Raw genomic sequence first — 115,290 nt, 5'->3', positions numbered from 1 at the left:
TGGGTCAAATATTGCCACATACATTTTGTTATTTATGTATGTTTTTTATTATTGGAAAAATAAAAACTGGATCTTTTACATAAAAAAGTGGTTACCTTAGGAAACCCGCGGACCCCTTAGACAATAATGGGGTCTGCGTGGTTTCCATTTGGTTTCTCCCCGAAAAGAGTGAAAAAATGCGGAGAAAAAAGCGCTCCGTTTCCGTACGGAGACCAGGCACAAATGTGAACCCAGCCTTAATTAGTTAATTATGAAGCCATACATATTAACAGAGACTGAGTGACTCCACTCCACTACCAGACAGCTTGTCCTTTCTTGGAGCTCATGAGTCCTGTTTGGCTGGGTGTTGTTATTGCCCTTGATGGGCATCCTCTGGGTCTCTAATGGAGTATTTCATCCCAGAAAGGGAATTTGTTTAAACACTTATAGGCAAAAGGGACTATTCTTAGATAGATAGTATACACATCAATCTAAATCAAGCTAGTCTATGGGACGACTACGATGTTGAATTTGGCCAACATACTGTATGTGTTATAAACAGGCATAATTAGAGGCTCAGAGGTCTTGGTCCAAAAGCCTATCTTGGCCACCCTACACAACCTCTCTTTATGTCCATCAGCCATATCCTATCTGTACATCTTAACAGCATTTACATTTCTCTTTCCTTCTCTATATGGGCCCAGAGCACAATGAAGACTTCTTAGCATCATGTCTATGAACAAAAGATTCCCATCATTCACATCTCCTGTCATTGCCCCAACACAGTAACTATCACCTCCACCGCAGCCTTCCCCACAAAATCCCATGTTGATACTATCTGCTATTTTTGACGTTAAAAGCTTCAAATTCTCCTTTCTGACAGTAAAAAAAACTGTATCATAAATTTTCTTCACCTGTCTCACTCTAGTGCACCCCAGGGCATGGTTAATAATCTTACAATGCACTTCCAGCCATCAACAGAAATCAGAAAGGAGATTGAAGTTTACTTAGTGTGGTGAGGGTGAACTGTGGCTCCCCCAGTGTTTATGGGCCCACTAAGACTCCTGGGCCCAGGTGTGACTGCACCTCCTCAATGCAACAAACAATTGGTCAGCACTGCCAAACAATATCAACAGGACATGCAGGTGCACATTGCTGTGGCTGCAATACCAAAGTTACAACAGCACTCTGCTAGCACCACGAGCATTACTGCAAATACCTAGTGCATAGAAAAATGCATAAAAATGAGGTTCTTGGGTTTTTTTTTCACTTCAAACTGTAACTGAAAGCCCATATGTCATGACAAGGCGGCCTCTGTTAGATGGGTCCTGACACTACAATAACTCTCCTCTCTTAGGGCCCTGGTCTCCAATGAATTAAGGACAAATGTGTTTTTCAGCCATATCACGTCTTGTATACACCACAAACAACCTCCTCTTTCTGGACCTGTGGCCTCTGAAGGAAGAGTAGAGCATAGTTCACCCATGTTATGTTCTAACTAAGATCAGCCTTGGACACCCCTCAAGTTCCACCCATGTTTATAAAAATGGGTGACTTTATTCTTGAATATAGATTAATAATAGCCACATAAAACCACATTAAAAATGCCAGGCTCTATAAAGACTGCTGGAAGTGCTCTCAAGTATAATAATCGCTTGTGGCTTTCTTTGCATATTACAATGGCGCTGTTATAAGTTGTACCTACAAAGACATGCAGATAAAAAAAGACTATCATCTGGCAAAATTTTGCAGTGTATCAAATTTTTAAGAGGCTTATTGGTCACGTTGGTTGTAGTTATTGCTAGCATTCTTGCTTGGTAGTTAGTTTAAAAGCTGTCACCCATGTAAGTAATAGCCAGTGACTAATCCAATCCAAACTTGCCAAGTGTGCATGTGTTCTCAACAGGTAGAGAGGAATAAACCACTGTCAGGCACCTCTGGTTCAGCTTATTACTGTTGAGAAAAAAAAGGATCAAGCATGTTAGAATCCAATCTGCATAGTCATTCTTTACCCTGTTATATGGCATCGCATGGTGATCCTGCCATAATAGGCGGCTTCACCTGACCAGGTTCATGTAATATGTTCCTCACCCTCTTCGAGAATGTTAACCTCTTCCTCCTATTATTAAATACATATAAAAGTGGCTATATAGGTGGATGATTTAACCCCAAATCCAATACTCAGGGCCAGTTACTACCTATCATGCATGTGCAAAGTCCTAGCTTATTATAATGATGACTATGATTGTACAATGTAGCAATTATTCATTAAAGACCAAGTGGGGTTTAATGGGGCTCTGTCATTACCAAAACCTGTTTTGAGCTACTCAGGTGCTGCCCCCAGTTTTTCCAAACTCCCCCCCCCCCCCTGTTTTTCTTAAAAATCAGTAAAACCGATATGCTACTGATGCTCACGGGGCACCCAGGGCCAGCGAGCACCCCCCTATGTCATACCTCTTTCACACCCCTCCATGGCTTGTGCTGCGTTATGCCCTCCTCCACACTTGCTGTAACCGCCTCCATCCTCCATCCAGTCTTGCTCTTGCGCTTCAAATCCTGTGCATGTGCAGTAACGCTCTGTTCTGAGCGCTACTGTGCATGCCTGAGCGCCATTTTCTTGTAGCTCGCTATAGAACAGCATACTGAGCAGTATGCTGAGTTCTATAGGTAGCTACAAGAAAAACTGGGGGCAGCACCCGAATAGCCTTTTTAAAGACTATTCAGGCATATGAGTAGCTCAAAACAGGTTTTGGCAATGATAGAGCCCCTTTAACAATAAGGAACCATTCATGTCAGATATGTAGACCCCAATGGCGGTGGTTATTCTCAACTGAAAAAAGTCCCATTTACTGTCATTTACTGTCTCTGGATCTGATCCAAATTAATCTAATAGTACTAAATGAATTGGTGTGTAAACCCTCCCTCAATGGTGACAATAGGCAAATCTCTTCCTATACTGCGTGCTAAACAATATAATTGTACTAACATTTAGTTTTATGTATTGCAGCTTTATATTTTTAGAATCAGTTTTCACTTTGAATATGACACTGGGAATATGAATGTATTTCATATTCAGCTTCTAAATGAGCATCTCATCTTCTGCACTGCCCCATGCAGTTTTGGTTTGCCAGTCACATTCATTTAAAGATGATGAGAAAAATGCCCTGCTCTTGATCTCAAATTAGCTTAAATCTAATACTTGAGAGGAACAGAGCGATGACTGTGATATTCATGAATCTGTCTGTAGAGCACGGTTTAGGCATGGGGATTTTCTACATGGTGAAGCAGAGTAGGAGGTCATAGGCGTACAATGTGGATTAATGGGGCCTTACTCTATGGCAGCAAACCGCTCATTAATTGGAAAAGAACATTGGAGAAAATGATGGAAAAGTAATGTGTGCATGTGTAGGTACTGGCCCACTGTAAAGTTGCACTGGTCATCTTTCTGCTTCTTTTTATTAGATATTCATATAGAAAATAACAGTGAATAGCAAAAATATCTTTTTGAAAATTGTCAATGCACAAGGGGTTGTTTCATTCAGGCTGACACCAAATGGCGTGGCTACATTCACATTTGCACCTGAGTCTCTAGTACAGGACAGTATGTTGCTGGGAGGCAGGGATTACTAGTGCCATAGATAGCTATTACGCTATGAAACCCTCTCCCAGCACATTGTTCAGGCTGGTAAATCCAACCAACACACACAGCAAGTTTCATGGCTGTAACTTGTTCTTGTGAATGTGGAGTATGGGGGCATTCACACGGTGTATCGCAGCACTGATTCTGGCACGATAACTCTCGTAAGAATCAGAGCTGCAAAACAGAATCCCATTGAGTTCAATGGGTTCCATTTAATGCGCGTAACACATTGAACTCAATGGATTTCTGTTTTACAGCGCTGATTCTTACACAAGTTATCGTGCCAGAATCGTGTCGTGTTTCTCCGTGTGAATGCCCCCTAAGAGTTTTTTCCCTATGGTAGTAAAGCATAAGCTTTGAACACTTGCTGCCTAATTTCTCCATAGATCAATGGGTCAATGGGGGACTCCAATTAGAAAAAACATTTGCAGGAAAAGTTGACAATAATAAGTACACACAGTCATGGTGGAGCAGTCTTTGTTGCTGGAGTTGCATTTGAAACAACCAAATTCCAATATTTATGGGAAGAATTCAGAGCGGATTGGATAAATGACATATTTATTCTGGTACAGTTGGAATTTTTTTCCCTTGGCTCCACCATTCCAGAGCAGTTAGTGCAGTTTCTTCTAGTTCCTGATATGCTAATTATCCTCTCTACTGGCAAGTGGGTGGTCTTGGGATAAAGCAGACAAGGCAGTGTGATCCTGAGCTCTAACACTGTCCACCCATGGACACTGGATAAAGTGAGAGAGCTCAGAGCTCATGCTTGCTCCTATATAAGACCAACAGCAGAGGGCCTAATAAGCATATCGCATACTAAAACTAACTGCACTGATTACTCAGGAACAGTTAAGGCTAGAGAAAAAAAAAATCAAATTGTGCTTAACTCGGTGTAGCAGTGTCTGGTAAAACATGCAAAGAATTTGAGTTAGTGTTTTTTTTCCCCTCTGTCTTCTCTCCATCAATGTGGTCATCCCATTGGTGGAACTACTCACTCCATTTCATCCTCTTACTCCTCTTCTCCTCCCCCTCTAACTCTCTCCTATCCCCCATTCCATTCTTTTCTCTCTTCCCCTCTACCCTGTGGCTTTGCTTGGGGGACTCAATCCTATTTTTATTAATTCCTGTTCTGTCTTGGTATGACCTTGTACCTTCCTGTATTATCCTTGTCCTGTTTATTCCTGTGAAAAATCAATAAACTTTGAATTGCATAAAGAACAAAAAAAGAATTGGAGTTGGCGGAGTTAATGAAAGGACCTTTTTAATCATTAATGCTCACAGGAACTGTCAATCCTCTTTTGGATTCCAAAAGTCAGGTTCAGACTAGTCCAGAGGGGTACATGTGAATTTGATGGGCCCCTGAGCCATGGTGGCCCCAACCCCCATCCCATGCATGAGCAGTGTCAGCACACTTACTGCTTTACATACAGCTTTATACAAGCATCTCGCCCAGTCTATGCATCCATACAATAAACTGGCTACATTATCTTACCTACCCAAATAATGATTACATAGACACATTGGGAGGATGAGATGACAGCTAGGTGCATAGGAAGGTCAACAGTATCCTCCGTTCCCAGGCCCCATCTTCTCAAAGTTGCTGCCGGACCCAATCACAAATCACCTTGCAGTGTCTTCTTCAGGCTTAGCTACAGTATCTACAGGCAATCTGCGGTAATCTAAGACACAGCTCCTACCGACTCCTAATTCAGTCTCCTGCTTTCTCCTTGCTTACTGAAGCTCTGCCTCTTTATGGGGCTTGAGAAAAGTTTTCAAGTATGGTAAAAAATCATTAAAAAAAAATAAAAATTAATAATAATAATAATAATAATAATATATATATATATATTATACTGACTATTCAACTACTTGCAATAAAACTTATAATTATTATGTGACTGCTGTATATACTGTATACTGTGGGGGTGGCAGCCATATGAGCCTTAGCAAGGTGAATCCTGGAAGGTCAGTTTAATTGCTATCTCTACAATTGGTATAATAAGTTTTGACCTTTACTAAAAGCCAGATCGATGAAGATGGCCAATATAATGATGTAGACGCTTGATTAAGTAGTAACCAATCTTTATCTGTCTTATAGCCTCGACTGTTAATGTGCGGACATGTGAGGGTTATCCAGGACAGGGGGATGTGTATCACTCAGGATTTCACTGTCCACGATTAAGTGACTCTCAAGAACATATGTACTGCTGCTGGCTGGGAAATGACTCCTTGAAATACTGCTGTAAGCAGGAAGAGTTTGAATCTGTGATGAAAGTGAACCTGTCGGAGAAACTGGCCACATATATTTATAGGTATGTCTAGAATTATTATTATTATTGTTTATTTATTTATATAGCAGCATTAATTCCATGTTGCTTTACATTTGGGGGTTTACATACAATACACAAAATATACAGGTAGATATAATACTAACAATGACCGACTGGCACAGTGGGGTAGAGGGCCCTGCCAGCGAGGGCTTACAATCTATGAGAATGTAGCCATTATATTGTGGAGTGACAGTAAAGTGTATGCACATAGGCCAGTATAGGTCTATAAGACTTTTTCATCAGAACTTTTGTGTCAGAGATAAACTAGGCTCATGTGAACAACAAATTTAAGAAATAGTCATCTTAGGGTGCATTCACACTGAGTAAACGCTAGCTTATTCTGAACGTAAAACACGTTCAGAATAAGCGGCGTCTAAAGCAGCTCCATTCATTTCTATGGGAGCGGGGATACGAGCGCTCCCCATAGAAATGAATGGGCTGCTTCTTTCACTCCGTGCAGTCCCAGTGAAGTGAATGGGGAGTGCCGGCGTATACGGCAAGCTCTGCTCATGCCGGAGCGTACACGCCGGCACTCCCCATTCACTTCAATGGGACTGCACGGAGTGAAAGAAGCAGCCCATTCATTTCTATGGGGAGCGCTCGTATCCCCGCTCCCATAGAAATGAATGGAGCTGCTTTAGACGCCGCTTATTCTGAACGTGTTTTACGTTCAGAATAAGCTAGCGTTTACTCAGTGTGAATGCACCCTTAAAAGGGTTTTCCAGACTTAATAAGTGATGATCTATGGGCATCCATTGAAGATCAGTGACGCGTGATTTATTGAACATTAGCAGGATCCAATACATATATACCATATGACTGAGCTATGACTGCAAAGTCACATGGCATGTGAAGCATAAGCGATGCTCAGTGAACGCCACGTCTGCTGATCAGCATGGTCCTGGGTGTTGGACTCCCACTGATCTTCAATTGATGACCTGTTCTGCAGATAGCTCATCAATTAATAAATCCCACAAAACCCTTTTAGGCCAAGGCTCCATGCCGTGGAAACACCATGATTTTGGATGCTATGGAGAAACAACAGAAAATAAAAGCTGCATTTTATAGTACCATCAAAATGAAGGAGATTTTATGTAATTTCATCCATATATTGTAGGGGGGAAAAGCTGTGGAAAAGCTGCATTTTTTTTTTAAAAAAAGAGTATGTTAACTTTAGCTGCAGTATTGTGTGTTTTCCCTATATATTTAACAGGAGAAATAAAAATGCAGAGAAAAACTGCAGCAAAAAGTGTAAAAAGTTGTGCCTTTTTGAAGCATTTTTAAGCTGTGTTTCACTACTTGGAGCCTTAGCCTTAAAATGTACCTTTCGTGTCCTCATCAATGTGCAGTATTATATACTGCTAGAAAGCTGAATTGAGTGGACTGTTGACTTTCCCCATAGAGTTCTATTGGGAGGCTTTTTTTTGGAGGCTGATTTTGATGCAGATCCAGTGTGCATTTGGGGCTATTTCTCCTACCAAAATGTTGGCCACCTAGATTGAATCCAATGGTCAATGTGGTTTGCCAGACACCACTGGTATCCATATGCTATAGGATGAATCCGTTATATAAATATGAACATAAATTAGAATTTGTGTACTGTGCAGATAATATAGAACTGTAACCAGTCATATTTACACTTAAGGTCAAGAAGTTTTCTTTGTCATTTTCTTAGGAGCCCTCTTCCTCTGCTTGGCATTGGTTTCTATGGACTCTTGATCCTCTCCCTGATGATAGTAGATTTCATCTATTACTACAGACTCAATAAGACAGCTTTCTACAACATGTTAAGCCACACGTGGATTGGAAAGCATCTTATCCTTCCTCTTTTCCAGAGAAATGTGAAAGATGGTATTCAGCAAAGGAACAAAGGTGTAACAGCAAGAATGACAGCGGATGCCAGACATGATGAGCACAGACCTTTAGAAGGCAATGTGTGAGGATGCTGCGGGGGTGGATTCACAATGGATTGCTGATAAATATTACTCAGTTCAACACAGACAAAGGATATATTTATTTCCCAATCTGACAATCAGAAGCTTTATGAAGATAACATTCCTTTTCATTTTGTTTGTAAGAACATTACGTTGGAAGGTTGCTTTAAACAATGTACCACTCTCACAGTACGCTATTGGATGTATGCACCCTTCAATTGAATGTAGAGACTATGACAGGAGAATCTGGTGCGACCACCCTGGGAGAACCGTGCAGGAGGCTGGACTGTCACGGTGACCTTATAGGCACCAGAACTCCCAGGAGAGGTGCACAGGGTAATAGGCAGAGTCAGTTAGATGTGACGCCAGTTGGAGTATTGAGACACCCGCTGGTCCCTGGGCTGAGATGGTGATGTGGGTGCCAGTGCTCTACTCCAACAAAGAGCATTTGCCCAGGGCTTAGCTACAGGGAAGGCAATGTCCAGGCCAGGATCAGTAGAAGTGCTCACTGCTTTATTGTAACAGGCATCTGCTGGTTCACTTGTCCTGTAGCAGTGAGCTGTGGCACAGTGGCTTGTAGCTGGCTGACACCTTCCCATGTATTAGCAGAGAGTCTAAGATGTCTGCAGGTCCAGCTTCTGGTCTACTGCAGGGGCTCAGTTACCTTGTAGAGGTAGGTGCAGGCTGCCAGGGTTATAGCTCTGCTCAGCCTGATGTAATTCCTGTCCTCTTACTGATAGTGATGGGGGCGCTGTCACACAGCTTCTCTGTCCTGCTGTTGCTGTGGAAATCCTCACAGCACAGTGTCTGAAACACAAGATGGCCACTGCCACACTTCTCCTTCCCTGGCTCTTACAGAATACTACTTCCTCTCCCTGCTATGACTATTTCCTGTTCCAGCTACAGATCCACCCACTATAGTGTGTGTTGCTATGGAGACCACAGCTCACTAGGACAAGTGAAACCAGAGAACAATAGCTTAACAACATTACACAAATGAATACAGAATACACATGGCAACATATACAAACTATCATAACATGTAAGGCACTTATATGGCCAAATAACCATTAGTAACTCCTGTGAGGGGGTTACATCCCTCCCTTCTTGAATGTAGCACGTCCTCGGGCTACCAATAACACAGAAAACAGTCAATGGCTTAAATATTCCATAGTCCAAAGTAAATGGAATAAACGTTAAATGGGTTAGGAACAAATAATAAACATAGAGGTAGAACTTTGGGCAGTCCAAGCATGGTGTCGCCACTATGGCACCAGGTATATGGCTTATTTGTTGAAGTGAAGATAAGTTTCCAAGGCAGATGATCAGCTGAAATGCACAGTCTACTATGGCTGATCTGGGCATGCTCCTTTAAGGGCTGTAGCGAACTGAGGGTTTACCCTTGTTTACCCTTTGGGATCTCCTTTGAGAAATTGTTTCAGGCTCTGAGGCCTCCTCTCTGTCAACAGGAAGTACCTGAGTATCCGGAGTCTCTGACACAAAGTCCTCTAAGGAAATGGAGTCACTTGTTTCCCTTGACACAGAGCGAGTCTCTCTTTGCAACGGTGTAACCGTAGGTCTCACAAAGAAGTATAAGTTAGGGGAAGCCAGAGCAAGTCCTAATTCTGTACCATGTTGGCCAGGAATGGGTATACAGGGTAATGTCCGTCTTGGTTGTGACAGAGCGTGTGGAGTAGCCGGTAACCGACGGGTCACTCTTGGACTTGTATAAGAGGAGGGACAGACTTTGAGATCATCTCGAGACACTAGCTGGGATGGACCTTCTCCATCCTCTGGAACAATTTTACACACTTTAGAGTTATCATGTGGTGCCTCTTGGACAACATAGGCTTTGTCTTCCCAACGATCCTCTAACTTATGATGCCTAACATGTCGCCTTTTTAGGACCTTATCTCCAGGTTGCAAGGGTTGAGCATTTGCTCCTTTGTCATACTGGAGAGCCTGTTTGTGTCTAGCCTGGTCCAGAGATTTACACACAAGTTCCTGAAGTTCTCTATTAACCCTTAGTCTTTCTGCTACCCAAGTGTCATTTGGTAAAGGTGGGGACCTAACCTCTGTAATCACTCCCATTTGGTGATCAGCGGGGAGTTGTCCTAACTGACCTCTAAGGAGGTATGCAGGAGTGTACCCTGTGGAATCCTGTCTGGTGTTATTATAGATCTCAGTGATCTCTGGCAATAGCTCTGGCCACTCAGATCGTTTTTCACGGGCAACTGTTCTCAGCATGTTGATAATGATTTGATTGGCTTTTTCACAAAGCCCATTACCCTGGGGATGGTAGGCTGTAGTGCGGATCTTTTGACACCCATAGAGATTGCAGAACTCTTGAAAAAGCTCTGACTCAAATGCAGGACCTTGATCAGTAAGGATCTTTTCAGGATAACCGTAGGGTCGCCCAAAATGTCTTTGGAATTCCCGAGCTGCTGTTTTACCAGTGAGATCTTTTACTGGGACTACAACCATGAATTTTGAAAAATGATCAATCATTGTTAGTGCATAAGTGTAACCTGACCGACTTGGTGTCAACTTGACGTGGTCAAGTGCTACCAACTCTAGTGGTCTGACTGTCACAATGCCCTGTAGAGGGGCACGTTGGTTAGATCCTCTCCGCAAAGCACATTGTGCACAATCCCGGCACCACTGTTCAATTTGAGGGCGCATTCCCACCCAGTAGAAACGATCCTTAATGGTTCGTTCTGTCTTTTGGGCATTGAAATGTCCTGACTGATTATGATACGCATCCAAGATCAAAGGAGCGTCTTGTCTTGGTATCACAATCTGAAACACTCGCTCATGGGTACGAGGATTTACATAACGGCGGACCAGTTTTCCCTGCAGATAGGTTAAACGACCGCGCTCTCGCCAGAGATTTTGAAGTTCAGGGCTTGCATTGTTATCTGGACCTATTGAATTTGAATCTTTTAAAAGGTCTTTTAATCTTTGCAATGTTGGATCTTGTTTTTGGACTTGTTCCCAATCCATATGATGGAGGGACTCAACCCGCATGGTCTGAAGGTTACAATATTTGGTCCGGACATTTTGGTTAACACGTTGAGCGACTTTGTCATAGAAGTCAGGGAGTTCAATTTCTTCCCATATGTCAGGGTCATCTAGGTCATTAATTGACTCTTGGGGTAACCGAGATAAAATGTCAGCATTAACATTCTCTCTCCCTGCACGGAATTTTAAGGTAAACTGATAATTGGCAAGACGTGAAGCCCAACGCTGCTCAATTGCTCCCAATTTGGCAGTGCTAAGATGGGTCAGAGGATTATTATCTGTGTATGCAACAAAAGGAGTGGCGGTGAGATAATGATGGAATTTTTCGGTAACCGCCCAAACCAAGGCCAGAAACTCCAACTTAAAGGAGCTATAGTTAGAGTCATTACGTTCAGTCGCCCGAAGCGAACGACTGGCAAATGCAATGGGTCTAATCAAACCTTCTTGTTTCTGGGAAAGGACAGCACCAAGTCCAGTTTTACTTGCGTCTGTTTGCAGAATGAACGGTTTACTGTAATCAGGGTAAGCAAGGACATTTGGACCGACTAAGGCCGCTTTTAACTCATCAAATGCTTTTTGCATTTCAGGGGTCCATTGGATAGTTGGACTCTTACCAGATCGGGTGGTAGACTGACCTACCAGTACAGCCTGTAAGGGTGCAGCAATCCGGGCAAAGTTTTTTACAAATCGGCGGTAATAACCGGCGAACCCAAGGAATCTACGGATGTCTTTTACCGTTTCAGGAGTTGGCCAGTCGCGTATCCGTTCAGTGTACTGAGGATCTGGCGACACCCCATCAGCGCTCACAATGTGTCCCAGGTATTGGATTTCAGATTTTAGGAGATGGCATTTGGAAGGTTTGAGTTTCAGACCATAGCGATCCAAAGACTCAAACACTCTCGCAAGGTGATCCAAATGCTCTGCATATGTTCTGGAGTAAACAATTATATCATCCAGATATAACAGGACAGACTCAAAGTTTAGATGACCTAAACAGAACTCCATGAGCCGTTGGAATGTGGCAGGCGCATTGCACAACCCAAATGGCATCCGGTCAAATTCAAACAGACCCATTGGTGTTGTGAAGGCGGTTTTTTCAGCATCAGTTGGGGACATAGGGACCTGCCAGTATCCACTGGTAAGGTCCAGGACAGAGAAGTAGGCTGCAGACTGAAGAGCTGCAAGGGACTCCTCTATCCGGGGCAGCGGATATGCATCCTTGTGAGTGATATCATTCAATTTGCGGTAATCCACGCAAAGGCGAATAGTACCGTCCTTCTTTTTGACGAGTACTAAGGGAGCAGCCCAAGGGCTTCGGCTGTCCCTTATAACACCGGAATCCTTCATGTTTTGGAGTAAGCCTTTTACTTGTTGGTATTGTGCTGGGGGAATGGGCCTATGTCTTTCCTTGATGGGAGGATGATCACCAGTTTGAATTGTGTGTTCTACTGCAGTGACATGCCCAAAGTCCATAGGGGACTTGCTGAAAATGTGTTCGAATTCGTGAACTACCCGCAATACCCCTTCCAGCTGAGATGAAGGCGTCTCAGGGGTTCCAAGGTGAATCTCTTGCCACCATTCTTTTTGCTCCCCAGTGGGGTTACATGTGGGTTGTGAATTGGTGGTCTGAGCTCCACAATGGACTCTCTGGAGGCAATCAGCATCCTGAACTCTGGATAATTTGGCAACCACTGTATACCGTGGTAGTGTAACTTCAGAATCCCCAAAATTCAACAATTGTACAGGGACTCGTCCATGGGTCACCTTAGCCAAACTACGGGCAGCAATAACTGTACGATCCGTAGGCATTGACTCGATGAGCACGGAGTAATCCCTGCCTTTGACACCAAACCTGGCCCGGCACCAGACCATCATCACATGACCAGGTGGTAAGATGATGGGTCTAGCGTCAGTCACCCTAGCTTTTCCGATCTCACCTTGGGAAAGTTGGACCTGTTGTTGTTGGACCAAAACCTTAATGGCCTTATGGTAGATGTGTCTCTCTTTTGGAGCGGCTATTTGAAGAGTGTCAGACAAGGCAGCAATGGCTTCATCAAAACAATTAACTAAGACATTGGTCCCAATGATGATGGAGGGAGTGTCTCTGTCTTTGGCAACGTCCACAATGACAATCCCTTGATCCTTCAGTTCGGTTTTGCCAATCTTAAGGGTGGCTAGGAAGTATCCTACCTGTTTAAGTTCTTGTCCATTGCTGGCAATTAGAGTCACCTGCTCATGAGGATTGCATGGTTGTAGCTGATCTCGAGACCAATATTTTTCAAACTGGGCAAGGGGCATGGTAGTCATCTGTGATCCCGTATCCAAGAGAGCAGTCAGTGGGATGTTGTTCATATTGATGGAAAGGATAGGGCGGTCTCCAATGAAATGTCGGCCCCATTCAGGTGATAGTGGACCATGGTGGTGGTTGTCTCCTGGGGGTAGGTCCTCTGCCCCAGGACGGCCTAGTTTAAAGGCTGGCATTCTCGTTCAACGTGTCCTGGTAAATGACAACTTCGACAGATGGGCCTTCCGGATGAATCAAACTGGTCCGTGACCCTGCGACCGGGTCGGAATAACGGTCTGCGTGAATACTGACGTGGCGAAGGTCGCTGCCAGTGCCGGGATGAGGGAGACCTCGGTGGTGTCAGCTGAAGGTCATCCACTTTTTTGCAAAGCTTAATTAGATTCTTTGAAAGTTCAGCAATTTGTCCTTGGAGTTCAATGTTGGAGTCAGAAGGTTGGATCTGTGCGCACTGAGCAATGGGTTGTTGGATTACACAGGGCGGAGGTGCTGTAGAAGCTGAGGGCACATTATGCTGCTCCTCTGGCATTGTGTCCACTTTAAGGATTTGGATGGCTGTCTCTTTAAATAGGTTGAAGGGTCGGTCGGGGTCTTGAGAGTTAAGCATACGTAGTTGCATTTTAACTGCATCAGGTGTAGCACCCTCGATGAATTGCTCCTTCAGCGTGCAATCATAATTGTGAAGCTCATGAGGATCTAGTTGTGCAACCTGGCGGAGAGCTTCATCCAAGCTCAGAGCATAGTCTCTAAGACTTTCACCTGCGTTCTGCTTGCGGCTAAAGAACCGAGCTTTTAGTTCTGACAGAGTCTTAGTTTCAAATATGGCGCGCAGTTTATCAAAAATTTGCTTAACAGTTTGTTTCTCCTTAACATCCCAGGACTTAACTTCACGGAGGGCTAGTCCTCCCATCTGACCCATTAACATAGCAACCTTCTGCTCAGCAGTGAGGGGATAAACTTTGAAAGTTGCTTGCATCTTTTCTTTAAAGTCCTTTAGGGTATTTGGCTCGCCTACATAGAGTGGCAGCCATGGCACGCCTGGGTAATAAGGCATTGTGATTGGCATTACAGCAGCTGTGGGGGTTGAAATACTACACCCCTCTTCCTCATCCTCACTACTGGACCCTTGGTGTTTAAAACTGACAAAATCCCTTTTTTCTTTGTTCCTAAACATACTGGCAGTACGTGGCTCACCTGCTTTTGCCTGTGCTGTAGATTCAGGTATAGCGTGCGATGCAGGGCCAAGATGGCGATATTGCACAGTGTTGCAGTCACAGATCCTTTTTCCTGCCAGCAGCTCAAGTGCCTCCCTTCTTTTTTTCAATGGCACAGCAATCCTGTTCGTGACGCCAACTGCGACCACCCTGGGAGAACCGTGCAGGAGGCTGGACTGTCACGGTGACCTTATAGGCACCAGAACTCCCAGGAGAGGTGCACAGGGTAATAGGCAGAGTCAGTTAGATGTGACGCCAGTTGGAGTATTGAGACACCCGCTGGTCCCTGGGCTGAGATGGTGATGTGGGTGCCAGTGCTCTACTCCAACAAAGAGCATTTGCCCAGGGCTTAGCTACAGGGAAGGCAATGTCCAGGCCAGGATCAGTAGAAGTATTCACTGCTTTATTGTAACAGGCATCTGCTGGTTCACTTGTCCTGTAGCAGTGAGCTGTGGCACAGTGGCTTGTAGCTGGCTGACACCTTCCCATGTATTAGCAGAGAGTCTAAGATGTCTGCAGGTCCAGCTTCTGGTCTACTGCAGGGGCTCAGTTACCTTGTAGAGGTAGGTGCAGGCTGCCAGGGTTATAGCTCTGCTCAGCCTGATGTAATTCCTGTCCTCTTACTGATAGTGATGGGGGCGCTGTCACACAGCTTCTCTGTCCTGCTGTTGCTGTGGAAATCCTCACAGCACAGTGTCTGAAACACAAGATGGCCACTGCCACACTTCTTCTTCCCTGGCTCTTACAGAATACTACTTCCTCTCCCTGCTATGACTATTTCCTGTTCCAGCTACAGATCCACCCACTATAGTGTGTGTTGCTATGGAGACCACAGCTCACTAGGACAAGTGAAACCAGAGAACAATAGCTTAACAACATTACACAAATGAATACAGAATACACATGGCAACATATACAAACTATCATAACATGTAAGGCACTTATATGGCCAAATAACCATTAGTAACTCATGTGAGGGGGTTACACTGGTATAATTGCTGTAAAAAGCTACCACAGATGTGTTTAGCCAACAGGCTGCAGAGCATTCTGAAGACTTCCCGCTAACACCGTACTAAAATAGTGTATGTTACTTAGTGCAAAGAATTGCATAATTGATGTTTTTGTTTTACATTAGTTATGCAGTTCATCCTCCATATGGCATGATGTGAACAGAGTGAAGCAGGTAATGCACTATTCTTCCGTGGAAATACATTATTTACAAATGTAGAGAGGACCATCAGCTCTCCACTTATCAGATGCAATTCCAGTACATGGAAAAGAACCTCAGCACACTTGGTGATCATCCAAGAGTGAAGGTAAAGACATCCAGCACTTGTTTTGCCCATAAAACTGATCCTTTATTCCATGAGCATTTCAAAGACATCCATTTGTAACTTCCTTATGCTTGTCTGACCATGGAGTCCTTAGCAAGTTATAGATGAATGTCTTCTAAATGCTCCTGAAATAAAGGCAAAAGCACTTTAGATAGTTGTCAACCATATGCTAGTTTGTCCAATAGCTATTCCTTTACCACACACATGCACACTTAGCTGAGTGTTCAAGTGTTCTGAATAGGAAGAGAGATTCTGATATCAGCTCCCCTGCCTCCTTCCCCCAGGAACAAAAGGATCAGACATGTTCAAACCCAACAACATAATCTTTCCTTCCCCTGACATCTGCTGTGAGGGGAAGTTGGAGACCTATATACATGAAATCAGCAGGTTCAACAGACAATAATCTAATATGTATGGCCATGTTATGTGTTATGGACAAAGCAAAAGCTGTCATTTTTCCCCCTATGTCTTGTACACACTGGGGCAGATTTATTAAGACTGGCTTACATCCTTTGTTATTTGAGGCAAAGCTATCATTTTGCCGAATAATTAATATTCAATATGAGTCTTATGGTGCACCAGGGGCAATATCATGCTTGCTAGTGCTCCATTTTTCCTTCTTCAGGGCTTCTTCAAGCCACCCATAGCATTCCCCAAGTGGACCCCCCGAACAGAGTACTGAACGCAGATGTGAACCAGGCCTTAGCTCTGGCAACTTTCCCCAAATCTTGTGCATGTACTACACAATAGCTGAGATGCACAACACTGCTCTTCTCTGGCACCAGACAAATGATACAGTACTGCTGCAGTTCTCATTTAAAGCAAGATTTGGGGAAACTTACCAAACCAAAGCCATGCCAACTACTTTAAGGCTCAGTTCCCACGGAGTAACGTGCCACGCATTCAGACACGTATACACGTGTCAGAGTGTGAGCGCTCAAAACAGATCCCATTCACTTCAATGTGTACCGGCTTATGGGTGCTACACATTGAAATCAATGGGAGGCTTTTTAACCTTTTCTGGCGATATATACAAATGTTATAACTCACCAATATAGTCTTAAACCACTGCTGAGATAGTAAGAACTGGCCCCCGCCCAACTCTAGGGTTGGTACGCTGTTCCTGTAACTTTCATAGAGGAGAATGGGAACTACAGGAATAGAATAGCACAGCTAAGCTACGCCGTCTCGGTAGCTTCACAATTGTGGAAACAGCGTGGCTAGATGTGCTGTGTTGTTTCAGTAGTTCCCATTTTCCTATAAGGTATGTACGAGAACAGTGTAGACTAGCACTTGTTGGCTGTAAGTCCCGCTTTAGGTTCTGGTCCTATGTTGTGAATACAACGCATTTTGGTTGCGGTGAAAATGCCAAGGCAACAATGGCTGTGTTTTACATTACCTGCAAAGTGGATGGGATTCTGGTTAATCTCATCCACACATTGCACAAAAAAAAAAATCTGTAGCAGAAAAGCCGCGTTTGTCAATTATACCTGCGGAAACGCTGGCGCTGGTGTTTTCCGTATAGATATAATAGGGGCAGAAAGATTTCCTCTGCGGGCTTTGTGTAAAAAACACTGCAGAAAAAAACATAATGCGTTTCAGATGCGTTTCTTCTTCCTGCAACGTTTTATGGCTATGTCTCGCTATGTGGGGCCTCAGCCTTAGAGGTCTGCAGCGATTTACCAAGATGGGAATAGTTTTTTAAAATGAGCTGTCACCAAGTAGATAATGCTAAAGTCATACATCATTTAATTCTTGCTGTGCCTCTGAACAATTCGGCATTATATTTTATAGCCATCCGTCCATTGAAAAGATATGGCCCCCTGGAAGGTTATATATAAATCAGCTCTCATTCTCCAAGAGGGTGTAAACCTTTTATCTTTTCTGAAAAAATAAAAGGTTACCTCCCACTTAGAGAAGAAGCACTAAATGATATATATATAACCTTCAGGGGGCCAAATCTTTAACATGGGTAGACAACTTAAAAAAACAAAAAGCCAGGTTGTTCATGGGCACAGCAAGAATCCAATGATGTATGTCATTTAGCATTTTTACTTGGCGACAGGTCCTTTATAAATTATCTCTTTGCTTTCATCAAACTTTGCATAAATCAACAGTGCAAGCGAATGTAAGAAAGATTGTAATATATCTTATTAGAAAAATAATTTCTCCTTCTTATCAGGTACGAGCCACTTCTACCCTACTCCGGCACCGATCATTAATCCTCATTTCTCAGCTAAAATCCATCTTGACAAAAGAGATGTCCTTTTAGCTCAGTAAAGGATCAGGTTATGCGGTGCCCATAGAATCTTTGGAGAGGGAAGGGAGAGTAGGAGGAGGCGCTGATAGATGCGAGCAGTGCTGGATTCACAGCTTACACTGCTCAGTACTGATGTATAATGTCCTTCATGCTGCTGCTGCTGCTTCCTAGAGAGTGATATAGAGAGACATGGAAGCAGAACTTCCTCTTTTTTTCTGTATGCCGTTTACTATATACCAAAGATTAAAGCACAGGAATAAAAATGTATACGTAATAATATGTATCCTTATTAGTTTCTAAATATTAAAATAATTACACCAGGAGGACGAAGGTAAAAAAAACATGTAAAAATAAAAAAAAGAGTATTCCATAGTGAAGACATAGGGGGGAGTATAAATTATAATAATGTTATGGGTGAGTATACATACATATGGACTACCGCAGTATTAGGAACTGCATACATCATACCATTAATAACAGTCGTTGGCGATACGCTCATCATGGCAGGTTCCTTCTATAGGGTCTGCATAAGGTAATATCAATTTGGTACTTTGGTTGTTGTGTATGTTCTTTCTATTAATATCATATACATAGTCTGCGTTGTATGTACACTTTCCTTTATCTTGGGGTGTTATTAATGCTATGTTGTATGCAGTTCCTAATATGTTAGTAGTTCATATGTATGTATCCTTAGCCATAACATTATTGTCATTTATACTCCCTCTATCTCTCCACTATGGGATACTCTTTTTGGCTAAGGCCCCACGTTGCGGAAACACAGCTTTTCTAGTTGCAGATTTTGTTGCAGTTTTTTGAGCCATTGCCAGGAATGGATACAAAAGGAATGGGAAATATATAGGACGTTCTTATACTTCTACTATTTGCTTAATCCACTCCTAACTTTGGCACCAAAAACCGCAACAAAATCTGCAACAAAAAAAGCTGCGTTTCCGCAACGTGGAGCTTTAGCTTTATGTGATTTTTTTTCCCCTCACCCTCCTTGCGAATTTATTTTAATATTTATAAACTAATAAGGATGTATATTACGTACAGGATTTTTGGGTGCTTTAGACTTTGGTATATGCTAAATCTGTCCAGCTAAAAACATTTATTGTTACTTGTAGCTCCCCCTTTTTGTGTTTTGCTGTGTGCCATCTATAGAAGACTCATTCACAGCTAGTCTCCATTTACTAGCTCCATTTACTGCAGAAGATGTGACTTAGGGACTGGGTTTTACCTTTTATAAAAATATATTGGCAGGTTATAACATTTTTTACAGTAGTACAAACTGTAGAAGTCAAATAAGTCAATATTAATAATTCTATGCACTACAGGTTATTGAACAGAGCAATCTTTATTTGGATGTTTCATAATGTGTGACTTTACTAAAGGGCTATCTGACTACTTACATTAAAGGAGTTGTCCCACAATTGGAGAAACCCCTGTAAAACCCAGGGAAGTGTATAATTAAAACCATACTTAGCTATACCCAGTGCTCTGTTCTCCAGTGCTAGTGTCCATTCTGGCCCATCCTGGGTCCTTGTTCACAGAAGTCCTCCATCCCATGTGACTGCTGAGACCAATGTGTAGCCTTGAAGAAAGTGACGGGTGAAATCACTCTCATATATTACTGGTTCCTTACTTAGGCCTCCATGCAGGTTGCTACAATTTGTGAACAACTCCTTTATCACTAAGGGGGCGTTCACACTACCGTCGGTGTCCGACATGTAGTGTCCGCTCCTAGTGTCCGCTCAAAATCTGTCACGGACACTAGGAGTGGACACTAGATGTGTCCGTGACACCTGTCATTCACTTGAATGGGCATCGGGTGCGTTCTTTTGCACTCCGTGCCCGTCCTTCCCTGTCGGCAAGAGAAGATGTCCGACTTCTCAAGCGGACAGAGGAACCCTGCATGCATTCTTAATTATAGTATTACACAATACGGTTATAGTAAACAAGAGTGGCCGCGCTTCTCCGAGACCTTGGTTGTCTTGCAGAACCCAATACACAGTTCTGCACAATTAGGGTTCATAGTATACGCACTTGTATGCGTGTAGGTGGCCGAGTCAGTTAGGCAGCGTCTACCGTTATGTGACACAGCGGTCGATGGATATGCACAGGTAAGTAGAGAAATGCTACCCCACAGACAATCCGGTTGCGTGCACCCTTGGAGATTAAGGACGTTCAGCGAACAAGAGATGAAACAGCAAGTAGTTTATTAAAAAAAGATGACGTGTTTCGGGGTATTGGTGTCAAACAGAAGGCACCACCCCTTCCTCAGATCTTTGTAGTTGCAGCTGAATATCATGCAGTGTCACGACACACTATTCAGCTGCATCTACAAATATCTGAGGAAGGGGTGGTGCCTTCTGTTTGACACCAATACCCTGAAACGCGTCATCTTTGTTTAATAAACTACTTGCTGATTCATCTCTTGTTCGCTGAATGTCCTTAATCTCCAAGGGTGCGCGCAACCGGATTGTCTGTGGAATACCATTTTCCTACTTACCTGTGCAATTATATTATTAATAGTATTATTAATTAATATTATTAATCAGTGGAGGTTCAACTATAACTCGTACCAATTGCTAGAACAAAGCGGTAGAAATGATAGTGCTGTTACTTTTCATGGCTAGTTGCAGCCCTGCTTAACTTTTTCTGAGATGGTATAGTCGGCCATTTCCTAAATTGCTACCACTACACTCTAGTGATCAGCAAGGTTACAGGGGTGAAGACCATACCAATAGAACAGTGTTGGCGTATTGTAGTGAGATAACTCCTTTAACTTTAACTAGCCCTAGCAATAACTGGTACGTGGAAGCAACAAAACTGTTTTCAGTTGAAAATGTTTATCTTCAGACAATTTACATTATGATGACGTCAGGAATCTTTTCAGTTTTCAGCACTGGAATGATCGGCCGCCCATCATCATTGTTATAAAGGAATGATTTGCACCCTATCCAAAAATGACTGCATTGTACAATCGTTTAAATAGGACTGGGTCATGCATGAGATCTTTAGTCTTGCATGTCACTAATGGATTGGTGTTACAAGAAAGGTGACATAGAGGAGTGACATGTATTCTTGTGTAGTCAATTCACGTAATTATATGGTGAGGTTTCACTACAAATATCTGACAAAAGAAACTGTGAACTGCATACACTTTTCTATTGTACTAGCTATCTCATGTACCCTGGTGGTCACTTAAAATATTGAGCGGGCCAAAATTAGTTCACAGACTATCAGAAAAAGTTCAGTGTAGCAATTTTCCTTGACTAAAAGCAATTTACAGTAGAGTCCCTTCATGCCACACTTTAATCTGTAGTTTTCAGTCTCTCATTTATGGTAATTACCCATCATGAAATAATGAGAATTTCATATGTATTTTAAAATTTGAAATGTCATTTTTTTCATAAAAAAATTGATATTAAAGAGGTTTTTTGGTAAGTCAATCTGAATAGAAAAGAACAGCATTCACCACCTTCCCTTCCCTGGCAAGCAGAACATAGCCCATCCTATTTATATTCTAGAAGAATGGCGCTGGTGGCCATTTTAATTTACTGCAGTGAGACCCATAGGCAAAATGAGCTCTGGTCCAACTTCAGGTATTTAGGAAAGTGTGACTGTAAGTGTGCTGACATGTTTTTTCCTAATTTCCAGAGAACCCCTTTAAAGAAGACCTGTTCTACTCCTATGTAACTACTCGTCAATGAAGTCATAATTCTGGAATATCTTTTCTTAGAACTCTGCATTGTTCCTATATTGTATTGGTTCCCAACCTGTGAAGCCACTACACCCCACTATTCCAAGGTTTGTGAGACCCCTCCCCCGCCACATACTGGTAGTTTGTGGGGTTGAGTATACTATTATACTTTGGGGTCTCTTCAAATCCTAAGAGTATAAAAAATGGAGGCTCAGGGGAAGTGAGTAAACATAACAAAAAGTGTTACTCACCTCCTCTGGGCTCCATCATGGGCCCAACCCACTTACGGCCTCTTCTGGTCTCCCAAGTGAAGTCAGAGACTGCTGAGACCTGTGACTGGGCCTTATTGGTCATATGCAGAGCAATGAGGAGGCCATTACATTATTGTTAATGAAGGCTCCAAACAAAGCCTTATTTTATCAACATTTATAACTGATCACTACTTTGGAGATACTCGGTAGGGATGTTTTCTCACAGGGGTACATGAAATATATTGAGAAATATTGCTCCATTGTTCCTCCTAGAAATGTATTTATAATTTGACATTTGGGTGTTATCAGTTGAGGGTGCATCCCTGAAAACTCTAACACTGCTTATTCGCTGATAGCAATGCCAGAGGGTGTAAGGACACATCGCTTCAACAATGGTAATGGTAAATCCCAATTGTCAGTTTATTCATAAATGTCTAGCCAATGGCACAACACTGAGCTCTAACAAAATATTCTCCAAATACTTGGGATGGGGGGGGGGGTTAAGTATTTTACTAAACCAGATATATCAGGACATTTTAAGGTGGCAAACTTTGTAAAAACATTCCCACGCTACCATGACACGTCTGTTGGATATACAGATCAATGTGGAATGCCTTTACAGTAGATCTTTACTTTCGGCCACATTTTGAACTGTATATATAAAACATAAAAATTGCAATACATCAATACATTTTTTACTGCCAAATCAATCATTCTGTCCTTTTGGATTGAGGGATTTCAGCAAATAATACCAGGATCCATGTGAACACAATTATCAGATATGGTAGCTTCCTGCCAATGATGGGAATAGGGACCAACCAATGGCTGATCGCTCCCCTCTGTGCCTTATACCAGCTCAGAATGCCCACAAGGCAGTAACCACTGTGTTGATAGACTGTGCGATAATAGATGCCTTGCAAACATCCTCATATTTCAATAGTTCACTGCCAAGTGCAAAGCTGTTATAGTAATGTGCTGACTGTCGTCTCTCAGTCTAATATGAATCCAAAGGTATTGAAATGTGTACTAAGCAACCTTTATTTTTCTGATCTGTTAGTAAATACTGTACAGTTCATTACAAAATTACTATCTGTGATCTTTACTAATTAATAGAAAAATATTTGATATTTATCCTAGTTAATAAGGCACAGCAGGAGAACTGCAGGAATGAGAGATGAGAATTACACAAGGATAGCACTGGGAGCAATATACCACTTGCTGCTAAATCATTTACTAATTGTCATTCTATGTAAATTATAGACCTGTTCCTAATAACTGAGGCAAAGGTGCAGGAATGTGTAACGATGACATTTTCTGTTTTCTAGCAATAACCACTGTAAATTAATTTAGTAGAATTTCAATATTGATATGTATCATAATAAAATGAAAGAAACTTGTATGAATTGGCTGCTGTGGATTGTGATATAGTTACATATGGTGTTTTCAATATAGCTTGATCTAGCCATATTTCAGAAATTGCAATAAAACATCTCTTCCTAGACATATAAGGCTAAATTCACATTTCCATTAATAAAACTGCATTGGATGAAAGCAATGGACTTAAACAGTGCTGTAATGACTGATGCATTTGGAGCCACATAAAAACATGATGGACACGTACCTCTATCGTATTAGATTACTCTTTGAATGAAAGAAAAAGTCCTGCAGGCTTCATCTTCATCAGTCACTTCAGAGCTGATTAAGGCTAAGGCCCCACAGACCGGAACCGCCGCGCTAAAGCGCTGCCGGAACAATCGCGGCCTTTCTGGCCTGTGGAGTCCCAGCCTAAAGAGGACCTTTCTCCACCTTCACCACTATGAGTTCTTAGCACCTGTTGTTAGGCACCACTCTCCTGATTCCAGTGAAGTTGGAATTTTCTCTGCAGCCCCCACCGTTCTAGAGCAATAAGCAGAGATAGTTTTGGTGCCTGATTTGTTGTTTAATCTCTGTAATGTCAGGTGGGCGGTGTCAGACAGGGGGTGTGATTCAGAGCTCCAATCAGAAGCAGCCAGTGTCACAGCTCAGAACCCCACCTCTTGTCTGCTGCTGCCCGACACCTCCCACCTGACAGTACAGAGACTAAATAGTATATCAGGCACCAAAACTAGCAGCACTGATTGCTTGCAAAAGGTAGGGGCAGTAGAGTAACGCCTATAAATATAAAGAGCTGGACTTGTTGGAGGTGGTGAAAGGTCCTCTTTAAGACCATTGCTCCCATCCTATGATGGATGGGAGCAATGGGCTTTATTAATGGAAATCCAAACTTAGCTTCAGAGAACAGCAGCAAAGTAACTGGTTGGTGTGGAGGCATTGTAATACACAATGAATGTCTGCTTTTTTAACCCCTTCCTAACATCTGCTGTACTATTGCGACGGATGCTGGGTGTTTAAACATGGTGGCCACTTGAGAGCTGGGCGGCCGCCATAGCCGCCAGGTGTTTACTGTTTTATACAGTAGACACCTAGCGCTATGGCCCACAATCGGTGCCTACACCAATTGTGGGCATTATCTCTTTAGGCACCTCGGTCAAAGCTGACTGAGGTGCCATTTTCCTGTCGGTGCGTGAGTGCTGCCATTTTCCCGGGTCCGGGATCCCATTGCCATGACAGCGAGGAGCCTTGTGAAGGCTCCCTGGCCTGTTATTAACTGGCTTCTATTGCAGGCTACTCTATGTAGCCTGCAAAAGAAGCCCCTGTATTTTGCAATGCATTAGCATTGTAATGCATTGAATAAGTGATCAGACCCACTGGGGTTCAAGACCCCTAGGGGGACTAATAAATGCATTTTTTTTTTTTTTAGTAAAAAAAATATATAACCACAATATAGCCACATATTCAAGCCCTCAACACCTCCTGCCGCCTCTAGCTCAAGAACATTCACCGAATTCGCCCCTTCCTCTCCCAGGAAACTACCAAGATGCTTGTCCAGGCCCTCATAATCTCCCGCCTAGACTACTGCAACACCCTTCTCCATGGCCTCCCAGCAAACACCCTCGCCCCCCCTCCAGTCCACCTTAAACTGTGCTGCTTGCTTAATCCACCTCACCCCTCGATCTTCATCGGCTGCTCCCCTCTGCCAGTCCCTCCACTGGCTACCTATAGCCCAGCGAATTGAGTTCAAGCTACTAACGCTAACATACAAAGCGATCCACAACCTGTCCCCTCCATATATCTCTGACCTAATCTCCCGCTACCTGCCCACACGTAACCTCAGATCCTCCAATGACCTCCTACTCCACTCTGCTCTCATCCGCTCCTCACACAACCGTCTCCAAGATTTCTCTCATGCATCCCCCATACTCTGGAACTCCTTACCAAGACACATAAGACTGACCCCTACAATCACAGGCTACAAGAAGGCCCTGAAGACTCACCTATTCAGGAAGGCCTACAACCTCCAATAACACTATCACCTCACTGACATCTGTACAGTCTCCCCCTCTCCTTCTGTCTCTACCCCCCTTCCCTCATAGATTGTAAGCCCTCGCGGGCAGGGCCCTCTACCCCACTGTGCCAGTCGGTCATTGTTAGTATTATATCTACCTGTGTATTCTGTGTACTGTATGTAACCCCCAAATTGTATGTAACCCCCAAATGTAAAGCACCATGGAATTAATGGTGCTATATAAATAAATAATAATAATAATAATAATAATATATAAAAAATAATAAAAAGTCAAATCACCCCCCTTTTCCTAGAACAAATATAAAAGTACTGAAATACTGTGAAACACATATATATTAGGTATCCCTGTGTCCGAAAACGCCCACTCTACAAATCTATAAAATATTTTTCCGAACGGTAAATGCCGTAATAGTAGGAAAAAAAAGTCAAAAGTGCCAAACCACTGTTTTTTCACAGTTTTGCCTCTGATAAAAATTTGAATAAAAAGTGATCAAAGCAATAGTATTTCCCCAAAATGTTATAACTGAGAAGTACACCCAGCCCCACAAAAAAAGAAACACCCTATACATCCCCGTACACAGAAGTATAAAAAAAAGTTAGAGGTGTCAGAATATAGCGACTTTTGGAAAAAAAAAATTTCGGCACAGTTTTGTATTTTTATTAAGGGGTTAAAATGTAAATAAAACCATATAAATTAGGTATCCCTGAAATCATACCGAAACATAGAATACAGGGGACATGTCATTTTGGCTGCACAGTGAACACCGTAAAAATGAATACTGTAAAAACGAATCCCGTAAGAAAATCTCACAAATGCACTTTTTCTTCAAATCCCCCCATTCTGAATTTGTTTACAGCTTCCCAGTACATTGTACAGAATAATTAATGGTGGCATCATGAAGAACAATTTGTCCTGCAAACATTAAGACTTCATATGGCTCTGAGAGCAGAAAAATAAAAAAGTTGTGGGGTTTGGAAGGGGAGGGAGTCAAAAACGAAAAACGAAAATCAAAAAATGCTGTTGGTGGGAAGGGGTTAAAGTCATCCATCTAGTAGTGTGTTGGAACTCCCTTTGCCTTCAGAACCTTAGTAGTTTGCCATGACATAGATTCCACTAGGTAATGAAACTGACATGCTCTAAAATCCTACCCAAGGTGTGCCAGGAAAACATGCTCCCTACAATTACTACACCACTACCAGCCAGGACTATTGACACCCAGCAAGAAGGGTTCATGGATTCATGCCGCTTGCCACAAATTCTAACACTCTCATCAGCATGGTTGAAAAGACATTGGCATACACCTGACCAGGCAACATTTTTCCACTGCTTACTGGTCCAATTTCTACCCTCTTTTGCCCACCAGAGTCTTATCTTTCTGTTTTCCTATTACAGCAATTGCACTCAAACTGATCTGCAGTTATAGATCATCCATGCTAAGAACGGCAGGTTGTGTATACAGACATTTTGCCTGAAGCATCAGTGTTATATTTGGTTGCAATTTTCTTGGCTGTACACAACCTATTCATGAAAGTTTTTTTGACATCCTCATCTAACCTCTTTCTTAGACATGTTCTTTCCATCCACAGGACTCCTTTCACTGAATATTTTACCTTGATCACACCATTCCTGGCATCCTCTCAACACTCTTGCATGAGAACCCTTCCCTTGTCTTCAGGGTTTGCAGATTTTTAAATACTGTCTTGTCAGGCCTTGTTCAAAGTTGCTCAGATAACTCAATGTTCCCATTTTAATGTGGATTTACATTGAAATTGATCCATGTAAAAATTGCTCACTTGAATTTATGCTGCACTCTAAAGCAACTCTGAAGCAAAAATCACAAAAGGGGGGTTATCTCTCATAAAGTGACCACTCAGTGCATATTGCTAAATAAGGTAGTCATTCCAGACAGACATACCTCAGCATACAAATAAACAGTATATAAGTGAGATCTAAGACCAGTGATCTAGTCTTGTCATTTTATGTATTCTATTACAGGTTGCTCTATGCAGCCTATAAAGAAACAGTGCTATTTGCATTGCAAAGCATTGTATTGGTGATCAGACCCCCTTAAATTAAACATTATAGTTAACCCCCTTTCCCTAGTACACATATAAACATACTGTATATAAAGTAAAATACATAGACATTAGGTATACCTATGTCCAAAAACACCCGGTCTACAAACCTCAGACATTCACCAAAATGGTATAAATAAAAAATACATCTGGCCCCACAAAAAAAGATGTGTTATGCAGCTCTGTACACGGAAACATAAAAAAGGTTAGGGGTGTCTGAATATCAGGACTCCCAAGTCCAATTTGTTCTTTTTTTTATAACATAAAACAAACAATATAAATTTGCTATTTGGAATTGTCTCAATACATAGAATACAGGTGATGTCACTTTGTCTGCACAGTGAACACCGTAAAACAAAGCCCGTAAGAAAGTTGCACAAATGCAGTTTTTCTCTAATTTCACCCCATTCTGAATATTTACAGATTCCCAGTATATCATAATGAATATAAAATGTTACCAATACATATTACAATTTGTCTCACAGAAATTAAGTGCTGATATGGCCCTGTGAACGGAGGAATAAAAAAAAATTACAGCTCTTAGAAGGCAGAGAGTCAAAAAGAAAATTGAAAATGGCTGGAAAGATGAAGGGTTTAAAAACGCCCTTTGTTTTTAAAACTTTGTATTTGGACAAAACCTCGGTTTTCTTGTCTTACGCCCTGTTCACATCTACTTTTGTATTCCGTCCGGGGAGTTTGCATGGAGACCTCTCGAACGGAATACAAGCGAAATTGCAAGCGCTGAACTGTAAAAGCACACGGACTCCATAGACTATCATGTACGTATGATTTGTGCGGGCAGTGCACGGCAAGCACACGGACCCCATTATAGTCTATGAGGTCTGTGTGCTTTTACAGCACAGCGCTTGCAATTGCGTTTGTATTCCGTTCAGGGGGTCTCCATACGGACTCTCCCCGGACGGAATACAAGGAGTCACTTTGTCCTGGGATGGGAAAAGGTGAGCGCAATCATGAACCTATTCATGTGTGGTGTTTCTTTTCATCCAAGGGAGTGAGCTCACTCACGATTTTGTCTAAGATTACTGCCATGAATAAAGACTGGTATCTAAACTTCTCCAAACATCCAGGAGCAAACAATGCTTTTTCATGCATGATGGAGCACCTTGTCACAAGGCAAAAGTAATAACAAAGTAGCTCAGTGAATAAAACATTGACATTTAGTGTCTATAGCCCAGAAACTCCTCACATCTCCCATTGATCATCCTCAAAAGTTGTTGGACAAACAAAAACAAAGAGTCTTTGCATAAACTTTTTGTATTTGTCAATACAAGGTTAAAAACTTATGAGATGCTTCTAATTATTCTTCAGTAACCATGGAAACATCTGAGCAAGAGATAGAAAAACACTGGAGCAGCAAACTTTATAAAAAGACAAAATTTGTGTCAGACTCAAAATTTTTGGCCACGACTGTAAAGTGGAGATGACATTAATCACTGACAGTTATTGCCACAGACAGCAATCTCATGGACAAAGGCAGCCATTCATAAAAATAGAATATGATAATTGAAAAGCAATGTCCTTTCCATTTTAGTTAATATTTATAATGTCCTGATATCTCCTCTGCGTCTTCCGTAATGAGCTTCCAGCCTTCCCCTCAGCCTAGTATCTGTCATAACTGTAATCTATGAGGTTGCTGTACTGTTCTCACCGCTCACGTGCAGCCTTCATCCTAAACCACAAGAAAAAAGGAAAAGAGAGCAGTTATCTAATGCGCAAAAATAGTTCAACGCACATGTGTATCACGATGTGGTAGAGAACTTGTCATTGGTTTTTCAGTAACCATAATAGCTTTCTGAATTACTCCTCACCTGGTGGTACCACTGCCCCAATATTTCTGTCTCTGATCATTGTTGAAAGTGCAGAATCAACAGGGTAACTTTAACCAGTTGGTGAGCTCAGTGCTAAGGCTTCATAAGTGGGCTCCCCCCATCACCACCACTTAGACATAACTGACCCACATAAATTACAATGCCCCCTTAGTAGCCCTCATACAGTATAATGCCCTTGCAGCGATTCAATATAGTATAATGTAATATATCACACATTATTCTTATCACACATTAACCTGTCCCCCCAGTAGCCACTGGACACTACAGTATATTATAATGTCCCCCTCCAGCTGCCCCTACAGTTTCATGTCTCCTTCAAGTTGCCCTGACAGTTTCATGTTCCTCTCCAGTTGCCCCCCACAATTCTATGTCCCCCTACAATTGCCCGCAAAATTTTATGTCCCTAAGGTTCACAGAAAGAAAAAACCCTTAATTCTCATCTTTCCTATGTTCTCTTCTGTCTTTGCTCCTGGAGGCTTCAGGGACTAACAAGCACAATGTAAGGCTGCTTTCATACGGAGTTAACACTCCACTCATTCTGACACGCAAACACGGTCAGAGTGAGAGCAGTAGAACAGAATCCCATTGCTACGCTTGTATCACATTGAAAGCAGTAGGTAAAAAAGCCTCCCATTCAGTTCAATGGGTAGCGCGCGTAAGACCAAATCCATTAAAGTCAATGGGATTCTGTTTTAACTGCGCTGACTCTGAACGTGTTTCCATGTCAGAATGAGCGGAGTGTTAACTCTGTGTGAAAGCAGCCTGAGTCACATCACTACGTTGTGCCTACTGCTCCTAAGAAACTGGGAGCAGAGACAGGGGCCGAATGGTGAGGCAGGAAGAATACGGCTCTCTGCTTCACCATTCTGCTCAACTCTTCTGTTCCATCATATATATAAGGGCTTATTCACACATCCAATTTAGAAATATAAAAAAACAAAAAAACTTGATAGTCTTCAGTAGTTGATACCTTTTTAATGGCTAACTCATAATGATGACAGATTACAACATTTCAGAACGTCTAGGTTCCTTTCTCAAGTAAATTTAAAGCCATTTCTGAAGGAGCAGATTTATATACGGTACACAAAGGACACATAGGGATAGAATTCCAGGAGGAAGGGGGGTAGGGGGTTGTTAGTGATTGGTAGAGACAATGTAAACACTTACAGGTCCTTATCAGTTTACATTGTTTACAAGTGTTTACATTACACTAGGGATACGCTGACTGATTCTGAACGTTACGAACCGAGCGCTTCCCATTCACTTCAATGGGAGTGCTTGTAGAGAAAAAAGCAGCCCATTCATTTCAATGGGGAGCGCTCGTATGCCGGCTCCCATTGAAATGAATGGGATCTGCTTTATACGCGCTGATTCTGAACGTGTTTTAACACGTAGTGTGAAGGGGTCCTAAGGGGAAAAACGCTTCGTTTCAAGGGAACCCACCAATCGACTCAGGAGGGTCACCAAGTCCACTATGACACTTCAGCAAATGATGCCAACACCTCTGCAATGCAACTGGGACAGCAGGGGAAGCATGCCTGGGGGCATCTAACAAGCCCAAGTCACAGTTTTACCCCACCATCACAGCCTATCAACTACACACTTTCCACACTCAAAAAACCTCTATCAAAGTGGGAAAATACCTGGAAACCTTCTTTCTTCCCCAAATGCATGGACAGAAACCCAAATTTAAGGTAAAGAAACATTAACAAACACCCCTATAAATCACATTGCCCATGACAACCACAGATGGAAAAGGCAATGGGAAATCCAACAGTACCCACCCTGAACTATCATTGTGGATGTGTGTGTGTGTGTGTGTGTGATGTGGTAAGACCTTCCAAAATTCACTTTTATGCCCCTTAACGTGAGCCCTTCCAAATTAAGTTACAGGCCCTTAAGCTGAGCTACCAGCAGAGATTGAGGCCCTTCAGGTGACTTCAGCCTTTTACCTCCTTTTGGTGTGTTAGGCCTTGCACCAGCAGAGTTTTAGGGCCTTTGGGTGAGTTGAGCCTTGCACCGGCAGAGTGTTAGCCCCTTTAAAATTCTAAGCCCCTAAAACGGTGGTTCCAGAACCATCACTCTCATTATGTTGGATTGATGCAGTGGATTGGACTGAGGACCCAGACATTGACCTTGATTTTGATTGGGAAATTGATAACATTTTGGCATCAAGTCCTGGGGGTAACTTTTATTTAGAGGACCGCAAAGGTGGAGAATTGGCTGCAACTACTACTACCGGTAATGGTCCTCTAATATCAGACTCTACATTACCTCTACAGGGTTCTGATCAGGTGTTAATAGTCCAAACAACATGCTCCAGTACTTTATATGTAGATCAGAAACCACTTTCCCTTCCGACACAAGATTTAACCAAGCTTCACCATCATCATCCTGCTGAGATGGAGCCACTAAAGGAAACCTTGCCTTCAAAGGCATGTCCTGGAGCTGCGACTGAGCCAAATGTAAACACAGAGCCCTTTGGAACTGAACAAAATTCACCAGCAGTGTTTTTGGCCCTTAGGGTGAGTTGAGCCTTGCACCAGCACGTGTCCCGTAACATCAGGCGGGCCCTAAGTTCTGCGCTAAATTGCACAAAGTTCCACTTGACCACCGATGTGTGGACAAGTGCATGCAGCCAGGGACGCTTCATCTCAATCGCGGCACACAGGCTGAATGTAGTTGAGGCTGGGACCGGGTCGCAAACTATGCCTTGTCTCCCCGCCCAATATTCCTGGCAGGAGTGCTGAAACACCACCTTCCTCCATTAAATCGACCCCAGCTACGAGCTGGAAACACTGCAACACTGGCGTGGGGAGACGTCAGCAGGCCGTGCAGAAGCTCATCAGCTTGGGGGACAGAAGGCACAGTGCCACCAAGGTCAAGGATGCCATCTTGGATGAGATGGCAATGTTTTTTGCCCACTGCACCTGGGCCCAGGTGCAGGTTGGCATATGTGATAATGGCTGGAACCTGGTAGCAGATCTGGAGCTTGCCAGATTCAAACACGGTCCACGCATGGCCTACGTTTTCAAATTATTGGTGCAACGGTTTATAACAACTTACCCCAATTTACACAAGCTACTGTTTAAAGTTCGGTGCTTGTGCTCCCACTTTGGCAAGTATACAGTACCTGGTGCTAGCCTCAATACACTCCAGCAATTCCTACATCTTCCTGAAGCACTGGCTGTTGTGTGAGGTCACCACATGCTGAAACCCTAGATACCATAGATTGAGCAGGGTGTGTGAGCAGCAGAGACCTTTGATGGAGTTCCATCTACAAAACCCAAGGGTTCATCAAAGTCAGCTCCCTCAGTGTCTGCACCATGAGTTTCCATGGGTGGGAGACTTATGTGAAATCCTATCCCATCCTTTCCACTGGACAAGAAAAATTAGCATGCGCTCATCACAATTGCTGATATGACAGCTGCGCTAAGCAGGGTGCAGGGTACAACGCAGACCAGGCCCGAGCACCAGGAACAAGTGTTACAATGGCTAGTGGATAATGCTTCCAGCTGCTTTTCCAGCAGCCGGTCAGCCACTACCTGCAGTCGTGTTAATACCCAAGAGTCTGCCCCTCCTTCCTCCCAACATGCCCAATCTTCCTAACAGAGTCATCCCACCCTTGCCCCCTCCCAGGATCTCTTTTCGGGTCCTTTTACTGTCTCCCTCTGTTGAACCACTTCCCGAATCCCAGGAGCTACCAGACGACTTTGTGTGTACTGATGCCCAAACACTGGAGCATCCGCCATCACCTGGCAATTTTGTGGTTGTGGACCCGCAACCAGCATTTTCCATCCTCAGTGATGATGATGAGACACAGTTGCCATCAGGGCATGCTGTTGTCATGTGCGGTTTGCAGTAAGAGGAGAGTGAGCAATTGGAAGAGGAGTTGGTGGACGACGAAGCTACTGACCCTAAATGGACAGGGGTGATGTAGAGCGGAGAAAGCAGTGTAGATGTGGAGCCAAGCTAAGCAGGAAAAAAGGTGGATACAGGCAGAGGCATGGACTGGGGTGATGTCTAGGGGTGAAAGCAATGCAGATGTGGATGCAAGCGCAGCAGCAAAAAAGGTGGCTAGAGGAAGAGGCATGTCCAGAGGCAGCAAGGCCAAAGATTTTCCGTGCACTAGCCACTCATGCAAAACTCGCCCATGTTGCCAGACTAATTCCTCCAACAGGCTAACAACTGCAATACGGTCCACACCCACCAGGGGCACACTCTCTCCAAGGTCTGGGACATGTTAATGGCACCCCCTAGCCAAACTACCGCCACTGAGGGGCCTAGTGTCACCAGGAGGGATAAGTATAGGCGCATGTTGAGGGAGTACCTGGCCAACCCCAGCCCTTTCCTCTCCGATCCCTCTGCGCCCTACATTTAATGGGTCTCCAAGTTGGATTTGTGGCTGGAACTTGCGCTCTACGCATTAGAGGTCCTTTAGAGGTCTGACACCAGCGTGCTATCAGAAAATGTCTTCAGAGCAGCCAGTGGCATCATCACGGATAAGCACAGCCAGCTGTCAGCTGTCAGTACTGACTGGCTGACGCTGATCAAAATGAACAGCCACTGGATAGACCCATCATTTTCATTTCCAGCAGTGTCAAGCACCCTGACATGAAGTTTGATGTGTGTGCTCACCCTCTACAATTCTTCCTCCTCCTCATACTCCTCCACCATCAGCGTTGCACAATTCTGCTCCTACTAGGTTCAATTCACACTAATGCCCCCAAACTCTTCTGGTTAGAGGCTCAATCCACCCTGATTCCCCCAACTGTGCTGGTTAGAAGCTCATTTATAAGCCATGCCAAGTAACGCACTGACACACATGGCTTCATGTTAGGTTGGTTTTCAAGAGACAAAGGCATAGTTTACATCATGGAGAGCAAACAATAATGGATTTTTGCAATCCTCGACCGCCGGTATAAGTTAAAAATCTCATCCTTTGTTCTGGTACAGGAGAGCAAAAAAAATCACACAAATGATATGTAAATACGGAGGCAGGCTAAGCAGCAAAAAAAAAAACCAAAAAAGGAAATTTCAGCTCACCGTATTTTCACATATGCAAAGGAGCCTCGAGGGAGCCCGGCTTGCAGGTGACTTCACAACCCGCCGTCCACAAGAAATATCCAGTACGTAAAAAATGCCAGCTACATCCAAGAGGTAATCCAAAAATTCCGCGATAGTAATAAAATATAACTTTTATTGCATCTTCATCATTAAAAAAGTTACAAAGTAACTATAAGGGGGTACATCATTAACGCAAGGCAAAGCAGCAAAAAAGGTGGCTACAGGCAGAGGCATGGACAGGGGTGATGTATAGCGGGGAAAGCAGTGTAGATGTGGAGGCGAGCTAAGCAGGAAAAAAGGTGGCTAGAGGCAGAGGCATGTCCAGAGGCAGCAAGGCCAAAGATTTTCCATGTACTAGCTACTCATGCAAAACTCGCCCATGTTGCCAGACTTATGCGAGATCTCTCTGTGTCTTTGAGGAGTCCACCAAGAGGGTCAGCTTTGATGACGCATTACTGATTTTAACAATCCTGCTCCTGTGTGTAATGCAAGAATCCCTCATCACCATCAGGGATAACGCATTGTACACTGAGGAGTCGGGCATAGGAGCAGAACCATTCCAGTAGGATACTCAGTGCGCACTCCTGTCCTCTTCACAGCGTATATTGATGGAGGAAGAGGAGGATAACGAAGTGGCAGATGATTTAATTGTCACACAGGAGGCTAGCGGCCCCTGGCCAAACTGGCCACTGAGGTGCCTAGTGTCACCATTTACATGACAAATTTAGCGCGGTTTGTACACTTTGCAAGTCTAAACTGAGTAGGGGCTCTGAAAAGATCAACCTTACCACCTTTTGCGTGCGCCGTCATTTGGAAGGCAAGCCCTGGGCTCAGTGGGAGAGAGCAAACGCAGGACAATCGTCGCCTGGCGTTGCCGACACTGCCTCTTCCGCTGTTTACACCAGCCTGGACACCTACATATCTGTCTCTGACACATTGGGGAGTTCACTCTCATCCACCCTTTTGGCCTGCACTATCATGCGCCTCTTCCCAGCCACTCCCCATCTCCCAGGCGTTTCATTGCAGGCAGAAGTACAGCGCAAGCCACCCACATGCCCAAGCCTTTAACGGCCTCATTTAAAAACTGCTGGCCCTGGAGATGTTGGCGTTTATGCTTCTGGATACCCAAGCCTTCCGTCACCAGATGGCAGCTGGGGCACCTCCCTATGCTGGGCCTAGCTGTTACTACTTCTCTTGGTGTGCTGTCCCCGCCTTGTGCCTGCACGTGTCCCATAACATCAGTCAGGCCCAGAGTTCGGCGCTTTGCTGCAAGGTCCACTTGACCACCGACACATCGATAAGCGCCTGCGGTCAGGGATGCTGCTTATCTTTAATGACAGGCCGGGTGAATGTAGTGGAGTCTGGGCCCGGGTGCAAACTGGAGTGGCCTTTCTCCAATCCCAGCCCAAAATTCATGGCAGGGTTTCTCTGAAAGCCTACTCCTGTGCTGCAACCTCGACCCCAACTACGAGCTGGAAACGCTGTACCACTGGCGTGGGGAGATGTCAGCAGGCCGTGCTGAAGCTCATCAGCTTGGGGGACAGACAGCACACTGCCTCCGAGATGAGGGATGCCATCCAGGATGATATGGCAATATGGTTTTCCCCGCTGCACCTGGGCCCAGGCATGTTTGCGTATGTGATAATGGCCGGAACCTGGTAGCAGATCTGGTGAAAGTGCGGCCATTTTTGTAAGTGAGAAGTAGCCTCTGCTAGGCTGAAACGATTCAGAGCACACTCCTATCATCTTCGCACCGTTGGCTGGCGGAAGAAGATGAGGGGGATGAAGTGGCATTTCATGTCACTGTCCCACACAAGGCTTGAGGGTGCAGTTCAGTGCATCACATTACTTCAGCACGGATGGTGTGAAGGGGAGTGTAAAATAGAGGAAATGAAGAGTGACCCTTACAGTTGGGGCAGCAAAGTCATGCCAAGTAACACACTGGCACACATGGCTGACTTCATGTTGGGTTGCTTTTCAAGAGACAAAGGCATAGTTCACATCATGGAGAGCAAAAAAAACTGGATTGAACAAAAAATTGGATTGAGCTGATATAGCATAACTGAATTGGGGGGTAGACCCTTAAAAATTGGAATGGCCATATATGGCCTGACTGAATGAACGGTTGTCTCCCACTTAGCTTCACGGGGTAGACCATTAAAAATTGGATTGACCTAATATAGCCTGATTGAATTGCTGTGTCTCCCACTTAGCTTTGGGGGGGTAGACCCTTAAAAATTGGATTCAGTGTACATAGCCTGACTGAATTACGGTGTCTCCCACCTAGGTTTTGGGGGTACACACCCTGGATATCTGGATTGAGCGTACATAGCCGGACTCAATTTCGGTGTCTCCCACCTAGGTTTTGGGGATACTCACCCTGGATATCTGGATTGAGCGTACATAGCTGGACTGAATTTCGGTGTCTCCCACCTAGGTTTTGGGGGTACACACCCTGGATATCTGGATTGAGCGTACATAGCCGGACCTAATTGCTCTGTATCCCTGTTTTGGGGTTACACACTGCCTGAAAAGCTGGTTTGCACATATATAGCAAGAAGTAATTGCTGTGGATTCCTGCTATTTTGTGGGGGACACCCCTAATAAAAGCTGGTTTGCACGTATATAGCAGGAGATAACTGCTCTGTATTCCTGCAAATTTGTGTGTGTATGTGGGGGGGGCATCCCAAAGAAAAGCTGGTTTGCACATATATAGCAAGAAGTAACTGCTGTGGTTTCCTGCTATTTTGTGTGGGGACACCCCTAACAAAAGCTGGTGTGCACGTATATAGCAACAAGTATCTGTTCTGTATCCCTGTTTTCCACCATCCGTGGGAAGCTGGACTCCTGTCCCTGCAGTATATAGCTCTGACCACTGAGAAGAGCTGTTGTTGTTCTTCGGGTTTTCCCTGCCTATCTGAAGCTAATGCCTATCTAGCCCTCAGCAGATATGTTTCTCTCCCTGTCTCTGACCGCAAATCTGGCGAATATGGCGGCGGCCGTTCTTATAAATGGGAGGTCACATGTTTTCGGCAGCCAATGGGTTTTTTCAATTTTTTTCACTGCCTCCATTGTCGTAGTTCCTGTCCCACCTCCCCTGCACAGTTAAGCTAGGTTCACACTAGCGTTCAATCTCCGTTCTGTGGTTTCCGTCTTCTGCATGCAGAAGACGGAAACCTGTCAGATCGGGTCCGGCCATGAGCGGCGGTGAGCGTTTTATGCTCTCCGCCGTGAAACCGTTTTTTTTAAACTGGACAGAGTACTGCATGTCCAACTCTGTGTCTGATTTAAAAAAAAAAACGGTTTCGCGTCATAGAGCATAAAACGCTCACTGGCGCTCATGGCTGGACATCTTTCAAACCCATTCAAATGAATGGGTATGAAAGAGTCCTGCAGGTTTCTGTCTAGTGCCTCTAATTTGTGCAGGAAACTGAAACCTGCAGAACAGAGACCGGGTGCAGATGTGAAAGAGCCCTTATTGGTGCAAAAAACGCGTCACGTAAGGTGGGAGGGGATATGAATTTTTACTGCGTATGCCGCGTGGTATTCGATTGGGAATGAATACCTCGAACGGCCTGATGTTCGATCGAATACGTATTCGATCGAACGGGGTTCGTTCATCTCTAATTATAATGTGTCTGTAAAGCTAGGTTCACACTTGCGCCAGGCTTCTGAATAGGGTTTCCGTCCCCAAATTCGCTTAAAAAATGCAGAAAAAAAAGTTCTGCAAGCAGGACTTTTCTCTCAGCATTTTTGCACCTTTTTTAGGCGGAAACCCGGTGGACCCCATTATAGTCTATGGGATCTGCGAGTAACTGCTTTTTAAAGTGGATTAGGTTTCCGATTGTGGGGTCTCTAAGAGAACCCCATGAAATGAAAATCCAAATGCAGGTATGACCCTAATTGCTGTATGGAAAAGTTGTGCTTGCAGGACTTTGTGACAGGTGAATTTTGACAGCTCTGCGCCAGATGTACACCCTGCACAGATGTGAACACAACCTGAGGATCCAATTCACACGGAGGAAAATGGCGCTTTATTTGGCGCTGAATTTTCAGTGCTGAAAAAAAGCCTTCCATTGATTTCAATGGGTTGTGCTAGCTTTTTTTCCCTCCAAATAAAGCACCATTTTCCTCTGTGTGAATGGACCCTTTAGTTGTACAAATTTCCCTGATTGAAAATACGTTCCATTCATCCAAATTGGGTTGTTTTTGTAGCAAGTGCAAAGATTCAGTTGAATGGAAAATGTGCAAACATTTCTGCCTGAAATACGCTGTATGTGAACGGACTGCAAATGTGAGGCAAACCTGGTGGTGCGTTATAGAGTGTGCCTTGTGTCCTAACTAGGCTCTGTTCACACTGTGTGCACACATTCCATACAGCGTATTATACAGGTGAAAAAAAGGTAAATAGAAGTGTTTTAGGCGAGGTTCACATTTGCATTAGAGAAAAGTCTGTCACGGCTTTACAGTCTATGGGTTCCTCAGGGTCCGCGGGTAACCGCTTTTTTAGCGGATGGGCTATCTGTTTTTCAGGTTCCCATGAGGAGCCGAACGATAGTGTAAACCTAAGGCCTCATTCACATGGGGCACGGGACCACATATTTTGGTCCTGATTCTGATGCAGGAAGCCACTTCAGAGTAGGACCAAAATGTGACTGTTGCAGCCTCCGACAGTCGCGGCTTCCCGCTCCGAAGTAGTCCCAAATGAATGGGCCTAGTCCGGAGGGTGCTGTCGCGAGGCGGACGCTGGGGCTGACTAAGCCGCGGAATCCGCCTGAAGAAAGCATTACCTTTTGTAATACATGATACATCACAGTATCATGTGTATCTTTTGGTTCCCCCACAGTATTATGTCGCTCTTCGTGTGGCACCACAGTATTGAACAATCACACCAAAAAAACTAATACCTCTCCCAGATCCCCCTGTGTTCGCTCCTGTCTCTGCTCCTGGAGACTTCAGTGACATCACTACATCGCACCGACTGCTCACAAGACTCCAGGAGCAGAGACGGGCTAAATGGTGAAGCAGCGTGGACTCGCCCTTCTAGGAGCAGAGGATATGTCACCACATAACTGGACAGATTTACTGTTCACTAGTTTGTAGAAGTTTGGTGAGGACTCTTTCACACCAGCGCCCGATCTCCGCTATGCAGGTGTCCATTTCCTGCGCGAAACTGGGCACTGCAGGCATTTTTCAAGCCCATTCATTTGTATGGGTTTGAAAAGTGTCCGGCTGTGAGCACCCAGACCGGCCGTATTTGAGCCTTTATCGAGACCAAACCAAAACCCCCTTCCCCTCTACTAAACCCCTTGTGTGTGATCTTCACATAAATACGGACCAAGTTACCTTTGAATGGGTGGGGTCGGCCACACCTTTATTAAATATATATTATCTGACATAAGCAGTAACCCCTGTTCCCCTCCTCCTCAGTGAACGTTGTGGTGTGTGCCCCTCGGTGGGGCACGCCGCTGGTACTCTACATCGCTGAGAAAGGGGGCCAAGGCCCTGCTACTATGCCTGCTGTGACAACAATTAAATGCAAATATATATTTACAGCATGTCATTTGCTAACAGAAAGAAGAAACAAACAAAACTTTTATCTGCACGGTACATAGTTACATAGTCAATGAGGTTGGATAAGGACATTATTCCCTACAAACGCTACAGTGTTGATCCAGAGGAAGGCGAAAAACCCCATGAGGCTCATGCCAATTTGCCCTATTTCAGGGGGAAAATTCCTTCCTGACTCCAAATCTGGCAGTCAGTATGAAAACCCTGGATCAACGTGTCCTTAAAATTCTAGAGTCCATAACCTGTTATATTTTACTCTTCAAGAACGGCATCCAAGGAAAGAGGGGTACAATCATAAATGAAAATTACTTAGCGGCTCGGTTTAGGGGTGGGTGGGTGATGGGTTGCTTTGACAGCTCTGGCCGGGATTCAAAAGGAAGTTCCCCGCCCAGCACTGCCCTGGATAATCCTGTGGGCGGCCCCGCCCCCCTCCCCGGGCCACCAATGAATGGGAAAAACCTCCCTTGAGGGGAAGGGCATAGGTCACACGGCCGCTCAATATCCAGCTGGCTTATACAGCCAGCCGGCTTGCAGACCGGCCGTATTTGAGCCTTTATCGAGACCAAACCAAAACCCCCTTCCCCTCTACTAAACCCCTTGTGTGTGATCTTCACATAAATATGGACCAAGTTACCTTTGAATAGGTGGGGTCGGCCACAGCTTTATTAAATATATATTATCTGACATAAGCAGTAACCCCTGTTCAGTAACTCTCCTCAGCGAACGTTGTGGTGTGTGCCCCCCGGTGGGGCACGTCGCTGGGACTCTACATTGCTGAGAAAGGGGGCCAAGGTCCTGCTACTATGCCACCAGATCTCGGTGTAAGCCTACAACGAGGTCTGACCCCCCCCCCTAGCAGGTACAGCACCCATTCTATGCCACCTTGAATCCCCGAAAGAAAAAAGTCCAACCCAATATCATTCAGGTGTACCCCATCCTTTCGCAGCAGCATCCGATTGTCCCCTTCAAGCTGGTAGTGCCTGACCACTACTCCGCCCAGTGTCTGTATGTGGTGTGACATTACTCTGTTGAGGGTTTTTCTTGTTCTCTCAAGCACGGGCGGACTAATAGCGCCGTGCCACTGTGACCTCGGAATCATCTCAGACCATACAGGGACTAGGGCTGGGAAAAGTTTTGGAAACCTGCAGAAATCTGCTCGCATCCTAGCAATTAGTTCTGGCCACCGGATGGAGACCATGTCGTTGCCACCTGCATGGATTACTAACACCACCGAGACCTGAGTGGCTCTACTAGCGTTGAGGACCTCCGGGAAGACTTGTTCCCACTTCATGCCCCGTATGCTGAGCCACCGCACCTGGACGTCTCTGAAACCCAGCTGGAGGCCCATCGGCTGGACTGCTGCCCGCTCTGCGGCCCAAAAGACATAGGAGTGTCCAATGATCCAAACCATGGTGGAGGTCCCTGTGAACAACAACATGGGTTAAAAAATCATCGAAGCATCATGCAAAACAAAACTTTAGGGGACACCCCCTCCCCCATATATATATATATATATATATATATATATATATATATATATATATAAACTTTTTTTTTTTTTTTAACTGATGATTAAACCAGGTCTGACGTAACGCCTATAGCAGTTGGAACGCCATCGTCCTATGCGTTTCACCTCTTCCTCTGCCAGGCCTGCCGCATCGGCAGCCGTCGCAGCCCCGATGCGGAAGGAGTGGGTACCAAATTCTGCTGGCGATACCCCATTGGCTTCTAGACACTTCTTGAACACTGTTTCAAACTGGAACCATCCTTGTGGACTAAAAACTGGGATACCGCATATGTCATATTTCCATTCTCGGTAATAGTTGGGGGTCCTGCATGGAGGACCCCCCTCTATTACCTCAGAATTCCCTGGGTCAGTATGAAAATGGGTTTTCTAAGAGAGACAGTAACTTTATTGGTTATATCATAAACAGTGAGGGTTTGTTACAGCGTATAAACCCAGAAGTCACGCTGGGTTCACACCAGCGTCCGCTCTCCGTACTCCGTTTTCTGGCAGAAGACGGAAACCTGTCAGATCGTGTCCAGCTGTGAGCGCCGGTGAGCGTTTTATGCTCTCCACTGCGTTTTTTTTTAAACCGGACACAAAGTCCTACATGTCCGACTTTCTGTCCAGTTAAAAAAAAATGGTTTTGCCGCGGAGAGCATAAAACGCTCATGCAAGCCAGCTGGCTGTATAAGCCAGCCGGATATTGAGCGGCCGTGTGACCTATGCCCTTCCCCTCAAGGGTTTTTTTTCCCATTCATTGGTGGCCCCGGGAGGGGGGCGGGGCCGCCCACAGGATTATCCAGGGCAGCGCTGGGCAGGGAACTTCCTTTTGAATCCCAGCCAGAGCTGACAAAGCTATAAAGGCTTCCCGTCAGATTGAACCCTCATACAACGGGTGGCGTCCTGTTGCCATCTTGGACACCACGATTCCTAAGCTCCACCAGTCCACTGCTATGCCATATCCTGGTTTGAAATGCACCTCTGGGGCCATATACTTGAAGGTGCCCGTCACGCCACAGATTTTGGTGGAGGCGGTGATTCCATCCAGGGCCAGTCCCAGGTCGATGATGCGGGTGTGGCCTTCTGCATCCAACATGATGTTTGCTGGCTTGATATCACTGTAATGAAATAAGAGAAGAAAATGACGATCTGCCCAGTGACAATGGAGACGGTGGATGGGTAAATACAAGACCAGGCAGAGTAGCCAGGCAGGACTCTAGGAAAGCTGGGTGCATGAAATCCAGAATGTAAAGGAGAGACATAGAAGGAAGAAAGTTCTTACCGGTGGACGATGCCGTGTCCATGTAGGAACTGAATCTCCTAGCCTATTGAAGGCTTCCATGCTTGTCATAGCATTGGTTCTATTGCACGATGTCAGAGGCATCATATAATAGAACTGCTGTGAGTTTGCTATTCACTGCAATACTGTAGTATTGCAGTGAATAGTATGAACTATCAGACCCCCTAGGTTTCAAGGTACCTAAGGGGTCTGATCATAAATGTAAAAGAAGAAAAAAAAAAGTTTTTAAAAGTATTAAAAAAATAAAAAAAAATATAAAAGTTCAAATCACCCCCCTTTCCCTAGATCAGATATAAAAGTAAATAAAGAACATTAAACATAAACATATTAGGTATCCCCGCGCTCCAAAATGCCCGAACTATTAAAATATTAAAACATTTATCCCATACTGCGAACGTTGTAGGGGCAAAAAAAATAAAAATAGCCAAATAGCATTTTTTTCAACACTTTGCCTCCTATAAAAAAATTGAATAAAAAGTGATCATCCCATCAGATCTTTCCCAAATGGTATCAATAAAAATGTCATCTTGTCCTGCATAAAAAGACACCGCACCCAGCTCCATACATGTAAATATGAAAAAGTTACAGGTGTCAGAACATGACGACACAATTTCTTTTTTTTACTATTTTGCAAAGTTTTTCATTTTTTAAAAAGTATTAAAACATTAAAAATACTATATAAATTTGGTATCACCGTGTTCGTACAGACACGTAGAACACAGGTAACATGTCATTTGTACCAAACCGTGAACGCTGTAAAAATTAAACCCTTATGAAAATGGCGCAAATGCATTTTTTCTCCAATTGCACCTCATTCTGAATTTTTTTCCAGCTTCCCAGTACATTGCACAGCATATTGAATGGTGCCATTACAAAGTACAATTTGTCCCGCAAACAATAAGCCATCATGTAACTCTGTCAACTGAAAAATGATAAAGTTATGGCTCTTGAAATGTGAGGAGGGAAAAACGAAAATGCGAAACCAAAAAATGGTCTGGTCCTTAACCCCTTAACGCTCTGGTCAGTAATAGTACGTCCTTACAAGTAGCACGTTTGTGCTCAGGTCAGTACTATTACCATTACACCCGTCTGCATTACACAGCCGAGAGCCAGGACGAGCTGCACTGGTAAATTGCCGGTCAGAGCTCCACATGTCCACGACATCGAGAGAGTTTTGCTAAGTCTGCCCCCCCCCTCCCTGGGCACCCCCCCTGTGGCGAGATCGGGGGGTGCCCTGATGAATTTTATGTAGCCCGGGGTCTGGTTAGTGACCCCAGGCTGCTAGGACCCCCGCTTACCTGCTTGATCCTGCCGTGATGCCGGAAGTGTGTCTGCAATACACGTGTATTGTAGGCTATAGTACTGGACCAGCAATCAGAGTATTGCTGATCCAAGTATAGTTGTAGGACAAATAAAACATTTTTAAAAAAGTGTAAAAAAAATAAATAGTGTGTGAAATAAATAAATTAATAAAGCCCCAAAATTCCCTTTTTCTATATCAGATGAGTTATTTAAAAAAAACTAAAAATTAACAAAAACAATGCATATTTGGTACCACCGCGTCCGTAACAACTTGTACCATAAAACGAAAACATTATTTTACCTATATGGTAAATGTCAAGAAAAAAACGGGAAAAAAACACCGGAAATAATGATTTTTTGCCATCTCACCTTAAAAAAATATGCTATAAAAAGTGATCAAAAAGTCGTATGTACACCAAAACAGTACCAATGAAAAGCACAAGTTGTCTCACAAAAAATAAGCTCTCAACCAACTCTGTCAATCGAAAAATAAAAATGTTCCGCATCTCAGAAGATGGCGATGCAAAAAAACATTGATTTATGTCCCCAAATGGATTTTTATTCGGCAAAATTACTAACGCATAAAAAAACCTATAAGGCCGGGTTCACACGGAGTATTATGGCACATAATGTGGTACGTAGACGGCGCGGGAGCTTTTGCGAGCTGTATACGCTCCCATTGTTTTCAATGGGAGCCGGTACCGTATACGCGGCGCTCTTTTGCGGCCGCCGCAAAATAGCACTAATTCTGAATAGTTTGAAGACTACCGTTTCAAAAATGGGGTCATTTATGGGAGTTTTCTATTATATAGGCCCCTCAAAGTCACTTCACAACTAAATAGGTCCCTAGAAAACAAAATCTTGAAATTTTCGTGAAAATCTGACAATTTGCTACTAAAGTTATAATCCTTCTAACTTCCTAGAAAAGTAAAAGGACATTGAAGAAACAATGCCAATATAAAGTAGTCATATGGGAAATGTTAATTAGGAAGAATTTTGTGTGTTATGACTGTCTTTGTTTTCACGAGAATAACAGAAACTTTCAAAATTGATCAATTTATGTAATTTTCAGTATATTGTCCTTTTTTTAACAAACAAACGCAAAGTATAATGACCAAAATTTACCACCAACATAAACTACAATGTGTCACGAAAAAACAATCTTGGAATCACCTGGATAGGTAAATGCATTATGAAGCTATCCTCACATAAAGTAAAAGATGTCATATTTGAAAAACAGGGTCTGAGCCTTAAGGCCCAAAGTACCCTACGTCCTTAAGAGGTTAACCACTTCCGGACCGCCCATAGACTATAAACGTCTGGATAGTGGTTGCCTAGTTCTGACAGGACGTACCGGTACGTCCAGTCAGAACACAGCAGCTGCATGGAGATCGTGCAGCTGCTGAAGCTGGGAGCCGGCTGTAACTTCAGCCGGAGCTCCCAGAGAGAAGACAGGGAAGGTTTATTCCCTTCCCTGCCATCTCGATCGCTGTGTATACAGCGCTCAATGAGCGCTGTGTACACGGCTATGGGCCAAGATGTGGCCGCCCTCTGACCCGGCGGTCACATGATCCGCCGGGAGCAGCATCTTGCAAGAGCTGCTGGGTCCTACAGGACCCAGATCAGCTCTGTATACTGTGTATACAGCGTGCAGGAGGCTGTATTCCTCCTGCAACTGAGGCTAAATGTACCAGCCTCAGTTGCAGGGGAAATCAGCCTCCAATACAAAAAAAAGCGATCAGATGTTCCCAAAGGTCTCTTATCACCTTATGGGGACACAATCTGAAAAAAATAAATAAAAATATAATAAAAAAAGTTTTAAAAAAATGTAAATAAAATAATAATAATAAAAAAAATAATAATACGCTAATAAAACGCCGTTATTAAAGGTTATAACCCCACCCCCGACGACACCATACAAAATAAAAATTACCGTAACGGAGAGGAAAAACTATTTTATAAAGTTTTTCAGTGACACTTTGTGTTATTAAATAAAAAAAAAAATAATAAATTGAAAACCAGACACAATTTCCCTCCTATTATGTTTATATTTTCCCAGATATAAAAAAAAGTAAAACACATTTGAAAATAAAAACAACGTAAAAATAAAGCCCTATGTGTCCCCGAAAAAAGACGCAAAAATTAGTTGACTGAGACATAAGGGAAAAATGTTACAGCCCTCAAAACTGCACATACAAAATAAACCTAAAATGTGTCTGGTCCTGGACCACAAATTGGCCCGGTACTGAAGTGGTTAAGGGGTTACTATCTACTCAGCCCGCAATGTTGACAACAGGAAATAAAATGGGGGTCAAAATGAATAAGAAGTGATAAAACTTACTTTGCCAAAGCTGCCCCTACCCAACATCTTGTGGAGGATGAAGCGGCTGATGGTAAGGCCGGGGTAGGGGCCTGATGTCTTAGCATCTTGGCTTCTGCCAGGGGTCAGCTCCAGGTCCTCCGATCCTTTATCCTGGGATCTTCTTCTTTTCTTGTTCTTCTCCTTTAGTCCATCGTCACTCTCCTCTTCTCTCTTCTTCTCCTCTCCGTCACTCTCCTCTTCCCTCTTCCTCTTCTCTGTCACGCTCCTCTTCCCTCTTTCTCTTCTTCTCCTCTCCTCTTCCAATGGATGCCATTCTGGTTGTCTCTCACAATCCAAAAATATCCAAAAGGCTATGAAGAAATCCGTAGAAACTCTTCTTCTCTCTGCCGTCGACAGTTAAGAACTGAATGTCAGTTGGCCGTGCGTAGGTGACGTGATGTCATGGCCGTGAGACCCTCAGGTAGCTCCTGCCTGGCAGTGTTCCATTGCCCTGCACTGCCATATACACTGTGGAGTTGGCATCATGGGGGACAGTCCAGAGTTCTGAAGATTGGGAGAGACCTTTATGGCAACTTCTAGTGCTGCATTATTAGTAGATGGGGAAGAAGTGACCGCTGTATGAGAGCCGGCCGTGCCCATAGTCCATTATTATAGAAAGTGTTACTACTAATATGTATGGAAAGAATATATGTGTAATACATGTTCCTGAGTGTCTATAAAAAAAACAATCATTTGAAAGGGCTCGGACAATGGTTATTGGGGCACTCTACTCTTCTTTATGGGGACACTGTAATCTTCTTTATGGGACACTCTAATATTCTTTAGGGGCACGCTAATCTTTATGGGAGCACTCTAATCTTCTTTAGGGGTACTCTAATCTTTAGGGGGCACTCTGGCACTAAGGGTACAGAAAATGATCATGTGAAAATTCTTCCCCCTCTTACAATGAGCTTTACTCTAGATTTAGTGTATCCGGGATAGAGAGGGATTAACCATTTAATTGTAATAGCGCCCCTGGTGGTTGCACCTATAGACCTGGGTTTTATGCATTGTATACAGACCATTGACATTCCTCCCAACCGTCCCTATTTCCGTGGGACATTTGCGAATTCGGTGTCCTGTCTCGCAGTCCCGGTCAGCGGGAGGTATGTCCTGGTTTCGGACGCCGATGAGTTGAACACATAAGTGAGTAAAGCAGGAGCTGTCACAGCTCAGCTCCTGCCTTACTGCTGCGCTCCGGCTTCTGCATGTGTAGACGCGATATGATGACGTCACATCACGCCTACAACTATGTGAGTGACCGCGGAGAGAGCGGCGGGGGAGCGTTGGAATGGTGAGTATAAGTGTTTTTTGTGTTAAACATTGAGGGGAACATAATGAAGGGGGGTGGGGGAAGACATGAAACTGAGGGCAGAGATAGGGGGACATGAATCTGTGGGCAGGGATGGGGGGACATGAATCTGGGGGCAGAGATGGAGGGGGGACATGAATCTGGGGGCAGAGATGGGGGGACATGAATCTGGGGGCAAAGATGGAGGGACATGAATCTGTGGGCAGAGATGGAGGGACATGAATCTGGGGGCAGAGATGGGGGGACATGAGTCTGGGGGCAGAGATGGGGGGACATGAACCTGGGGCAGAGATGGGGGGACATGAATCTGGGGGCAGAGATGGGGGGACATGAATCTGGGGGCAGAGATGGGGGGACAGGAATCTGGGGGCAGAGATGGGGGGACATGAATCTGGGGGCAGAGATGGGGGGACAGGAATCTGGGGGCAGAGATGGGGGGACAGGAATCTGGGGGCAGAGATGGAGGGACATGAATCTGGGGGCAGAGATGGAGGGGGGACATAATTATACTGGGTGAGGTCACATGGAAAAATGAACGACAATGGGCGGAGTCAACAAAAGAGGGCGGAGCTAAATTTGCAGCACGCCGCACATTTTGTCCCTTTCTGCTCTGCATAAATTGGGAGGTATGAATACGCTGTATGTGAACGGACTGCAAATGTGAGGCAAACCTGGTGGTGCGTTATATGGTGTGGCTTGTGTCCTAACTGGGCTCTGTTCACACTATGTGCACACATTCCATACAACGTATTATTGCCTTACAATATATATACATTGTGTAACATGACCCAGTCAGACTCAGCACCCCCTAGTGCTGGATCTGCCGCTAGAGACATCTGGCAGGCAGGAGGCTGCATAATATCTGACAGGCACTGCCATATTAGGTATTGGCAAGGCCGCTAGTAATAGCGTCACGGTGGGTGGGCGGAGCCAAGCACGGAATGTGCCGGTACAGATCCGGCTGCAGTAAGGTGTACGGCGGGAGCAGCGGCTGGGAAATATCGGGGCTCAGGTTGAGGCCTTCACCGTTACCTAGAGATGGGGGAGACCAACCCGGACAAGGTCAGAACGAAAATACGGCGGGGGCTGTGGTTTAGGACAGGCCTGGAGAATAATGTGAAGGATTTCTGTCCATTGCCTTGTGCATTGCTGTATATAGTACCAGCACATTATGCTTCAGAGAAGTCAGTGCAGAAGTTGTCATGGACTTCTCTCCTTTCTGCATGACTTGAGGAAAACAATTCTGGGCGCACAGTCACAGACTACAAGTGTTTTTTTTAACCTTTACTTATGTAGGTTTTAAATAAAATTTTTTTTTTAAATCTCAGAATAAAAAGCCTTAAGATGGTGCTGTAACATTTCAATGCCAAAGCTGTGACTATACGGCAAAATAAAGATGGAAGCGTCACAGTGTGACATCACATGTAATGGTTGTGTATATGGTCGTGATGTGACATCCCACAACTGCGTCACTAATATCGTAAGAAGGCCAAAACTGTCGGAACTTTTTAATGCAGAATCCATCGCGTCTTCCATAAACATTGGCAACTTTATTATGTGTCCATTAAATAAACACAAGAATAGGTGAAGCACCATTGCTTGTACATTTCTGTCCTTAAAAGGTACTCCATCCCCCCCTCCTGAATTCAGCACACTATTGGCTTTCCTGTTCTGTGCTCCCGGTGAAGAGATATTGGTGCCGGTACCGTAGCGCTTCACTTGCAGAAGGGTGTTTCTGACAGTCAGGAACGTCCTTCCTCACGGTAGTGTCTATAGTGCTGTACTGTGAGAGCAGTGAGGAACGCCTCCCTCCCCTCCTGATAGTACTCATCCATAGACGAGTACTGGGGGTCGTTCCTCACCGCTCAATGTCATCACCGGGCAGTAGGGAACACCCCCTCTCACTAGACACTACTGTGAGGAAGGGCATTCCCCAATGACTGTCAGAAACGCCCTTCTGATGGTGAAGAGCTACGGTACCGGCACTGATAGCTCTTCACTGGCAGCACAGAACGGGAAAGCCCTGTCGGCTTTCTAGCAGTGTATTAAACCGCATGCTCCCCATATGGTGAAAGGTCCTCTTTAAATAGAAAACACTACATATGCACCTGTCTGTTCCTACAGAGATACCCCCAGAGTGTCTCAGTTCATGTCCATGGTCTTCTTGACCTTTGGTGTCAGTGGGTGAGCTGTGATGTCCTGTTCACATGGAGCGTCTACGCTCAGTCATAGATTGGCTGACATGCTCATGAGTGTCTGAGGGTAAAAAAAAGATTGGGGACTCGAGCAGACTCCTCACTGGATCTCTAAGCACATGGACAAGTTAGTGGAACACACCTTTCTTGCCTCCTGTAGCTATATTATTTATTTATCTTACTTGTATAACGCCATAATATTCAACAGCGCTTTACAGACATTGTTAGCCACTGTCCCATAAAGGCCTCAAAATCTACATTCCCTATCAGTATGTCTTTGGAGTGTGTGAGGAAACCGGAGTATTTGAAGGAAACCCACACAAACACAGGGAGAACTTACAACCTCCTTGCAGATGTTGTCCTTCGGCAGGACTCTAATCCAGGACTCTGTGGCTTTTTTGTGACCAAATAGTCATGCACAGTCCATACATTATAGTGCTTCAAGTGAGAAAAAAATTAAAACATTCCCCATCTCATCCACATGTTTTTCAGTGTTCAAAGGTTGTTACTGTCAAAGACATTGGCGACACTTCCTACAGATACACCATCCATGTCACATTAGTGTTTCTCTGACAGATGTGGTTCCTGCTGATCACTAGAACAAAATGACAACAGAAGATTTTGGCTGGTGACAACCCTCTCAATCCTTATCACATTTAGTAGGAGTTCATAGACATTTGTAGTCCTGAGTGCCAAGAAAACAGGGGCAGCTTGGACCCACCACTTGATTGTGGAACTGGTGTTGAACTACAGACTGAGCTCTGCTACATCTCTTTTGGTGAGGGCTGAAAGCAGAACATCCTGTCCTGGTTAAATTCTTTACTACTCATCATGACAATAAGTTTTACACTATGACATTTGGATTCGTTACATTTCTTGGTATTGTTTGCTTTTGGCAGATGAATTCAGAAAACCTCAGAGAAGAGGGTAACAAGCACTTCAAATCTGGAGATTATGAAACAGCGCTGTCATGTTATACGAAGGCGCTCAAACTGTCTGCTGATAAGAAGGATGTAGCCATACTGCATCGCAACCGCTCTGCCTGCTACCTGAAGCTGGTAAGTATTCATTATTGCTAATATTTCACAAAAAAAACTTTGAGGGAGAATGGAATGCGTGGTGAGTGCTTATTCACACATGGTAGATCTGTTGCAGAAATTTTTTGAATGTCCCAATTATTTGCTTGACACTTGTAGAAATTCATGTGCTTGCCACCAAAACAACCCCATTCAAATATCTACCACTGATTTTCAGTTGCAGAAATGTTTGCAATAAATCTGCTGCATGTGAATGTACCCTAGAATGTGCGTTATTAAACTCCATATTTCCAAACACATTTATGAATCTGTTAACACCTTTCATGATTGATGCTGTGTATTATTAAAGGGGTTTATAAGACTGACCCATTCTCTGTATAGGTCATGAATGGAAAATTGTCAGGGTCTTAGAACCCTTCTTGGTGTTGCAGCTCAGTCTCTTTCATTTGAGTGGGACTGAGCTGAAAACATGCCATTTGACTGAGGAATATGATGTCAATGGCCTGTGAAGCAAAAGTGAAACCCACAATGTGCTGCTGTTGTTTCAAACATCTGATTCTTGGGGATCCCAGGGGTCTGATGCCTGTCAAAGTTTGAATGATGACCTGGCCAAAAGAGAGGTCATTAGTCTTATATGCCTAGAAAATCCCTATGGCTTGCATATCTAATATCTGAAAGTCCAGACATTTGTATTGTCATGATTATAGCTGTCATTAGCGGTTATTGAACTTGCTCAGAACCAAGAAAAGTTTGAGATGAGCATTCTGCAAAGATTGTAGGCTGGAGTGAGGTATCCATAGTGACTTAACATCCCACCACAACATTTAATTAATGCTGTGCCATGCATTGTGCCATAATGTCATTCTGGATTCAGAGTAACAGAGGCCTGGCAAATACATAGTCCTAAAATGGATGGGTAATGTCAGACAAAAGGAGAACATTAACAATAAAAAAAAGTATAAACGTTTGTTTAATTTGAAAATTGTACACAAAAGAGGCAGAATTAAGTAGTACTGCTCCAAAACCCAACCTCTGAGACATAAATTGTCACTTGTCAATTGTCAATCGTATATAAAGACCAAAAAAGCAGGGGGCACTCATCAAGACGTCTCTTTAAAAAAAAAAAAAAAAAAAAAAGTAGACTTTTATTACAAAAATTTCCATAAAACCATCCACATCAGTGTATAGGGAAGAAAAGAATGCAAAACAAGTCTAGGCATCGATTCGTTTTGCTCTACATACGCTTTTTCAAGCCTTACAATGCCAATGCATTTACAGTATTTTATATATTATAGCTAATTGATTAGTACTTGCAATAAATCATGCCAGTAATTTCTGTTCAAACTGGCATGAGTGCTAAAACACAGTCACACTTTGTTTTCTATGTTTAGGCTGCTGTGTTACAGGTGTGTTTTTCCTTGCTGTGGTCCTTGGCTCAAGAGCTTGAGCTATCCTGAGAAGAGTGTGGCGAGATGCCCTAAAAAACAAACCTATTTTGTGGGTGCAGAATGGCTCTGGCTAATGTTTACATGTCGGAAGCCACACTGCTCACTTTTCGTTCAAACTGTAGTGATGGCTTTAGGTATTGCAGTGCCACTTCATTGTAGTTTATGTGGCATTGCCACAGTACCTAAAGCTGCCACTTCAGATTGTATGGTGAGTGACCAATGTGGCTCCTAGCATGTAAACGTTACCAGGAGCCACTTTGTCCCGCAGCAGCTGCTTTTAGGGATCCTAGATGTCAGACCTTTGCAGATCTAACATTGATGGCCATCACAGAAAAGGAATTTAAAATGTAACATGCCCCCTCATGCTGACATGAGGTTCTGATAGGCCTTCCTGGATAGGTATGGATCCTAAGAATATTACAAAGGGGATAACTCTTTTAAATGTGAGCCCATCCTAACAATGTTTTGTTCACACTGTCCTACTACATCAGCATTACAATTTTGTCATCGATACCTATGAAACTGTAGTGTGAGAGTAGTTTTGTAGTAACTACTGGCCGAAAAATATTGCACACCAATTAAATAGTTCTCCATGTTTTACAGGAAGATTATGCAAAGGCAGAAGGAGATGCATCTAAAGGTAAATAGAAGTGAACTTTTTAATTTACTTATAGTTGGTTTATACAGTTTTAGGCTTTATTCACGCATCCGCTTTTCACATATGTATGCTGTCAGCATTTTCACAGTGTACATACTCATTTACTTATTCGGATTCATCATGGGTGCATCACATCCATGCAAGTCTATGAAAAAAATGGATGACATTGAAAAGTACAGGAAATAACTGGGGAAAAAGATTGCATAAGAAAAACAGATTAACCACAGACAACACCCCACTCTTAACCCCTTCCCACCGACAGCATTTTTCGTTTTTGGTTCCCCCCCCCCCTTCCAAACCCCATAACTTTTTTTTATTTCTCCACTCTCAGAGCCATGTGAGGTCTTAATGTTTGTGGGACAAATTGTTCTTCATGATGCTATCATAAATTATTCTGTACAATGTACTGGGAAGCTGGAAAAAATATCAGAATGGGGTGGATTTGAAGAAAAAGTGCATTTGTGAGATTTTCTTACGGGATTTGTTTTTACGGCGTTCACTGTGCAGCCAAAATGACATGTCACCTGTATTCTATGTTTTGGTATGATTCCAGGGATACCAAATTTATATGGTTTTATTTACATTTTAATTTAATCCCTTAACTAAAATCCAAAACTGTGCCGTACAGGAAAAATATTTTTATAGATTTGTAGAGTGGGCGATTTCGGACACAGGGATGCCTAATTTGTAGGTGTTTCACAGTATTTAAGTACTTTTATATGTGTTGTAAGGAAATGTGGGGGTGGTTTGAATTTTTAATATATATATATATATATATATATATATATATATATATATATATATATATATGTTTTGGTTTTTTTTTTACTTTTTTTTTATTTTTTGGGGGCATTTATTAGACCCCCTAGAGGTCTTGAACCACAGGGGGTCTGATCACTAAAGCAATGCATTTCAATGCTAATGCATTGCAAAAAAAAATCTGCATTTATTTTGCAGGCTACATAGAGCAGCCTGCAAAAGAAAGTCACTGTAGACAGGTCAGGGAGCCTTTACAAGGCTCCTGGCTGTCATGCCAACATGACGTTGGCCCTGGAGCTTGCTCCAGGTGCCAGCAATCAATGGCAAAATAGCGGCACCCATGCGCCACTGGGAAAATGGCACCTCCGTCAGCTTTGACCGCATTAGTGATCAGACCCCCTGTGGTTCAAGACCTCTAGGGGGTCTAATAAATGCCCCCAAAAAATAAAAAAAAAAGTTAAAAAAATAAATAAATAAATATATATATAAAATATATATATATATATATATATATATATATATATATATATATATATATAAAAAAATTCAAACCACCCCCACATTGACCTAGAACACAGAAGGCATCGTCCGTGGGCATTAGCGCATGGTGTCTGCTGTATGAAACACAGCACAAATCTGTACTATTATGGGTGGATGTTGGGAAGGGGTTAAATAAGCAGTGTGGAGTTCTGTCTGTTATTGTGTATTTTACATTTTCCCTGAATGATCCTTTGTCTGCACCATAGCCATAATCTTTGGTTCTGTTTCATAGAAATCCATAGCTAATATTATCCTAAATTCTAAGCTCTTGGTCTGGACTGTTTTGCTTACAACTATATTATTCATTCCATAGCTATTGAGGTGGATGCAGGTGATGTAAAGGCTCTTTTTAGACGCAGTCAGGCCTTGGAGAAATTGGGCAAGTTTGACCAGGCAATAGTTGATCTTCGGAGATGTCTTGCTTTGGAACCAAAAAATAAAGTATTTCAGGATGCTGTGAGGAATCTAGGAGTCCAGACACAAGAGAAGGTATTCCATCTACATAGGAAAACATATTGTTATTGTCATCTGTTATTATAAAATCCTGTTCACTTATTAAAGGGGTGGTCCAGCCTCAAATGAACTAAACTTTTAATGAACCACCAGAAAATGGCATTTCTCCATTAAAGTGTATCTAAACTTTTGGACAACTTTTGATTTTCTGCCAGTAGTTGCGTCATAAATACATTTTGTAATATACTTTGTTAACAAATTTTGTCTCCTTTCTGTGAAATCCTGCATTTTTGTTCACTCTTTGCCTTGATTCTGATACTGTGTATGGAATACGGGGCTGTGTAAGGGTTGGTTCACACTAGCGCTTGTATTCCATCCGCAAGGAGTCCGCATGAAGACCCCCCCCGGACGGAATGCAATCGCAATTGCAAGCGATGTGCTTGCAAAGCACATGGAGCCCATGGACTATAATGGGCTCCGTGTGTTTGCACGAATGAATTGTGCGGGCAGTGCGCGGCAAGCACACAGAGCCCATTATAGTCTATGGACTCTGCGTGCTTAACTGCACAGCGCTTGCATTAGCGTTGGTATTCCGTTCGGGGGGGGAGGTCTTCATGCGGACTCCTTGCGGACGGAATACAAGCGTTAGTGTGAACCAACCCTAAGAGGTAGAGAAAACAAGGGTGGAGGAGGGTCACTTCAGACAGTTATATCTTGGACGTTATAAAAAGTATAAACTTGCTTTTAATATCATATATTATATTATATAGTTACATATAAATATTCCAATCCGGACTGTGTTTTCAGCCAGTGATCTCTCTGGGAATAATTTAGATAGCACTGCAACCTTAGTGTCATATGAAAGAAGAGTTTGTACGTTTTATAATGTCTGAGATATAACTGTTTGAAGTAACCCTCCCCCACCCTTATTTCCTTTACATCTTAGGGGGCGTTCACACTACCGTCGGTGTCCGACAGGTAGTGTCCGCTCAAAATCTGGCATGGACATTAGGAGCGGACACTAGCTGTGTCCGTGACACCTGTCATTTATTTAAATGGGCATCGAGTGCGTTCTTTTGCACTCCGTGCCCTTCCTTTCCTGTCCGCAAGTGAAGATGTCCGACTTCTCATGCGGACAGAAAAACCCGACATGTAGGGTCCTTCTGTCAGCTTGAGAAGTTGCACATCTTCACAGGCACGGAGTGCAAAAGAACGCACCCAATGCCCATTTAAATAAATGACAGGTGTCACGGACACAGCTAGTGTCCGCTCCAAATGTCCGTGCCAGATTTTGAGCGGACACTAGGAGCGGACACCGACGGTAGTGTGAACGCCTCCTTACACAGCCCACACTCTATGCACAGTAACATGTAGTGAGAAGCAGAAACAGTTCTCTCTACAGAAACAAGGGAAAGAGTGAAAAAAAATGCAAGATTTCACACAAAGGAGACAAACTGTGTTAATAAAGAATATAACTCAAATTGTATTAATGGCAAAAATACTGCCAGATCAAAAGTTGTCTGAGACTTTATCAACGCTTTAATATCACTGGCGGCAAAGCACCACAGGATGTAGGTCTCAAATTTAACAAGAAATAAATGTTATGGTTTGTTCAGAAATTCAGTTATTAATGAAATCAAGTTTTTATTAAAACATTTAAACAAACTCTCTCTATATATATATATATATATCATAGGAAGTCCATTGCACTTTTTTCCCCTGAGTGTCCTGGAGAGCTGCCTATTTTTTTGGTTTATTGATGGATTATTAATAGATCTATCAACCATTTTCTGTTAGTTATTTTGGGTGTTTTTTGTCTACCTTGGACTGCACTTTTATTTGTATATGGGATATTTCAAGAGCAGTTTTAATAATTAACATTTCTTTATTGAATCTCCTTTCTCAACTGTATTGTACATACATGAACAGGATTAGGAGCATCATCTCTGTTAGGGGGTAGGTGAGTTGTTGACAGGTCTGTTGTACTGCTGTCAACCTTTCTATGGTAGGACAAGTCTTGACAAAATGCGCATGTGCACAAAATAGCTTTACACCATTGCCCTGTATCCTGTCCATAATAAGTGAATAAGTGCCATTTTTTCTTCTGTTCATGGATAATTTATACTGTACTCTGTATTTTGCTCTCCTATCACTCTCTGGTGTCCGGAGAAGGGACATTATTCCATCACCTCCTGGAAACTGATTTCTGCTAAGTTATATAGTAAACTAGGCTGTAAAGGAGGTTTCAGATAGTCTAAGTTTTACCAGTCATTATATAGTTTATGCAGCAGCAAATATAAGTATTATTTATTCCTTTTCTGAATACACATTGGTTACAGCAGATGTTGAATATTATTTTATCCCAGGTTCGGCTCATGTCCTCTACTGACTCCCGTGTGGAACAAATGTTTAATATTTTGCTTGATCCTGAAGAGAAAGATGTTGAAAAACAACAGAAGGTAATGATAGACTGGGAAGCAATTTGATGCCATGCTGGACTAGGAGGATGCTAAGTTGTGTATCTTACATTTTCAGGCAGCACAGAATTTAGTAGTCTTAGCTCGGGAAGATGCTGGAGCAGAGAAGATTTTTCAGAGTGATGGGGTCCGTCTCCTGCAGCGTTTGCTAGAAACTAAAAAACCAGACATGATGTTGGCTGCTTTGAGGACAATGGTTGGACTGTGCACTGGTCATCAGCCTCGAGTAAGACTTGACTCCATATATAGCAGAATACTAAGACACTGAGCATGTGTGACTGCAGTGAAGTGCTGTAATCTGAATAAATTTTTGGACCTGCAAACAACATGTTAAAATATACATATTCATTTTAATCAGGTTTTTCTCTCTTCCTGTTGATCGGTTTGAAAAACTCCAAAGTACTCTTATTGTAATTCACTGTTAAACCATAAAACATGAAAAAATGCTACGTGGGTGAATACTTTTTATAGACGCTATAAATGCATCTTTAGAGTTGGCTGCTGATTGAAGTTTGCACTTTAACATATAATTTATTCAGTAAAGCAGTTCTATAGGCTGTGGCATATTAAGGCTCCCCACTGTTGTCAGGAAGGAGATATGACACTCCAAATGAAAAGTATCACATAATAACACTAATAATCTCCCAATTTCATAGTTACTTGTTAAATGCATATAGGATGATAGAAAGGACAAGAACACTCATTCAGGTTTTGGATTTGGAGTTTTTGAAGCCTGACCAGGGGTGGATCATACATGGTGAGAGCCTATAAATTACAGATGGTACTTCTCCATTTTTCAGTCGATCCATGATTTTTAATGATAAAACTGGATCGACAAAACCCGAAAATTTGTCCTTGCCCTAAATTCTGTGTTTTGGAAACAAATAATCCTTGTTCTTGATATATCTGTGACATTTGGTCATATTTCATAGTTTTATGTTTCTGTATGTCTAGACAGTATCCATCCTTAACGCTGTGGGAATGGAGACGTTCTGTGCAGTGATGGCAGTGGACAATGAGACGGTCTCGCTTGCGGTTTGTAGTGTCCTGCATGCAATGTTTGATGCTCTTAAAGAAGGCATGACAAAGGATATTCGTGGGAAGGAAGGTGCAATCGTTTTGGGTAAAATGCTTTCCAGTAGTACAGTGACAAAAAATATATACAGAATATGTGTTTAGCGTAAGTGACACATTATATTTTATTTATTAAAGATCCTTCTAAGGAACTGAAGTCAATGATCCATCATCTTCTAGAAATGTTAACTCAACCAACTGTCTCATCACATGGCCGAGAGAACTCTCTAAATCTTCTCATAAAGGTAGTGCCTCGAAAGTCACTACGTGATCCCAACAATGGGATGACATTGTGGGTTATAGACTATGGTAAGTGCACCCTCAAATAATTTTAGCAAATAAAACCAACATGTGGGGCATGGCTATGAGTATTATTTTATATAATTGTAATCTGTAATTCTTCTACCCTCTACACAATATCTGCATTTCTTTTTATCTAAAAGTGTCCCCCAGATGTAGTGTAATGCCACAACACCAAACACATCCATAGCCACATCAGACATGAGAAACACACGTTTTTGCATTACTTAAACAAGCATATTCATTTTACACTCACACAAACACATTTGCATAAAAAAAATGGACACACACACATATTATTATCACATACATAAAACAACTCTCTCCTGCAGGGAAGAGACATGAGGAGAAGATAAAACCTCTCTGCAGACTCTTCTCTCCATCTGTTCCAGCAGAGCTGCTGTGTTCATCGCATAACTATATCCTAAAAGAAGCTGCTGCTTCTCTAACTTAAAGTAACAAAAAAAGGAGAGGAAGGTGGAGGGCAATATCACTAGATACCCACAAGCTCTACCCAACGCCATTACTCTATCTATCTGTGCCTGGAATAGGTGCCACGCCTGTCCCCTTCCCTCACTATGCTAGCCAGCTATAACTCGCATCAGTTTTCTGGAACGAGTTCTATTAAGTCTGTTAGGTGAGTTCTCCCTGCTTCATCCACTTTTTCCATATTGGCAACCAAGGCTAAAAAAAATAGTTTTTGCACAAAAATCCCAGTGTGCTCAAAAAATTGTTCCTTATTTTCATACCTTGTATGCCTGAGATTGTGTACAAGCCATTGGAAAATCAGCCCCCCATGTGTGTCTGGTCTTCGGTCACTTAATACCCTCAAACTGATTTCAGCTAGTGTGATTAGAGCTGTATTAAGTGGCAAATAGTCTGTGATCACCTACTCTGTGAGCGTCTGCCCTAAGGCTAGCTATACACATTGGATAAAAATCGGCCATGATGTGGACAATCATTGAATGGTGGGATTGTTCATTTAAGTCATTCCACCAACATAAGCAACTAAAAAGTTTGATCAGAAGGGGGAGTTTACAAAACAAATGCTCCAAGTCTGAGTAAATTGGCAAATGATTGGTGAAATTTTGACTTTGGATATTCTTAAATGGTTTTATTAATTGCCAAATAATGGTTAAAAGTTTCCAACAGATTTCACATGTAGCAAATTTTTTCCACTTCCGCCAACTAAAGTGTAATCTATATGGCTGTCTTTATAATAAAAAGCATGCTTTAATGGCATCAGTGCACTCTGTAAATCGCTTGTAAAGCACAACGTTTTCTCCTTTCATCAATAAGAATGATTACATAGACTGACATGGACCATCAACAACAAAAATTTGCAATGCGCTTTTCTCACAATAGACTCCAAATGAAGATATATCTGCATTACAAAGTTGTATATGGTGTTTTATGGTACAAATTGTGGTGTGCCCTGAACATGTGTGTTGAAAAATGGAAATAAGCTTTGAGAATGTATCCAATAATATTTGTTTATTCTAGGGTTAAAGAAAATCCTTGAAGTCGGGGGTTCACTGGTAGAGATTCCTGGGAGCCTGGCGGTTACGGAAACAACAAGAATGAGCGCTTCTGTACTTTTGAACAAGCTTTTTGATGACCTTAAATGTGAAGCGGAACGAGAAAATTTCCACAAGCTGTGTGAAGATTATGTACGGTAAGGGGTCTTAAAATAGTCAATTTACCACTAAAAGAGCCTATGACTAGACCACAGGTGGTCAGCAACCAGCCTGTAAAGACTTTCTTTGTAGCCACTAGTAGAATGCTGGCATTTGTCCTATATTGTCACTTGTTAAAAAACACCTTTTAGAGACATACCATCTGTCCATCGGATGGGTGATTAAGTCTGATTTTTGGGGAGCTCAACCAAGTACTGATACAGGGGCCTCTGACTCCCTTTTGTCGTCCCTGTGCCTTTGCATATTAAGATGGTGCTTTAATTGACTGGTGGTCACTCGTGTACTCTGTTACTCCATTCAGTGTATGTGAAGATGACCAGCAAGTGTTAAGTGTACACATCTGGCCTCATAAAAATCTAACTGAAAATTGCTGCTAAAAGCAACCAATGATAACGCTACTTTTATTCCTTATACTGCTCTAAAAACAAACACTGCCCTGAGATTCGCTGCTACTACCAATAATGCCAGTTTTTTTATCGCAGAGTTTTGAATAAAGCCCGCTGTGAAGTGCATTTGTCCTGCTTGTCATAGGTCTCACACCATTGCTAGCTACCTATGAAGAGTTTAGTTTGTTTAGCTTTTCGGTTCATTGGCTAGAGGTCAGGATCCCATGAGTCAGAGAGAACATACTAAATTGTAATTGGAGGAGCGGTAGGCACTACGTTTATGGTGTAAGTGGTGCAAAAACGTCTGTCAACTGTAGCCCCATTGACAGCATTTGTGGTATTATACGGCTGACATATAAGTGGATAGAGTATATATGTGGTGATGTGCTTGTCCTGCCTATGAAACCATGAGGAAATGTAGCAGGGCTGCTGAATCCCAATATCTCAGCCAATTTCCTGCTTCTATGCAGACAGATGTGAGAGCCACTTTCATAACCACATGCAATAATAGAACAATTTTAACCTCTTAATTTGTATAATGTAATAAACCTCACAATTCATGATCTTTGTTTCCTGACAACCAGGAGCTTGTTTGAAAACCATGGTATGGATGGCAAGCTACGCGCAATACAGACTGTTTCATGTCTGTTGCAAGGGCCTTTTGAGGCTGGAAACCGAACCTTAGAACTTTCTGGCATAATGGACAGTATCATAGCTCTCTGCGCCTCAGAACGAGAGATTGATCAGCAAGTAGCAGTTGAAGCTCTCATCCATGCAGCTGGAAAGGCCAAGAGAGCCTCCTTCATCACTGCCAATGGTGTGACACTACTGAAAGATATATACAAGAAAAATGAAAATGACGCTATTCGGATACGAGCCTTGGTGGTGAGTCTGTGCTTGGTTTCATGTTGTACTTGACAGGCACATGTGTATGGTTCTTCTGGTTACAAACTTTGCAATATTCCAATGTAGGGACTTTGTAAATTAGGGTCCGCAGGAGGAACCGACTTCAGTATGAAACAGTTTGCAGAAGGCTCCACCCTTAAGCTAGCAAAACAGTGTCGCAAGTGAGTAATATATTTACTACTTTACAATAAAATATGTATGAACAAAAGACTAGGCCGCCACTGACCTTTGTATAATTTTATCACTGTATTGCTCTACAGGTGGCTGTGCAATGAGAGCATTCAGGCCAGCACGCGACGTTGGGCCGTGGAAGGCTTGGCCTATTTAACGTTTGATGCTGATGTGAAAGAAGAGTTTGTAGAAGATAAATCAGCCATGCAAGCAATGTTCAGTCTAGCAAAGGTACTGCATTTATGGGACTCTTGGTAATCCTCAATTACTTAAGATACCCCATTATACTGGTGTCTGTAATGTGACTTATGTTTTCTTCTTTAGTCAGAGGACAAGACTGTGATTTTTGCAGTTGCATCCACTCTTGTTAACTGTACTAACAGTTATGACCGGGAGGAAATAGACCCACAAATGTTGGAGTTGGCCAAGTATGCCAAGCAGCACGTTCCTGAAGAACACCCTAAGGTGAGGAGACAGACCACTTTATATGAGACTGTTCATGTTGCTGTAAACTTCTATTGCAATGGCTGCCTTCATGTGTAAGACAATAACCATTTCTGCTGCACAATGTTAGGACAAGAAAGAGTTTGTTGAGGCTCGGGTCCAGAAGCTTCTAGTAGCAGGAGTGGTGTCTGCTCTAGCCTGTATGGTGAAGAATGAAAGCCCAGCATTAACAGATTCATCAAGGGAACTGATTTCAAGGTGATTCTTGTATTGCTTTATGACATGAGTCAAAGTACCAGACCACTTCATATAATTGAAAGTTATACATTATCCAGTTAGATCTCTGCCTGCTGTTTTAATATAGGAACTTTCAATTGTTATTTAAGGGATTGAAGACCTGTCCTGGTCCTGTGATGGACACTCAGTTACTCATAAGAAATGGCTCTATTAACTGTGCTACACCTATGTGTCTGTCACATGACCAGGATAGATCTTTATGGAAGCACTGTATGGTCACCTTGGTAATGATCATCTTATCCAATATTAAAGGTAATATATCAGCAGCAACCTGATAATAATCCTGATCCCAGTACCTTGTAGTGGTGATTCTACAGTTTCCAAATATACCATTGTTAATCAGCTTTGGCACATGCAATGTAAAAATGCAGTTTTATTCATATGAAAATGAAGTGTGAACAGTACTTTGTACATGTACCGCACTTGCCTGGACTTTGGTTTCTGGATTCCCAGGCAAAGGTTGTTTCCCATCATTTACATATGAATGTAGCAACGATTTACATGAAAATGGAGCTGGACTGGAGCTCCAAAGCTGAACTGGAAAGGCGTATATGGAAACTGTAGGATCATCTCTTCCAGGTGCTATGATTAGATTTATAATTGACTGCTGACAGACTCCCTTGAAAACGTCTGCATAATCCATCTAATATTTTCTTTCCTCTAGGGTCTTCTTGGCTTTGGTAGAAAAATCTGAAGACCGAGGAAATGTTGTAGCTCAAGGAGGAGGAAAGGTAATGAGTTTTCTCATTTTAATGAAAATAATTGAGAGTAGATCATACCAGCAGTGAGGTGCGAGCCATGTACTTGTCAGAAAAGTGAAATTTTTGACATAGCTTTCTGAAATATGTCCTCCAAAAGGTGTAAGCCAGTGAAATGCAATTGGCAAGGTAATGCAGCTTTATAGATATTGGTAATAAATAAATGTGAACACCATCTAAAATAAGACAAGAGAATGATAGGAAGCTATACATTTAATTTCTGATGCAATAGGGTAACATTATGCCCATGTGTTCACATAATCTAATTATATGGTCACACTGATCATCTCATCTGTTGTTAATGGCGTTTATCCGTCTAAGTATATATGGCTATAAGTGATAAGAGTTATGGAAGTTGCCTTCTCAGATATTTCTGTAACTCACAACGGAGATGCTTAGCCCCTCTCCATTCACTTTAGGGAATAGATGGAACCCACGTGTATCATACAGATATAACCATATATATATACCGATATAGGAAAAATCCCTTAAACTTGTTCTGTTACTGAAATATACTTTGCTTTGTTACAGGCTTTAATACCATTGGCTTTAGAAGGCACAGAAATTGGGAAAAAAAAGGCAGCACAAGCACTGGCTAAGATAACAATCACCTCTAACCCTGAAATTGCATTTCCAGGTGAAAGGGTAAGCAACTGCAGACGCATCCAAATAAATGGACATCACATAAAACAATCTGCTCTGTCCTCAGGTTATAAAATATCTGTTGACATCATGGTGAGAAATATCGTTTCTGGCTATTAACCAGGAAAGAGAAAGCTTAGAGCCAAATTCCTTCAGACCTATACAATACATGTTGTGCCTTTTATAGAGATAGGCAGTATAAGTATTATTAGTGGGGTTTCATCTAAAGCATTGGGAAAGATTGTATATCTCGTGGGCAGGTGAAGGGTGTGCTAAATCTATGAGAAAGGTCACGACTCCTTATAAATCCGAGCACCCTCCCATATGCCTGCACTGAAATCTACACCAGCCTGTAGCTGACAGATTTGAGACATCATTCACACTAGTTTTCTGCCATAAATAATAATAAATCTGATGGGGCTAGTGGCCCTACCCATGCCATCCCCCCCTATCAAGAAAGTGGTGAGGACGGCTGAAAAGAAAAAAAATCAAAGAATTTTTGCACAACAGCCTGTTTTGCTGAGAATAATATGAAATTTTCACACGAAGATGCACGAGGCATGATACAGTCTGCAACATTATGGCAGATTTATTGGACTTCCACTACAGTTATGGAGACCTTTTTTTCTATGTTTTACATCCATCTTATGCCAGTCAAAGACAAACTGATAGGGACTTTAAAATGTGATCCCTATATTGGACAGAGACTGGCAATGTCTGTAAAGTGTTGTGGAATATGTTGGCGCTATACAAGTAACAAAAATAAATAACTCATCCTTGAGATTATAAAAAGAATGTAGAAATGGATATCTTGTTTGACAGATATGTGTGAACACTGCCACTGCTGTCCCTATCAAAGGCACACACAGTGAATGCTTCATTTTGTATCGCTTTAATTACAATACTGTACATTGTCCTATCCAGTTACTAGAATTGACAGGTAGTGTGATAGTCTTTGAGCTAACAGCGATGAGTTGTTAGCTGATGTACCTCAGCTGTTATTCAGGTCAGCACTGATGAGAAAGCACAAGAGCAATGATTCATTTGGACATGGACACCAAGTAATATCATATCTCCAGTCAGCAGCTGATCACTGTAGGTCCTTAGTCAGGAAAGAGAGAAGAACACAGCACCAAGCCGTTCCTGGTGTAGTACTTTCAGTATACGAAAGGACAAACAAGGACAACAGGTGACTGCTCACATGATCAGGTTGTGTGAGACACAACAACCAATGGACGTATCAATCAATAAGGTGAAGAAGGGCAGCTGCTAGTCTCCGTCACAGGGACGCCTGAACAGATAGAAGAAATGGACCAGCCTCCAGGGAGATAGGCAAAAACCAGCGCTCACCCAATTGGACAGGTACAAAAGGCAATTTTATTGAGCACGACACGTTCCGGGCTTCACAGCCCTTTTTCAAGTGCAAAACAATCTTTAAAAAACATATATATATTCAAAACAATAAAACCATGTTTACAGAAACAATATATACAGTCCATTACAGTCCACCTTCTTGAAATGAGTCTTGGTGCATATAATCCCATCTTTGTTCATCAGTAGTAGATCTAGATATTCTATCTGGCTGTGATTAAACTGACCCATAAACTTCAGGCCCCAGTCGTTCTGATTAAGATGTTTAGTAACATTTTCGAAATCCTCCACTGTGCCATCCCAAACAAACAGGAGATATATGAAGATATATAGACTGATAAACTACTGATGAACAAAGATGGGATTATATGCACCAATGCAACACAAAAAGGGGGTACGGGGAAAAGGAAAAAACACAGCCCACTCACTCTGTTCAGATGAAAGAGATGTCCATAGACTTAAATGAGGTGTGGTGTCCTCAAACAATCGCGGATGCCCGGATCCAAAAACTCCAACGGTACGAGTGGTTGAACTAGTGCATGCGGAATCCAGCACCAAACGCGTTGGTTTTTTTCTTAAAACTTAGCCTTTAATTTCAGTGGTTAAAAACCATACATCATGGAAAACATTACAATTCTTGCTATCACATCAGGAGATGATAACTGACGCGTTTCGAGGACTTATGATCCTCTTAGTCGTAGCCTGATATGGTGTAACACATACTCCTACTATAAAGTTTCAGCGTGACAAGCAAGACTATGCACAAAATCAAGTGTATAATTGGAATCAGGATTATATGTCTACTCCAAGATCTATTCTGAAAAACAAAAGAAGTTTTTTACAACGAAAGCGACAACGCTTCGATAGGAGCATGGATAAAAGAGTATCTTTCAGCTCAACAGATGGTGATACGGATATGTCTGAGAATGAACCAAATACCAGTACTGGCAGTTTTTTGGAGGTGCGGGGAAGAACAACAAAGATAAAACCAAAGGACATAAGGGATTCACACCCGCAACACTCACAAAGGAGAAATTTTTCAAAAAATAGGGCCGACGACGACATCGGGCTGGACGCAAACACAACAGAAAGACGCATGCGTTACCCGACCCGCAGGAACAACAGGATATAATACAGGGGACTTTTTCCGATGAAAAATATTCCACCAATAAAAATCACAGAAGTGTACTTAACTTATCATCGTTTGAGCTCACTCAAAGTGACATTTCTTTATTATCAAAGGGCCTTAGTTATGTTCCATGGCAACACTTTGATCTGTTTGACACTCTGCTGGATTTAAACAAATTTATTCGTAATATAACAGTAAAGAAGCATTTTTTTAAAACTGATGAACAACCCATAGAATGTGTGTCAAAAGATAGAAACCACTTTAGTGAGTTTTCATTCAGGGAGCAATGTTGTGTTCTGGATTTGCATTTGTTATCGGGAGATAAGAGTGAATGTCAGATTGAGATTGATACTAGGGTTGATGTCAGTAACCATGTTTACAGAAACAATATATACAGTCCATTACAGTCCACCTTCTTGAAATGAGTCTTGGTGCATATAATCCCATCTTTGTTCATCAGTAGTAGATCTAGATATTCTATCTGGCTGTGATTAAACTGACCCATAAACTTCAGGCCCCAGTCGTTCTGATTAAGATGTTTAGTAACATTTTCGAAATCCTCCACTGTGCCATCCCAAACAAACAGGAGATATATGAAGATATATAGACTGATAAACTACTGATGAACAAAGATGGGATTATATGCACCAATGCAACACAAAAAGGGGGTACGGGGAAAAGGAAAAAACACAGCCCACTCACTCTGTTCAGATGAAAGAGATGTCCATAGACTTAAATGAGGTGTGGTGTCCTCAAACAATCGCGGATGCCCGGATCCAAAAACTCCAACGGTACGAGTGGTTGAACTAGTGCATGCGGAATCCAGCACCAAACGCGTTGGTTTTTTTCTTAAAACTTAGCCTTTAATTTCAGTGGTTAAAAACCATACATCATGGAAAACATTACAATTCTTGCTATCACATCAGGAGATGATAACTGACGCGTTTCGAGGACTTATGATCCTCTTAGTCGTAGCCTGATATGGTGTAACACATACTCCTACTATAAAGTTTCAGCGTGACAAGCAAGACTATGCACAAAATCAAGTGTATAATTGGAATCAGGATTATATGTCTACTCCAAGATCTATTCTGAAAAACAAAAGAAGTTTTTTACAACGAAAGCGACAACGCTTCGATAGGAGCATGGATAAAAGAGTATCTTTCAGCTCAACAGATGGTGATACGGATATGTCTGAGAATGAACCAAATACCAGTACTGGCAGTTTTTTGGAGGTGCGGGGAAGAACAACAAAGATAAAACCAAAGGACATAAGGGATTCACACCCGCAACACTCACAAAGGAGAAATTTTTCAAAAAATAGGGCCGACGACGACATCGGGCTGGACGCAAACACAACAGAAAGACGCATGCGTTACCCGACCCGCAGGAACAACAGGATATAATACAGGGGACTTTTTCCGATGAAAAATATTCCACCAATAAAAATCACAGAAGTGTACTTAACTTATCATCGTTTGAGCTCACTCAAAGTGACATTTCTTTATTATCAAAGGGCCTTAGTTATGTTCCATGGCAACACTTTGATCTGTTTGACACTCTGCTGGATTTAAACAAATTTATTCGTAATATAACAGTAAAGAAGCATTTTTTTAAAACTGATGAACAACCCATAGAATGTGTGTCAAAAGATAGAAACCACTTTAGTGAGTTTTCATTCAGGGAGCAATGTTGTGTTCTGGATTTGCATTTGTTATCGGGAGATAAGAGTGAATGTCAGATTGAGATTGATACTAGGGTTGATGTCAGTAACCATGTTTACAGAAACAATATATACAGTCCATTACAGTCCACCTTCTTGAAATGAGTCTTGGTGCATATAATCCCATCTTTGTTCATCAGTAGTAGATCTAGATATTCTATCTGGCTGTGATTAAACTGACCCATAAACTTCAGGCCCCAGTCGTTCTGATTAAGATGTTTAGTAACATTTTCGAAATCCTCCACTGTGCCATCCCAAACAAACAGGAGATATATGAAGATATATAGACTGATAAACTACTGATGAACAAAGATGGGATTATATGCACCAATGCAACACAAAAAGGGGGTACGGGGAAAAGGAAAAAACACAGCCCACTCACTCTGTTCAGATGAAAGAGATGTCCATAGACTTAAATGAGGTGTGGTGTCCTCAAACAATCGCGGATGCCCGGATCCAAAAACTCCAACGGTACGAGTGGTTGAACTAGTGCATGCGGAATCCAGCACCAAACGCGTTGGTTTTTTTCTTAAAACTTAGCCTTTAATTTCAGTGGTTAAAAACCATACATCATGGAAAACATTACAATTCTTGCTATCACATCAGGAGATGATAACTGACGCGTTTCGAGGACTTATGATCCTCTTAGTCGTAGCCTGATATGGTGTAACACATACTCCTACTATAAAGTTTCAGCGTGACAAGCAAGACTATGCACAAAATCAAGTGTATAATTGGAATCAGGATTATATGTCTACTCCAAGATCTATTCTGAAAAACAAAAGAAGTTTTTTACAACGAAAGCGACAACGCTTCGATAGGAGCATGGATAAAAGAGTATCTTTCAGCTCAACAGATGGTGATACGGATATGTCTGAGAATGAACCAAATACCAGTACTGGCAGTTTTTTGGAGGTGCGGGGAAGAACAACAAAGATAAAACCAAAGGACATAAGGGATTCACACCCGCAACACTCACAAAGGAGAAATTTTTCAAAAAATAGGGCCGACGACGACATCGGGCTGGACGCAAACACAACAGAAAGACGCATGCGTTACCCGACCCGCAGGAACAACAGGATATAATACAGGGGACTTTTTCCGATGAAAAATATTCCACCAATAAAAATCACAGAAGTGTACTTAACTTATCATCGTTTGAGCTCACTCAAAGTGACATTTCTTTATTATCAAAGGGCCTTAGTTATGTTCCATGGCAACACTTTGATCTGTTTGACACTCTGCTGGATTTAAACAAATTTATTCGTAATATAACAGTAAAGAAGCATTTTTTTAAAACTGATGAACAACCCATAGAATGTGTGTCAAAAGATAGAAACCACTTTAGTGAGTTTTCATTCAGGGAGCAATGTTGTGTTCTGGATTTGCATTTGTTATCGGGAGATAAGAGTGAATGTCAGATTGAGATTGATACTAGGGTTGATGTCAGTAACCATGTTTACAGAAACAATATATACAGTCCATTACAGTCCACCTTCTTGAAATGAGTCTTGGTGCATATAATCCCATCTTTGTTCATCAGTAGTAGATCTAGATATTCTATCTGGCTGTGATTAAACTGACCCATAAACTTCAGGCCCCAGTCGTTCTGATTAAGATGTTTAGTAACATTTTCGAAATCCTCCACTGTGCCATCCCAAACAAACAGGAGATATATGAAGATATATAGACTGATAAACTACTGATGAACAAAGATGGGATTATATGCACCAATGCAACACAAAAAGGGGGTACGGGGAAAAGGAAAAAACACAGCCCACTCACTCTGTTCAGATGAAAGAGATGTCCATAGACTTAAATGAGGTGTGGTGTCCTCAAACAATCGCGGATGCCCGGATCCAAAAACTCCAACGGTACGAGTGGTTGAACTAGTGCATGCGGAATCCAGCACCAAACGCGTTGGTTTTTTTCTTAAAACTTAGCCTTTAATTTCAGTGGTTAAAAACCATACATCATGGAAAACATTACAATTCTTGCTATCACATCAGGAGATGATAACTGACGCGTTTCGAGGACTTATGATCCTCTTAGTCGTAGCCTGATATGGTGTAACACATACTCCTACTATAAAGTTTCAGCGTGACAAGCAAGACTATGCACAAAATCAAGTGTATAATTGGAATCAGGATTATATGTCTACTCCAAGATCTATTCTGAAAAACAAAAGAAGTTTTTTACAACGAAAGCGACAACGCTTCGATAGGAGCATGGATAAAAGAGTATCTTTCAGCTCAACAGATGGTGATACGGATATGTCTGAGAATGAACCAAATACCAGTACTGGCAGTTTTTTGGAGGTGCGGGGAAGAACAACAAAGATAAAACCAAAGGACATAAGGGATTCACACCCGCAACACTCACAAAGGAGAAATTTTTCAAAAAATAGGGCCGACGACGACATCGGGCTGGACGCAAACACAACAGAAAGACGCATGCGTTACCCGACCCGCAGGAACAACAGGATATAATACAGGGGACTTTTTCCGATGAAAAATATTCCACCAATAAAAATCACAGAAGTGTACTTAACTTATCATCGTTTGAGCTCACTCAAAGTGACATTTCTTTATTATCAAAGGGCCTTAGTTATGTTCCATGGCAACACTTTGATCTGTTTGACACTCTGCTGGATTTAAACAAATTTATTCGTAATATAACAGTAAAGAAGCATTTTTTTAAAACTGATGAACAACCCATAGAATGTGTGTCAAAAGATAGAAACCACTTTAGTGAGTTTTCATTCAGGGAGCAATGTTGTGTTCTGGATTTGCATTTGTTATCGGGAGATAAGAGTGAATGTCAGATTGAGATTGATACTAGGGTTGATGTCAGTAACCATGTTTACAGAAACAATATATACAGTCCATTACAGTCCACCTTCTTGAAATGAGTCTTGGTGCATATAATCCCATCTTTGTTCATCAGTAGTAGATCTAGATATTCTATCTGGCTGTGATTAAACTGACCCATAAACTTCAGGCCCCAGTCGTTCTGATTAAGATGTTTAGTAACATTTTCGAAATCCTCCACTGTGCCATCCCAAACAAACAGGAGATATATGAAGATATATAGACTGATAAACTACTGATGAACAAAGATGGGATTATATGCACCAATGCAACACAAAAAGGGGGTACGGGGAAAAGGAAAAAACACAGCCCACTCACTCTGTTCAGATGAAAGAGATGTCCATAGACTTAAATGAGGTGTGGTGTCCTCAAACAATCGCGGATGCCCGGATCCAAAAACTCCAACGGTACGAGTGGTTGAACTAGTGCATGCGGAATCCAGCACCAAACGCGTTGGTTTTTTTCTTAAAACTTAGCCTTTAATTTCAGTGGTTAAAAACCATACATCATGGAAAACATTACAATTCTTGCTATCACATCAGGAGATGATAACTGACGCGTTTCGAGGACTTATGATCCTCTTAGTCGTAGCCTGATATGGTGTAACACATACTCCTACTATAAAGTTTCAGCGTGACAAGCAAGACTATGCACAAAATCAAGTGTATAATTGGAATCAGGATTATATGTCTACTCCAAGATCTATTCTGAAAAACAAAAGAAGTTTTTTACAACGAAAGCGACAACGCTTCGATAGGAGCATGGATAAAAGAGTATCTTTCAGCTCAACAGATGGTGATACGGATATGTCTGAGAATGAACCAAATACCAGTACTGGCAGTTTTTTGGAGGTGCGGGGAAGAACAACAAAGATAAAACCAAAGGACATAAGGGATTCACACCCGCAACACTCACAAAGGAGAAATTTTTCAAAAAATAGGGCCGACGACGACATCGGGCTGGACGCAAACACAACAGAAAGACGCATGCGTTACCCGACCCGCAGGAACAACAGGATATAATACAGGGGACTTTTTCCGATGAAAAATATTCCACCAATAAAAATCACAGAAGTGTACTTAACTTATCATCGTTTGAGCTCACTCAAAGTGACATTTCTTTATTATCAAAGGGCCTTAGTTATGTTCCATGGCAACACTTTGATCTGTTTGACACTCTGCTGGATTTAAACAAATTTATTCGTAATATAACAGTAAAGAAGCATTTTTTTAAAACTGATGAACAACCCATAGAATGTGTGTCAAAAGATAGAAACCACTTTAGTGAGTTTTCATTCAGGGAGCAATGTTGTGTTCTGGATTTGCATTTGTTATCGGGAGATAAGAGTGAATGTCAGATTGAGATTGATACTAGGGTTGATGTCAGTAACCCCATGTTCTATCCACTGGTCTCCAGGACGACACCAATTGAACAATTTCAAAATGCTGTGGAAAAGGAATTGATTAGACTCCACAGTCAAGTTTCTATGACATCTACAAGAAAAAATTTGACGGAGACAGAAAGAGCTAGTCTCAAAAAGTTGGAGGAAAACTCTGACTTGATTATTAAGATGGCGGATAAAGGTGGAGTGGTGGTCGTCCTGGATACCAGGGATTATGAAAATGCAGTGCACAATATATTGAGTGATGGTTCAACATATAGGGTGCTCAAACACGATCCCACAGAAGTATTTTCAAAGCAGCTGGATAAGTTGTTGTTGGATGGTGTTTGTTGTGGCTTTTTTGTGGAAAAAGATTTGAAGCATTTGAAGAATGACTCACCTGTGGTGCCATTGTTTCACGGTCTCCCAAAAGTTCACAAAGGTGTACTCCCCCCTCCACTGAGGCCCATTATATCTGGAATAAATTCCCTTAATGAAAAAGTTTGCCAATGGGTCGATAAAATTTTGCAACCCTTGGCCACTAGAGTCCCTGGTCATCTGAGGGACACTAAGGAGGTTCTAAGAATCTTTGAGGGTTTTCAGTGGAGGGGGGAGTACACCTGGCTCTCGTGTGACGTGGTTTCTTTATATTCCGCTATCCCACATGATGTGGCTATACGGGCTGTGGAATACCATCTAGCAAAATATACAAAATTGTCGGACGAACATTGTGAGTACGTAATCACTGTTATAAGATACCTCCTAACCCATAATTACTTTATGTTTGATCGTAAATATTACATTCAAATATGTGGCGCCCCAATGGGTGCAAAATTTTCACCTTCTCTCGCAAACATAGTGATGGCGTGGTGGGAGGAAAAATATCTGTTCAGTGATCGTAATCCGTTTAAAGAGGCAATTGCCTTCTACGGAAGGTATATAGATGATACCCTCATTGTTTGGTCGAAAAATATAGCTTTGATTCCACAGTTTGTCGACTACATCAATGACAATCCTTTCAATTTGAGATTCACTTATCAGGTGGAGGAATGTAGTATAAATTTCCTTGATGTCACGCTCAAGGGTGATGGGGTTAGTGGTAAAGTGTCTGCGAGTATGTACCGCAAAGAACTTGCGGGAAACACAATTCTCCATGCACATAGTGCACATCCTCGGCATACGTTAAAATCTTTGCCTGTGGGTGAGTTCAAGAGGGTACGGAGGTCTTGCACAGATAAGAATGTATTTGAGATGCATGCACAGGAGACCTGGGAGCGACTAAAACAGCGGGGGTACCCGGATTGGTCATTACGGAGGGCTAAACAGATAGCTGAGAAATCAGATAGGGCAGTCATGCTATCTGACGATCATATGTCCAAAAAAATTCAGGACAAGGGATCATTACTGTATTTCTCAACCAGATATAGCAGTGATTATGATAATGTTGTTAGAATAATCAAAAGGAATTTGCCCATACTTTTTCAAGATGACGAATTATATGACATTTTGTCAGATGGCTGTAATTTTGTGGCCAGAAGGGGTAAAACCCTGGGAAATCAATTGTCCCCTAGTCTATATGTAAGCAACACCTCCCCGGGATCCGAAACATGGTTACATCTCAAAGGATTTTTTGCATGTGGAAACAGTAGATGCCGTATGTGTAAGTTCGTGGACAGAAGCAGCACTTTTACAGATGCCGCGGGTCTACATAAATATAATATCAAAGATTTTGTTAATTGTAATACAGAATCGTCGGTGTATATGATTACCTGTACCCAATGTCAATTGCACTATGTGGGGAGTACAAGCAGACCAGTGAAACAGCGAATTTCGGAGCACATTCAGAGCATCAATAACCCCAAGTCAGTTAAGTCAACGGGAGTGTCGAAACATTTTATATGGGAACACCAACGTGATTGTTCGTCATTTGTGTTTAAAATTATTGAAAAGGTGCCTAAACCCATTAGGGGGGGAGATTGGGACCATAAATTAAGGGTTAGGGAAGCCTTTTGGATTTTTAAATTGGGTACCAGAACGCCGGGGGGCTTGAACCAGAGAAATGATCTGGCATATATTTATTAAGTTTACTTGGTAAACTGTTTGAAGCTAAGTGCGTCTTTCCCTGGGTTTGTGCAACCATGTACAATTGGTTTTATACTATATGGCCCCCTATTTTGCAATACATCTTGTGTGATATTCACTGTTTTTCCCTAATTATTACTTCCCTGTGTAGACATTTGCTTATTCGATTATAACACACATATCCTTAGTGGTTTGCGCAGTATTGGGTGTTCTTACATAGATTTATATTATCTTGACAACGGACATACTAGTTACATCTGCTAACAATGTAATCCAATACAATGTGTCATTACATACCTGACCCTGTATTTGTTCGCATGCGTATGATGGTTCCCGAGCATGCAGGAGTCATCTATGTTGAGGGCCGATGGTATTTTGAATGAGAGTCTTCCACGCATGCGCATATGATTCTTTACGCATGCGCGTGGGCTCCGTGTTAGCGGGGAATCCATTTTTGTTGAGGGCAAGAAGTCTCCTGGCTTATTCGCTCCTCTCATTTTGTATTATTGGATTCCTAGGTATGTCGGCACAAGATACATCCACGGATTCTAAGGATTTTCTCCATAGGTATTGTCAATTATAAGTAGGATTATCAAGGTAGAGTTTGATGTCAGTATTATATCCAAGTTTCTATATATATGGACTTATGTCCGGTATGTCAATGAAATAGTTAATTGCTCCATGTCTTCTTGCACGAAAGGTTTATTGTAATCCGTCTGATTTAGGTAATAGATGTATTCTATACATAATATTGTTAAATTTTTGGACTTATCCAAACAGGTATAAATTTGTTTTTAATCTGTAGTGCTTTTACTACCATATGATTTTGGATTACTCAGGCTATCTGCTAGTGTTTGACCTCAGGTGTTCTGAATTTGTCAGAGAAGCTGAGGCCTTTATAGTAGGAGTATGTGTTACACCATATCAGGCTACGACTAAGAGGATCATAAGTCCTCGAAACGCGTCAGTTATCATCTCCTGATGTGATAGCAAGAATTGTAATGTTTTCCATGATGTATGGTTTTTAACCACTGAAATTATATGCACCAAGACTCATTTCAAGAAGGTGGACTGTAATGGCTTCTTAGACTTCCGCAGCTGCCACCAAAATGTGCCATTCAGTCAGTTTAAAAGGATCAGACGGAATTGTACTCATGCAGAGGACTATGAAGAACAAAGTCTGATATTGGCCTGCAGGTCATTCAGGAAAGAGATCGTCCAGACCAGATCTGAACCTTGTTCTGCTGTGTGATGTCGTTCTGGTACACTAGAACCTTAACTATTATTATGCCATCTAATGATTTAAAAACAGCTTTTCTTGCAGTAAGATTGTTAATTCTCATTGTAGAAGAGATAGGGATATATTAAACATTTGTTCTGCCGAATGTGTTGTGTGCATAATGGAGACATTGGGATTTTCTTTTTTATACATACATAGTAATAGAGATGAAATAATAAGAATAGACACTAAATCTAAAGCAGCATGTGCACTACATAGTAAGTCCACATTACATAGGGAAGCAGTGATAGTGTTGGCATTATTCATCCCTAACTGTCCGCATTTTTTTTTTTCCATCTAGATTTATGAGGTGGTTCGACCCTTGGTCAGTCTGCTTCATCTGAATTGCACTGGCTTGCAGAATTTTGAGTCCTTGATGGCACTAACAAATCTTGCAGGGCTCAGTGAAAGGCTGAGGTGGGTGACGTGTCAGAATATTCTCTGGTCATAGAGTGATAATAACAGTGTGTGAGCAATAGCACCTTATAGACAGATGATTAATGGCTTGTCCTACAGGAGTAAGATCATAAAGGAGAAGGCGCTGCCCATGATTGAGGGGTATATGTTCGAGGAGCATGAAATGATTCGTGTAGCTGCTACTGAATGTATGTGCAACATGGCCATGAGCAAAGAGGTAAGTCTATCTGCATTAGCTAAAAGTAATGTAAGTTTTATCTGTTTCATTCAGAGGAACAATTCCATGTATGTCAATTACATTATTGTGAGTTACAGAAGTTTTCAGTCCTTCTAAGGGCTGATTCACACTTGCATACAGATCAAACATGGATGCGCGATACATATTTTTTTATTACAATTTGTTCTGTTTTTTTTCCATATTGTATTTGTCTTTATGCCATGTTGTGTACTGAGCAGTCTGTTTTTCATTCATATTTGTCCATTTTTTTTTTTTTTTGTTAATGGATTAAAAGGGTTCTCCAAGACCATATGTGCCTTGGGTAGTATGGCTTCCGCAGCATCTGATGGGTGTGATCTAACATCCAGACCATGCACGGATCAGCTGACCAGACGCTGTGTGCACTGTATACAACCAGAAGCAGCTCTGCTCCTATTCAAGTGAATGGATGCTACTGCTGCAGTGTACGGCTCTGTGAATTCCAGAACATACCACCAAAGTTCAGCTTAAGGTTAAGGACCCACATTGCGGAAAAGTAGTGTTTTTTTGTTGCAGATTTTGCTGTGTTTTTTCGAGCCAAAATCAGGAGTGGCTTGAATAGGAATGGAAAATATAAAGGAAGCTCATAGATGTTTCCCTTCTGTTAAATCCACTCCTGGCCCTACGTTGCAGAAACAGCTTATTTTTGGTATAGATTTTTTTGCGTTTTTTGTTTTGTCAGCCAAAGTGAAGAATGGCTACAGAAGGAATGGGAAATATCTAGGAAGCTCTTATAGTTTCTCCTTCTATTCAATCTACTCATGGCTTTGGCTCAAAAAATGCAGCAAAATCTGCAACAAAAATGCTGCCTTTCCACAACTTGGGGCCTCATTCTAAAGGGATTTTCTGGGACTTTTTACTTGTTATATTGGCTTCGTTTTTGAGATGTGCTTCCGAGGTTGGAAATGATCTCTTATTCTCTTGGTGGGCGGGAACCTTTTGTTTTTCTCAGAGAACAAAACCTCCTTTACATATAACTTACCGGTAGCTATATCTTTTGAACAGTGGCAATTGAATGAGATCTGTTATTGTGTACTTGGTGGCAGGTTCTCTTTAACCTGAAAGTTCATCTTTTAACTATTGATTTACACTTACATGAACCATTCAGTAACTTCCTAAACATTTCCGTTGTTGCACTCTTATAGTAATCTGGTACAACACTAAATAGCTGACCTTTCCATAGGTGCAAGACTTGTTCATGGTAGAGGGATCAGACCGATTGAAGCTGATAGTTCTGTATAGTGGTGAAGATGATGAGCGTTTACGCCGCGCCGGTGCTGGGACTCTTGCCATGCTGACTTCTTTGGAGTCAAATATTTGCAAGAGGATTCCAGGAGTGGTAAGTGATTGGAGAAATGTTGTGAAATGGAAATGTTAATGTGGATGGATATCATAGGGTAAAGATCATCCCAGAGGTTATTTAGACCCAGCTGTTTATACCTCCATGGCCACTGCACTTTCACATATTTCAACATCAGGATGTCCGTCTACTTTCTTATTATGCAAATGCAATCTCATTTTATAAAACAGACACATTGAATAGCAGCGGTCACTCTTCAGATAATGTGGAACTCTTTTAACTGGTTACAATGAGGATCTGCTTCATTAATAAAGGTGTACAGAAACTGAAGTTTTTTTTAATCATCAGACTTTCCTCCATCCTTTTTTTTTAAAAAAAAAATATGTTGTGTATTAAAGGGAGTCTGTTACCAGAATAATATCCACTTGTGAATTGATGCCTCCATTGCTGAGATATTGCTGTTTTTGTCAATATGAAATTGAACCCTTTGGTGCGATGAGGGTGTTGGGTCTCTGAATCAATGATAACAAACTCAGTACTGATAAAGCTCATTTCCATATTGACAAAAACTGAAACTGCTCTGCAGCGGAGGAATCGGTTCACAAGGGGAAAAATTTGCTTGGTTCTGGTGACAGACTCTGTTTAAATGGGCACATTGATGTTCCTACCAGTAAGAACTGTCCATTTGGCCTACGATGGGAAGGTATGCATCCTGTGTTATCCAATAATGTTGCTCCATACAAGGGATTGCTGGTTATTAAAGGGAGTTTATCATTTGAAAAAAACATTTTCAACTAAAGGCATGTTGGCATAGCCTTTAAAAAGCCTATTCTACTCCTACCTTTACATCCTTTATTCTCCTCGCCGTTTCTTCAAAATTGGTTTATTTAAAGGCTATTCCAACGTGCCTTTAGTTGAAATCATGTTTTTGCAAATGATAGACTCCCTTTAATTATTTATTTACAATTGGATCTTATGGGCAATGTATCCCACTATACAAGACCTGTTTCCCCCTTCCATTGGGGTCATTTTGTCGAGCGTTTTTTCCAGTATATACATAAAAGGGAAGATAAAAAGTCTATTCATATTGCAGATCTCCTTCTACACAGGTATTATGGTGCTGTATAATATCAGTCATCATGGTGGCAACAAGCACACTACAGTGTTGGCATCAGGGATGTAGCTCTGTAATCTATGGCCTCGCTACTTCTTTACCACAGTTTAATTCACATTACCGTTTAATATATACCTTATTATCTTATGCACTTACAATGTCTGAATGGAGGGAGTAGAGCAGATGGTGAACTTTACATATCAGCAGTATTTAGACGAGTATGTATAAGCTGTACAGAATAGAAAAATACTACACGTCTCCTTCAACCCATCCTTTCCTCCAACCCCCAACCCTCACTGACTATATCAATGAAATAGATTTGCCGCATTAGATGGCCTTGTTATTGCATTAGTGTCTGTGCTGTTCATCGATTTGTCTCGGAGTGATGTAACATTCATAATCCACTATAGAATTGGCATTAAAAGCTTTAGCTAAGCCGGCAGAGTAATTATGTCGAAGAGTTGAGCTGAAATTGAATCTCTATAGTCAGCAAATGTAAGACTTGACCACTGCGCCATCTCATCATTAGATGTATTTCTGCTTCTGTGTATCTCTGGAAGTTATTCTATGCTATGCATTGATAAATATGTTTGTTATATATGTCATATCTATGGACAAGGGTATACCTGCACAGTCAACCACGCTTTACCACTACTATTTGTTTGTCCCTACATCTATTACAACCTACATGCGATCGATGAACATACTCAAATTTTCTCACTGCAGACTTCCCACTGGTTGGAGATTCTTCAGGCCCTGCTCCTAAGTGAGAACATAGAACTTCAGCATCGTGGAGCTGTCGTGGTCTTGAACATGATGACTGCGGACAAGGAGTTGGCAGAGAAGTTGATGGAAAGTGAAATGTTTGAAATCCTGACTGTTCTCGCAAGTAAAGGGGAGGAGGAAAAGAAACGTCCTGTGGCTCGGGCTGCACAAGAGTGTTTAAGCAAAGCTGTAGAGTACGGACTTATTAAACCCAACCTGCCCAGTGAGTCTGACTAAGGACTGCTTAGTACTCTCTATTGGTTATCTCTCCTGACTGTCTATGCTGAGATTTTATTTGAATGTTTCTGTTCACTGACAGCAAACGATGATCTTGAAAATGTTGAGGAAATGAAGCCCAAAGTATATTAAGTTACATAAGTTTTCATCATACAATAATGCAAGGGAACCTGTTGTGAAGTTTGGGTCCCCTAAACCAGCAGCATGTGTCTAAACCTGATGATGTCGTTCCAGCTTCATTCATTCTGTTTTCAGAGATTAAATACAGTACAATGGAAGTCAATGACCAAATAATTGCATAAGGTGGAGGTGGAATAGTTTTCTTGCAATCATGGAGGTGAACATCTACTATGGTGTGATGGTTTACAAATACACAAGTCTTAATATTGTTGCAATGCACTATATATACAACCCCATTTTACAACTTTCTGCTTGCACAAAGTTTTATGTGACCTAACAAACACCTTTATATTTTAAATTGTACTTTTTAATCTTCTCACAATTGTTCCCTCTAAAATGATTCTGCGCCCTCATCTGATATAATGTAATAGCAGCAATTTTGAGCACATTAGGGCAGTTCATGCGGCGGTAACATCTAGGTTATTCATTAGAGTGTCAGTAATAACAGGCCTGGAATATGACTCATGGCTAGAAATAACATTTATGCAATATTTTTAAGTGGTTTTCGTTTGCAGAAGTGAGTCCATACTGGTTGATCTCTAAACACTATACGGCTCAGAGGTAATAACGCTGCAGAACCAACAAGTAAGGATCTTTCCATTACATTCCAGGTTTCATTGACCAAATACTACATTAATTTATGTTCATTGAGGCTTTTCATTATGTACATTGTGACTAAAATTCCCTTTGATCTACAGTACTACTTGCATTCTAATACTAGAGATAATCTATTGAGGCTGCCTTAGAATTGCTTCACAACTTTGGGTGCCATCTATTTGCACATAATAGAAAATTGGTCAAATTTCATTTCAAATGTGGACCATAATATTGAATTCCAAACTAAAGAGGGCTTTAACATAGATAGATAGATAGATAGATAGATAGATAGATAGATAGATAGACAGACAGACAGAGAATAGGTTTCTACTGGCAAGTGGGTGGTCTTTGATCAGAGCAGACAAGGGGACTAGATTCTGACAGCGTTCACCTCCTTTTGACACTGGAGTTCTGAATCACACCTCTTGCCTGCTTCTGCCGGATATCGACCACTTGACAGTAGAAACCAAGTAGCATTTCAGGCACCAATTGCTTGGGTATGGTGGGGTTAAGGAGAGAATCCTAACTCTGCCCACTAAATGAAGCAAAAGACTAAAGATGGTGGAGGTGGTGAAAGGTCCTTTAAGGGTATGTTCACATGGTAAAAAGTACATAGTCTGTGTATTTTGCTTTGGTGCCTGCAACAGAACCCAGAGCCTTGGCCTTTGTGCCGGTGTTTCTGTTGTGGGTCGGCCTGCTTATTGGCCCATGGTTTTAGTGCAGTTTGCAGTGTTTAAACTGTAAAATAATTGGGAGGCATTTTTGCCATGAAAAATATGCTAAAATGCTTCTCATTAAAAAAAAAATCCCCATGTGATACAATAGTCATGGTTTTACAGCAGACTAGACTTTTGAACAAACTTAGCAAATTTACGCCAGGTCCCTCTGTAGGTTATAAAGATGAGGGAGCAGTCTGCAGTTAGCGGGGAGAAAACCAGTCTGCCAATAACAACCAATCACACTACAACTCAATATCTTATACCATCCCGGCCCGGTACAGTTAAAGTTGCGCTGGGATTTGTTGCTTTGGGCTACAGTTTTTCTTTTACACAGTGATTGTAGTCAGTAATCGGTAGCCATGGGGGGGACACAGATCTGCATGGGAGCTGGAGATATCCTCATTTTTATTGTCTGATCAGTTTGCATAGTTGTTGTTTTTTTAAATGCACAGGGTCAATGGAAATATTGGATTCTACAACTGTGTGGCTATGCAAGATATACTGTTCGGTATCAGAAAAATGGTCCAAGTACATGTAGGAAGTGAGTTGGTAAAGCCTTGTTAATATTGTTATTGGGCTGATCATTTGAATTGACTATTAAGATATTTTACTAGGACGGTTTTGGTTTTGTGATGAATATGTGTAAATAAATACACCTTTAGTAAAGTGCCTTTAATATCTGCTAAGTTCAGACCATTCACTTGCAGAAATACTGTATTATGTAAGAAGTCAAAAACAATCATTTGTCTCACTGGGATCCCAGCAGAAAATTGTACATCCTTCTCTTCTGTTGTGTAAAATCACTATTTTTTTGTTTGAGCACAGAAAATGCTTGGACTGCGTGGCCTTTAAGCACATGCCTGATCCTTCATATTGTCTTGTAGCTGTACACATTCCATGTCTTATGTTGCTGTTCACATGTGAGTTGTTTCCTTCAAAATGTTCCATGTTTATCTTCATTGCACTGCTAATTTATATTCCATTATTTTTATACAAGCAAGGCCAGTTTGCTTTATGGATGCTGATAATTTGTCATTGTATTAGAGGATCAATAAATCACACTTGAGACACAACCCTCTTGTTTAATGTGCAGATTTTGTGTGTTTTATGCTGTGCCAATGGTAAAGGGCATGATGTAGCAGAGCCATACAATCCACACATGTAAATGGATGTTTTAAATCCCCCCCCATCCGCTTGTGATGTACTGCACAGAAAATCCACAGCAAGTACAATGTGAAATAAGACAGCTCAAAGAATTCTACCCTGATATAAAAAATTTATATATATGTATATGTATATATATATATATATATACCATATATACTCGAGTATGAACCAACCCAAATATAAGCCGAGACCCCTAATTTTGCCACAAAAAACTGGGAAAACTTATTGACTCGAGTATAAGCCGGGGGGTGGGGGGGTGGTTTTAGGGTGGCACACAGGGGTTAATATGAGGGACATGATGGGGTTAACTGTTATTAATGTGAGGCATATGGAGTTACTGAAACTAAATGAATAACCCTAAATGCCTGACATTACTAGGCAGAGTAACTAAAGGAAGGTCCCTGTGTGTGTCACGTTACTGTAGCTTCCTCTCCTCCATACAACAGACATCTTCCATAAGACACAATGAACCCTGGCCACTCATCTGCAGGGTAGATGCTAAATCCTAGTGTACTAAAGGACCTCTGATGACGTCATGACCATGTGATCGGACTCTGGTGTGGGCGGAGCTACTAGGACTCAACCTTATCTGCAGATGTTACATACCAGTGGCTACAGGACCTTTGATGACATCACAGTCACGTGACTTCATGACAAGCCAATCACAGAGCAGCAGCAGCACTAAAGGACCTCCTCCTTCCAGTTTTCTGTGCTTCATGGACCCTGACTCGTGTGTAAGCCGAAGAGAGCTTTATCAGCATGAAAAATGTGCTGAAAAAGTCGGCTTCTACTCGAGTATATGGTGTGTGTGTGTATATGTATATATATATGTATATATATATATATATATATATATTACACACACACACACACTCCCTCCCTCCATTAAATGCCCAGGAGTCAGAAGTTGGGGCCATGTTATATTACCTCAGCCAAACATATGCGTAAAGCATGACGTAAGCAAAAGAGATTATTAAGCAGACCAAGGATGAGCCCACACATTGTGGTTTTTGCTGCATTTTTTTTTCTTTAAAGGGGCTCTATCAGCAAAATTATGCTGATAGAGCCCCAAATATGCGTGAATAGCCTTTAAAAAGGCTATTCAGGCACCGCTAAAGTTATATTAAACTACCACCAGTTTTAAAATAAAACCCTAAAACAGAATATGATCAACTTACCCATCGTGCACGGTGGGCGGGCATTCAGGGTCCGCAGTCTTCTTCAGCCACGCCTCCTCTTCCAGTGATGTCCTCGGGGCCCGTCTAATTAGCTGACACTGTTAAAAAATGGCGCGGATGCATGCACAGTAGCATGCTGCTTCTACTACGGCTACTGTGCATGCGCCCACGCCATTTTTTTATCAATGTCAGTTCGCGAGTTAGACGGGACCCGAGGACATCACTGGAAGAGGAGGCGTGGCTGAAGAAGATGGCGGACCCTGAATGCCCGCCCACCGTGCACGATGGGTAAGTTGATCATATTCTGTTTTAGGGTTTTATTTTAAAACTGTGGGGTAGTTTAATATAACTTTAGCGGTGCCTGAATAGCCTTTTTAAAGGCTATTCACGCATATGTGGGGCTCTATCAGCATGATTTTGCTGATAGAGCCCCTTTAAACCAGGAGTTGATTTAGAGGTAGAAGTATAACTTTTGAAGACATTCTTGGCTTTATCAAATCTTGTCTGAAAAGACTAAATCAAAAACAACTTTATTAATGTATGTTAAAATTTCACAAATCAAACTTGTCACTAAAATAGTCATTACAGTAGGTGGGTGTCTGACGAATACTTTGCCCCACAGATGCAGATAATAATGACTAGTAGATCACAGCAAACTTATAATGTTCAGTGTAAAGAAGGAGTGTAGATATGCCATGCCCATTAGGGTGTATAAATAGCAATATCAGCCACAATCATACTTTGTTAGGTCCCTCTCTACATGAACGTATTTTTATGCGCAATTGCAGGTTACTGTGGGTCCATACACACATCTGCAAAAATTGTGTCGAGGCCATAGAAAGGGTCCACATCTGCAGCACTGACAATTGTAGGGAATCATACAAGATACATGATTGTGGATGACCGATACAGATGCAAAGCGGACATGTATATGTGAAGATTGCTGATCAGGATTTACAGACCGCAAAACCACTATGATGATGTGCATGTAGTCCTAGTGATGTCCACTGTAGTGTGACGTTTTTAATCAAGCCATGGGTTATCCGATGCACAAATAATTGGCTATTGTGAGTGGCACAGAATAATGGAGCAGATAGTTATGAGCTCTACTATTGTATTCAATCTCTAACCACAGAGTTGAAATTGCTCCCTGCTGCCCAGGACAGCACCCAAAAATCAGGACTGTCCCCACACAATCTGAAGCAACTATAGCTCCCAGTGCGGATGCACTGCTGGCCCTATGGTTAAAGCGGCCCTGAGCTAAATGCCATTGACCCAGTACATGTAACTATTACTAGCTGATATGTTAGATGTTGTCACATTTCAGAATTTTAATATACAGCAAAATAATTTTTTAATCATCTTTTAATGCAAGGTTTGATCAATTAATGAGGATTAATACTTATCCTATTACTGTGGGTCTTACTTTGAGCCAAAGCCAAGAATGCATCTTCCTACCTTGTCCTCCATGAGTAAGTGACAGAAGGATGTATATATAATCTAGGCTTGTAGCTTTCAATCAGTATGAGGCTGTCCCCACCACTAAGTAACTTTACTAGCTTAATAATACAAGCAGGAGAACAAGCAAGGAGGGATAGCGCAATCTACTGAAGACGCTACACTAACACCTCCATGTGCATTTCTCCACTACTTTTGGTTTATGTAGTATATCATTATAATAACCTGGTACAACACATCAAAGATAAGTGTCACACATCGAAATCAATGCACTTCTAGATCATTTTCCAGTTTGTATGGGTATACCGTTGACTGGATACATTTTAGGTGAACCTGACCTGGAATATGATTGGAAGTAACCAATATGACAGATGCGTGGGGAATTTCAAAGGATTATTAAGGGAAAAGATGAGAGAGGAAGACAGTATGAGGCCAATCATGGGCCCTTCTCCACGCAGGGTTAAGAGCACTTAGTGAGTATGGATGAAGGAGGCATGGAACATTGAATCTGGCAGCATTACAGTTTAGTTATGAAAGTTCACATTTTTCCCATAATCATCTTCTTTCTCACTGCACTATTTCTATATTTACATCACTAGGTGCAATAAACATGCGTAGTGACCAGGGCTGGAGTCACAACTAGTCTTATTAGAGTTGGCAAAAAGTTACAAGCTGCGGCTTCAAAATAAATAATACAATTATTAAATATCATAGTTTGTTGTATATTTACCCTCCCTGGAAATCAGTCAATGGCTTTTTACTGAATTCGACCTTTCTTGCCTCTGTCTGACCATGGCTGTCAGCCATTTATGAAGAAGTATGAAGGAGGAGTCAGTCAGACTTGGAAAAATAAGTCTATCCCCACGTTCAAAGTTTCACCTATGAGACCCTGTCTGTGTGCGCTGGATCTACCCACCTGATCATCATTCCTGGACTCCTTGCATCGTAGATAACTTGAGCCTCCCGGTGATATTCTGTCCATAGTTGTTTCTGTACAGAACAGTATGTTCAGGCTGGTAAATCCAACACACACACACACACACACACACACACACACACACACACACACACACACACACTATGAATGCAGTTTAAGTTGTGAATTGGCTTAATGACTCCAGAGCCGTCCATAGGGATTTTTTTCTGTGCTGTAATGTCATTATGTGCAATTTTGTGCTCATTATAGAATGGGCAGTCTCATTCTGAGAATGAAGTGCTGCAACATTTTTACAGTCTTTCTTTGCATAACAGAGTTCCCAGGTTCCCTGCTGTGCATGGAACTGCAGCCAGATTCATTCACTACATTACCGTGTACTGTAGCTGCCCCGTACAGCAGGTGTCTGGGACCTGAAAGACTGAATGGGTGGCAGTGCTAAACTCTCAAAATCGATGGTGGTCCCATAGCTTATGCCTCCACCATTCACAGTGATGGTATATCCTACCAATAAACGATGGAAGTATCCCTTAAAATCACAGTATCTATTAACTCCTTCCCGACATGCGCCGTAATAGTACGGCGCATGTCGTGTCTGTAACTATGGCGACCGCCCGGGAGCCGGGCGGCCACCATAGCCGCCGGGTGTCTACTGCTTTAAGCAGTAGACAACTGGCTCTAATGCCTCCGATCGGTCCCCGGACCGATCGGAGGCATTAACCCCTCCGGCGCCGCGATCAAAGGCGCCGGAGGCGCCATTTTCCCGGTGGCGCATGCGCCGCCATTTTGGCCGGGATCGCCGGCTCCTGGAGCATGCTCCAGGGCTGACGTCCCGTTGTCATGACAGCCGGGAGCCTTGTACAGGCTCCCAGGCTTGTCTGCAAATCCTTTCTTTTGCAGGCTGGTCTGTGCAGCCTGCAAAAGAAAGGATGCTTTTTTGCAATGCATTAGCATTGCAATGCATTGCATTAGTGATCAGACCCCCTGGGGTTCAACACCCCTAGGGGGTCTAATAAATGCAAAAAAAAAAAATTAAAAAAAAAGTTAAAAATATAAAAAGAATTAAAAGTTCAAATCACCCCTTTCCCTAGAACACATATAAAAGTAGTTAAAAACTGTGAAACATATACATGTTAGGTATCCCCGCGTCCGAAATCGTCCGCTCTACAAATCTATAAAAATATTTTACCTGTTCGGTAAACACCGTGGCGGGAAAAATAGTCGAAAGTGCCAAACCGCCGTTTTTTCACTGTTTTGATTCTGATAAAAATTTAAATAAAAAGTGATCAAAGCAATAACATTTCCCGAAAACGGTAGAACTAAAAAGTACACCCGGCCCCGCAAAAATAGCCGCCCTATGCATCCCCGTACACTTACGTATAAAAAAGTTACGGCCGTCGGAATATGGCGACTTTTAGAAAAATTTTTTTTTTTTTTTTAGGGGTCAAAATGTAAATAAAACCATATAAATTTGGTATCCCTGGAACCGTACCGAAACACAGAATATAAGGGACATGTCATTTTGGCTGCACAGTGAACGCCGTAAAACCAAAGCCTGTAAGAAAGTCGCAGAAATGCATTTTTTCTTCAAATCCACCCCATTCTGAATTTTTTCCCTGCTTCCCAGTAAATTATATAGAATAATTAATGGTAGCATCATGAAGAAAAATTTGTCCCGCAAAAATTAAGACCTCATATGGCTCTGGGAGCGGAGAAATAAAGTTATGGGGTTTTGAAGGAGGGGAGGCAAAAACGAAAATCAAAAAATGCCATCGGCGGGAAGGGGTTAATAGCCCTCTACTGCGACATCACATTGTCTATTAGAAACTGATCTTACTTTACAGGGTTAATATTATCAGTCCTCTACTGTGACATCAAAGTGTTTATTAATAGCCCTGTAAAGTAAGATCAGTTTCTATTATTAGCCATATACTGTGACATCAGTGTCTATTCCTTTAAAAAGGGAGGTCTTTAAAAGAGCAGACAACCCCTAAGGATCCACTATGACATATTTGTATGTCTGTTGGTTTATACACTGTTATACTAAACACATTTCTTTCCTTAGAAAGTCATGGTGTATAATTCCTCCTAGAAAATTATGAATATGTTGACAAATGGGTAAGACCAGCTTGGGGTTTGTCTCCACATAGACACTGTCCTATCAGCACTCACGATGCCCAGACACTTTCTAAGGGCCCAATTCTTTCATAGAGGGGGGTGTCAGATATTTTATTCATACATTTCTAGTTTTAATAACAGGAGGGATGGCACTACAGTTCCAAAAATAAGATGGTCCAGAATTGTTATTTTATAGAAAATACAAGGTCCTCTTAAGTTTTTGACATCTGTTAATAGTCGCTGCTCCACTAATACCAGTGTAGTTGGAATTTTCTCGAGCCCCCACCATTCCTGAACACACACAGCTAGTTTTGGTACCCGATAAGCAATTTAAAGCCTAGTTCACATGTGTGTTAGGTGAGCAGCACTTTTTGCTCCACATGAATTGTGAACACACCACACAGAAAATACACAGACCCTATTATAGTCTGTGGGATCCGTATGGTTTCTTAGCAAACCGGTTTTTAATGCATTCAATATTCCGTTCAGGACGTCCCCAAAAGAACTCCCCGAACGGATTACCGAATGCAGATGTTAACTGGGCCTAAGCTTTGTAATGTCAGAAGGGCGGTGACAGACAGGGGGTGTGATTCAGAGCTCCAATCAGAGGTGTACATTGTCAGAATCACACCCCTTGTCCGCTCCGGCCTGACACCGCCCTCCTGACAGTGCAGAGACTACATAGCATATCAGGCACCAAAACCAACAGCATTAACTGCTCAGGGCCGGTGCCAGAATCAGTGGAGCAGCAGCTATTACATGAGAGGAACTGGACTTCTTTGTAGTATATGTAGAAGATGTGTGTGCAAATAAACTCTTATGAAGCAGAAATGGCTTTAACAAGGTAGATTTAATTTACTATACAAGAACTGTACAAAATGTCCAAAGCAATACATCAGGCACATTACCACAAGATAGTTTTTTGTTCTCAAATGATGCTGTGGAATAGGTCTTAAAGCCCTGAAGTATATATATTGTGAATGAGATATCAAAGTATCACTACAAGGCTGTAACTTTGTAGGAAATCTCTTTTTAATAAGTCAGAATGTCTAATCTGTGGCCATCTACAATACACACTATAAAACCAAGGCCAGCTCCAGGAAAAAGCACACAAGGTGTAATGCCTAGTACAGGCCTTGAGGGGGCAGTGTATGACACAGAGCTGCCTCCTTGTGACAGGTCACACACATCACTAGGTTTTGTGTCTGGAGTTGTACTACCAAATTATAAGGAATATTCATGTAAAGGAGCCACTATATAGCCTGTTGCATGAGACTCATTACATAGTCTCATACACTTAAAAGGCAAAATGGATTATATAAAAAATAAAATAAAAAAAGATAGAGAGCGCGCGCGTTGCTCATCTTGCTGCTGCTGTTTCAATAATGTATATTGCCATGTACGTCTTGGTCCGCTAAGAAGATGGCTGCCAAGCCAAACACTGGACATAGCGGTGACCACTGACTGGCTCCATGTTATTTCTTGTACGTCCAGAGGAATCAGGAGCTAGTACAGCAAGGAACGTGGGCAGAGCTGGAACGGCAACAGCAAGGTAAGTAATGCTTCTTAACCTATTTAACTCAGTTATCAGCGCAACAGGAGAGGTCGTACTTGTGTAAAATATGTAAAAGGTAAAAAGCAGGGGTTACTGCTGAAGTAAAAACACCATTTAAAAAGGGACGCTGCTAAAATGAATGGCCTCTAGTGGCGGCTCTTCTATACTGTGGGGTCCTCATCGACATGTTACAGTCACATAAATGAATCAACATAATAAATGGTACAGCTATCCAGTAGTGATCAGAGTATTATAGTGTTCAGAAAGGTCTTATAGAACCGGACATACCCCAGGATACTACGCTATATATGCTTGTATTACCAACCTGGGGGACTTCAATGCAAAAAAAAAAAAAAAAAAAAAAAAAAAAAGTATAAAAGTAGTGTTAAAGTCTATAAAACCAGCATTTCCACGAGCCACTTCATTTGAGAATAAAACTATTTTGTGGAATCTCTGTAGTGACAGTGAAAAAGGAAATAAATGTGCAAAGTGTTCATGATAGCTGCAGAACTACGAACCGTATATACACACACAAATATTATATTAACCCTTGTGACAGCCGAAGCCAGAACAACTGAATACAAGGAGTTACAGTAAATGGCAGAATACATAAATTCTAACTACCAGTTGTAATGTCTGTCATTCTTCTGAGATCACCAAATGATAAAAGCTATTTATTAAAATAAGCTAGAGATGAATTTACAGTGCAAAATTCAGCATGGCGCAGGTTCCCCCTCTAAGCAGAGTCCTGGGAAAGCACCCTTCATCTAAAAGGAGACCATCTCAATATACACATTGTGGCCACTCACAGCGACCAGCGATGTAAAATGTACACATGCCGCCTCCGCTTCCATTCTCCTACTTCTGGACAGTATCTTACATATTGGTTATCGTAGAGTTCAGGACTCGGGGGTTGGTGTTAGCTCTTGTAGCTTTTGAAAGTTCTCGCTGTAAAAGGGAACAAAATATGAATAATTATTACTAGACATGTTAAGGGGAGGAGCATTAAGAAAGGGGGAGGGGCATGCAAAGCTAGCTATGAAAAGATACAAATGTTCAATCTTGATAAAATATCAAGGACAAACTGGGCTCTATTCACATCTGCATCATGACATCCATTAGGAGTGGAGCTATGATGGTTTGGAGGGATACTAAAATATCCTATTGCTGCTGTATTCACATGTGTGCATTTTGTGGGCGTCTGTGATATTCGTGTTCAGCACCCCAGCAGACATGCGAATATAGCCTCCAATACAGAATGAATGCCTCAAGTATAAAGTCATCTATGCATTAATACAGGAGAGAATGGCAGTCTTCATCGAGAGGCGGTGTGAATATAGCCCTTTTTTTTCTTGTAAACATTTTGGTACTTTGGATTTATATATCCAACATTGCTGAAAGGTGCAGTACAGCAGTGGATGACAATTTCATGGACAATCTGCATGCGAATTCCATCATATAAGCAGAAAAACAAAATACAAACTTCGACGGATGTGTTACATAAGTATCAAAGGCAACCAACACAACCAATTGACTTATAATAAGGTCCATGGAGTTCCATTATAGGATTAGTTTTTTTTTTGTTTTTTTTTTAATACTATTCACATCTTAGCATGCACCTCTAGTTTTTTTTGTTCATTTCTATGCCATTCTACCTTTTAGAAATGTTACCTAGCACTCTGTGCAAGAGGCTTGCTGAATATTTGCTGTAGTATAACAGTGACTATAGACAGAACAATAAAGTAGGGAGTTAGAGGGCAAATGTATACCGTATTTTCCGGACTATAAGGCGCACATAAAAACCTACGATTTCCTCAGAAATCGTAAGTGCGGCTTATAGTCCGGTGCGCCTTATATATGGATGGAAGCGGCGGCAAAGTCTGCGTGCCGCTTCCATACATACATAAAAGGCACTGTAAGGGTGCATTCACACTACGGAACGCCGGCGTGTATCACAGCAGTACACGCCGGCGTTACAGCAGGGCTGCCGGACACTTCCTATTCATTTCTATGGGAGCCGGCATGCGAGCGCTCCCCATTGAAATGAATGGACAGACACTTCCCATTCATTTCTATGGGAGCCAGCATGCGAGCGCTCCCCATAGAAATGAATGGAAAAAAGCAGTCCATTCATTTCTATGGGGAGCGCTCGCATGCCGGCTCCCATAGAAATGAATGGGAAGTGTCCGGCAGCCCTGCTGTCACGCTGAAACAGAACGTGAAACTTACCGAGCGGTGCAGGGCGGGCGGGCATTCAGGCCTCCTCTTCCTCCGATGTTCCGTCCTTCTCCTCCGGCGCTCGCTGATAATGGCCGGGGCGCATGCGCAATATCATAATGCTTCTACTACTGGGCATGCGCCCAGGCCATTATCAGCGAGCGGCGGAGGACGGAACATTGGAGGAAGAGGAGGCCTGAATGCCCGCCCACCCTGCACCGCTCGGTAAGTTTCACAACATTACGGTTGGGCTCTATCAGCATGATTTTGCTGATAGAGCCCCTCCTCGCCTGCCGAGCGCTTCCAATAGAAGCGGCTGGCACGCGGGGGGTTAAGCGGCCGCTGGCAAAGTCTGCCTGCCGCCGCTTTCAATAACATATAATGCGCACCGGACTGCGGCTTATAGTCCGGTGCGCCTTATATATGAACCGAGACGGACTATAAGGCACTCATGGGCAATGCGGCTTATAGTCCAGTGCGCCTTATAGTCCATAAAATGCGGTAGTTCTATATGCTTTCAAAAGATGCCAGTTCTGTCCTCATCCAGTGGACATGGCAGACATTCTGCTGGTTTATATAGAGTCTGTATCCAGCTCTCACACAGAACTCTGTAGAGAGGGGAAGCTGGTAATTGAGGTATTCCCTCATTCTATGCAGTGGTAGGGTCTCATCTTGAAAGGTATAGCAGTGTCCAAAGAGCTCTCTCACTGACAGCACAGCAGAGCTGCACCTTAACCGCATGTCATTTCCAGCAGGCTTCTCCTCCCTACTCCATAATCTGATTTGTCCATTTTAGATCAGTGGGGATGTGTTGGCATAAAAGAGGGTAAATGAGCATAGCAGCTCCCAGCGTATAAACAAGCCCCATAAAAACAGCTGATCTGAAGGGGTTCAGACAGTTAGCCCCCACAGATCTAAAATGTATGGGTTATCTTAATGATAGGTCATCAAGTTTATTAAAGTGGATACATTTTATTAAAGTGAATAACCCTTCTAAAAAGACAAGTCTGCAATTCAGATGTTACACAAAAACACAAAGCACCTTGTAGATCAGGCATATTTACTGGAAGCAATATGGAGGTGGGTTCAAAGTGAATATTCAAATGAAAAAGATGCATATGTTGAAATAAAGTTTAGACTCATACAGGTTTGAGAAAAATGTGTTTAAATGGGTAGGTTTAAAGAGATTCAATAATTAAAAAGCTATTTTTTGTCCCTAACATGTAGGAATTGCCTTAAGAAAGCCTGTTCTTCTACCTTTAGAAGTGTTCTCTGCGCCGCCGTTTGGTAGAAATCCCGGTTTTCTTCTGTATGCAAATGAGTTCTCTTGCAGACTGGGGGCGGTCCTCTGGGGTTCAAACAGCAAATACTGGGGGCGCCCCCAATGCTGCGAGAGAACTCTCCAGTACCACCTCTATCTTTGCCTGGAACGGCCTCTCCCTGCGTCTTCTTCTGGTGCTGACTTCAAACTTCTAGGCATGCGCAGTCTGCTCTGCCGTCGGGCTGAGCCTACTGCGCATGCCAGCGGCAATTTTCCTGGTGTAAACTGGTGTAAGTGGCCACTTACACAGTAAGCTGGGGAAAGCGGCCACAAGAAAATGGCCTTGGGCACGCGCAGTCGGCTCGGCCTGACAGCAGAGCCGACTGCACATGCCTAGAAGTTTGAAGTCAGCACCAGAAGAAGACGCAGGGAGAGGCCGTTCCAGGCGAAGATAGAGACGGTGCTGGAGAGGTCTCTTGCAGCATTGGGGGGCGCCCCCAGTGCTGTTTGAGTGCTGGGGACTGCCCCAGTGCTGTGAGAGAACTCATTTGCATACAGAAGAAACCCAGGAAATTCCACCAAATGGCGACACGGAGAAGACATCTAAAGGTAGGAGAAGAATTGCCTTTCTTAAGTCTATTCCTACATGTTAGGGACAAAAAAAATAGCTTTTTAATTATTGAATCTCTTTAATAAACAGAGTTGGTTAAGTGCAAAGTGTTAGGGGCTTAATGTTGTAAGGAAACAAAGAAAATGGACAAAACACTGAAGCAATACAGAGACACATGAATAAGGAAGCACAGAAAAAGACAAGACAGAGCACCATGAATGCACAATGGCACATGAAGGCTGGGGTCATATATGTCCTGTGATCTCTTTCCCTCTAGCATGAAACAGAAACAACAGAGGGAAACTGATGTCAGAACAGATCACACTGTGTTCTATAGGTTTATATGTGAAATCACACATTAGGCTGGACCGAATAACATTGGCTTGGTAGAATTTATTGTCCAGCCATTTCAGGATATGGTTGCCTGACCAGTGCACAAAAATGTCACCAGTTGTGTCTGACACAGAAATAAAAAATATGGCCGGACACAAGTGATATACGTGAACCCAGCTTCAGCCATGTTAATAGCATCAATACAGATGGTTAATACAGTAAATGGAGAGCAAACAAAAGCCATGAGGTTACAAAACAGCAACACAGTCAGGTTCTGAGGTTTTTAAGTCTCAACTAAAAGCAACATTCTGAAATACAGTACATTGCAAGGGATACAACGGAAGGTGCACTGTGGGGAGGAGGTTTCTGTATAACATGCTTCATAGATGAGGAGGGGTGCTGCTTTATGTGATAAGTGCCTATAGTTACAGCTGGAGGTCACTGTTAATATCCTGCTGAGAAGCTGAAGTTACCCGTCACCCCTCCACCACCGTTGGTATCCATAAGAAAGTGTTAGAGAGGTTACATGACACCTTAGGGGAAACAGCAGCTGGAAGAATAAGTAAATCCCAATTGCATGCACCAGGTATGTGTAGTGTGGTAGATACAGACCTGGAGTATATAGTTGTAGAGTCAATGTGTGTGGAGTCCCTCTATAAACACAGAATACGAGTAAAAACATGTAGAGATCAGCCAAAACATTTTTTGGTGAATTTACATTGTGTATTCTGTGTAACAATTTTTTTCTTTTTTTTAATCTGTGGTCATTGTAAAATGTGCAGGTCTGTGAATCCCTATATGCCAATACTCCCCCCCTTTACATTTCAGAGGGTCTGCAGATACCTCACTGTGTGATTTATATTCAACATCACTACTGCATAAGCAAAACTACCACATACAGTAGCTGCTAAGAGCTCTAACCATGACACTGATGTTGTGGAGTCTATTTTTAGCCTGCGACTTTGATATTACTGAATCTATTTTTCTCTCAATGTAGCTGTATAATTTTCTGTTGTTTGTTTTCGCTCCACCAGTCATATTTTATAATGGATCATCTTGGTGGACACCCCGTAATTCTGCAATTTTTCATTTTAATTTCTATTTAAATGTCATTCACCATGCAATATAAATAATGCATACATATTCTAAGTTTTTAAAAAAATGACATATAATTCCCCCCCCCCCCCCCCTTTGATGGGTCACCAATAACAGATCATTGAGGTCTGACACCTGGGACTTCTGCTGACCAGCTGTTTAAAGGGCCCATGGCATTTGAGCATTTCCTGTGACCCCTTCATCATTGCACACCACCTGTTTTATAGCTGCTTTGTGATGCAATTACAGCCTTGCCCCATAGAAGTCAATGTGACAATTATAATTGAATTGCACAGCTAAAAACTAACAGCGCAGATGTAAACAGTGAAGAGGTCATTTGCACTTGCACGTGCACAGTGAACCCATCAAAGATCTGATTAAGTGGGAGTCCTCTGAGTTGGAACCTCACTGATTTCTTATTGACTACCTATCTTGATAACCTAATCCTATTGTGAACATTAAAAAGATATTTTGAAAGCCTTTGTTTCAAGAATATTATAAATGCTCAAGCTATAAGAGTGTGCATAATGGCCAGGGAATCACAGACAACACTGCACTTCATATTAGAGTTTGCTATGGCTAACCTCTTCTACCTCTTATAGATCTCTCCTCCTGACTGTGTGCTGCTGTTATCTGTGTTGTCTAAGAAAAGGTGAATTACCGCAAACTCAGAATAGGTGCTGGCAACAGAGTTAACGCTGAGGTTACGCTGGGCAGGAATTGTGAAGTGGCACCCACCACTCATGGCGGTTCCATTTAACTGTGACATGTTCTCTTTATTCTTTTCCTGTCTCCTCGACTGTGGAGTCTTGAACTGTCTGGTTGGAGTCCGGATGGGCAGTCCAGGCTAAAAGGAATAATTAAGAGGTTTAGGTTAAATTGTACAAAAAAAATAAATGCTATTAAAAAGGGGAGAGTAGATAATGCTTTAAAAACGTCAGAAATCGGAGCAAATGCAGCCTATTATTGTTAGCTCCGAATACATGGAAATATACACATAATTCCCTAAGGAATGTGAAAGGACGGTGAGGCTTCAGCCACCCACAGTCAGTGTTGCTCAGAAGCCATTTAGAAGGTTTGACCCGAGGATATTCACATATAAAATGTATTTATTATTCAGAAAGTGTATCTGGAGCAATAGTCCTTCTGTAAATGATGCTGTATGCAAACATGCAAGTCAGACAGCAAAAGCTCATTGGGATTCAAATGTAACTAAAAATATACCTATAATATTAACTGACCTTGCCACCACTAGGGGGTGGACGTGACACAGGCGAGTGGCACATTGTTCCACTGAACGCAGAGCGTAGCGTGCTGTTGGTAGAACAGGAAACGGATGTGCCATTAAGCTGAGGGATGGAAAGCAGGCAGGTTAGTGCAAGGAAGTCGGAACAAACATGCGCATGCATCGCAGTGTTACTTGTTATTGTACAGTTATACTATACTTCATAGAGTACAATAAGGATGATGTAGAGAAGAGGCAGTGTAGAGCATTCTGTGAGCAACATGAGCACAGCCTAAGTACCATCTAGTGTTCTGGTCACTTTATAGCTGTAAAAGGTCTATAAAAAAATGCACGCGATGAAAGAGTGAAGAATTACAAGAAACAGCCTCACTGGGAACAGAATAGCTGAGTGCTCATCTATGTCAAAGTCTACACTGCATAGTCACTCACAGAAATCTATGGACACCAAGTTTATTTAAAGGTTAAGTACTTTTAAGGCTTGATTTTATGTGTTCTAGGGAGTTATGACTTCATCAGATTGTATAAGAAGGTCACACAACGCTCAAACAGAAAGTGGTGCAATGTAGGAAAAATGATGAGTTTTTAGGGCAGTGGGAATGTTTTTGTGTGTCCTTCATGGTTACATAGGTAAATTTTCTGTTGATAGGGTAGTGGATATGGGATCCTAAGATGCTGTTTGAGAGTCTTCTGGAGATGTGCGCATCTGGGGGGTTTTCATAGGAGCCTAAATATTCTGACACCAACTCAATAAAAGGCCCATTCTGGTCATAGAATGTACATGCACTAGTAAATAAATGTGAAGAGCAGACCTTGCGCAATTTACTTGGTGTAGTTGATCCAAGCACTCTTCTTTTATTTGGGGTTTTTGGTGCACTTCCATAGAACATTTCCTCTTCTAGCTGACGATTCTTTTTCATTAACTAGATCAAAAAATTAAAAGATGGTTAAATACACGAACCTTAACTTTGGCATATTGTCTGCACAGTTAGTATTTAGTATGCTGAACACTGAACTAAAGAGACACAAAATTAAAAAGTTTTTACCCGCTCTTGTTTTTCTCTCTCTTTTTCTAAATGAAGTTGATTCCACTGCTCTGCAACGTAATCCATGAATTTCTTCCCATTCATAAAGAACTCCTGCCCTTGTTCCTCTTCCCACGCTGCAATCCGAACTTTTAGTTCTTCCTCCAACTAAAAGAAAATTATAAATGATTTATGGAAACATACTTGAATATATTATGCAAAGTGGGCACCCTCAATAGAAGTGAATATAGAAATCTAACAAATTAGCTGGGATGCTCGCATTAAACCGCTCCCATAGTACTGTAGCTGCTGTGAGCAGAATAAAAACCACACCTTAAAGGGGTTGGCCACTTTCAGACCAATATTAACAAACAAATGTACAATAAAAAGATATACAATTTTCCAATATACTTTCTGTAACAATTCCTCACGGTTTTCTGCTTGCTGTCATTCATTCTGTTACTTCTAGTGGATAAAACTCTGACCATGGTCATGTGATTTATGGTCCATGGTCATGTGATGAGTACACAGGTGCACAGCTGATTACCAGGCAGATGTCTGATTATTGTCCTGTGATTATAATGAGCGGCACCTGTGTGCTCATCACATGACCATGGACTGTACATCACATGACCATGGTCAGAGTTTCATCCACTAGAGGAAACAGAATGAATGACGGCAAGCCGAGATCTAGAAAACCGTGAGGAACTGATACAAAAAGTATATTGGAAAATTGTAAATATTTTTATTGTACATTTGTTGGTTAATATTGGTCTGAAAGTGGCCAATCCCTTTAAGTTTCAGAGCCCCAGGGATGGGAAGAAAAAGCACTTGTATTCAAATGGAGGATTAGAGATAGTCAAGTGCTGTACTCCACCTCTGCAGATCCTACAGAGAGTCACTCAATGCAAGAATTGGAGCCCCCTTCGCAGGACTGGTGGCGGTCTCAGTGGTCAGATCTCGCCACAGATCATGAAGTTATCCCTCATCCCTATCAATAGATATATCCGCTTTAAGGTAAAATGTAGATAATTTTCAAACATTATGAAATGGACCAATGGTCAGACCAGGCAACCCTAAGTTCTGCCCAGAGGCCCAAATATAAGTTTAGGTAGAAAAAGTTTGACTGTAACTAATATAGCTCTTACAGAAACTATACAATATGATATTGTGTGTTTATATTGTTCTTACCTTTGGAAGCATTTTCTGCAACTTTGCCCTTTGTTTCTCTTCTTTTAAGAGATTCCCTCCCCGATTTGTGAACCTGTTGGGGTCTGTTGCCTTTTTCTAAGTCAAAAAATAAATAAATACATTGATTTGTATATATCATTACACCCACATTATCTATTAAAGAGGACCTTTCATGGTTTGGGGCACAGGCAGTTCTATATACTGCTGGAAAGCTGACAGTGCGCTGAATTCAGCGCACTGTCGTCTTTCCCGATCTGTCCCCGGATGAAGAGCTATTGGTCCCGATACCGTAGCTCTTTACAGTCAGAAGGGCGTTTCTGACAGTCTGTCAGGTACGTCCTTCTGCCCAGCAGCGCCTATCGCGCTGTGCTGTGTGAGCGGGGAGGAACGCCCCCTCCCCTCCTTATAATACTCGTCTATGGACGAGCACTGTGAGCAGAGGGAGGGTGCGTTCCTCCCCGCTCACACAGTACAGAGCTATTGGCGCTGCTTGTACAGAAGGACGTTCCGGACAGACTGTCAGAAACGCCCTTCAGACTGTGAAGAGCTACAGTACCGGGACTGCTAGCTCTTCACCCTGGGCACAGATCGGGAAAGCTGACAGTGCGCTGAATTGAGCGCACTGTTGGCTTTCCAGCAGTATATGGAACTGCCTGTGCCCCAAACCATGAAAAGGTCCTCTTTAAACCATTGGATAAAGGTGACTGCTATTCTAACAATAGAAAAAGTCCCACCCCTTTTCCATTCTACTAAAGATTACTGCACCCAGTGCCTTTCTGGTTCTGCAATGAAGCTGGGGCAGTACATCACACTTTCATTGTGCTTGCTTATGATGTCCAGTGCATGAAAAACGAAGCCGGGATATTGTGACTGAGCTTTTTTGTTTTTCTAAATCTTCAACCCAGACAGGCTTAATATAATGAGATTTGGAGCACTGCTGGTGATTTATTATCCCAAAGTATACAAAATAACACAACAAAGATGAAGAGAAGGAGACAGATGATGCTGTGATCCCAATCAGTACGCATGCATCTTAAAAGGACAAGAATTATGCACAAATCGTTGTAAGGATATCCCATCATGAAAGTCACCTCCAAAGAGTCTGCATCCTCTCCTGAAGCTCTGTAGCTGCCCTCAGCACATTATTTTAGCAACGTTTATGTTAAAGTGTGACACAATGTAACATAGCTGTATGTGTGTCACTAATATAGTTTGTAATATATTTTATTAACAAATGTTGCCTCCTTTCTGTGAAATCCTGCATTTTTTTCACTCTTTCCTTTGTTACTCTGTATGGGGTGTGGGCTGTGTAAAGAGAAAAATGAGGGTAAGGAAGAGTCACTTCATAAAAGAAGAGATTCTCACAAAGTCGGTATTGGGATTTTTTATACCATATATATTATACAGTTGCATATACAGTAAATCTAATCCCAACTGTGTACTAGTTTGTACATATTGTTTTTTAATGCCGGAGATATAACAATTTGAAGTGACTCCCCCCTCCCCTCATTTTCTCTAAGGGAAGAGATGCAGGATTTCACAGAAAGGAGGACAAATTTGTTAATAGAGTATATGTTAGACCCTTGCAGATATTTTATTGATGACCTATTCTTACTATTTTTAGCCCATAAAAACGCTTAAAGACAAAGAGCTCTGTTATCAACATCAGTGAAAGTCCCAACACCCATTAAGACTTATGGCACATCCTTATTAAGACTTATGGCACTAAACTAGAGATAAAGAATTATTAAACATTGTGTCTTATATATCCAATTTACTTACATCAAACTCAAGAAAGAGGCGCCAATTTTCTTCCCATTTCTGAACACCTTCAAACATCTCTTTATGCACCTCATAATATTGCTTGACGCGTTCAATTTCAGCATCATGAAGGCTTAAAAGGTCTTCACTGTAGTCTTCTAAAGAGAGACAATAAGCGTCCAGTTACATTGTGCTAACAATACGAATATTTTAAGACTGAAGAATATTGCTTATAATTAATAAGGCAAAATAATAAGATAAATAATCTTACCACTGAAAAAAGAAGAAAAAGCCTGCCTTTGTTCATTACTATAAAAACATTTATCCCAGTAGGCCGCCAGCTCTGTTCTAATAACTTCAATGACATTTTTAATATTCTGCAGCTTCAGCTCCTGGAGACGCTCCGCTTCATCTTGTAACTGCAAAACACACAAGAAGCTTACAAATGGGAAGGAAATCTTTGTGTTCAGTTACCAGATGTTCTTCCTTTTTTGTGGTTCCCTGCAGTTTGGACCTATTGTGTAGAACAGGCTTCTAAACAGAAAGATCACAGATACAAGATACTAATTTGTAAAGCCAACTGGAGCCACCAAAGGGATGTTGTGAAGGAAAAAGTAACATGGAACATGTAAGGCATACGAATAGAATTTTAAAATGGTAGAAAGTAGAAAAATCACTAGCTCCTACGGATGTGATATTGATGGCTTATTCTATATACAGTAATAAGTCTTGGAGGTTTCACTTCAATAGGTTATTAATATTCTGGCAAAAACCAATAGTAACGCTCAACCATGGATGAAAAGCATAAAAATAGAGTATAAATATACGTGGCTGCACGGAAAAATACTCCAGACTGACATGGAGTCTATAGTGAATCCAAAATATGCAAAAAATCCAGCATGCCAAAAAAAATACTTAACTTTTACTTCATCAGTGATAAAATAATCTTACATAATGAATCCAGGATACAAAAGAAAGACAAGATACAGCTTACGTGTTTCAGGAATACATGGCTGGCTGATCCCTTACTCATAACCAGTAACCAGAACAAATTTGGCAAGAGTACACAATTATAGAAATGTACACTAATGTATATGTTTCTCAGACGCCATATACACAAAGCACCTTTAGATTTTCCATCCACTTCTTGTAGGGACTGTAAGCCGTAGGATCAGAGGGGAAACTGAGTAATATGATTACAAATAAAGTATAATAGACATCTCAGTATGAAAAAACAAATGCCTCTAACCTCCCAACTATGCCAGCTTAAAGGGATCCTATCTTTTAAACCCAATTTTTTCTCCCTAACATGTCGGAATAGCCTTAAGAAAGGCTATTCGTCTGATACCTTTCCTTATCCGCGCCGCCATTCACCTGCAATCCCGTTTTTTCTTGGTATGCAAATGAGCTCTCTTGCAGAACTGGGGGCGGGCCCCAGCGCTCAAACAGCACTGGGGGCGTCCCCAATGCTGCCAGAGAGCTCTCCAGCGCCGCCTCCATCTTCTTCTGCAACGAGGACTTCACCGCGTCTTCTTACTTCTAGGCCTCGGGCAAGCTGACTGCGCATGCTCGCCGGCCACGAGAAAATGGCCGCTTACAATACTGTGCAAGCGGCCATTTTTCTTGTGGCCGTGGGAATCTCAGAAGAGTGCACAAGGCCCTTAAGGTATGCCCCAATCGTCTAACCATGGTCCACACACCCTATCATACTTGTGCATTTTGCTTTACATATACTGTATATACCAAACTGATTGGTACATTTAGCTTAATACGCAGTTCCGTTTTGGTCGGGACAGTGGGATGAATTCAGTGCTGGGCAATGAGCTTTCTAGTTTGGTACAAAATATGGAAAATGCCCACAAATTCTGGCATAGGAGACATTTCAGAATCCAGCAGGCCTAACACACAAATTCTAAGGGAGACAATCAAAGTGACTCCATATACCTTATGAATAAATGCTAGAATGTCAGACCAGAACGATCTTAATTTTCCACATTAATGAAATAATTCTTACCGCTTTTATGTTTTTTCCTTTTGATTCAGTCATATGAACTGCAAAAGCCTCCCTCTCCTCTTCTGGTATCTGAAGTCTATCCCATAGTTCAACAATTTTAGCCCGCAGTACTTCACATAATGCCTTATTTTCTCTGATCTGTTCTTGCAACTGCAAAACAAGAATTGTTACCATGACAATGTCACAAAAACTGTAAATGAAAGCGATGTGGAAAAAAGTATGCAAAGGCTCTGACCTGGAAAAGAAGCTGATGTAAAGCTGCAAGATTTTCTTTGGACAGACAAAAAGCCTCCTCTTCTTCACACACAACATCTCTCTCGAAACTTGTGTCAGGTAAGCGGTCCAGTTCTTCCATACAAAGGATTATTTGTCTTTTGGTTTTCACAAATTCTGCTTCACGAAGATCCTATGATGCCAGTCAGCAAAAATGACTGCGTGAGAACACAACACTCTACATATACTATAGCCAAGATTTTATATAGACCAACACTGATATACAGTACAACATCCAAATTAACCTTTTCTGCAGAAAGCGCAGTCAGATGCCTCCTAAACTGATCTAGCTCATCCAGACTTGGCACATGGTGGCCATCAATGTAGTAAGGAGGTGTGCACAGGATGTCGCACAAGTCTTGATCACGCTGCTTTAACACTTTTAGCTCCTGCATTCTTTCCTTCTTCTGTTTCAACATGACTTCTACTCGTGTACGCAAATCCTTCTCCACCTGCAAGATAGTGCTGTCTTCATCTTCCTGAAAAAAAGAAAAAGCTTTTAGCACCAACTTACAATTATGCGTTTGAGAATTAAAAGTGTATTAAAAAATGTTTTAAAAAAATATAAACACACCAGAATATTATTTTTAGTCATACAATATATGCCTACTATATATAACTCAACTAGTATTACCTTATTTAGTTATTCCTGTCTATCTGAAAATTCAAGATTTTCTTCTCCCCATTTGGACCATGTGATCTCAAGGTAACCCCCTGACAATAACATGGCTTTCTGTTCTTGGGTGGGTCACCATTTCAGACAACTGACCTTTCTGTATGATGCAAACAGCATGGGTTGTGCCACATAGATGGTTCACTTTTGCCATACAAAAATAAAATCGTTACTAGGGTCAGTGGGATCTAAGGCCCGGTTCACAACTGCGTTCGGTATCCCTTTAGGGGAGTCCACTTGGGGACCAAACGCATTAAAAAGCGGTTAGCAGTGAAAGCATACAGACCCCATAGACTATAATGGGGTCTGTGTGTTTTCCACGCAGTGTTCGCATGAGTCATGCAAAGAGAAAAGTAGTTATTGAAGTACTTTTCTCTCCGCATGACTCGTGCAGACACCACGCAAAAACACACGGACCCCATTATAGTTTATGGCGTCTGTATGCTTTCACTGCTCACCGCTTTTTAATGCGCTCAGTATTCTGTTCGGAGCGTACCCAAGTGGACTCCCTGAACGGAATACTGAACGCAGATGTGAACCGGGCCTTAGGAGTAATAAGTCTTAGTAACTCTCAGAATGACCTCTGGCATAGGAAAATTAGCTGACAGCTATTACTCCTCTTCAAATACACATGTATGCTCAGCTAGGCCAAGCAAGCATGTGTTATGAATGTTGAAGGGGGAATAAACAGTTGCCAGATCCCTCTGATGGCACAGAGGAGGACAATAGCACCAGGAATGCTGAAATCAAACAGTCCAATCCTTTTTCCTAATGCCATTCAGTACTAATGCAAATAAGATGGTCTAGCTACAATGGGTGCGATCAGTCAACATTGATTTAACATGGCCACCTTAAAGGGGTTATGCCACAAAAAGTATTTAGAGGATAAACACCTGATTGGTGGGAGTCTGACTGTGGAGACCTCCTTGAATGGGAGGTTCTTTTCCACAGCTGTGCATTCAGAACGACTACTGACTGCAGTCAGGCTGAATGTAAGCTAGGTGGTGGATGGCGCGGAGAAAGCCAAGGTACAGAACTTTAAGAATTCAGTTTGTAGAGACAACATAATACGCTCTCAGATTTCCCCTTGCAGAGCATTAAATACTCACTTCAAATGGCGGAAGATGCAGCTCCGTGCAAAGTGTATTTAGTTCTTTGCGGCAGACATCAATGCTCTTTAGAAGACGATCTTTTAAGTTTTCCTCTTCTTCAATCATTCGTGTCAGAAGAATCTGTTACATAGAAGTTGTAAAACCCTTTTATCAAAAAATCATTTACATTACATCCTCAAATCCCAGTCACATGAATTCAAAGGATCTAGGTCTAAAAAGCAGCATACAAAAGGTAAGTCTAAAGTAATGCAGTAGCTGAAGTCAGCCACTGGTTTCTGAAAACCTGATTAATAAATTGACACTGGATACGGTTGCTTCTTTTGCAGAAAAATTAAAAAGGTAAAAAAAAATCCTATGGTAATTACTTCTGTTTTAGGGTTTGTACATGGTGGGGCATTGCGTGTGTAGCCCATACAGCAGCACAGAGTCCTGAAACTTCTGTACTGCAGATACACAGGGACAAAGTATCCCATCATATAGACCATATTACTGAGAATGCAGCCTAGAAAGAATCCTTCTAGGTGGAGAACATCTCTGTAATGTAACAAATGATGCAATACTTACATACCACATGTGCATTATTCCTTAATAAATGTGAATAATGTACTTACATTTACATGTCTCTTGACAGCATCTGTCCTTTGCAATCTCTGGTCTTCTGGTATTCCAATTTCTTCCCAGATGTCTCGAAGACGATTTAATGCAGAATTCAAGCACGCGACAGACTCTTCAGCAATCACCTCACTAGAACACACAATTGACAAGGCAGAAATATTAGAAGGAAAATCAGACCTAAAAACGCCAGTCAACTACACAGGAAACAGCAGAGACCATAATCAGTGAAGCGGATTGGACTACAGCTAGTGTTATACGCTGGAGTAATCACAATGAAAAATGACGCAATGCATTTCCGAGTTTTTTTTTTTTTGCTGCATGTTGTTATATGATGTCTTAGCCTTACTCACCTTTCTTGCGTTCCAGCATTACTCCCTGCTGCGTTCAGGCTTCTGGCTGATGTCAGGAACCACTGATCAGCTGCAAGAGATGCAACGTCACGTGACATCAGTCCCTGATGCCACCCTATAGGGAGCCCAGGAGAGGTGAGTAACTCTGTTTTTGGTGTTTCTTCAACTCCCCTGGCCACCTGGTTATTGTACTTTGGGTTTTAAGAGTCCCCCTTCCACAGCATAATAATAGTTTTGGTTTGGCCGTGTTTGGTCGGAACGAAACTGCAAATAATGTAATAACCGAACCAAAATAACCAGTGTGAACAAAAGCCTTAGGGCTAGTTCACACGTGGGCAAAGGGGAGTTTTTTGACAGCGGATTTCGCTTCAAAATCAGCCCCTTTACAATGGAGCCCTATGTGAACAGCTAGATTTTTTTTTCCGCTAGCTTTTTTTTCCCGCTAGCTTTTTTTTTCTGCTAGTTATTTTTCAGCTAGCAGAAAAAAGAAGCAACATGACCTTTCTTCAGGCGTTTTCCGCCTGAAGAAAGCAATAGAAGTGAATGAGAGGCAAAAACCGCGCGGTTTTTTGCAAAAATAAGCGATGCGGTTTTTTCAGCCCATTCACTCATATGGGAGGGGAAAACAGCCTGGCTTTTTTTGGAAGCGGTTTTTACAAAAAAAAAGCTCCAAAAAAAGCTTGGCAATGTCAAAAAAAAGCTTCCTAATTAGGAAGCGGTTTTTTTCAGGACCAAAATAAGCCAGGAGGTTTTTACGTGTGAACTAGCCCTTAGAGAACGCCTGTTAGTGTGGAAAATACGAGTACCTATTATCATATTTCATTGTATGGCTGTTTAATTTTTTTCTAATGAAAGGGGTATTCCTATCTCCGTTAGTCATGACTGAAATGGGAATACACTGCTGGATGTTACGCCCACCACGGAAGTAATTGTGATCCATCATACTCATCTGTCCTAAAGAACTGCCAACAAATGTGAGTGATGTCACCAGTTCCTTTTCTGTGACCGCTGGAGTCATCTATTGCCTTCAGGGGTCACGTAGTGCAAGAACTTCAGCCAGCTGGACCAAACAGTGGCAGGAGACACTGGAGTACCAAGTACAGGCAAGTATGACTTGCTTTTTATGTCTCACCTCCGGCCCAAGTACTGAAATTCCTGATCAACCCCTTTAACTTGGAAGCTCCAGAAATAGAGCAGCTCTCTAAGCTTTGCCATTTTAGTAACAACCATTCACTTCTATGGGAGTTATGGAAACAAGCAGCAGTAGCCTTCTCAGTTGTCCGTTAATCTATAGCGCTCATCTTGTTATGGATGAGAGCAATGGACATTTACAATAGTAGCGTGAATTTCTCCTTACAATGTCTTTGTGTAGTCCAAGGCAGAGTACTGTACAGTAAGGCCTTGTTCACATGACTTTAATTTTCTTGCATATAACACATTCTTTACGCTAGAATTCTGCCTACCATGGGGACTCTGTATAGTAGTTTATAAGGCACAGAATAATGCACGCACTGATTTGTCTGTGTTGCAGGAAAAAAATAAAGATAAATCAATTCTTCACGTGAGTTTCATACATAACAGTACTGCTTAGCCACAAATGGATTGGCTCTACTGAATGAGGTTATTCATGTGAGGCCTGGTAACCTGCTTACCTATTGTGGAAATCGTAGGCTCCCTCTCAGATTTCTCCTGTACAGTTTCTTCCAAATCAGTGCTTGATTTTTTTTCAGTTTGAAAATTTTGCCAGGTGTACATGGCCCTAAGGCACCATGCACAAAATAAAAAATATATTGCTAAAGCACCATGTCCTGGCTGATGATGCCCCAGAGGAGGTGGGGGAAACAAATCAAAACACCATGCTTATGCTTTAACCCCTTGGCGATATCTGCCGTACATTTATTTATTTGATCAACATGACATAATTGTAAGACACTGAGCACATTGTGCAAAACTCTTGTACTCCACTGGATGACCACATAAAACAAGAATGCAACGGCTACAGAGATATAATAAGCACTTACTGCCCCACCCTCAGACTGCTTGGGCCAGCAAGATGAGATCACTCACACTGTCTGGAAAGGGTTTATATCCAGTTTCTGCATGCACCAACCAAACCTAAGGTCTAAACATGTACAGGCTGACATGTGAGTGATATTAAGACATAATATCAGGGTTTTGTGACAATGGAGGGAATTTATCCGCCCCACTCTTCAGCATTCTACTGTCAAAAAGTTGCAAAATAGGGTTACAGCAGAAGATACCAGCACGATGGACTTTCTTAGAACAGGCCATCAGGTCATATTGTGAGGATTTAACAACCCACCTGCCAGTCACTTAGTCATGAGGCCACAACATTCATACACAGTATACGGTATCTGCTTGGTATAAAGCTCGGCCTTATTTCTCTAAATGTGACCAAGGTGCCGTGTAGCCAAGTGACTAGTGAGCTTGATGTGCACGATGTCTGATCCCCACTAATCTCATACTCACGACCTAACAATATCAGTCCTTGAAAACATATTAGCACCCAAGTAAATTAGGTATTTTTGTTTACATATATAAAAAAACAACCCCAAAGGCTCTTTGATATGAATAACTTTAGGACAGGGAACGAACAATTTTATTACCATGCACGGACTCCAACATTGTTTTTCACAGAGTAAAAATAAAAAACCCTATAGTATTAGAAATAGCCTCATTTTTTTTTTTTTTTTTCAAACCATATTCATGGCTCCCTCTCTGCACTGTAGGTCCAGAAATCAGACTGGAATATCTGCTTGTTTGGCTGCTATGTCTGACTATATACAGTAAGGAGGGCTCCAGGCTTCTTCACACACCTGAAGCCATCCTCTCGCCACTCGTGCACAAACAATGCAGGCTGCTGACCGGACTGGTCAGGGGAGATTTCACAGTGTGTACACATTAGCCCCACCATGCAGTATAGGTGGAGAGATTTACATTACTAGTTTCTGATAATAGAGGCTGAAACTGGAGTAAGATAATGTATACCTAGTTACAGAGGCAGTCCTTACATATTATTAGACAGGCAGAAACTCCTAATGTGGCCGTCCAAAACCAAAAATTAATGAACAATCCTTGGAATAGATCATAGGGGTTCAACATCAGACCCCTGCACTGATCAGCTGGTGGCTCTGTACACTGCAATGGCTGTACCACACTATTAGGCCTTATTCACACACATATATGCCGTCTGTGTTCAGCATGGACACCATACTGTGCAGTTTTCCCAAAAATGCTTTGTACATGGTTGATCCATTTCTCACGTTAAAATAGAAGGCGTCCATATTTTCTCTACAGACCCATGTGAGAAGAAAGGGCTACAGTACTAGGGTTGGAGCTAAATGGAAACGTTGGCTGCTACTAAAGTCACGTGTGTCATCCTGCAATTCTTTCATTAATGTAAGTGAATGGAGTTGCATTGTGAACAGGGTGATACTGCGACTTGTAGTCACCAAAAGATTGAGCACCAATGGATATTTATGCGTCTAGAAATAGCAGCTGCTTGCACCCTTGGGGGTCACTGACACTGGTGAAGGAGTCGCAGGACAACATGGCAATGGTGGTAGACATAGCCTTACTATGCACCCCAGCAGTCACTCAGTGAGGGGCACTACAGCCACATTCACATTAGTAACACAAGGACAACATCCAGGATCACACGGCGAGCCTCATACCTGCAGAGTACAGGTGTTAATATTTACCTAGAGCAAAGAATTCCAGAACATTAATGGCCGTCACTGCTGACTAGCGTTACCTCCCCCACCTCACACAACACAGAGCTGTCTGCCCTTAGTGATATCTTTCCCTAGAAAAGCTGGGTGACAAGTTATTATTTATTTATATAGCACCATTAATTCCATGATGCTTTACATTTGAGGGTTTACGTACGGTACAGATAAAACCTGCAGGGCTAGATCCCATAAGGATGATCCCCAATGTTCTTCTGTTCTAAACATAACCTCTGCAGTGATTTGGGAAAATAACGCAACAGATCTGCCATTCAGGCCTCTGGGAAAGCTGGGTCACAAGCCTCCATCACAGACGCCAATATGTAATATACTCCATACAACCCAATAGTCTATGGAGCGATTTGGCATTAAAATCATTTTTAGTTTTCTGTTTCTTTCACAGAAGAGAAGCCCAGACCGGAGGACAGACACAATACAGAGCCAGCATTGTCATGGATAGACCTGTGAGCTCAGCCTCATTCACATACAATACACACTCAGCTCTGCTGCTCCTTGCATTACAATCATTGATAGAAACTCGGTGAAGGGTTTCGGAGGTGTGGCATAGTGCCAGGTGCCAACCAGTCTATGCTGAGCCCTGTAGTTCTTCATCAGCCACTCTATATTATATTATAGGCAATGCAAGGATTTACCAAACGGGGTATACGAGGAGGGGGCGCCCTGATTTTAAAACCACACCTTGACATGAGATGGCACATCGTATTATCTATGCTATGATGCATGTAGTCCGTGTGCAGGTTACTGGTCGTCATACATGTACTGTGTGCCTGGCCGCTTCTATACACACACCTGACGGCAGCCAATGAGTTAAAGCAATTAACGATGTAATTAGCACTCACCTTCTCCTCATGGCGGCGGCCGCTCCGCTCCCTGCGCAGGACACCACACTCTGATACTGATACAACCGTTTCCTCTCCTCAGCCGCACTAACTTTTCAAATTTGCCTCGAGAACACAACACTCTGCATTGCCATTGGTGGACGCCGATGACGTCATGTGTCACCAAGGCTACAAAGCTCCACTCCTCAGTTAGGAATGAGGGTCTGCGCATGCGTCCTGAGCTAGTTGTTGATTCAAAATCCCGTCTCAATGCAAACCCGTGTGACTGGCCGGGCCGATGTATGTGTGGAGACTGACAGGCTGCGCGTCACGTGACCCCGGATCTGTGTTTAGTTAGCTCTTTTTGGTGCACTGCCCCGGCAGGTACCACACTTCCCAAAGTTCAGCAAAAACTGATAGAGAGCCCCAGTGTGCCTGGCCCGTTGCAGTTATCTACCCGTGTTGCTCCATCGCCATCAAAGAGAAAAGATTGGCATGCCAAAGTACACGTAGAAGTCACACACAGCCTATAGGTCAGGTTTTTCTCTGGAGACAGAATGAGCAGATGATTGCCGGTAGACAATAGAGTATGGAGGTCTGTACACACAATACTGCCCCCTTGTAGACAACCATATGACTGCTCAGTGTGCTAGCTGGGGGTTTCACTGACCCATTCCTTTCTATGGGCCTGTACAAACAACAATGTGTGCAGACTGACAGTCCGACTGCAAATATAGAACAGGTCCTTTACCTGTATGTGCGGTTTTGAGGGCTACAGCATTTTTATCTTTTGGGTTATTCAGCTAATTTTTGCGTATTTTTTCGGTGACACATAGGGCTTTATTTTTTTTTTTGCATTTTTTTTTTTATATCCGAGAAGATACCAACAAAAGAAGAGGGAAAACATGTCTACTTTCTACTTTTATTTTTAATTTAATAGCGCAAAGTACTACTAAAAGCTTTTTAAGGCCGAGGCTCCATGGGACGGAAAAATCGTGGTGTTTTAAAGTACAGGCACAGTGGGCCCACTTGCGGTACAAACCGCCCTGTGGACATGCTGTGGTTTTGTAAATTACAGCATGTCAATTATACCTATGGAAATACCAGCGGTTTCCCCATAGGTATAGGTGCAACAGAAAGTTCCCATCGCGGTTTTCCCCGCAGTGCTTTATTGCTGCAGGACATCCCGTGGAGCCTTAGCCTAAGATAGTTTTTCCTCTCTGTTAATTTTTATTTTGTACTAGCCTCTGCCCACGACTTCATCTGCGTGTTGTTGGCATCGATGATCTGCCTATTCGCACCGTGCCCGTGATTGTTCCAGCATCTCAGCAGCTCGCTGGGACGCCATATAATTAGCGTGTTGGCGTCAATAATCCCCCTGAGCTCTGCCTCAAGAGAAGTCTGTTAATTTCTGGCTACCTTCAAAGCTCTTGTTGTTTTAGAATTTTGTGGCATATTACATTTTATTTTTCCCGGCATGTTTAAAAGTCATGTCATTTACTGGAATAATCATGTTAATCGAGGTTACAAACTATGTGCCAAATTTCATCCAAATCCATTCAGCCGTTTTTGTGTGATCAAGGAACAAACATCCAAACTTTCACATTTATAATATTAGTAGGAAGGATAGGATTGTGTCATCGGGAGTGCGGCTAGTGATGTGGGCGTGGTTTTGGCTTTTTTTTTTTTTTTAACTTTTCTATTTATTTATTTTCCTTAGCCTAGCGTTCCTGCCCATTACTACCCCCTCCCACCCTCCCCATCTCCCTGGCTAACATTTTCTGCCCACTGCTAGAAGAAAGGAAGATGGGGGAGCAGTTCCCACGACACAGGAGCACTTCGTAAGTATTGCAGGGGATAGGAGAGAGAGAGAAGAGTGATGGTGATGTTCTTAAATGAAACATCTCCGAATTATCAGAAAGTGTCCCTGGAGCAGTCATGTGGGTAATTATACATTTTTTTTAATTGAAGTACTGTACATTAGAAGTTAGGTGGGGGTCAGGAGTTAAGTTTAGGGGCTAATTATCAGTTTATCCTGGACAACCCCTTTAAGCGGTCATTCTAGAAACAAAACACTTCTGAGCACTATAAGGTCTTGGGTTGGTTTTATAATGTTTTTGGTGTTGACGGACTTTAAAGGATATATTATCACAGTCCTGAAAAATCCTGTTATCCCCTTGACGACCAATAACCTGCCTGTACATCATTGGTTGTGAGGGAATGTATGGAGAGGACTCAGGAGCTAAACCCTCTCCATACAAGGCACATCACGGCTATATAATACAACTACCATGTGTAGCTCACAACCAATGCTGCGGGTAAACACATCTGTGGCACTGAAAGCGCCCAGAAGCCATAGGCATAAATGAGCAATAATAAACACTTTAGGTATCCTCACATTCAAAGATGCCCAAATGATTAAAAAATATTTTCCCATACAGTGAATGTCAAAGTGAGAAAAAAAAAAAATCAAGAGCGCCAAATGGTGGTTTTTGTTTTTTTTTTAACACTTTGTCTTCTAAAAAGAAAAAAATGAACAGAAAGTGATCAAATTGTCTCAAATTCCCAAAAATGGTGTAAATAAAAACTTCATGTTATGTTGCATAAAAAGTCACTATACCGAGTTCTGTATATGTAAATATGATAAACACTTACAGGTGTCAGAATATAGCAAAACAATTTTTTTGCAAAGTTTAAAATCTATCAAAATAATAAAAATACTATATAAATTTGGTATCACTATGATCATACTGACTCACAGAATAGAGGTATTATGTCATTTTGTGCTTCCCATTTGGCAATTCGATCTGCGCCTGACCTGCTGTCTTTGGCAATCCACCATTACTCTTGTTCTGGATTAACTTGATGCATTATTGCATATTCTAGATTATCAAGTATACACTGATTTGGGGATTAATAAACTGCATTCATAACTGCACTATGGAATAGGAAGTCGCTTATGTCATATATGCTGTAAAAATTAAAGAGGCTCTATCATTGGGAAAAGTCATTTTTAGCTAAGCACATACTTGCATAGCCTTTAGAAAGGCTATTTCACAAATACCTTTTGTATGTAAATCACCTCAGTAGTTTTTGAATTAACCCCTTTTTTTGCATATGCTAATTAGTCTCCACCGTACACTCCGGAAGTGTCTGTGTGCACTGTCTGCTATTCTCTATATGTGTGAGAGCAGGGAGATGGGTCATCAGCACAGCAGCTTCTGCTGTACATACACATAGAGAATAGCAGAGAGGAGTGCACAGTGAGACTTCCGATGCACGGAGAAGCTAATTGGCATATGAATAAAAACAGACTTATTCAAACACTACTGAGGCAATTCACATACTAAAGGTAGGTGTGGTATAGCCTTTCTAAAGCCTATGCAAGGATGTGCTCAGCTAAAAATGACTTTTCCCAATGATAGAGCCTATTTAATTTTTACAGCACTTTTGCCAGCATTTCCAGAAAGTTTTGCTTTCTTTGTAAAGCGGCCTGGGCTTTGTCAGTTTACAAGTCAGTTTACATTGGAAGATGGATTGAAGGCTGGACTCGCTGACTAGGACATCACATCTACTTTGCAGACAGGAAGACGTTAATACAGATAAAGAAATGTACAGTATAAGAAACGGAAGACACTTTGATAGGTAGATGTGAATCTAGGAAAATACTGATGTAACATGCTGGTTATCTTAGAGTCTGTTCACATTAATGTTATGACTTCCATCTATAACAGAGCCATGACAGCTACACCGTTGGCTTATAATGGGATCAGTCAGGTTTTGACAGCAAGATTAGTGCTGCAGACTGTGCTGTTCTTGATGTCAAAAATCCTGGAACCCCTGATGGAAAGTGTATAGTGCTGATGGGAACAGAGCTCAAATATAAAGGAACGTATCACCCCTGCCGCCCACACTTCTTGTAGTCGCAGATCCTCTGTAAATTCTCCTCATTTTGATAGCAGGCTCTGATCAGCAGGTGGATTTCAGTAAATGTATTCCCTGCTGCCAAATACATGAACATGAAATTGAAAATGGATTTAATCTTGTGGCAAAACAAACTCTATCCTACATTTACTTGGAAATGACTTTTCTCTCACTTTGGGCATGTAGGCCCAAAAAGAATAAGCAGTTTATTTGCAGTCTATTCGGCATTATCTACGTGCCACTATGGAGTTTACTTTTGTAAAGGTAAGAATTGCACTTGACACTGGAAAATATACTGATACATATTTATGGAGAGTGATGTGAATTCTCATGTGCAAGTTATGATGACGGCAAATTAGATTTATATATATATATATATATATATATATATATATACACACACACACATACATAAAATGAAAATATCCACACACAAATACACAAGTCACATTTCTGAAATATTTTTAATATTTTCAATTGCATATATTGACATACATTTTAGATGCTCTGCTGACCAAACGTTCTCTTGAAATCACATTGCTAGCCACCATCATCATTATTATTACCGTATTTTTCGGACTATAAAACGCACTGGACTATAAGACGCACCTAGGTTTTAGAGGAAGAAAATAGGGAAAAAAAATTTTGAAGCAAAAACTGGTAAAATATTTAATATATGGGAGTTGTAGTTTTGCAACAGCTTCAAGGCCACATTGACAGGTGACCCTGCAGCTGTACGGGGATGCATAGAGTGTTTTTTTTTTTGCGGGTCCAGAAGTACTTTTTAGTTATACCATTTTGGGGAATATCTATTGCTTAGATCACCTTTTATTGAAAAAAAAACCCGGTGGTTTATGATATATGATTTTCTACTTTTATATATATATTCTAGGGAGAGGAGGTGATTTAGAACTTTTATTTATTTCATATTTTTATTATATATTTTTAAAGCTTTTTTTTTTTTTTTTACTATTTTACTATTACTATTTTACTATTACTATTTACTGCTTCTTTCACTCCGTGCAGTCCCATTGAAGTGAATGGGGAGTGCCGGCGTATACGGCAAGCTCTGCTCATGCCGGAGCGTACACGCCGGCACTCCCCATTCACTTCAATGGGACTGCACGGAGTGAAAGAAGCAGCCCATTCATTTCTATGGGGAGCGCTCGTATCCCCGCTCCCATAGAAATGAATGGAGCTGCTTTAGACGCC

At 42.0% G+C, this 115,290-nt stretch overlaps 3 protein-coding genes across 4 annotated transcripts in view; 2 read left to right on the top strand and 1 right to left on the bottom strand.

The window, feature by feature from the left end:
* LOC142204501 (protein shisa-like-1a) overlaps nt 1–7,889 on the top strand; it is an 11,623-nt gene extending 3,734 nt beyond the window's left edge. The window contains exons 2-3 of the mRNA XM_075275815.1: nt 5,718–5,931; nt 7,625–7,889. Of these exons, the coding sequence (XP_075131916.1) occupies nt 5,718–5,931; nt 7,625–7,889 (479 nt within the window). The remainder of the gene's footprint in view (nt 1–5,717; nt 5,932–7,624) is intronic.
* A 40,763-nt stretch (nt 7,890–48,652) lies between these two features.
* On the top strand, nt 48,653–82,446 carry UNC45A (unc-45 myosin chaperone A). The gene is made up of 20 exons (XM_075273322.1): nt 48,653–48,783; nt 50,816–50,974; nt 53,005–53,041; nt 54,672–54,847; nt 57,178–57,270; nt 57,347–57,514; nt 58,243–58,411; nt 58,501–58,671; nt 60,166–60,337; nt 61,330–61,630; nt 61,718–61,812; nt 61,912–62,053; nt 62,147–62,287; nt 62,397–62,524; nt 63,228–63,294; nt 63,853–63,966; nt 76,100–76,215; nt 76,315–76,432; nt 77,655–77,810; nt 79,612–82,446. The coding sequence occupies exons 1-20, from the start codon at nt 48,760–48,762 to the stop codon at nt 79,885–79,887; spliced, it is 2,823 nt and encodes a 940-aa protein (XP_075129423.1). The 5' UTR covers nt 48,653–48,759; the 3' UTR covers nt 79,888–82,446.
* Nucleotides 82,447–90,529: 8,083 nt separating this feature from the next.
* On the bottom strand, nt 90,530–110,216 carry PRC1 (protein regulator of cytokinesis 1). Of its 2 annotated transcripts, XM_075273325.1 has the most exons (15): nt 110,176–110,216; nt 105,213–105,345; nt 104,599–104,721; nt 103,062–103,295; nt 102,779–102,949; nt 102,544–102,693; nt 100,801–100,948; nt 100,551–100,687; nt 98,769–98,864; nt 97,599–97,745; nt 97,365–97,475; nt 96,551–96,658; nt 95,971–96,156; nt 94,827–94,867; nt 90,530–90,741 (listed from the first exon to the last, which is right to left on the bottom strand). In XM_075273325.1, exons 1-15 carry the CDS (start codon nt 110,184–110,186, stop codon nt 90,693–90,695), a joined length of 1,845 nt encoding a protein of 614 aa, XP_075129426.1. In that variant the 5' UTR covers nt 110,187–110,216; the 3' UTR covers nt 90,530–90,692. The 2 variants fall into 2 exon arrangements, with proteins under 2 accessions (XP_075129426.1, XP_075129427.1); XM_075273326.1 differs by lacking the exon at nt 94,827–94,867.
* Nucleotides 110,217–115,290: the final 5,074 nt, after the last annotated feature.

The sequence above is a fragment of the Leptodactylus fuscus genome, chromosome 5 (genome assembly GCF_031893055.1).
Source record: "Leptodactylus fuscus isolate aLepFus1 chromosome 5, aLepFus1.hap2, whole genome shotgun sequence".
Classification (NCBI taxonomy): Eukaryota; Metazoa; Chordata; class Amphibia; order Anura; family Leptodactylidae; genus Leptodactylus; species Leptodactylus fuscus.
This window is presented reverse-complemented; position numbering and strand designations above follow the sequence as displayed.

Excerpts from the sequence above, each read along its gene's own strand:
- UNC45A (XM_075273322.1), top strand. The coding sequence starts at position 48,760 with ATGGGGGAGACCAACCCGGACAAG. Across the intron at positions 58,672-60,165 it reads ATTGTGGGTTATAGACTATG|GGTTAAAGAAAATCCTTGAA; the intron begins GTAAGTGCACCC and ends TGTTTATTCTAG. Across the intron at positions 63,295-63,852 it reads TAGCTCAAGGAGGAGGAAAG|GCTTTAATACCATTGGCTTT; the intron begins GTAATGAGTTTT and ends GCTTTGTTACAG.
- PRC1 (XM_075273325.1), bottom strand. Across the intron at positions 104,722-105,212 it reads CTGTCAAGAGACATGTAAAT|ATTCTTCTGACACGAATGAT; the intron begins GTAAGTACATTA and ends TCTATGTAACAG. Across the intron at positions 96,157-96,550 it reads CACCCCCTAGTGGTGGCAAG|CCTGGACTGCCCATCCGGAC; the intron begins GTCAGTTAATAT and ends TATTCCTTTTAG.